General features: G+C 46.6%; 4 protein-coding genes across 5 annotated transcripts; 2 read left to right on the top strand and 2 right to left on the bottom strand.

Moving 5' to 3' along the window:
- The first annotated feature begins 16,260 nt into the window (after positions 1-16,260).
- LOC121832983 (protein Wnt-6-like) lies at positions 16,261-42,831 on the top strand. Of its 2 annotated transcripts, none has more exons than XM_042288842.1 (5): positions 16,261-18,063; positions 28,956-29,054; positions 36,117-36,337; positions 39,658-39,914; positions 40,802-42,831. In XM_042288842.1, exons 1-5 carry the CDS (start codon positions 17,984-17,986, stop codon positions 41,255-41,257), a joined length of 1,113 nt encoding a protein of 370 aa, XP_042144776.1. In that variant the 5' UTR covers positions 16,261-17,983; the 3' UTR covers positions 41,258-42,831. The 2 variants fall into 2 exon arrangements, with proteins under 2 accessions (XP_042144776.1, XP_042144775.1); XM_042288841.1 differs by having other exon boundaries at positions 17,377-18,063; positions 28,941-29,054; positions 40,802-42,635.
- Positions 42,832-53,691: 10,860 nt separating this feature from the next.
- Positions 53,692-54,484, top strand: LOC121835131 (stromal cell-derived factor 2-like). Its single transcript, XM_042289095.1, has one exon. The coding sequence runs from the start codon at positions 53,768-53,770 to the stop codon at positions 54,437-54,439; it is 672 nt and encodes a 223-aa protein (XP_042145029.1). The 5' UTR covers positions 53,692-53,767; the 3' UTR covers positions 54,440-54,484.
- A 19,840-nt stretch (positions 54,485-74,324) lies between these two features.
- On the bottom strand, positions 74,325-137,155 carry LOC121834999 (chromodomain-helicase-DNA-binding protein 1-like). Its single transcript, XM_042288840.1, has 32 exons — positions 136,720-137,155; positions 125,644-126,176; positions 120,798-120,856; positions 119,739-119,999; positions 118,811-118,950; positions 118,100-118,322; positions 117,253-117,353; positions 111,025-111,206; positions 110,201-110,328; positions 109,214-109,430; positions 107,823-107,912; positions 106,888-107,078; positions 106,023-106,211; positions 105,141-105,300; positions 104,381-104,605; positions 103,769-103,918; positions 101,396-101,544; positions 100,614-100,713; positions 99,562-99,648; positions 88,110-88,307; positions 86,634-86,851; positions 85,469-85,849; positions 84,434-84,626; positions 83,430-83,528; positions 82,883-83,155; positions 81,701-81,841; positions 80,859-81,037; positions 80,116-80,278; positions 79,384-79,667; positions 78,541-78,723; positions 77,852-77,968; positions 74,325-76,869 (listed from the first exon to the last, which is right to left on the bottom strand). The coding sequence occupies exons 2-32, from the start codon at positions 126,145-126,147 to the stop codon at positions 76,584-76,586; spliced, it is 5,871 nt and encodes a 1,956-aa protein (XP_042144774.1). The 5' UTR covers positions 126,148-126,176; positions 136,720-137,155; the 3' UTR covers positions 74,325-76,583.
- Positions 137,156-137,491: 336 nt separating this feature from the next.
- On the bottom strand, positions 137,492-143,606 carry LOC8029102 (28S ribosomal protein S11, mitochondrial). Its single transcript, XM_029994897.4, has 6 exons — positions 143,252-143,606; positions 140,682-140,809; positions 139,844-139,869; positions 139,675-139,749; positions 139,435-139,500; positions 137,492-137,702 (listed from the first exon to the last, which is right to left on the bottom strand). Exons 1-6 carry the CDS (start codon positions 143,491-143,493, stop codon positions 137,595-137,597), a joined length of 645 nt encoding a protein of 214 aa, XP_029850757.3. The 5' UTR covers positions 143,494-143,606; the 3' UTR covers positions 137,492-137,594.
- Positions 143,607-144,179: the final 573 nt, after the last annotated feature.

Below are 144,179 nucleotides of genomic sequence, written 5' to 3'. Positions count from 1 at the left end.
GCCGAGTCATTGGGCTGTGGATGCATGCACAGCTTCGGACATTCCGCAGAAGAGAGTTGGGCGGACGGCGGTTAATGGAATGGTCTATGGTACGGATGGATGAATAGTAGCGGCTGTACCCTTCATAACGGGCTGTAGCTCGCGCCACCTAGCCCAAAAACAGGTACACCCTGATGTCTAATAGCAGTTCAATGGCTTTCAGTGTGACCAGGCTGACAAAAGTTTGGCTGGAATGGAAAACGACTTGGTTCGACAGATATTGGTACGAAGTTAGCAACGCGAATTTTATCTTGCCCGGATCAAGGTTTGGCGGGACAGCGGCAGCTCCGGGCCGGCCCACCCGCTCCGCCAGAGAATGGCGCAGCGTCCCGGACGAGGAGTATTAATAACAGCAAAAGGAGACAACTGAATAAACAGGAATCTGGACTGAGAGTAAGCCACCACCGGCGCAAGCACCTTCCTTCCACCGGCGGAGTGGACGGAAGGGCAGGCCTCCGAGAATTCCCGGTCTCCCATCGCGGTAGACATCAAAGGCGAGAGCGTGGCGACATCTTCGAGCCGATGCCTGCACTACGAGCGGCATCTTCACCTGGAAAGGGAAATCTTCCCACGGCAGATTTGCGGACCGAGCTTGGGAGGCTTTTTTGCCCGGTCCGGTCCCCGTTTTGGCAGCTTTTACTTTGGAGTTCGCGCGCCTTGCCCGTTCTGTCTGCATGCAGCTCTCGGGGCCTTCCTTTTCGCTTTCCTCGGAGAGTTTGTCTGTGCGTGTTTGCCGCCGAGTCTTGTGCCTCGTTGGGGCTTCCAGGTTGGAGTAGTGTCCGGGATTTCGCGGTCGACACGCTCGAACGGTCCTCGAGAAGTCCATTGGGCGAGACTTCTTGAGCACACTGCGGGTATCACGGAACATTTGCTCTCGCAAAATACAAAAGAAGAGGGAGAGCCTCTTTTGGAATAAACAAGTGCGGGAACAAACAATCCTACTTGGCAATCTCCTCGTGTAGCACACCGCTGCACGAAAAATATAACAAAAGCCTCGCTGTACCATTGCTCGAGCGTAGACTTCAAGAGGCTGCAGGTACTTCCAGTGAAAGGGGAAAAAAAAAAGCAAACACTTATTGCCTAGATTTGGGGATTACGCTCGCGAAGCTTTGCGCTACTAAATGGGGCGTAGATAGTCGTCCTGTGCGCCATAATCGCTATGTACTCGGTTTAACGTGCATCCGACGGAAACGATCAAGCATTGCCAGAAGTCCATCGGGACGACGTTCGTCGTCTTCGAGCGTTTGCTGGTGCTGGCTCGACCAATCACGCACAGATCAAGTGCGCGGTCACGGTGCGCTCAGTGTGAGTGATTGATTTAGCCGGGGACAGCAAACGAACGAAGGCCACGGGCGACCGTCACGATCCCCTTTCGGCGCTGCTTGAAATTGGCTTCGTCAAATTCGTATGCGAAGACCAAGTCGTCTGCTTCTTGAGCAGGAGTGGCGGTGACGTCAGAACGACGCCGAGCTCTGATTGGCTGCATGAAAAACAAAAATAGTGGGTAGACCTCAATGCTAGATGCCTTGATGTCTACCCACTATCCTTCAATCGGAGCCAATCAGAGCCCAGCGTTCTGACGTCCCCACAACCCCTACAAAAAAAGCAGACGAAGTTGCGCTATGGATACTGTATAGCACCGGCCTGTTTGTTCCTGCTGTTCATGCATGCGTCATTCGTGTAGACGTGTATTCTGATTTGGGTCGAAAGCATGGCTTCAACTCCTCGTCGTTTATACGACGCTATATAGGCGCCTGGTTTAGTGAATGGGGCTCGAATCAGTTTCTCGTCTTTATTTTCTTTAAGGACGTCCAAGCGCTGAAGCCTCCCCGTGGGTCATATATGAGTCGGGCGCCAGATGACCGGAAAACTCGTTAACTTTCCCATCCCCCGAAAACGCATCAACGGAACACGCGCCTACGCACGACGACCGCTTTCCGGTCGTGCCCGTGGGCGTCATGTTTTTTAAACACGTCTATAGGGGTGCCTCCGCGTTCGCGCGGCCTCCGCTCAAGGTGGCGCCACTTGTGTAGTCTGCCACGTAGGGAGTCTATAGGTTTAAGAGAGTGAATAACGCTCAAACCATGGAGAGCACTTGCAATCGAACGGCAGACGCCTCCTGTGTAGATCGCATGCATGTGTGCATGCGCGCCTCGTCGAGTGGCGACGAGGACGGCGAGGGTGGAGTGACGAAGCATGCAAGGCGAAGACGCTTGCGGATAATTGACGCTTTCGACTCCTCCTTGCAGCTTGTATTGCAAAGGAAACCCATATATCACGTGACCCCTACCGAGAAGTTGGAAACACTGGCTGGATGGATGTTAGATAGATGTTACTGCCTATGACTTAGGCTAGGTGGCGCAAGCTCCCACCCACTGTAATGGTCGGTAGCTTGTGCCACCTAGCCTAAGTTTAAAAATACAAACATATGATTCCTCTCGCCCTTCTAAGCCAATTTTCTCCCCCTAAATATCATCAGGGGGTGTGGGACATCACCAGGATGGCCTTTGGGGGATCGGGCAAAAAAAAAAAAAAAACCATAACCCCCCGCCTCCTCCCCCCGGCGAGGGAGTCGCCAATTTTCCTCTGATCAAACCTTGTCGACGTTACCCCAGCACCGGACCCACTGGTGGACAGGGTTGAGACTTTGGGTCGGAGCCACGCGGGAAAAAGTCCCGATTTTCCTTTGCCCCGCCTGTCCCCAGCTGTGCTAGTTAGTTGTGCATCATTAAATTCTCCCTGCATAATTTCCACCAATCTTCTAATCGCCGATTGTAATCCTTTCTCAAATCGAGCTATACTGTTGCTGCGCCAGCCGCCATCTTGGCTTCAAGACTCCGCCCCTTCTCTTTCTCCACAACTTCGCAGTTGGGCGTGAATATCAGAAATGAGTCCAAACGATTAGTGTGGTATTCAGAAACAAGGTCACAAAGGAACTTCAGTATACTACTGCTCTCCCGCTAGAGTTGTAATGGAGTCGGCGTGAGCTAGCTCTGACAAAGAGTGTCGTCACTCTGGAAAGAGGGCGTTAGCTATTTATGGAGTCACTCACGGCAAACGGTCCAGCAGAAGACATTTCATCCGGATTGAAGATAGTCAAGTGCATCAGGATGACCCGACCGAGCACTGCGGTCTAGAAGCTCATAAACTTGAAGGTTTTCATTTTTAATTTTAACCCGGACCCGCGGAAAAGTATTTATTCATTCACATATAGGCTAAATTCCTAAATACTTGCATAAAACGCGTCTCTGAGAGATAGATAGTTCTCTAGAATCTATTGTATGCCTCAAAACCCAGAAACCACGCTTGAACCAAATTTTTCTAACTAAAATTGCGTCGCTGACGGCTCACGATCATTCAGATGAGCTCATACACTCCACGAGCACCATCGGGGAGTTTTATTCCTCTTACAATGAAGAGCATTGCATTTCTTAAATACGTGCGATATCAGGGGAATCTACCACCAACTTGCCAGGGACCTTTGGGTAAAATCGCGCCCAATAAGGTCCTCGCTAAACCTGTAGGCCATTCCCATACGGAAGTTGGAAAAAGCAAAACAAAAAACATGCAGACGTTTTTTTTTTTTTTTTTTTTTTTTTGCTTCTAGGAGTGGAGTGCGGACCCTTACGGGCACTACCGTTCAGAAGGGCCCCGCTCCACGCGCGAGACCACAGCCACAAGACGTGTCCCTCCTGGAACAGAAGCTCTCCCATGGCGCCTGCGCACAAACACTGGGACGCACGCACATTACCGCCACGACGAGCTTATCATTCAAGGGGGTCCTCCCTTCTACGAGCACGGCATTCCCTTTTAATCTGCTTGGGGCGCCAGCCGAGCATGAATCGGCGTAGGCGACCCCAGCAGCGCGCGTTCAACCACCGCTTCATTCAACCTTCCGAATCTGAACAGTGCACGCTGGACCTCCACAAACCGGTAGGGAACAATCGAAATTCTTCCCTCAAACCACGTGACTGCGCTTTTTAGCCCCAGCGCGCGCGTAAAGGTGCTTGGTCACGTGATGCAGGGACGGCCACTGGTTCGCTCTTGAGACAAGTGTAGACTTCATGTTTTCCAGCCAGGTCGTGGAGCGAGCTTGCGATGCTGCCCGCCACCACTGCCGCCGTCGGCAGCTAGGGTTCACCGATGTTCCCTGCGCCGAAGGTCGCCGCGGCGCTGAGGGCAAGGTAAGGAGCGGAGTTTGGTCGGGGAAGCCTTTTGTGCCGGTCTCCTTTGCAGGCTTTTTTTCGGCGGTGTTCTGCCCGAGGCTGCCGGGTGGCTGTGCAGCTCGGCATTGTCGGCGTGCCACTGGTTTTGCATCCATCATTCTCGCCTACAATGGCCTCCTCACTCCCCTCGGCCCTTCCTCGGGGTATCCTTTCCGCGGTATGTCTTCTTTGGGGCTTCCGTCAGCGTTGTGCCTTAATCCTGCTTCTTTTTTTTTTTTTTTTTTTCCTGAGTCGCTTTGATTTGGTTTGGCCCGTTGGTGGGGCTGACCCAGGAGTCAGGACAAACTTGAACCTGTGCCCGGAATGTTTTCGTGTTCCATTCATCTTTGAAGAGCTCTTGAGTTTGAACTTTCTTTTTCTCTCGGTATAAAACGAAGGAAAAAAAAGTCGAGGGAAAGGGGGGCTATAATATTACTTAGAAATACGACAATAAAAAACGAATGAAATAGGAATAGAAACGCGGTATGTGGTATGGGTTAAACATCAGAGAAAATAATAAAAATAAAGTAAGAGGAAAAAAAAGACATAAAAGCGATATAAGGTCGCGCACCTACGCGCATTACCGTAAATTTAAGAATTAATATCTTACCTTAATTTTTGTTTTGTTTTGTTTTGTCTCTATAAGTTTCTCAATAGTATTCTCTCCGGCCCACTAGCCCCCTGTTCAATGGTAGACCCCGGCCCGCAAATTTCCGGCCCGCAAATATTCGACCCATATGCCCCTGGCTCGCGATTGGCCAAACCAGTATACAGAGTTTGTCTATAGTGAACAGTCTATAAAGCCTGTAGTTTACATCAGTTATGACTAAAATTCGTGTATTTAAAAAAAAATAAAAATAAAAATATAAAACTAATTTGAAAAAAGTTCGACCACCGTTTAAACATCTGTTCACTAAACTTTATTGACACGGACGATTCCGGAAGATGCCTAACTTTGTTCGAAACCAGAAAAACACACACCCAAAACTTCGATCGACTGTCAGGACGGCAAACACCTTCGCAGGTGAACTTTTGCCTGCTTTGGCTAACGGTGCGATACACGTCCTGTCCGTTACCAAAAGAAAAAAAAGTAACGAAATAGCATTATTGGTTAGTTCACCCAAAAATTAACGCGTTACTGCTATTCGTTACCGTCCTGCAAAATCTAACCAAGTAGCGTTACCGTCATTTCTGAAAGCTAGAGAGTTTTAGGGGAACCGTTTTTGCACATCCCGTACGGTATTCGATGGGCCATCCGGGGTTCAAACTGCGCATGCGCAGCCACGGAAGGCTCGCGCATGCGCAGTTCGCACCGGAAGGCTTATCGTATACCGCACCGGATGTGCAGAAACGGTTCCCTATAAAATTCTACAAAGGGGCATTGCTTTTACGTTACTTTAGATTTCAATATTGGGCAGCGGCGAACTTGGACGGAAAGTAAACTTTTAAATGGAGATTTTAGCGCAGTTTTATCCTTCGTATAGATCACATTCGCAGAATACAGCGCGGTGCCATTGGGGCGTCGACACTTTTAAAGGGACCAAAAACGTGAATCGTTTTAGTCGTAAGTCATAAGTAGCGAAAATCAATATTTAAAAGGTTGCCATTGGGGCGTCCACACTTTTAAAGGGACCGAAAACGGGAATCGTTTTAGTCGTAACTCATAAGTAGCGAAAATCAAAGTATTTAAAAAGTTGATTAACAGATTAGTCAACTTACCATCACGTTTATATCCCCTCATCTAATGATTAGCCGAGGTTGATACATACATGGCAAAGAAGGCACTCGTGTAACTCTCACCCGCTTTAAAAAAAACAAAAAAACATTAAGTTTGAAATATTATTAAACAGCCTGTATACACAAAAAACTGCTGACCTACAAAAGCAGGTCCTGCTTGTGTATAAGGCCAGACAACCGGCAGAAATGCATACACATACAGAAGGGTAAATGTTCATCGATGCCAGCAATTCGGCAGTTGGGGAAAGAAAATATCTAGATTACAATAAACATGACTATATATATATATATAAAAAAAGACAATATTTGTACGGCTCTAACGGACACGTCACTTCTTCACTACATCCGTGAAATAGAGATCTCACCGTATTTACTCGAATAACCGCACTGTATATTAAGAAAATCTGACGGTTCGCTTTTCCGCGGAGCACGCAGATTGCCAATCACCGCGATCGACAATATGATTCGAGCTGTTTACAAGACAGAGATAATGTTTTCCTGCGACGATACCATCTGTGAAAATTCCATTTGTATGGAGAATCGTGTTCTCGATCTGCTTATTCGCTACGTTATTTATGCGCAACGCAATGATTGGCTGCATATGTGTTCTGCGGGAAAGTAGACGGAAGGGCCTTGTTCAATAAATAGTGCGGCTATTACTCGAGTAAATACGTTAGTTGTTCTTTCCTTGCAGATAATGCGATATGTTTTCACATCCTTCACAGAAGACAAGAATTGCAAAACCGTTAAACACAAAAGACTCACACTTCAAACCACGGAAAAAAAAAAGAAAATATATCGGCTTTTTTTTTTTACGAGTCATTTTATTTTTTTATTACATCCGTGAAATAGAGATCTTAGTTGTTCTTGTAGATTATGCGATATGTTTTCACATCCTTCAGAGAAGACAAGAATTGCAAAACCGTTAAACACTTTAAACAGAAGACACGCCCTTCAAACCGCGCAAACAATATAGAAAAAAAAATTATGAGTTAATTTTATTGTTTTCGTCGCAAAATTCCCGTCAGTCTCTTCGGGATGTGACTCCTCATCGGATTAGTCATCTTCTTCCGCGGAAAAACCGCGAACCACGTGACGTACCGACGGCGGCGGCGTCGTCGGCGGCTCGGACCAGACGTCCTGAAGTGGGTCCCCCCGTACATCAGACGCGGCAGTTCGCACCGGATTGCGACGTGCAAACATTTGCGCGGAGTCGTGGGCCTCTCCGCCGCTATACGTCGGCGGTGGTCCGCGTTAGTCAGGGGGGGTAGACCGCTCTAACCCCACCAAAGACACACTGGCCTCACTAATTCAACCGGCTCCCCTCATAATGCGAAAGCCCATTCCGTTTAGTGTCACTTCTGTTACAGTAACATATGTCGTTCATGTGTTCCTTGTGTCCCTGGGTTCACTCCACTCACGCATTGCGTGAACGTGAATGAACGAATGCATAATTAAATGGACGAATGGAAGAGATAATCAATTACTGCATAAATTAGTTCATTGATGTATTAATAAATTAAATAATTACGAAGCAGTTGAAAATTTTATGATTGAATGAATGAGTTAAAGAATAAATGAATAAAGGAACGTACTAACGAATAAGCTAATACAAGAACGAATGGAGGAGTTAATAAAGAAACTAGGAATATTGAATTAATTATTAAATACAGAAATGACTTCATGAATGAGTTAATTAATGAATTAAGGAAATGATGGATGGTGTAATGGATAAATGAACAGGTAAATGAATGATATAATAAATTCATGAGTAAATTGATTGATGAGGTAATGAATAATTAAAGGAAGAGAGAAGGGAAGAAAGAAGGAAATAACTAAATTCATTGATTAATTCACTCACTTCGCGATTGAATCAGTGAAGTGCAACGGACGTGTTTCAGCCCAAATAAGTTTGAAATCATATCACAATGTAATCAATGCGTCATTTGGAACAAACATGATGAAATTCACAAGAAAAAAAATATGTTCGGTGCCAGCAGCGTGTCATATTATATGTGCCAGCAGCGTGTCATATTATATAAGTACTAAAAAAATGTAGAACAAGAGAAATATATATACGTGCCTATATATCTTTATTTTTGCAGAAAATCAAAATAATAAATTGCCTCTCGCGGCTCTAACCCCACACCACGCTTAAAAAAAAATGCATCGCGCTGCGCAAGTTATTTGAAAAAGCGAAACAATTCAACTGTGTGTGACTCGGAACGGCACACAATTCCTTTCTTTCAGCATTTGACGAAGTATAAAATAGGCAACGCGACCATACAAGAAAGGGTGCATGGACAACAATAAGTACAAAAACTATTCTTGGTTTCTTTCGCTCTTTTTCATTGAATTTCTCCGCAGCGGTTCAGTGATAACCCAGCCAAGCGTCCCGTCGTAAAGACGAAAACAAGGAATGGAATTCGGTTTCAAACTCACCCGTGCCTACAAGCTACGCAGACACTAGATATTATAGTACTCTATCCGGCCACATAAACAAAGAGCCCCACAACTACTTTGAATACAAAGTACCGACCCTCTACAGCGAAAGAAGGAACAAGCCGGCCCGCATCTTGAGTAAGTCGGCGTTAGTATATACCAGGGCGCATTTCCACGCTACGTCCCGTCGGATATTGGGTGCAGAAACACTCGGAATATTGCAAAAGACAGCCGCTGGCCGTAGATAACAAACGGGTAGCAGCGTGACATGTACAATTTTGGTTTATTGATATAAGAATATACAGATGTAAATTGTGGTCGGTTTTGCCATGCTGCATGCCCGACCCGGAGGAATAACACGGATCCAGCGGTTTCAAGAACAGGGAACTACATTTCATTGGACGTGGACGAGAAGGTCAGTGACACTAACATCGTTACCGGCGACGCTTGAGTTCGGGCAGCGACTGCCTGTGCGCCGCCTCTGATCCGCGATGTGCGCGTGGCCTAACGTCCCTGGATATTTAAACATCGAGGGACTTTAGCGTGGCCGCCTTGACTCTGCCGCCACGCGGGAAAGTTCGCCACCCGTGGCCCGTAGTCGGGCAACTGGGCTGAGGAGGAGCTGCCAGGGTGCCTACAAAATGCACGCCAACCTTTGCAGGGATGGATGTAACGCGTTACACGTTACCGGTAACGCGTTAGGGTTGTTAGTACATTACTGAAAAGCCCAACGCGTTACCATTAACGTCGTTATTTGTGACGACGTTACACGTTGTGCTCGGTATATAAGATCTACAGGATGTATCTACATAAAGTGGTCAGTTAACATTCTTTTTAATCATAGGGAGCGCAATGTTTAGAATAAATTGATGGTGTATTTAAATACTATTAATTAAGAGAAACCACCTATGTTCACTCTTTAGTGTTCAAGGTGGTCATAATGAAACAAGAAGTCATACTGTAAAAAAAAGAAAAACTGGACAAGGGGAAACGAGAAAGAGGGCAGACACAACAGTGTCTCAAAACAATCGCAGTTTTATTGCTACGACAGTCTCCTACCTATATAAAACGGAACGCTCCAATCTTTTATTAGGTTTTACATAAGCATGAAGTGAGTGTTCACGAATTGGACTTTCATAGAATCGCGCTGTGTCTTTGTTTATTAAAATCAAATCTGATTTACATATATCTCCGCAAAGCTGCTGAACAAAGTATTACAAAGTAAAAACCTTGCATAATCATCTCACTTTATTCGTTAATGATATAAAATAAAAAAATGCATCCAAGATGCAATTTTCATATTCATGAGGATAATTTGCATTGACCGGTTGAATATGGAATATCACCTTGATGGGCTGCGCGCTTGGTGCGCAAATGATGCGCAGAATGATGAAGACCTTTTGTCGATATTCACTATACACATTATGTGGTATTTTTGACGATTTATTTATTTGTCTATAAAATTAAAACACGGTTTCTGCAAGAAAGAAAAATGTTTCGCGATTTTGCATACCGACTCCTCTGTTGGAAGCTTTTCCCTGTGCGTGCAAAGCTTAAGTAATGACTCGGACGTTTACCACTTAAAAATAGTTTAGAATCTAACGATATATTATTTACCTTTCGAGAATATACTATGCTGTCCTGCCACAATAAGGAAGAAACTGTTCGCATTCTCATTTTGAGTGCAAAATAATTTTATAAAGAAAGTTCAGATTGGACCGATGAAATAGGCATCTTGGTCAACTGGAACTTATTATCCACTGTCGTCGATTTTTCCGGTTCTATTCACTCTACACATTTTACGTACATAAATTCTTACTCTAAAAAAAATACTTATTGTGAATTTCGTAGATACTACTCTGTTCCAATATCCATTTTTTTTAACAATTATTCCGCTAAATATACAACTTCATTGGAAGCAGAACCGCGTAAAAGTACCGAAAGAGTTTAAGCCAGTTGGCATAGTTTGTGCAATATAATATTTAGCTGCGTTATTTCAATGTGCTCACTGATACCACTAAATATAAAAGAACACTATCATTGGGTTGTTTAGCCAATTTTAAAAGATAAGTACGTGCGTGGTGAAGAGCTGCCAAACTAAAAGCATAGAGTGACATCATTTTTCTTCCACGCTGCTGTTCCAAAAGTTGTTCGATAATTATGTTCTTTAATACTTAGTTGAATGTATGCAAAAAATACTTCCTGTTTTAAGTTTAGATACAGCGCACATAATAGCACGGTAGCATTTAAGCGGTGGTTATCTCTTCATTCATTTTTCTTCCGCTATTTCTGATTTTTAAAATCTGCCAACTTTTTTTTTAAGTTAAAAAAAAAATTGAAGCGGTTCGTTATTGGAGAAGAAACAGAAGATTTAAATCGTATATGTTTGGCCTCTAGGATTGCGAATATAAAAATTATATTTGCTTCAATTTAAGCGACAGGGTCGGCACCAACCACTGGTATCCCCATTATCACCATGATTCTACTTCGAAAGTGGCAACTGCTTCCCCGGTGCCTGTTTGCAGCATTGATAACCTGTGAATGAGATCCTGAAACATTATAGACAATAAAGAGAACAACAAGATTGACTATATTTCTGTTTTTTTAAATAAATTATTACTCGATATTTGTGTTTTTTTAAATAAGTTATTACTAGATATTTGTGATTTAGAATCTTCCATCATGGCCGTGATTCAGTGACCAGAATAAATAATCTGTTTTGCTTGATTAGAGCACCAACGATTAGGAAGGAAATGATGCCTTGATACGACAAGAGACAAAAATTGACAGACACAAACACACCATTTTTCAATCTTATCTGTTTCACGCACTTTTTTTAACGTTTACTCTTTACCTTTATATTAGTTTATAGTACCAGATATTCGTGATTTACTATTCCGTTTATTGGAATAAATCCTCGACCAGAATGGGCAATCTGTATAGCTTCGTTACAGCGCCAGCAATTATTATAATTATTATACAATGCCTCGATACGTAATAGACAACAATGCAGACAGTTCACATCTCTGCTATGGCACACCATCACGGTGTTGTCTATGTTTCTGTGTGCGTTCTATCGTCGGTGAACCAATCGCAAGCAGAAAAGGACTAGTTATTTGCGCTATTAACGCTGCATGAATGGTCCCATTAGCATTGTGTATGCTTAACCCAGTAGGCCTTCGAGCTGTTCGTTAGCACAAGGGGAAAATAAACATTGATTGATTGATTAATTAATTAATTAATCGATTGATCGATTGATTGATTGATTGATTGATTGATTGATTGATTGATTGATTGATTGATTGATTGATTGACTGACTGACTGATTGATCGATTGATTGCCCTAGTATAGCGTCGAATGCGTCTGGACTTCAGCTGGAACTAAGCATAGTAACGCGAATACAATCGGAGAAGACGTACTACACGTCGAGAATTGATTGCAAATGCGCCACGGCTTATCTCGAATTATCTTCTGCTCGTTCGGCAGTCAAATGAAGAGAGCTGTGTGAGCACACAAGGTTATCTAATACATGCGTGTACACTTGCTCCCTGTCTGGAACGGGAGCTAACGATTTCAGAACGGGCAATTACGCAGCTCCAAAGAAGCGCGTTTTTTTTTTTTTTCTAAAATTTTCGGCGGCGTGTCTTAGAGAACGGTGAGACTCATCTGCATTTTTTTTTGTCTATGAATATTAACCTTAAATTGGGGGGAAAACAATTTTTTTGTGGGGGTCATATTACTTGTTTGATTCGCTGGTGAGAATATTGAAAGTGGCTCCCACTTGCGCATAATTCGCTATCACTGTGTACAGATACGCGGGCTTATCAATTCCGTTTCGCCGCGCCGACCGCACAAGCGTACAAGTCCAAATTATACAAAGTAGCGACTTACATATCACTTTTTTTCTTTTTTTTTTTTTTTCTTTTTCAAATTATACAAAGTAGCGACTTAAATATCACCTTTTTTTTTGTGAAAACGGTTGCTTATAGGGGGTGCGAATTATACAACGATGAACTTATTGAGGCTAAAATACGATATATGTCGTTGTCTTTCTGCCCTCCAGAAGATATTTTGCACGCTCTTTTCTAGGGTATGAAAAGCCCTTCCCCTCCTTTCACTGCGTTCACATTTTTTTCATTTTTTTTTTATTATTTTAATGTATATGATGGATCAACATTTTCTTTGTAACCAACCATTGTTCTTCCAGTTGCAGCACGTTATTTTTGGCACGAGAACTTACTTTGCACTAAATCTTGCAAAAGAAGTAGCCCTAAACAGAAGGTTTGATGTTCTATTGTTCTGCCAGTTTAGCGTTATCGCCAACGTAGAAACATGGAACTTAAACCGTTTATGGTGCTATATATAGCGCCTGTTAGACAAACTTTCACCAAATTTAGGTTTCTTTACCCCTTGCTCCTCTGACAAATTGATGTATTCAGTTTTCTTGGAACTATTTTATACCACTTGACCCCTTTTTTCCTAGCAACACAGAATAATGGCAGTTAGCTTTTGAGTGTCGATTATAGTTTCCGAACTTGCGTTGAATGACGACCAGTAGTACGTTATTCTGCTGCTCTTCACCAATTTGCGTGCTAACTGCCTGCAAACCAAACCTTATCTAAATCAATCCAAATCACTCGTTTTAAAATGAAGTGCTGATTACTTTATTGCTCGTCCCCTTGTTACAAAACCAACCGCTCGGTGACTAAGAACATGTTAGAGAGGTATATCCCCAGCTTAAACTGGACGGTAAAGTTGCATTACGGAAGCTACAAAGCCTTTCTCGCATTGTTCAGTGCGGTTCAGTGATCTCTCTGTCCATCAACGAAATCATTGAGCATTCAGCAATTAGTTAGGGTAACCATTGTTGTGGAATGGTTACCTACATGCGCTTTACTGTCCTAACGTTTCTTCGGATCTTGGCGGTTCCCACCATCATCGCCAGAGAGGGTAGCGCATGTCGCTAAATGTTGTTTTGAAAACACACCAACAGCCATCAAAACCTGACTTAGAGCGTCCAAGTGACACGCTTCTCCAATCAAAGTAAACCACATGCGGCTCCCACGCTCACGCAAGCTCTGCTACCCCAGGACAATGAATCTTGTCGCCAGGTTCCGAAGAGTAAATGCGCCTCGTCACGTCCATGTATATGACGACGCATACGTCAGACTTTATAGAAAGTTCTCGCTCTACGCGATGCAGCTTCGAAACTCCCGTCGTCGACGATCGTCACCTGCATGGATGTCTCGACCTGTTTACCTTGATAAAGACAACTCTATCAGGGAGTCGAAGAACAGTTCTTTGTTCGGCCACTTGAACGCGGATCCGATAACATTCTGAGCGAGATCTGTCTTCAAGAACACAGAGTAAGCAGTGCTCCTCGGATTCTGCTCGCATCGAGTGCTTGCCAAGAGTGCTCCCGTTTCTTTGTCCGTCGTTCTTTTTTTCTTCATTTCTCGGATCCTAGAGCAGAAACTTCGTTTCTCGTGCTTCGTGGCCGCCTTGCAACCGATGTCCGCCGTCACGTGGAGAAAACGCCGCCTTCTCTCTCCGAGCACCATGAGCTTCTGTGTGCACAACGTGGCGACGTACCGTGAGCGGCAACCTACGGGATGAAATTTTGTTTACTCGTGCAACTGGTGCCGCCACTACGTTGCCCAACTGTATGGTTTGCAGACGTGTGGTGCATCGCCCTGATCAACTTCTGAGGATACCGCTGCGAGTTTGAGTGTTGCGTGTCTGGTGTTCCAAGAAATCTCGCGCCTGTGCCTTTAGGAGTTATCGTCTGTAGTTGAAGTTAACTTCGGGTCGAACAAGCCACAGCCAGGGCATCGACGTCGAACGACTAGTGAATCTAAACGCGTCCAAGTCACGGGCGGTCGTTTGCGAAGTGTCGTGCGTTTCAGGATCCACCTCCAGGCAGACTCAAGGATACCACGAACGACTTGAGAGATAATGTTGCTAAGGTTACAAAAAGACTTCGATTGCTTCGCCGCCGAAGTTCGCAGACGAGCATGGCGCCTTTCGACCAAGTACCAAACACGAGAGAGCCATAATTAGCCTTCGAAGGAAAACTTGGGCGACGGTGTTATTACGTTATTTCTGGTGCTGAATCCAACAACGAAGACGCAACGTCGACAAGCCAGACGAGGCTTGAATTGTTGTGGTTCGATTTGGTCCAACTGTGTTCCCGGACACCGTGGTTACGTCGGGAAACGTTCGTGCTGTGCATGTCTGTCGCGCACGCTACGTTGGTACAACAAAACGTGGTTGCTACGTACCCTTCAGTGCTCCGCAGTTCGCGGCGATACCCGTACCGATTACAAGAGGGTACACGGTGTGTTCGCGTCGGTAAGTATCGCACCCTTAATGTATCTAGTGTGTTATATATCTCTTAACTTTCGGTGTTTTGTGGGGTACCTTTTGTTTATGTAGGGTCACAGTCGACAAAAAGCAAAACTGTCCGTCAGTCATCGTTTCTTTCCATATGAGCCACTTTTAATCGAACCAATAAGCGATTCAATCATTTTTTTATCACGAGCAACACGTGTTGTTGGAGAAATTTCATTTTGAGAATAAATAGAAAAATAGGTAAGATATTTTAACGGCTTTTAGTGTTAACCATGTTAACAATAAACGATAATTTGAAAATCAAAAAAGCAAGAGCATATTTTGACATTTTTCACTGCTGCAGCGGCACGCAGCATCTACATAAGAAGCTCTCTTAGCGCGAATAAACAAAGATTCGAATGAAATCGTCACTAACGAGATAGAATAAATATGTCAGCCCCGCAGCAAAAGGGTCAGGCCTGAAACAACAGCATACCAAGGCAGATACTCTCAATCTGACGAACAATGAGTACTGCATTATATTTATCGCATGTCTCGGTATCTGACGACAGTAAGTTCTAATCATGAGCGATTATTGAGTACAAAAACAAATCTTCCTTTCTTTCACGTTTGTAAACAAAGGCTGCCTGCGAGCTGCGCCCGAAATAATCACTCATTTATCACTAAAGATTTCTCCATTCCCTTTTAGAAATTACGCAGAACGCATCACATTAATCTTTCTTTGTTCGACATATAATGATATAAAGTACGCCGTACTGCATTTCTAGCCTGCTTGCGATATCCCTGTTTAGTTAGAAGGTCTTAAAGTTGGATCAAAGAAATACAAAAAAGGACTAAGACAGTGTTAAATCAGGAAGAAATTATTTTCTATTATTATTTCTTACGAATCGCAACGCAAGATTTGTCGGTAATCCATATTTGGTACAATTAGTTACTGGTCATGAACCCAAGAAATCTTCACATTTCAAAACATTTGTAATTGATAAGGAAGTCAAATCGACTTGCAATATTTATCGATAATATAGTGAAAATATTGCACTACGTTTAGCAACAGCCAAGTGAAACCAGTGGAAAACAACAAGGTGAACACTGTGTATATTAGCAGAATTTGGGCCAAGAAAAAGAAAATTCAAGGTTTTCTCTGACAAATCGTGTGTTGCCATTAAGTTAACTATATCCTAACTTCTTTATAAGTTGTTTTTTTAAACGCAGGAAAATGTTTAAACCTTTAAACGATTTTTTTTTTCAAGTTAAATAGGAATATTGAGCATGAATATAATGCGTAAAATATTGAGAGCTGCAGAATTAGCTAACAAAAACAAAGCAAAGCAGATTCCCATTGAGTTCATGTTTGGTTAAATGCAGGGTTGTATAAGAAAATATAATCAGCATATACGCCTAAAACACATCTCTCAATGTCCTAACAAAGAAAACCGTCAATCTATCTGTCGCAAATCTAACACGAGCTGCAATGTGTCCACGCAGGATCCATGGTTCTGGGGCCTGACAGCCGACCGCAGACCTCAGCCCTTCGTGACAGTGCAAACGAAGAAATCAAATCAGCTCACACTCTTGTCAGTCATCAAATACTTACGGCATCGTGAAACAGAGCTGAAGGTTCACCCGCGCATACCTCCAGGGATATCGCAGAACTCGCTGTGTGCTGTCTCGACACCCAGTAGGGTACATCGAAAATGAGTGCAAAAAGCGTTTATACAAGAAGCGAAATCAGTATTTTGCCAAGAACGCCGCTTCGCCTGAAGATCGCTAGAAGAGCCCCTTACAAACGCGTTGGACATCAGGCATGCCCTGCTGAGAAGTGAAGGCGAAAGGGCAACAACTTGAAGGCAAGCAAACGATTTAGGGAAACAAGCGCCGTTCAGACATTTGCTCACTTCACCCAACCCTGCCAGCCCTGCACCTGCGCTTGTTAAAGTCAACTGTCACGGTACACCACCCGCCAAACGTCAATCAGGAATAGTTAGTACCACACCTGCATAAAGAAATAACACAACAACATCAAAACAAAAATGTAATAATTTTAAAAGCTGAAGCTCCGGGAGAAATAGTGTGAATGTTTGCACTTTGAAAAGGCTCTTTATGAGCTCACGGAAAACTTGCAGATACAACGTTCATGGAACGACCACAAGGCAACGTTAGTGAGCCTAAGGAACCCACAAACCCCACAAACAAAGTTGCACGTGACGTGACGTAAGGGTACGAAAGCAGACCTCTAGATACCGGAGGTCTCCTTATCTCCTCGACGGGGCATCTTCATTGCACACTTGTACGATGCATTTAAAGAAGGAATTCAGGGCTTCCGGACTCTGTGCCACTGGGCACTCAGCGTCGCCAAGAAAGTAATCGCTACCGATTTGCATAAAGGGCGTAGACGATTTTAAATTCAACATCGGTTTACGCTTTCCACGAGACACGACACTTCACGAGGACGTTTCGTTTCGTCGAAGGCTTTCTTGCGAATATTTAGACGAAGGCTCTTCAAAGGTCCACATCGAGAAGACACCGCAAGAACACGATCTGACAGGGCAGGACAGTCCCGCATTACTGTCGAAAGAAGCAAGCACTTGCTCATTTTACAGTAATATCCGGGTATAACTCATTTTCAAGATACAATTTAACAGATATTTGTTAGGTTCAAGCAACCGGACAACTATCGGGTACTGGAGAGAAAACAACAACATCGCTCCCTACAGGTTCACAGCAATTGGGACCTCCAAAGCGGACAACTGCCGCAGGCTTCTTCAACGGGGAGACACCCCACGCACACGTTCAACCTGTCAACGCGAATGACCCAATCTACCGTTGCAACGGCGCCGCAGAAGAAGACGTCCGAACCGTGAGGACCCCCGGCGATCGTACACGGGCGGTAGCGACAGCAGGCCGCAGCCGACGTGAGCGGTGCGGCGGCACCGCCGTAAAAGCCGACACAGCAGCCCCAGAAGCAAGAAGAAGGGGGGACTTCCCCGGGAGGGGACTGGGGGGAGGCGCGGCAAAGGCACGTTGCGCGACTCCGCCCTCCAGCGTAGCCCTGCCGAAAAAAGAAGCGGCGAGAGAGGGGGCAACGCGTACTCGTACGGGACGACGCAGTCGAAGCCATGCCGCCGGGCCCTCGGAGACCCGGGGAAGAAGCTCCGCTGGTCGTCTGACAGGGCCGGCTCGTCGCGGTGCCGAAGGCCGGGCAAGCCCGATGGATTACGCGCTGTTGCGGAGGACAGCGGCCAGCCTGGTCGTGGTCGTGCTCATGGCGCTTCTCCTCCGGACCGCAACGTGAGTGTCCCACCTTGTCCTTGCGACGATTCAGAGCCAGGATGCGAAGGGGGTGCGTTGCCGGCGTATAAGATAACCGCTAGCAGGTTTTAGAGCCGCGGGAGCGGGGAGTAGCCTACTGTTGTACCGCCTCCGGCGGCTCGCTGTCATCGATGATGCTTCGCCGTCGCGAAGTCTTCGATGGTGCGCGAGTGCGTGGCCCGGGAGACAGGGGGTTAACTCGCGTTGGAGTTGAAACGCTGTATCTCTTGCTTTAAACCTTTGCGAAGCGGCCACACGCCTTATACATTGCAGAAAAGACGATGTACAGAGAGTGTCTCAGGCGTCTTTCTTCCTTGTATAACAATTCTGTCACCTTAAACGTACAAAAAAAAAAAAATCTTTCGGCACACATGTTTGAAGCCTACAAACGTATACGAGGCAACCGGGATTCGAATGTGCTTGACGCGTGTTCACGGGTAATTTTGTCGTGCGTGTAGTGAACAGAGTGTACTTTGTACCATGTCTGAGCACTACCGACAGCAGATTTAAGTAATTATAAACGTGCGACGGGGATGAATAAAAAGCAATCTCACTCTCAGACGTAAGACTCAAACATGCACGGTGGTTCTTTAGGGGTGCCATATATCATCCCACGCCGGCTCACTGCTTTCCGTGGTGCTCCAGCACAATATAAGCGCATAAAGATATCGTTCTGGAGGCGGAGAAACTTATTACACACTTCCTGGGCGCTGCTGACAAATCAAAAAGAAAAAGAAAGGAAACAGAGTGACCGCCGGCGTGCGTGTCTCCCCGCCGAGCACGCGAGTTGAAGATCATTGTGATCGAGCCTTTCCTAGGTGTTTGCTTTGTGCGATAACAAGGTCACGATCTCCTCTGGGACATTCACCGTGTTAAGGCCTGTCCTATAACAGACAGGCGTGCATGTCATTTTTAGCGGACGGAAATTACGCTCTTTGGTCGGTCCAGGCCACTTTCCAACGCTTTTTGGCCGGCGTTCAAGATCTGGGAAATATTCAAAGGCCCCTTCTGGTTCGACGACCATGGCACTCGCTTGACTCTGGTTGTCGCACTCCCCCTGATTACTGTTATTAAGCATGAAATCTTATGAAGGGAGAATTCATTGTAGTATAATAAAAAAAGAAAAAGAAAAGGACGGCCAGGACAGCTCGCTGAGAAGTTTGGTGTATAGAGGCAAAACGAACTCGAACCCCTTCCTTCCGACTCTGCATGCAAACCGATTCGCTCGATGACATTGCAGTAAATCAGCGTATATAGGCACATATGAAAACTTTATTCAATGCTTCTTCTGCTTTTTTTTTTTTTTTTTGCGATCGAAGTGCATGCGTTCGATTTCTATGTTTTCACATCTGCTTCTCTGGAGAATGCGCAGTCGCAAGTGTACACGGAGACCAAGGGTTTTAAAACGCGTCCTTGCCGCAGTGGATAGCAAGGGGGTTGCACGTTAATCAACGAGCGAAGAGCAGACGAACGTGCACGCCGTATATAACAGCAACTAAGCGCAAATTGATGACAGGAGACACCGCTCTTTTTCTACACACACGCATCGTAATATAACCTTTCACAAAGGAATGGGGTTGTGAAAATAAACATGAGATAACCTCCCGTGAGCCGTGAGAATATTGGACTCCGCGAGAATGCTGCCCCGTTCTAACTCACCATATATTCACCTTTCGCTTCTCACCCAGGCGAAAAATCCCGCGTCACTGGGTTGTGAGAACTTGCGCAGGTTCTGATAATGGGCAGACGAGGGCTATCATACTGCGCATGGTCAGAATGCTTTACGCAGATCAGTATAAGACGTCAGCGCGCAAGAGGTAATGATTAGAATGTTCTATAGACGGGTACAACTTTTTTTTCAGAGAGCGCAATGAAAGCTCCTACATGCGCCGAGAAACTGACGGAGACGAGGAGGCGAGAGCTTCGCGCGCAAAACGCGGAGCTCTGATTGGACCGATTAGTGGGTAGGCCTAAAGCTATATAGCTGTCTTTGTCTCCGCCGCACTCGTAGAACGCTTTCGAACGCGAACGCCAAACGCCAGACGCCGGCGTTCCGCGTCGTAACGGATACGACGAGTGCAGTGGCGAGACAAAGGCAGCTATAGCTTTCCATCTACCCACTAATCGGCCCAATAAGAGCTCGGCATTCTGACGTCGTCTCGCGCTCCGGTCTCCTTCTCTCCCTCAATTTCTCGAGACATGTATGCGCACTTTTTTTTCTTTTTTTTTATATTGCCACGGAAAGTTGTCCCCTGGTTTAGTGTGCAGACCGCTTTTGGTATGCAGTGCAATTTTGATAGTTCATTAACTATAAGGGTAAACTCAGATCCACCAATACGTCGGAGCTCGCACTAGAGACGAGCAAACAAAAACCGCATAATCAATCGACTCCGAAATAAAGTGTTGCCGTTATTATAGGCGCAGTAAGAAAACGTGAGCTAGCTTTGAGTAAGCTCGGACACTTCATCAGACCCTACTTAAATGCCAGACTCCATGTCTCACGTGTAGAACTCACGCGCACACTCATAACCGACTAAATCGCGCTCAGCATAATTTGACGTGATTTGCACATTGTAGGTAGATTAAATCGTATAAATTTAAGCATGGTCCGCAAAATAAATAGAGACACGAGGAAGAATCAGTAAAACAAAAACTTCATGAACGCAATAAAAAAAAAATCGGCCTACTGCATCAAGAAATAAAAAAAAAATAAAGATATGTTTACAAAAGCCCTACGCTTTTGCCAAGTGACTGGACACTGGAAACAAAGTACCGACTGCTATCGAACAAAACAAAAATATGTATGCTCGCAGTCTGAATTGAGTAATCACCAGGTGCAGGTAAATACGACACTCAGCGGAGCCATGAATTTAGGGTGAAAATAGCAAATGTGCTTACACGCAACCTCAAAACAGCATGCATCCAAGAATCGCACAACGATAAGTTATCCAACAAAAAAAAAATATACCTATATAAATAAAAAGCCTTCAGTAGATCAACCAGCGCCTCCCCATTGAGATGGGAATTTCGCAGTTTCGTATATAGCCACGCCCCAACCACGTAACAGCGATGATTATGTGTGCGAGGTTGCTGAATTGGTTGCACTGAAATCTCAAGGTTAATAAAAGCAAAATATTTTATCCCTGAGGTGAATGATTACGAATAACTAGAATTTGTTCAATTTATATAAAACAAGAAAAATCGTATAACGATCAAAAGGGAGACATGCACGTTTTCTTCCGATGTTTGTGATTCCATTACAGGCACTTGTTTCGTCGTCAATCCTTCTAATTTATTTTTGGCATTTGTGTTCTGGGATAAACTTGGCCACCTGCAATTCTTCTCGCTAATAGCTACTATAGGACGCATGCCTTTATAAGACGCATTTCGAAGATAGTAATTAAGCGAGTTAACCGAAGTCACCGACGCTGCAACTTTTTGTGGCTTCAATAAAAAAAAAAGATTAAAGAGGCATCCGTTGGTGTTCAACTTTTTATTGTTTCTTTCCTTGGCCGCTGATTTATTTTATTCGGCGTGAAGTTATTTTATAGGTAGAGTGGCTATACACAAATTACTTACATTAATGACTCTATAAATAACAAATAAATCGCGTCCAAAAAGAAACGGCGGAATAATAAAATAATAATAAAAAGTTCGACATTAATGAATGTCTTCTGAATATTTTGTAAAAGCTTAAATAATTTCAACTCGTTTAAGAATGACGTAAAAGACAACACACACTCGCCTTACCAACCATTTAGCATAAAAAACTAGGTTTCCGGCGTTTGTCAAGCTCATCAAAATATGCCAGTCTTTATTTCAGTCACCAAATAATAATGAAGAAATTACAGATGCCGATTACAAATTATTTTAATTAAAAACTTAGCCTGTTACGTATTCGTTTTTTCACACAAATGCGAGCAATAAATTCCACACAATATATTGTTATAAGTTATCCAAGAAGTCACAGACATGCGCTCTGCTATGGTTCCTGGAACGGTTCTTCGACTGGAGTGTTTTTTAGCGTCCCATACATCAAAAGTGGTTCCGAAAAATGGCAACAAATTGCGTGACAGAAGCCAGGGTGCCTTATGCTGTCGGACGATCGCGACCCTGGCGGTTGGTCGCAGAAATGCTAGCGAAAATCACGACAGCGAACGCGAGATGGCGCTGTCGCCGCGGCGTCCCAACTCCTGGCTGCCGAAGCTTCCGTGGGCTGCCACACTGGAGAGCAACCTGCTTCAGAGCAGGCGTCGGCAACACCCACCACCGCTGCCAGGGACGCCGCCAGGGTCGCGACCAGCGACGGCATGACACTTTTGGTATGTTGGCAGGCGGAAATTGAGGGACCACTTTCTTGGACACGGTAAGCGCACCAGTTGGAGACACTGTACAGAATCCATAGTTCTGCTAAGCGTCAATCCATCCACCGGATTTCATCATTAGCTATGAAGACCGGCACCGGATATTTCCTGTAGCAGCTAGACTGGACGTAATGTGACGTCATTCGTCGTTACGTAGTTGGTCAGTGATTGGTTGATCATTGCGACAATGTAAGGGGTTATCTAGAAAGAAAAATGGAATGTAAGAAAGAGAGGGAGACATAAAAAGAGAGAAGCCTAAGAATTATAACCAGAATTAAGTTTGAAGGAACAAGAAGCAAAAGGGAGAACGTACCTTAAAAACCGACTAGCACGGGCAGGATCATGTCTATTTAAAATGCCTTATAGTGTTACCCGCCAGAAATGGCTAAATCGATCTTACCTTTAAATTAGAACAATACGATATAATTTTATCGATATCGTTAAATTGCGATGATAGCAAAAGAAATTAAATCCCGAACAATAGGCCGAGGTTTAAATTACACCGTTCCTCGTCGCAAAGTAAAATTAAACCGCTAATTCACTTCCGAAATGAGACCACTGATTAAGATTCGGGGTCAACCGAGCCATACATGAACGTGACAAAATCTTCTGTAGAAAAGTGTTTTCCACGTTTAGGTTTAAATTCAAACTTGGGCAACCTAAATAAGTCCCTAACGAAAGCTTTTTAGCGAAATTCCATTTTATAGAACAAAGAAGCCATTCTAACTAGCGGCATGGGTTACTACGTAGATTACTGAATTGTATTTTAAAAATTATAACTGCAATGCTCACTACTGCAACCACAATCTGTATTATAATTGTCACCGGAACCCGGTGACATGATCAATTCTATGCTTTACACTTCCTTTGCGTGGGCTTCGAATCTGCTGGTCCAAAAATACACAAAAATTGAATTACGCAAAAAAGTATATGTGTAATACAAAAACATTGTTCGGATATGGCTGTACGCCTTAGATAGACAACAGAAATATACAGTCATATCTCTGGAATATGTTCACGCCTCAATTTCTGCATGTGCGGAATTTTTTCTAATCAAGTTCTAAGTTCAAAGAATGTCAGGTTTGCTCATACTATATGGCACTTCGTGTGTTTCCCCATATGTGGACACAGGCACGTAGCCAGGATTTTGTTTCGGGGGGGGGGGGGGGGGGGGGGGGGGGGGGGGAGAGGGGGGCCCGCCCATGACAAAATGCTGTATGAGGGGGAGGGGAGAGAGGAGGCCTCAGCAAAATGGAAGATTTGGGGGGGGGGGGGGGCCGGGCCCCATGCCCCCCCCCCCCCTGGCTACGTGCCTGTGTGGACAGATCTGCTTACATCATCATCAGCAGCAGCAGCATTAGCTTAATAATAGTTTGTTGCGGCACTCATAAATAACCAACTAAAGTTATTCCTAATGCACAAAACTTGAAATTGCATGTACATACATGAGTGTAATCGCAGCACACTGACTATACTTTTTTTTAAACAAAACGCGTTTTATGAGTTACCTTTATATGCAAACTATGCAACGTGTGCAGAGCACAAGCGACGGGTTTAACTGTTGCACATTTTCTCGTTAAGTTTAGCGGGGGAATTGATGTCACTTGACTTGAGATCACATGACCTTGTCACGTGACGTGACATCAGTTTCCCCGATATGTTTAGCGGGGAAATTAACGTCACAGTTAAGTCGTCGTCATCACGAGATACCATCACATCGCGTGTGTCAAATGTGTGATTTGCGCTCGACACATTTTGTGTCGTCCGGCTTTTCAGCATGATCAAGCTTGTAAATGTTTGTCTTGTAATCTTTTTTAGCAGCGTGGTAAAAAATACAAGACGTCGATCATTAAACCATATGATCGACTTTGTCGCACACTAAATGTGACTTAATTTTTTTTTTTTTTCGCGACAGCATATAATTTTTGTTTCTTTATAAATATTTTTGCGAGATTCCGCTTTATTTATTCCGGAGTAAAATTTCGGGATGTTCTGTGTTTCTCATTGGTTTGTCGAAAAATCGGTGTTCTTTTTCGACGAGTTGCTTCACTCTGGCAATACCTCGCAAATGCCCGTACTCAAATTCCCTGGCGTTGATTTCGGTGTAAAAAATCTCGTTTGTTTTATACGCTTATCAATCATGAAGAGATCAGTGGTTTTTGACGACTTGTCCGGCGCTGGCTTTACAATCAGCAATTATCGGCGAAAACATTTGGTCCGTGGCTATCTTCAAAAGTAGCGAGGGTTGCCAATTGGCCGACACCGGGCAATTCAAATCAACCTTTTTCAAGACGTAGTTATACCTTGAGCACAATTAGCACGGGTAGCTAAACACATTTCACTGCGCTTAACTCTGCTCGTTTTGGTAATGTAATTCCAGAATAACTACAAAAAATACATTTGGTTACCCCTGTAGTTTGCAAATGTGTAATTACAGCATTTAAGCACTCACTCCAACAAAAATGCGCAAACCGCGTTTCTTTTGCTCGCCCTGCGCACGTTTAGTCTCCCGTAAAGCACAAACTGAGCGCATCTCGAAGGAAACAAACCAGCGGCTCAAGTTCCCACAACCACCACCGGTGGCGCCACTGCGTCCATGGAAGTTGGAGAGGCGCCACGGCGTCAGTGTTGCCAGCCTCGAGTGACAGGCTATAATTTGAAAGGTGAAAAATGGTTTCCCCCAAAAGCCGAATCGCTGCAGCGCCGCCGAACCCCACCAAAAACAACGCGGCAGTTGCTAACCATGGGCCCATTGGCACCCTCATACTATAATGCAGGCTGCACCAGAAACAACCAGAAACAACAATGGCCGAAGTGCAACTACCCACGCCATTTATCAACCTAGCGAAAACAAGAATGTTACAATAAAAACACAAAATAAACAGATGTAAATAGAAGGATCAGCCTTTTCATTTTCTGGTGAATTCTTGTTCTTGTCTAGCACTTACTTTGCACGGGAAGGTATTCAAGTTATTCGAGAAATGCGGATAGTTTGAACATCTTTAAACCTAACTTGAATGGCTTTGTTGTTTCGGCGTGCTCGTTTGTTTTTGCCATAAATAAACCAAAGTCAACCTTGTGAGAGCTAAAAACAGGAAGCTGATGATTGCATGACGAACTTTGCGGCTGAATTAGGATTTTCACAAATCTATATTAGATCTATTCCTACGTTATTTTTATGTATAATGTCAGTTTTATATTAAACTCTGCTAAATATGTGTCTTTATACAAAAAAAAGTCCTTAATTACTTTACAATGACTTTCCGGCGAATCCTTCAATTTCAGTGGAAGTTTCGATTCGCCCTGATAGCTAGTTTGACTGGAAACAAACCTTAGCTTTGCTCAAGCATTTTTTCTTTGCTACTTAAGCGTAAACGAACAAGTTCGCGCAGTTTAGGGGGCTTCAGAGTACACATTATAGGCACATCCTCCCGCGACCAATTAAAATTAGTCTTTGTTTTCTGTCCCATTGAGCTTCTTGCATGCGCGAAGTTCATACTTTAGAATAAAATGGTGCGTCGGCTAAAGTTATTCGATCGCGGAAAATTATGGACATTCGTGTGACGAGCGTGTCTCCAAACAGTGCGAACTTGCTGATTTGAAATGAAATCTCCAAAGCTGGATGCGAACGCTCATCTCGACAAGAAAGGTTACATTAATTCACATTATTTCAGTAGAACTTTTTTATACACAACAATTATTCCAGAAAAACAGACTTACAATGCTTCTTTTCACTTGCATAAACGTTTCTCAAAAATACCTGCTACATGTTTGTTTTGTTCAATTAAAGATTGGAGCAGATTTCATAAAGAAGGCAGTATACTTATGACTCTTCGTTTCGGGGCCAAACTCAATTCTATCCAAAATTTGCACCTCGAAACAGTTTGATCAAGTGTTGGTTTAAACCCGATTTTACCATAAATCTCGCGTAAGCTTTTTATATAAAAAAAAATCGCGTTATCCGAATTGTGCACGCCGAGCAAGTTTCACCAAGGTTGGAACATAATCGGGCTAAACCTGATTTCTTTTTTTTAACATTGAGTCACTTGATTCAATTTTTTTTTAAAGTTAGTTCTAGACATGTACCATCTTGTTTTGTGAAATCCATCGGAGTGTTCCACGTCCGTCTAGAAACCCCAAGCTATCACCTCTGATATGAATAACAGCCGTGTAAATAATATTTCGCCACTAACAATAAATATGGGTATTGATTTTCAGTCGTTAAAAAAAAACTCATTTATAAAACATTTGGCATGTGTACATTTCAATTTTTATTTTCTTATATTTATCTTTAGTGATTCGCAACGTCTGCGTAGTTTCTCGTGTGTTCTTCAAAACAGGATAAATAAATAAATACAATACTAAATAAAAACAGCAACTTTTCATGCAAGTTTTCGAAAGTTGTGCTTGAAACATTGTGAACAGGGCCACGGGATTTGAAACAAAGAGTCGATCAATTTTGGGTGTGAAATTCAATTTTTGGTTGTCTACAAACTCTACATCATCTCTTCGAGCAATTTATAGTCAAGCTTAAAATTTATTTTGAGCGAAAATATAATCAAAAATTTTCCAAATATCGAAATTGACGGAGAGTAGCCTCAATTATATCCTGAACTTCGCTTGAAAATATAAAACCCCAACTTTTATAACCTCGAATTTTGTAAATTACAAAACCCGAAAATGAAGAAGCATTAATATATTCGATGACCATGTCTCTGTAGCCCTGTATTTTTTTTCTTCTAAAACAAAAATGGCATACAAATATATGAAAGGTTATGTTCTAAAAATACAAATAACTTTATTCAAAAAAGGTAAAACAACAACAACCATTTCAAGTGAGCGGAATCCCAAGCTTGGACCTGAAGTCTCGATTGTATAATACCCGAAGGAAATAATAGTGTTAATCTTTTTTTAGATTAAATGTTATATTATCTAACCTTGACATTTTCTTTCGAGGTGTAACAAAAATGCGGTTCATGTGTGCGTGCCTGTGTCTTTCCTCTGCGATGTTGCGCCTATAAGGCCACTTATTTATTTCAACATTCTTCTTTTGAACATTCTCCTCGCCTCCCCCTTATTCTCAGAACCACAAAATCTAGTTTAATTAAATTATCATCATTTAGAACAGCCATAACCCTATATTTTCAGCGCGTCAATTGTGTCAGCAGATCAAATTTTCAGGTTTTACCGGCTATTGCAACTAGAAATAAATCACACCGAAACGGCGCGTGCTTGAACAAAAAAAAAGATATAAAACTTTACTTTTTTTCTATTTTTCAAGGTAGCGGAAGTTGCAGACACATCTTTCACGTTTGCACCCTCTATAGACTCTAGTCCCAAAATCAAAGGCGCCCAAAACATACCTGAAAAATCAAAGGGCCTATCGGTCACATGCTCCATACAGTGCTACAACAAGTCATGTTTCTGACGTCATATCAAAGTGGTGACGTCAAAACCAAGACATTTTGATCTTCTAAACACGGGTGTTCGCGCTTGCGCGGAGCCAGCAGTTTCCTTGTCCAGGCGCATTTGGTGCACTGAAGTGGAGACCACGTCCATCACTTTGGTACCTTACTACACAAAAAAGCAAAAAAAAAAATATATATATATATATCCCATTTTCGGTGGGTTACTTTTTTTAGATTAAAGAAGTGCATCTAGAAAATAACAGCGAAGGGTTTAGAAATAATTTAAACTGTCTGGGGACCTTTTAATGTGCAACCAAAATCCCAGTTAATGACGACGGCGCCAACGGTAAGCGTTCGTAAAATGCGTGTATATATATCAGTAGTCAGAGCCACCTTCCGGATTTTTTTGCATAGTTGGGGTGGGTGATAAATTTCCGGAACGTAGCGCGGCCTCCACCCTAAACTTTTAGGGCTACATACCTCGGTCGAAATTTGACCTCGTCAAATGGGAATCTATAGCCCGCGGCACATTGGGTCGATGCACAAGTCTGCGCCGTGAACGTTGGAGTTAGACGCATGTGTATGTGTCATATACAGGGTGTCACAAAACAAAATTTACAGGTTTTTTTTTTTTTATTTTTATAGCAAAAATAAATTAGGCATCACCGAACGCTCATTCTCCGCCCAAAGGTAGCGCTAGAGGTCACAACCAGATGTCAAAGTTTCAGCCCGATCCGATACCTTATTCAAAAGTTATAAGTGATTTTCTGAAAAGTTCAATGGAAAAATGGAGCCCGTTTTTGGCCGTTTCCGGTTTCTGATGCCCATAGAGCCCCATGTATTCGAAAACTCCGACAGCCACCATTTTCCCATAGAACTTTTCAGAAAATCACTTATAACTTTTGAATCAAGCATCGGATCGGGCTGAAACTTTGGCATCTGGTTGTGACCTCTAGCGCTACCTTTGGGCGGAGAATGAGCATTCGGTGATGCCTAGTTTGTTTTCGCGGTAAAAAAAACCCTGTAAATTTTTTTTGTGACACCCAGTACTAATCCCAGAGACGATCTAAACTTTGACCTCTAGTCGTTGCACTTGCAGGACGGCCAAGGTGTCTGGGGGCGTGAACGGAATCGGCCACTACAACCACAACAGGAGACGACTTCTAGATCCTAAAATGGAGGCTTACCGAGAATCCATGTAAGTTGCTTTCTTTTTCTATTTTATTTTTCTCTCAAGATATACAGCAACCTGAAGTTGACGCGCCAACGACGCAGAGAGCGTGAACACACTACACTCCGCAAGAAGTGATGCAGAGATGACTCGCTCTTTTGACATCATATTCACGTGCTTGGAGCTCGTGACTAAGAAAAGCAACCACCTCCAACTATGCACCATGCTCCGCTACTCCGTACAATAAACCGCAGCAGAGGCCACGGTCCAGCCCAGCCAATCAAGCACTGTGAACGTAGCACATGATCCGCGCACATCCCAAAAAGACACGTGAGACACACACGGCATGGGAATGGTTTCAATGACATGTAGCAGCATCTGTTGTTCATCGTAAGGCAAAACGTAGTTAGGGCGCTATCACCCGTCGCCAGACTCGAATCAATATCAAACCAATCTGCATTTCGACCCCCTAACAGCTATATCCACTTTCCAAAACTTATCACCCAGGCAAAAAAAAATATTCCGAGACACTGAATGGTAGGCTTATGCACACGGCGTTCGGTATTCCGCAGAGAGCTACGGTACGGAACGCAATCCAATCTAGTAGACAAAGAAGGCAGCACGTAGGAGACGATAATTGGAATTATCTATAACAAGCTCTGAATGTTACTTTCTCGGAAACCAAGTAACTATACTTCGTTCCATTTCGCGCGGGCAAACGAGTAACGCGACTTTGCTACTTGTTTGCGAACCAACGCAAATCGGGGAAGTATAGTCACCTTGACAAGCGTTCCGGGTGCTTCGGGGTAAAACGAGGGAAGAAGGATTCTGACCAGCCAAGTCATGCATGACTCGGGACGTTTGGTGGAAAGGATGGACACTGAAAGCACAAAAATTACGAAGGTAGTCTCGGTTAATTGGATTAACTTGAAAAGAATCTTCTGGCTAGACTTGAAGTGGCAAGCAACTTTTCGTTAAGAAATTTTGCTTCTTGGGAAGAAGTTACCCGAGTCTTTGTTGAAGAAGTTACCTAAGTCTTAGGCTTCTATGAGGTCGCGCAGATAGCAACCGAGGTTCGTCTGAGCAGACCCTTCTTCACGTGACACCTCTGTCTCCCATACAAAAGTAGCCTCACAACTGGAAAAAACAAAACAATTTAATAGAGTTGTAGTTTGATGGAGCGATCGGGTGATTCAGCAACTTTGAAAAATATTCCAAGACTGACGAACGCCCGCAACTCGCGCCGAGAAGGAAAAAAGGTGAAATACACACGGAATCAACAACGAAGGCTAATGAAAAAATGTCGCGATTCTTTTTTTTTTTTTGTTTGATTCAGCTAACGTCACGTCCCCAAGACTTTCGCATTCTACATCCTCACCACAACCGTTACATTCTGGTGGACTTTCAGCTTGCAACAAGGCGTCGTTTATTTTACGCGGGCCCAAAAACCGGGTTTCGTTTTCTATCACGGACGCCGTATAATTGCACCCCCAACGACTACATATTTACGACTGGCCATCGTCCTTCCTTCATCTCCCCACGAGACGGCCGGGGAGGGAGGGGACGACGCGTGCTTGATGACTCTGTGTACCGCGTAGACGGAATCGTTATGGGATCCCCGATGCCCCGTCCACGTAAACAAGACCGGGCCCGAATCGAGCCCGCGCCGAACTCCCCGCTCAAGACTACCTAGAAGACAAGGCCTGAGGCGTCCTCTCCCAAAACGTCACCACTAGAGAATCCACATAAGGCCGTCAACGCGTTTAGCAGTGTCTCACAACGTAGGCGACCTTAGCATGGGGTGACGGCCGCACGTTTGCGTCCCCGTCGAGTTTCAGCGCGTTTGCCGCTTGGGGCGAGTCGGGGACCCACGAACGATGACATCACGTGCAGGCCTTGACTTCCAGGTGGCATCGGCCCCCCGACTCAAGTCTTTGCACCGGTCTCCCTGCTGCCCTGACGTCTGCCTTCCATGTTTCCAAGCACAAGAGCGCGCGCGCGCGTATGGTCGTTGTAAACGTCACCCCCGTGTAAACGGCGGTGCCAGCTGCCGCCTTCCCTTCGTCTCTGCGTCTTCAATGCCTCGCCCAGTTTTTTGCTCGCGTTCACTAAAGCCGAAAAAAAAAACTTTTTTTTATTGGTATCGATTGAGAGCGAGGGCGAAGGTGTTGAAGTCGGTTTACGCGTTGTTGTTTCTGGCGCCGCGAGGTGTAATCTTTTAACCCCTCTGTTGAGACGCTTTTAAAACCGATGGGCTTAGAGGCTTCCCTTTGAGCTGCCGTAATAACGAAACTCAAGGAAAATAAATTAGGGGCACAGCGATTGATCTTTGAGAGAGAAAATAGCGAGCTCCCTTTCAAAGAAGACGCCTCTGATACATGGGGGAGGGAAAAGGGGGGCAGCCCCCCCCTTCCCTCCTTTTCCCTCCCCCATGTATCAGAGGCGTCTTCTTTGATAGGAGAGCTCGCTATTTTCTCTCTCAAAGATCAATCGCTGTACCCCTCTTTTTTTTTCAGTTTCGTTATTACGGCAGCTCAAAGGTGATTTCCGGAAGTGTAAAATTGCTCTTTTCACGACGTGTAAATATGGTTCACGGATGCACTTAGAGTTCTGCTTTTTCGGGGTTTTAACGTAAACAGGCAATAACTTTAGAGGGTTTAAAATGGTAGTTTGGGACGAATAGAACTAACACGTTCGCAGCCCCCTAATAGCGATGACAGGCAACAAATTTTAGTCTGGTGGTGATGTTAAGCATCTATCTGAGCTTTCCGAGAGGCTCCTCTACAGTGGCGTCGAAAAGGGAAGGGGGGGGGGGGGGGGGGCACAATGGGGCACGGGGGTGATCGTACCCCTCCTTCCCTCCCCCCTTTCCACACCTTTCAGAGATTTCTGTTAAACAACTCGTGTGTGTGTGTGCAATTGGGGGGGGGGGGGAGGGGGGATGGCTTACTTTCCTCTAGTGGCCCCATATCTGCCGAACACTTCCGACGCCCCTGTTCCGATACAGAAAAGGAGGCATTATTAAAAATCTTCATAAATACTTTTCGTTACAAACCTTTCTCTTGAGTTATTGTATGGAATGCATATTTCCCCAATCGAGTTTGGAGAAATGACCAGCGATCAATCTCTTTTCAAATGTATTTTACAGTATTCAACTATCGTGAGAGTTAGTTTTTGACCTTCAAGATGTAGCTTAGGAGATTAGGTTACAGCTTTATACTCAATGGAAACAAGAAAGATAACGTATATAATTTGACCCATAAAAATATTAAAACATAAATTATATGATGAATATATAAGGTATTAGTCATGTGCGTATAGTAAATTTTGTGTTCAAAGCTGATTCGAAGCGAATAATGGTTTTGTCCGAATATCGAATAGCTTCTCTAAGTCCTTCGTCACCGTGCACTATGCTTATACGAAACTTCAGCTGAACACGTTCCACTTGTCCACTGCTAAGCTCAGTTATTTCAATATCACTACTGTATGGACTGTAGCGTTTAAACGACAGATTTGTCGCAGTTATCCTAATCCAGGGAATTTATAAATCTGCTTAATATATGCAAATTTTTTATTCCTCTATTTCATATTTAAAAAAAATACGAATGATGGACAGGGGTTGTCAAGACGTCTCTGCTTAGCCTATACTTTTGCACAATCGCAGCGGGTTAACCCCGTTGAGTGCGCTTCTCACCAAGCACATGGTCACTGCGGGGATGCAATACCCGCGGAGCTCCGCGGGTATTGCTTTCCTGCCGCGCACCAATGCTCGGTAAAAAGCGCACTCAACGGGGCTAACCCGCCGCGATCAACACTTCGAAAAGTGTGAATGTCGGAGTTCACATGAAAGCGAATACCGATTAGCGTATTATTCGAAACTGCATTTTAAAAATTCAATTATTCGCAAAACACTGTAAGTTATTATATGCTTTTGAATGTTCCTAAATGTTTATTGGGCACATTCATATATTTTAGCATTAGGGCAATGCGTGAAGTGAACAACCGACGTTTACTCAGTGGAAAATCTGGACTTTTTTTTTGTAGCTTACTAAGTCCTATTTGTAGTTGTGGGTCAACAATATTGCTAACTAGCTTTTGTTTTACATACTATTAGTCCAAGTTAAGGACTTCAAGACGAGTGGTAATTGCAAATACATTTTGAAACGCAATAAAAAAAAGCAATTGCAGCACACACAGAAACGCAGGTACACGAAATACAAACAATATAAACAATCAGCGGCATTCAATGCACAAACGAGCATATATATTGGCATATACAAATAGTTATGTTGTGTCTAAATAAGATAAAAATAACCGAGAATCATGTAGTGAAAAAGCATTATCCGGTAGTATATTCTCTTCTCTCACTGTGCGTGGGAAAAAGGAAACTTTGAAACAATCTTTATTAAACGAGAATAAAGATTGTTTCAAATATTTGGATATATTTTTATTTTATATTATATGTGAAGGTCATCAATATAGTATCGTATATGTAATGCGAATGATTGTTTAAACAAAACTCACAGACCGAATTGATTTTGATAAGAAAAACAATGTGCACTTAAATCGCGTACGCAGACGGCTCATTTCCGAAACTGGAATACAAATTATTTCGTAGCTCTTAAAAATCAACAGGATTCTACGGACTCAATATTATCTATACTAACTCATGGAAAATTCCACGCTGCAGTCCGTTCACACACAGAGGTGTGGTGAAAAAGTTCCGAGTCTGGTTTTGTAGCGTATAAACAAGAGGGCAGCACAGTGATGTGCGCGCAGAAGCCGAAGGCAGAAACCTTCCTGCGTCATTATGCCAAAGGGCCTCGCTTGGTGGCAGTGGCGGATTCAAGGGGGGGGGGGGGGGGCGACGGGGGCCGCCGCCCCCCCCCCCCCCCCCCCCCCCCCCCAAACAAAGTCGACCCCCCCCCTCCCTCCTCTCGGAGGCAATGTGCAATTGGTGGACCCCCCGGTGCACAAGAAGAATGGGATAATAGTATCCTTACAAATTTTCCGCCCACCCCCCCCCCCCCCCCAAAAAAAAATGGAGTTCTGGATCCGCCATTGCTCTGTGGAAGTTTGGAACTGCGCTACACGAGTTCGTTGGACCACATGCACGAGTACAATGGCGATCTCTCCATAGACTGCAAATCAAATCGAGAGCGAACGTCAACTTTACGTCAAACTAGATAAAATCTAAAATAGATACCTCTGAAATTATTTAGAAGGCTTATGTCAAAGAGTAGTGAGGTATGCGAGGTGTCTTGAGTGGCACGCGCGCCTCAAGAATGGCAGAACGTCACTGAAGTGAAGGAGAGGTCGGATAAGAGTCGCCCTAGCGCTCTTTGTCTTCAAGCGATGTTCTGCCGTTCCTGAAGCACGAGTGCCGTTTAAAACACTTCCCAAAATTCACTGCTTTTTGACACTAGCCCGCTGAATCATTTCAAATGTCTCTGTTTGACATTTGCCGATTTCGACGCGAACTAATGTTCGCTCTCACTCTGGTTTGCAGTTTGTGGTGAAATCGCCATTGTGCCCGTGCACGTGGTCACAAAATCTCTCGTGTAACTCAGCTCCAAATGTTTCCAGGGCGACGCCCTTTGGTATAACGAGACATGAAGGTCCTTGCCTTCGACTGCTGCACACGCATCACTTTCTTTTTACGCTACAAAATCAGTCTCGGAACTTTCTGATCCTACCTCGTAAGTCGACCTTGCGGAGGAAGCTACCTGATTGTTGAACCGGTGCCTAGATTTTGCCACATGATTACGCTCACGCCAGCACCCAGGCACAAACGGCGCCGTCAGGTGAATAAATGGAGACGGCAGATTGGGGGGGGGGGGGGGGGGGGGCGAGAGTATTGTTCCCCCTGCAGTGTCAGCTGCAGGTGAAAGTAGTATAGCAATGCCTCTCCAAAACAAAACAAAAAAGATTCAATCAAGAAAGTAGATTAAGAAAAAAAAAGCATTCGTATTGTAAGCAGTGATAGAGTGAGGGCGAGCTGGTAATGATTCGACATCCTGTAGATCGTGAGATGTTCCCCATCTCAGGGTCTACAAGATGTCCATTCGTATTGAGGCTTTTAGTCCTACTAATTCATCTTTGGGGCCGAGATTTGTTCTGAAACGACTCCTAGATGGGGGAGGGGGGGGGGGGGGGTCACTGTTTCTAGAAACAATTAACTCAAACAATTTTTGTCACCCTTTCAAGTTGAACTCTTATGATAAAGTTATGCAAATTGTTATGCCATTACTTTATTTCAGCTACTTCTACTCATAAATTAACATTTTAATTATAGGTAGATTACTTTACTGTAAGGTAATTGAAAAATTTAACAGCAATTAAATCAACTATGTTTTGACCTGCTGGCAAACACCTCAACAGGCGGCTGCAGTCCTCCATATACCGTTTTTTCTGGAACCTCCCTTATCGCTGTCTCTCTGAAGCAGTAATTTCGCTGCGACCCGTGTCTCTATCGGGCCTTCAGCATCAGACATAAAAAAAAATCCTGGAAGTTAGTACATTTATTGGGCCGTGTGGAAACAGTCTCTTTACCGAGCCCGGAGCGCGTCTTCGACTAGTGTGTTTAGCGTTCCATAACGGCCATCCATCGAAAGCGTTCCCGAAGTTGCAACGATGTGCGCCATGGGTGCCGACATCCTGTGTTGTTGGATGTCGCCATCCTGGCAATTAATCATAAAAATTCTGGCAAAAAAAGAGCGATAAAACGGAAGTGCTGCCGTCGTCGCAGCGTTCCAACTTGTCGTCGCAAAAATTTCCAGGGACTGTTGAGCTGAGAGGGAACCTAGAGCAGACAAGACGTCTGCCGCATCCAGCTCCGCCGTCGTGCTACCGTCATAATCGTGGCAGACGACAGCATGGCAAGCCGGCCCGTGTGACGCAGTTTGTTGGCACTTCGGAACCACCTTTGTTGCACGATCGGAACAGGACAGTAAACACACCCGTCGGAGACCCGCTGCGTGCACCGTGGTCTGAAACCCCGTCCCCGTGTTCACCTCTCTCCAAATTGACAAACAATAGACGAGTCGCTCCAGCCACGCATTCACTCTGAACGTGGAACCCTCTCCACAGGGCAATGCGGTGGCAACTGCTCATGGAGCCCGCCCGAGTGTGCAAGAAGAAGAAGCTGCTGCGGGGACGGAAAGCCCGCATCTGCCGCAAAGAGCCCAAGGTGGTCCGCGAGATCGCCAGGGGAGTGGACCTGGGCATCCGGGAGTGCCAGAACCAGTTCAGGTTCCACCGATGGAACTGCTCCACCCATCGCTCTTCCATGAAGAAGGTCCTCATGAAAGGTGGGCGGACTAACGCACCTATAATGACAGTCACATCTAGAGCACTCGTTGTATACTGCCGTAAACATGATCCGGAAATGATGGCATGTTCCTGCAATGCGTGAGCGCCGAGTTTGCCCCCAAATACAAACAAACGTCCTGTGGCTTTTGACCCTCTATAAAAATCAGACCATGTTGTGCGGCCCCAAGGACATTGCTGCGTAAAGAACTCTTTCGCACACGTGCGCCTGCTTAGGACCGAGTCCTCGTGATTTCTTACTACGAGAGAACACACTAGCATGCTGGCGCCATCTATAAGGTAACCCATGAACTGCGTTTCATGGTGTCTGCAAATGCTCCACGGCTACTCGGTAGATGACGCTAGTATGTTCTGTCGTAAGAGATTCTAAGAGGTTTCAAGGCACACGGTCGTAAGCAGTCGCAGGTATGTGAACCTGGCTTAAAATTGTACACAGGTGCTTTTCGTACAAGCTTGTCTTCGATGGCATATTGTTTGTTTTGTTAGGCTTTAGTCGATAAAAATGACCAGTTCTAGATGGCAAGACGTCCTACTAAATTCACTATTTTCCCACTGTTTTCTTTTGACCCTGCAAAAATCGTCAACTCTCCTCCATGCAGGGTCAAGTCTAGACACAATTCCTCGGTGGACGAGGTACAGATGTGAGCTTACTTACTTGCTCCGGTGGTCGGCTCGATTCTACTTTTCTTCTGGGGCACGGTGACTCCGTCCTCGTCGGTTACCAATGGTTTACGTTTGTACCGGCAGTCGACGCAACCACTGGCTCTCCACAATCCGTGCTAGTTCCGCGAGTTCCAGCGTCTTTGTCCTCGAACCGGCCTCGTCACTTGTGCGTCTGCACCGGACGAAGAGTCTCGAATGGCTGACGCATAACTTGCGGGTATGGTTGTGGAATTGGACCTTTCTCAAGAGAGGTTCCAGGACGATTCAACGCTTGGCGACTTATGATAACTATAGCTCCATGTTTTGAGCGAGATGAATGTACTGCTGTGCCTTGACCGGCCGCGGGGCCTTTACCTCGGGTGAAAGCGCGTCCACTTTCTGGCAAAGCCCAAGAATACTTTGGCGTAGGTCGACTTCATCATTGTGCCCCTGCTCTTGTTAGGCTGATCTTCGCCGCTACCGGGCCGGGCACCGCACTGCTGGTTATGGCGTCGGTGCTAAGCCCAGCCGATGCGGGGTCCTTCCGCCGGTGCATGCCGATTCCGTTTCTCACGAGTAGTTAATAATCTTCGTCGACGACATTCACACACTTGCAATTGAATCGTCTGTCGCTGGTTCCAGAGCACACAAAGTGCTGCTGCCTTCCGATGAAAGGCTGGGAGCGTCATCCACACGCGTTCGTTCTCTTCAACGTCATTCGGTCAAAATAACGTTTAAAAGAGTGTAAAGGCACACTAATTTTTACATTTCTTGTTGTGTCATTAACGAGAAAGAGAGACAGAGAGAGAAAGGGAGAGAAAACTGCCTTTATTTACACAATGAACATTATTTGAAACTTGACGAGGTACCAGCTACAAGAAATAAACTCAAGCGAGCAACTTTAAAAATGAAAGTGTTATACATTTTGATTTAAAACTTATCGGATTACAATCCCGAGTGATGAACGCTGAACAACGGTAATGTTTCTTAAAAGCGATAAATATGCATCAGCTAGTAAGCAGGCATTTTTACCTTCTCGAAATTTACAACTCAGATTACAGCCAATTAACCGGTTAAAAAGCTAATCGCGTTAATTGATTAATTGGAAAGTTAATCGATCAGTTGCCCAGCCCTACTTGTAAAAACGTCAATCTTCACGAGTAGTCGATCGGGACGTCAATCTTCAGAGGGGAACTAGGGCTGCCTGTTTCCGTTTTTTTTTCTTTTTTTCTGTCTTTCTTTTTCGATTTGGGGATTTCTGGTTTTTATCTTTTTATGACAGATTCTGTGCTTTTCGGTGTCAATTTTTTTGTGGCGAAAAAATATCGGTGTTTATAGAATCCTGTGTTGAAGCAATAAGTAGTGCTGGGCAATTGGTGGATTAACCTACGGATTAATTGAGCGCTTTAATTGCGATTAATTTTTTTAACCGGTCAATCGGTAAAATTTTGACAAGCAAACAAAAAGTAAAAGTTAAACGCTTTCACCACACAGTCTTGGACGGGTATAGCTGTATCAACGGCACGCGTTAGGTGAAATGTTCACCTAAAGTAAACTGTAGGGGCGGGATTTATAACTCCGGACAAGTGCAGAAGGTTACATGTGTCCTGGCCACCGCAAAGTCGTGCGAGTGTGCTTTCAGCGCCGGAGAGACTGTGGTGCACAATCAAAGGAGGTCACTCTTGCTGAAGAACATCAACGAATCACCTCATCGCCTCATACATGGGGCTAAAGGGCAAAATTCAAAACGTTCACATTCACTGATTCTTACTTCAGCTGAATACAGCTGAAGTAAGAATTTGTGAGTGTGAGCGTTTTGAACTGTCCTCAACTACACATCGAGGTTGATTCATATTCGAAATTTTATATTGCCAAAGGCCCAAAAACAATTCGGATGTTTTTAACATGTTAGGCATGGAAATGAACGGGACCGATTGATCGAATAATTAATCGATTAAAGGGTGGCGATTAATTGGGTTAACATTTCTAATCGACACCCAGCCCTAGAAATAGGGACACGGGCATGGAATTTCCCAATCTTCAAGCAACCTTGTGCATGACATGAAAACTTGGGGGAAAAAAACTTTTCCTGTACCAAAAGAAAAGGAAATGTCACAATAGGCGTCGCTCCCAAATAGAGAAGGAGCCTCGGGGTTAAAGACCGACGACCAGTTCGCGCTTTCCACTTTTCCCTCGCTTCCTCCTCTCCCCCTTCTACCTTGCCCACCCTTGCCTGTTTCCTCCTCCCCCATGGTGAGGAGGATCTTCTGCCTTGCAGAATCTCGAGGCTGGTTGTCGGCCTTTAAGGGGGTCTTGTGTGCCGAATCAACACAGAGTATTGCTGTGGATAAAGACTTCCTTAAGTTTGGGTTTTTTCCAAAATCAAATACCAGCTTAATAGAACCCTTTTTAAAACACCATGAGGCAACATTGGCGGTCGTTCTTTCTTGGGCATGAAGCCTGTGACGGGATCCGAGCCCTCGACGGACTAAGCGCTCGTTCACGTCACGAGGTTGGCCGAGTACACGCCGACCGATTACGCAGCCCGAGCGGTTTCCCGCGATTTCGATAAAACCGGCTCGGGAGTTACTTTTCGGTGTTTATCGATATTCACCGAAGATATAGAACCCTAATAATATTCCGTCTGTCCTCCCCGTAGACACCAAAGAGGCCGGGTTCGTGGACGCCATCGTGGCCGCCGGCGTGGTGTACGCCCTGACGGAAGCGTGTGCCCAAGGTCGTCTGCTCGACTGCCAGTGCAGGAGGCGCCACAACTCGGCCGACTCCCTGGGCCGCTCCGGCTGCGACCACTACGTAGACTTCGGCTACCACAAGTCAAGGGACTTCATGAACCGGAAGCGCGTCGGAGACCTCCGGGCCACCATACTCTCGCACAACTACGAGGCCGGCAGACAGGTAACGAGGGAACTTCGCCACTTCGCTTTGTCCGCAGGGTGACACTCGGGGACCATTGGAAAAGAACCTCCCTTTATCCTCGCAGTTCGCTAAGAAACCAGGCTTATTTTACGCTGAAGCTAGGACTCTTTATGAAAGTCATTGAAACAGCCGTTTTTAAGGCCGCTAATATTTCCACGGCCTTTGTTTACACACACTCCCTCTCTCTCTCTCTCTCTCTCTCTATCTCTTTCTCTTTTTGTTTTATTGGAAGTTTATTTGAGGCTTTTAGGGAGTTTCTAGGCCGAAGAAGCTAAGCTTCTTAAAGGAATATTGGCCACATTCTGAGACTTCCATAAGGTTTCTTTCTGAGCTATTTTATAGCAGCTTCGACGTATTTCGTGGCTCCTTAGCATTTTACTCCCACTCGTCGCACCACTGATCGCAGGTCTTCTGATGAGCTACTGCATGCCTGAATCTGTCTTCATTGCCTGGCATCTGCATGTTCTCTCGTAAAACGTACTCACAAAACCGGAAAGTGACCCAAAATAAAAGAGCGGCAAACAAAATGCACATGACAAAGTTTCAAATCCTGGGAGAGCAGTGTTCGTACTTCGAGATCATATCCAAGCACGTATAGGAACATTCTATCGACATCTTTCCCGCTCCCCTCCTTCATTTCGCGTTTTTTTTTTTTTCCCAATATGTTTTGTTTTGTCTGCCATTCGTTCATGCTGCTGTATTCCACAATCCTTCCATTAGTTCTCTGCTGCCCGACCACTTGTTGCTCATATGCTGTCCTCGCGCCAGTTTGTAGCCTGCATCCCGACGATATATGACCGAGTCCAAACGCGAGACCATACCGGACACTACATTCGGCGCCGCAATTCTTTCCGCGGCGGCCACAGGCGGTGAGGATGCACCTGGAGCGCGTGTGCCGCTGCCACGGCATGTCCGGGACCTGCTCCCTCAAGACCTGCTGGCGCAAGCTGCCCACCTTCAGCAAGGTGGGCCTGCGACTGCGGGACCGCTTCCAGGGTGCCATACGCGTCACGGCAGGCAACAGCGGCAAGGGCTTCATCCCAGAATCGCCCCGCGTCCCAGGAAGGGAGGACATTGTGTTTTCCGAGCAGTCGCCCGACTACTGCGACCCGGACCGACGTACGGGGTCCCTGGGCACCCGCGGACGCCAGTGTAAGCTCGGTGCTTCGGGACCCGAAGACTGCAGGACGCTGTGCTGCGGCCGGAAGGTTCGCAGTCGGCAGATGGTGGTGAGCGTGGCGTGCAACTGCACGTTCCAGTACTGCTGCAACGTGACGTGTCAGACATGCTTCGAGACTCTACAGGAGACCACGTGTTTATAGAGTGTGCCGTTCGTTCCGTGGACCCTCCTCTTCGACTAGGTCTGTGATATTGTGCGCGCTCTATGGAAGTAGAGGAATGATGCTGTACACTTGTGCGTGCGTGGATGTGTGTGTGTGTGTGTGTGGTAGGGTGGAATACGTGACACTTTTGCTCGGCTCAACGTCGCTTTTGAACATGTACTAGGAGAAGTCTAATGGAGAGCAGGTCTATTTTCTTCGAAGACACTGCAAAGGACTGTGCGTGGCCATACATAAAAGTCAGCTGATACATAGTTCATTTTCTGAGCGCCCTGGCTACCTTATGAGCGTACGTGACTTGCACACTATATTCCACACTCATTTGGCTGCAAGTATATGTGACCACACTTCGATGCAAAATGTTGACGAGTAACGTCGTTCTTAAATTATTTGCTTGAAAGGATACCCTATTGGCAACAGCTTCAGTAACTGGCGAGGGCATGTTTGCTAGTAACGGGCGAGAAACCATTCATGAAAGGCTCCGTTGAAAGTGCAAAACCTTATTTGCTGTCTGTTGACAATTTCTCAGCCCAAAATGTGTGTTGCTAGTAGTATCTCGAAGGTATATTTTAAAATCGTTTTACATGTAGCTAAAAACGATGCTCCTTCGAGAAAGAGCATTGTAGTAATAGATAATATTTGTCTAGATTACAATAAACATCAACACCTCGTCGGATAAACACTATTTTAGACGTAGGAGTGTAAGCACGTGTTCATACAGTCTACAGTACTCTTTAAACACTTATAAGCAACGTAAAGTTCAATCATGGGTAATTAAGTTGCCAAGGATACTTTTCAATGAATGAACAGTTCGGTTCATTGTGGAGTAGAGCTTTCCGAGCCATTAGTTATGACTCATAACAAACAAACAAAATGTCGATGCTCAGTTTAAGAGTCTTTTGGAAGTCACATGACCAAGCGTCCGAGTGTGCTGCCGCCCTGCTGAACTCTTCTAGCAATCCGCCATTCAATAGACGTGAGACACATATCGCAGTGCTTTATTAGATGAACTATGTTTGTTTGTTGTTTTCTTCCTCTGAACTTTTTGTGTTGCATTCAATGGTGGACAGATTGAATGCTGTTCTTTACAAGAAGACGTTGTGTTACGTTTGTGGTAGGAGTGAAAAAAAACGAGGAAGGACGGTATGTGTCGTGCTTTGCATGTGCGCGTGAGTGTTACGTTCTTTCCAATCTAATGGCATTTAAGTCGTAGTAGTCAGATGTTGGCGTCTGAGACGTAGTTTTTTTGCACAAGAATCCAAAAGTCCGCTTTGCGTTATTGTTTTACTAGGATTAAATAATACTGCTGCAACCGGACTAGAATCCGCTCTATCGCGGCGTTCGGCATTGCGGTGGTAGTTCTCCCACAGTGTTCACTCGTGTATTTTCTGGTTTGTTGTCGTCGCTGCTTAAAGCGCCAAAACAAAAAGGATTGTTATTACCTTTAGCTAGCAATGATGAACTATTTCCAATTTTTATGCAAAATATTTATAAATGTTTCAAACAGTGTCTCGCACCTCTTGAAGTCACGTTAAAAGCAATGATGACCAATTCAAGATAATGCTCAAGCACGTGTGTTTATAGTATAGTTAGTGGCTAATAAGTAAGAGACGCTTATGTCCTGCTGTATAGAGTGTCAGCGATAGGTGAGCCTAGCAATTTTAAAATCCTAATGCGGTTAAACCCTGATTTAGAAAAGTACCATGCAGAAAACACTTAAGCCTTTGCAGTATTCTTTTTCTTCTGTGCGTGTACAATTGGAAACGTTTATTTCGTAAATTACCGGATTTTACGCCATTTGGTAGTTTCCGCGTCAGGTCTCCGAGTAAGCCATTGCTTGGGCACGTATTGGACACGAGGGCTGCGTCAGTGTTCGCGACGACTCGCGTCCAATCAGACGCTTGGTGCCCAATGGATGGATGGATGCATCCTAACGGCTGTACGCGTCATATCGGGCGGTAGCTTGCGCCACCTAGCCCAAGAAATGGCGACCGCCGGTGTTGTTTGATGAAGTTGTGAAGTCAGCTACCGGAATTACTAAAGATGGGAACATGACACAGTATCGTTTTAAGCGAAAGCCCAAGTGCCATCGTATAAGCGAATTTCGCGTTGCATAAGCGTGCTTTTATTTTTATTTTTATTTTTTTTTGTCAGTCGACATGAGCTTTGTGCATACATCACGATAGGGGGGTGGGTGGCGACACCTGTGGTACGAAAGGATAACAAAATAGTGCATTACCGGTAACCAGTTACCTTTATCATATAAAGTAACTTTACTTTTTATCGGTAACGGTAACACGTTCCTTTATTTTGAGAGTAACGAGTAACGTATTTCGTTAGTTGTTTTTTTCAGTAACGCCAACGACACTGCTACGTATCAAACGCGGCAAGCACCGACGGCACATGGGCGACGGTTGTGGGGGTCCGCTGCCGAGCGTGTATCTCCTGCAGAGTACATTCCTCAATGTCGGATTTGTCCTTCTGTGCAAGGACAAGTGCGAAAGACCACCAGCAGGAAGCGGTGACGTCACATGCAAGCCAAATACTGCTCGATTAAAAAAACAAAACAAAGAAGAGTGACTGTGCGGTGTGAAATTGAGACACCAAAGGCACTTTTCTTTTTTGACACCGAAGCATTTTAGCGGCACGAATAATGAACGGCGTCGCCCGAGAGACCATCATTAGCTAGGAATCCGCAAAAGCACCAGCCGAACAGACAGCGACGACGTACAACGACATTAGCCTATGGGCTCACCCCCCCCCCCCCCCCCCCTCAAAAAGCCGTACATTGTGCCTAAACCGAATGAATGGCGCCTAAACAAGGGGTGGCCGCCAAAATCCGTAAATTTACGAACAGAGCTACCTTACCACCCGGTGGTCAGAGGGAGAGGGGGACAGAGGCTGCCGTAGAACGGGCCCCCCCAAAAACAAAATAAAACCTCATCAGTCCTCTTTTATTATTATATCTCTAGCCTCCCTCCAAGCTTTCTTTTTTTCGTTGTTGCTCTTGCCGCCACCCTGTCGATGCAGCACGTGTGTGGTCCGTCTCCCTTCCAGGCAGAAACAAGTTACTGCACGTTCGGGAGAGAGAGAAGAGGGAGAGTGGAGGACGAAGAAGCGATCGCAGGTTGAGAGAGAGAGAGAGCCATTAATTTGCGGAGCGGTCGGCAAGGGCAGGTAGAGGGGGAGGGTGGGGTGCGAACCGATTACAGGGGCGGCTTCCTCCCAAAAGTGGTGACCCCACCCCGCAAGAGGGGGGGCAAGGGATCCATCGGTTATGCACCTCTGGCAGGGGAACGTGTGCTGGGCCCGCCGGGAACGCCCCCCTCGGCGTGAGAGGACACGTATGAAGCTGTTACCCGCCACCTCTCTCTCTCCCCCTTGCTCACTTTGAGTAGGGCGAGGGTGGTAGTATAGCACGGCGCAGCCCGGGGAGAAACAAGAAAATGGTTCGTGTTGTGTGCGTCGTATGTGCAAAGTTCAAATACGCGCTATTTTATTTTTTTGGACGACGAGTGGTGTTGGCACACGGCGGGTCGGTTTGTTCGGGAACAAGCGCGAGCGCCCTCGGCCGTACAAAAGAGGCGACAATCATTGGCTACGTGTACGCGAAGCCGACACTGGTCTCACAACGAGAGCGCAAGTAGCGTGCGTTTGCCGCTTGGCGGCGTCTCCTGTCTAGTTTCAGCGTGTTGGCCGCTTGGGGCGAGTCGGGCGTCCTCAGACCATGGCGCATGGCTTCGTCTTCTGGGCGGTATTGCTCCGACAGACGGCGCTATTCTCCATATCATCCTAAGTCGGAGCCGCAAGCTCAGTTTCACAGCTTCGCCTGCGACGTGGGCTCAGTGGCGGTCACGAAAACTAGCAGCGCTGCAGTCGAGTCTTACTTCCGGATTGCCTAGCCCGCCCGCCAGGTTTCAATAGCATTGCTTGAGCTTGGGCGAGTTCGTGATTCATACTAACACTTCACAGCTCAAGGAAACCGACACACAAAATAAATTTCAAACACTCAAAGAAAGAACACTCACACAGCGCTGACTCCCCTCTGAGGTGTAATACACTTCATCTTCGTCATCTTTTTTTTTTTTTTTTCTATAATACACATGGAAATAAAAAAAGAAGAAAAGGAAACTGATAAAGAAAATGAAAAGGTACAAGAAAAGAAAGGTAAAGGAGACTGAAAAAGAAAAAGGAAGAAAAGAAAAAGATGGGAAAAATTCCGGCTACAGCAGATCCGACTAAGAAGCTTTTACTAGGTAATAGTAACCAGTACCCCGCCGATATCCTTATCCCAAAAAAGAGTTAGATTACCCGAGGTAGAGTGTACTAGAAAGTACGAGTGGGACGAGCTATTGCCTCCGCTCATGCTTTCAGTTGTACCTCAAAATGTGGAAAGCGACCGGGTGGACCCAAGTCACTTTGATCTCAGCGCCACCTTCGCTGCAATCAAGCAACGACACAGGTCAAAAACATAATGTATTTTTTTATGATTTTGACATCAGAGGTAACGTCTAAGTACCACAATACGACGACGCCACGACGTCATCGTTGACGACGTTACGCGACGCCAAGATGCTGTCATAAGGCCGTCATGACATCGCGTCGCGTCGAGGACAACGTCGTTTGGCGACATCAAGTCGCCGTTGTAACGCGGTCGTGACGTCGCGTTGAGGATAACGCCGTTATGCGACATCAAGTCGCCGTTGTAACGCGGTCGTGACGTCGCGTTGAGGATAACGCCGTTATGCGACATCAAGTCGCCGTTGTAACGCGGTCGTGACGTCGCGTTGAGGATAACGCCGTTATGCGACATCAAGTCGCCGTTGTAACGCGGTTGTGACGTCGCGTTGAGGATAACGCCGTTATGCGACATCAAGTCGCCGTTGTAACGCGGTCGTGACGTCGCGTTGAGGATAACGCCGTTATGCGACATCAAGTCGCCGTTGTAACGCGGTCGTGACGTCGCGTTGAGGATAACGCCGTTATGCGACATCAAGTCGCCGTTGTAACGCGGTCGTGACGTCGCGTTGAGGATAACGCCGTTATGCGACATCAAGTCGCCGTTGTAACGCGGTTGTGACGTCGCGTTGAGGATAACGCCGTTATGCGACATCAAGTCGCCGTTGTAACGCGGTCGTGACGTCGCGTTGAGGATAACGCCGTTATGCGACATCAAGTCGCCGTTGTAACGCGGTTGTGACGTCGCGTTGAGGATAACGCCGTTATGCGACATCAAGTCGCCGTTGTAACGCGGTCGTGACGTCGCGTTGAGGATAACGCCGTTATGCGACATCAAGTCGCCGTTGTAACGCGGTTGTGACGTCGCGTTGAGGATAACGCCGTTATGCGACATCAAGTCGCCGTTGTAACGCGGTCGTGACGTCGCGTTGAGGATAACGCCGTTATGCGACATCAAGTCGCCGTTGTAACGCGGTTGTGACGTCGCGTTGAGGATAACGCCGTTATGCGACATCAAGTCGCCGTTGTAACGCGGTCGTGACGTCGCGTTGAGGATAACGCCGTTATGCGACATCAAGTCGCCGTTGTAACGCGGTTGTGACGTCGCGTTGAGGATAACGCCGTTATGCGACATCAAGTCGCCGTTGTAACGCGGTCGTGACGTCGCGTTGAGGATAACGCCGTTATGCGACATCAAGTCGCCGTTGTAACGCGGTTGTGACGTCGCGTTGAGGATAACGCCGTTATGCGACATCAAGTCGCCGTTGTAACGCGGTCGTGACGTCGCGTTGAGGATAACGCCGTTATGCGACATCAAGTCGCCGTTGTAACGCGGTTGTGACGTCGCGTTGAGGATAACGCCGTTATGCGACATCAAGTCGCCGTTGTAACGCGGTCGTGACGTCGCGTTGAGGATAACGCCGTTATGCGACATCAAGTCGCCGTTGTAACGCGGTCGTGACGTCGCGTTGAGGATAACGCCGTTATGCGACATCAAGTCGCCGTTGTAACGCGGTCGTGACGTCGCGTTGAGGATAACGCCGTTATGCGACATCAAGTCGCCGTTGTAACGCGGTTGTGACGTCGCGTTGAGGATAACGCCGTTATGCGACATCAAGTCGCCGTTGTAACGCGGTTGTGACGTCGCGTTGAGGATAACGCCGTTATGCGACATCAAGTCGCCGTTGTAACGCGGTCGTGACGTCGCGTTGAGGATAACGCCGTTATGCGACATCAAGTCGCCGTTGTAACGCGGTTGTGACGTCGCGTTGAGGATAACGCCGTTATGCGACATCAAGTCGCCGTTGTAACGCGGTCGTGACGTCGCGTTGAGGATAACGCCGTTATGCGACATCAAGTCGCCGTTGTAACGCGGTTGTGACGTCGCGTTGAGGATAACGCCGTTATGCGACATCAAGTCGCCGTTGTAACGCGGTCGTGACGTCGCGTTGAGGATAACGCCGTTATGCGACATCAAGTCGCCGTTGTAACGCGGTTGTGACGTCGCGTTGAGGATAACGCCGTTATGCGACATCAAGTCGCCGTTGTAACGCGGTCGTGACGTCGCGTTGAGGATAACGCCGTTATGCGACATCAAGTCGCCGTTGTAACGCGGTCGTGACGTCGCGTTGAGGATAACGCCGTTATGCGACATCAAGTCGCCGTTGTAACGCGGTCGTGACGTCGCGCGCCACATCGAGGACGGCGTAGACGTGGTCGTCGATGACGACGTTGACGTCCCGATGCCGCATGGCGTTGTGACGACAAGTCAGGTCGCGGTGACTTTATGTACGTGACGCCTGACGTCTATGTTGCTTAAAAAATATAATCCGGCGTTCTGTCGTTTCCATGACCTTGACCAGTGTGCCGGTCGAGCTTGGCGTTGGAACGAAACGCGTTTTTTTTTTTATAAAAAGCGGTTATCTGAACCACTTCGCTCGCAGTGCCCGAGGGCGCTACGAGCAAAGTGGCTTAAATTAACCGTTTTTTTTTTTTTTTTTTTTTTGCACATACGGAGGTATTAAAATAGCATTCCGGTGCCTCCACTCGTCCTCTACTCTACTCTACACTCTACTTGAGGCCCGAGGAACATGATGATGTTGCCACGCCTCGGGCGCTCGAGACAGGGAAGTAAGATCCGACTGCAGCGCCGCCAATTCTCGTGACCACCACCTGGGCCACTCGCCTCCGCAGGCGAGAATAGGGAGCTGCGAAACTGAGCTTCCTCCAGTAACGTTGGTCGGAGCGTACAGTCAAAGGCAGGAATACATACAATACGGAGGACGCATTCTACGTAAAAGCTCAACGTTACCGCGCGTTCACCGTGATCGATTGATTTGGCCGTGGGGACAGCACGACATTCCGGCTTTTCCTGACGTCATTGATGTTGCCACTTGGGAATCACTTTCGATGCCCGGACGGAATAGGACGACGACGAAGATGATACATTAGAAGTGTCGCTGTGGGCGACTTCGTTCGATTGGCCGCAGCTCGCCGAGTCGACTCGGCCCCATTTTTCAGCACCCGGATCAGTCATATAACTGGACCGAATGACGCGGTTGTACCGAAGCTCTGTATTTCAATAGAGTTACATTTAAGGTCCCAAACCGTTAGAAGGCTTACACACACTCGGGACTCCTTACACCGGGAACGCGAAAGATGCCCCACAGCGTCTTCGCCGCGATCCGTACGCGAAGTGCGCTTTGAAGTGAGGCAGGCACGCTGTGCGGGGAAACAAAACTGCGGCTTCCGCCAAAGGCGTTGTTTACCAAACGTGAGCAGTGCGCGTGTACGCACGCAGAAACCAGAATCCAATGCACGGCCCAGTGCGCCCGTTTCTGGGGACTTTGGAAGTGATCAAAGCCGAACTTCCTTATGTGGAATTAACAGCGCAAATACGAGAAGAAAGGATAGACGAGGGAGACAGAATACAGCGCTGACTAACAACTGACGTTTAATGAAAAAGAGAAACAGGAACATCCTTCCTTCTTGTATTTGTGCTGTTAATTACACATAATGATTAACCAACTAGTCCACCAGATGAACGTGATGCCGAACTCCCACTGAAGGTGACCTCTATCAGGAGCTGTGATCACGTGATAATTGGACGCCTAAAAAATGCCATCCTCCGCGGAGTAACGTCAACGATTTATGGATTGCGCAAGATACTTTCGGCAAGCACGCTACTGCATGACCTTGCCACACGAGCAGACATGGCGGCGGTTAGGTGTAATCTATGCGCATAGTTAGAAAGCGGTCTCGCTATTCAGTTAGAGAGGTGTCATTCGTGTTTTGACAGCAGCGCCAGATTCACCCCCACTGAGTAGGTGGGAGCGTCGAGACTGGAAGCAAATACTTTACTAGGGCTAGCTGGTAGAAAGCTCGCGATTGGAGCCGCGGCACTATATAAAGGCGATGCACACTCATTCTTCACGTTTTCATTGACACAGAAGGTCAAGTAACTTGAGCCTACAGACCGCGATTGTCACTACTTAGTAAAAAAAAAAAAAAAAAAAATTGTGCGTGATGAAATTTGTGCAGGGTGCACCACTATGAGATGGCCCAGCGAAGCACAATACTAATGACTGCAGCATTTCCTATAGTGGCAGTCGGCTTCACATGGCACGTCGGGGACACCCGACACGACACCCATTTCGGCTAGCGCTACAGTATTTCGCAGTTTTAATGTTCAGTGCTGTTCTAGTGTTTGCTCAAGGGTTGTGAAACAGTAACGCAACGCAGCGCGGCAATCAAGCCGCGATGACTGTATCAAAACGTAGATTCATTAAGAGCTGCACGAGTGCGGAAGTGCTGCAGCAGTGCAAGCACGGCCTTCAGCATGAGCGACTCAATCGGGACGCGTGGACTGTAGGTGTCGGCTGGCGAGGGCGTCGTCCATTTCGTTTCGAGGGAAAAGAACGCGCTCAGTCAGTCGATGTCGGCGCGCTGCGTTAGCGCATTTCGCTCCCCTCGAAACGACAGTCAACGCACGCCGCAGTCTAAAACATGCGCTCCCAGTGGCCGGCAGGGCTTGTCTCTGCTCCGAGACCCAGACTTTTTCACCGGCACTTTGTCGATTTTAAGGCGCCGAACGTAGCCATAGTGCTTAGGCCGGAAACGGCCTAAGCACTCTCGCTACGATGGATGCGGCGACACAGCTGAACCTTTTAAATTAGGCGGAGGGGTGTGTGCACATACCAAAGCTCCCAACGTTTGCAAGAACGTAGCACCGCATGTGACAATTCCATCGTTACGCCCATCTTTTGCACTGCAAACTGCTCAACCGAAAAAAGAAATGAAAGCCCTAGAAAAAGTGTACACAAAGAGGCCAGTACGGGCTGGAAGACTTTATTGTCGGCAAAAAACACCGTACGTCATAAGCATATGTACAAAAGGGTACACATGCTAGGCTAAAAGACACGTCGACAGTGGCACACGCATGAAAGAAACAGTGAAGCTAGCAGGGTGCAGAGGGCGTCTAGAACCAGAACGACAATGGCCACCGGAAGCATTCTCGCAGCGGGGCGCACACAGGACACCCCGGGGCAGGTTCGTAGCATTGGGTCGGGCAAGGCAGGCAGGGCGGGCAGATGCAGATGTCGCAGCCGGCAGTGTCAGAACCAGTGACGCAGGTCAGGTCGCAGTAGTCCACCGGAATGCAGATGCCTGCAGAGAACAAGGAGAGTTCAGCACGAACGGCCCATCGCGTCAGAGTTTGCATTCGCAATCATTCCACGGGTAGAAATCACGTATACGATGAAAGATGTTCCGGGCGATGCGCAAGGTATACGGAGCAAGTGCGCTCGCTCCTTGGGCTCCGCATAGAGGCACCAAATAAGCTAGCGTCTAAAGCAGTGACAGCTAAGTCACTCTGGTATTGAAAATCAGTGTTGTCAGTCATGCAAAGCTTTGATACCGCAGGAAGAGTTTGCCGAACTCTAGGAAAGTTGAGCAGTTCGCGACAGAGCAAAACATCTCCCGAGCCTCCCGACATTGTCTAAAAATCAAAAAGGTTTTTTGGTGACGATCTTGAATTGCTTCGACTCGAAGATAAACCGTAAAATGGCGGCGCCCACAAGATAAATGGATGGATATAGGCAAAACCTCTTTATACTGGGTGGCGGCTCGCACCACCCAGCCAAGGATAAGGGACTGGAGTGCTGACGTACCAAGCGCAGCTTAATTCAGCAAGTCTCGCACAACCAATGTCGGTGGGCGTTAGGTCTATAACGCTCGCTGGGACGCGCCTGACGAAGGTAGGCTCTGCCATAGTCTGTCGACTCGCAAAAGAATACGTTGTAAGAACTTAGTTCATATGGTTACCTGGGACCTTAACACCCAATTGTCGCCCTTGGTAATATACAACATACACAACTCTGATATTCAGCCGCAAAGTGATCGATAACCTGACAAAGCGCTAACGAAGGAAAAGTCATAAGATAGAAACTTACCTGGGATTGCATAGGTCCTATTCGTGAGGCTCAAGCAGACGACCGCGAAGATGAAGTACCGAGAGTTCATGTTGTCCGAGGGTTTCGTCGACCGAACTGCCTGATTCAATGCCGACTGACACAATGCGCTCACCGAACATCAGGGGCGATTATATATAGGTCAAGACTAGAACCACTAATCACAAAATCAGAAGACGACGCATGCGCTCTGAAAAACTGCTGAAACAACACCGTCACAGCGCAAACTCCTTTCGGTTGCATGAGGCCTTGGCGTTTATCACAAACAAACCCATTGTCAATACGAAAAAAAAAAAAATTGCTGTCACAATGGACGCCGACGATAAGGCTCAACCACACCAACAAATTCGCTTTGCATCTTAATAATTAAATTAAATGGAGTGCCGGGGAGGTATTTTCGGCAAAAAGAAACTAAAGCGTGATAGCAATGAGGCACATTTCTGAGAACCGAAGATTTTGCATTGATGTTACAGACCCGTTTTGAAATTTGCGTGCCGATTATGAGAAGGTCGCAACCCAATGGTGGAACAACTGACATCGTGGAACGAGCAAGTCATTCCATAACATAGCGAACGTCGGACCGCGGCCGACGCTACGAGCCGACGAGCCAATCAAACAGCGTCGAAAGTGCGAAGTCATTGCGTTCATCACCTTTTCAGTGCGTGCTTTTTTTTTTTCTACTCTAATACCCTTGTTACACGGGCACACTTAACTGCAGTTACGCTAAACCACAATTAGCGCACAATACTTGCCGACAACATTCTGCGGCTATGCAGTCAAAGCTATGGGCGAACGTGCGCTTGAGCATCTTGAGCACGCATCAAAGCAGTGCGCGCGCGCTCTTCACTTCTTCTGAAATAGCTGTCCGAGGGTATAGTGCGGCATCTGTGTTGCCACGAACCGCAGTTAAAGCTGACTTAACCGCGGTTAAGTGTGCCCGTGTAACAGGGGTATAACCGAACGTATAAATTGTGCCGTGACGTTGAGGTTTCAGTCCGCCATTGTGCATGGATTCCACAGCTGCCAACAGAGGGCAGTATTTCAAAAACGGTCTACAAGATACCAAAAGAGTCTTGAAATCAGCGCAAAACCATGCCCATGCCAAATGAACACCCGAAAAAAATATGACGAAATTGCTGCGGTCGCTACGCTGATTCTCGACGAAATGCGTTAGCATTTAGCGCAAGGGTTCCGCCTCGGCGAAGGACGGGAATTCTAACCTCGCAAAGGCCGCGCATACTATCTGTTCGGAGAGTCAGTCTGTTCTTCGGGACGTCGGCGGTTTCGGATGTATCCGCCACAGCTTCCCTCCCGGGTGTCGGTGGTCTCGCTCAAACGCTGTCGTCGCTGCGTCTTGGTTCTACGTTGCCGCGTACGTTGTGCCACGGCCGCGATCGGTACCCCTTTCTCCCGTTCCCTCGGTGCATCATTGGAAGCAGATACTTAACCAGGGGTAAAGTATGTGTTGGAAGCGTGACAGAAGACTCTTTCCCTCTTGTAAAGCGGAAAGCGGGCGTAACGAACGAACTAACGGAGCGAAAGATGGCTGCTCGCGAAATCTCACGAAATCAGTCCAGTCCAAACCACGACGGTCAAAACGAAAGATGGCTGCTCGCAACAGGGCAATAAATGCTAGCGCGTTTAAAAATCAACAGAATAATAATTGCATGCCTTAAGTTCGCTCATTGAATACTTGTGGATCAAGCCTGGTTCAGGCAGTTCCTTTGCTTGTGTTCAGAGCGACAGAAACAATAGCAACGACAAAGTCAACGGGAGAAGTGTTCGCCGTGCAAAACGTGCCAGGCGATGCAAAAAGTGGCTTCGTGAAACAATCGGTCGCAGTTGTCCCGGTGTTCCGGTCGTTGCTGTTGTTCTGGTTGCTCTCGATTACCGTGTAGTGGACGCAACTGATGCGTAAATGTGTGTTGAAACTACGCTCCACTAAACAAACTAAACGCACTCCGAAGTGCTCTTAGAACATCCCGCTCGCGCTCGGTATCGCGAGGGCGCGAGGTATCCATCGCCAACCCAACGCGATCCAGCCGAGGACACCTATATTGACAAGATGGCGACGAAGAACGCGTTCGTTCATCTGCTGTTCATAGTCGTTTCGTGCAGCCTGCTCGCTGTAACCGCAGACGACGAGTTTCAACTGCTTTACTACCGCTACGTCACCTGCGGTTCGCTCACGAAGCTGCTCAATCTCCGGTACGAGGTGAGGCTGCACTCGCATAAGGTCAGCTACTCTGAAGGCAGCGGGCAGCAGTCTGTCACCGGAACCGAGAAACCAGACGACATCAACAGTCATTGGATGGTCAAGGGAAGGACCGACGCGAGCTGTCCACGCGGCCAACGCATCAAATGCGGCGACGTAGTACGACTCGAGCACCTCCAGACGAGACGGAACCTACACAGTCACCACTACGCGTCACCGTTGACGTCCAAGCAAGAGATCAGTGCCTTCGGAGAAAATGGCAACGGCAACTCCGGCGACCTGTGGACTGTCGTCTGCAAAACGTCGTACTGGGAGCGTGGTGTTGAAGTTAGGCTCAAGCACTCCGACACTGAGGCTTGGCTCAGCGTGTCTGGACAGTCGTATGGGTCTCAGTTGGGCGGGCAACTTGAGGTCTGTGGCGACTTTGCACCGAGAGACGACGCGTGCACTTGGAAGACGGCCGAAGGCGTCTTCGTTAAGCCTACTCGCCTGCCCGTGGCAAATCGGCACACAGAACTATGACGTCGACCGATTTCTCGTACCGCGGGTTGTCCACACCTGTGTTGTTGGCACTTCCTAGCTGTGTGATAACTTTGCTGTTGTTATTGTGCTATGGAATTTGAATATATTCTAATAAAAAAAAAGGTGTCATTTGCAAATATATTGCTGTACCCATGTTGGTTGGTGCAGCCTCCTTAACAGTTCTTACAAGCAACCAAGGGCGCAGTGTAAGAAAAATAGCAAACTTCATTTTGATTAGCATACAATTGATTTGTTAAATGATTTATTCGATTTTGTTGGCACAAAAGCGTCTAAGGCTTTAGAGCGCCAAAATCTGCAACTAGTTCAAGAAACGTTTTTTTAGAGAAGAGGGCTCTACTGGCCAGTAACAGGATAAAAGGATGGACATGAATCTGTATATAATTAATGTAGATGAAAAAAATGAAAGACACTTACAATTCCCTGTAATGCCGAATTAGAGCACAGCTCTTGAAGAGGAAGAGGGGAGGGTACAGAGAGGAGGATACGCCCCTCCTCCTCCTCCTGCCTTCCTCCTCTTCGTCGTCCTCCCTCCTCCTCCTCTTATTCTCCTCCACTCCTCATCTATATCCCTCCTTTCCCCTTGTGACGTCACTCGCGACCCTCGTGACGTCACTTGTGACCCTCGTGAAGGTCGTGACCTTCGTCGTGACCTTCACGAGTGACCTCGTGACGTCACGTGTGACGTCATTATGGCAGACGTCCCATGATGCAACGCGCAGTTACGCTGACGGCGACGGTAACGCCGCTCAAGCCGGAAACCAGCGCCTAAGAGCTGCGCTCTAAAAGTTAAAAGTTGCAATGGTAGTTTAGAGTCGGCGAAAAATTCCAATGCTTTTTAGAAATATAAAAACATATGTATGATCTATGAAAGGTTTATCTCCAAGCAGAACAGCAAAATGAAGAGGCATGTGTGCTGAGTAAAAGTGCACACTAGAAAAAAGCCACATTCTTACACCCCTTGTCACATATACGACACCCCAAAACTTGAGTTGGACGTACAGCGCACTTACGTTGACCCGACGCTACCAAATTTCACGAGCGGCTTGATAGCCGAGTTTTACAACTTATTAAAATAGCTAGTGTAAGTGTGACTGGCTGCAAAAAAAAAAGTTGTAACGTTTTGATATGGTGACTGAAAGAGAGTTCGTAGTCAAATATAAGCTCTAAAAACTTACACTCCGTTTTTATCTGAACTGGTGCGTTGCATACAATTACCGAAGGCATTGGTAACACGTCAAGTGTTTTCGTGAGAAACAAACACAAGCAGTTTTCTCGGTGGAGAACTTAAAACCGTTATTGCCAGCCCATCTTGTCACATTATTAATAGTTAGTTGAACACCGCGCTTGTAGACTGAGTAGTTACGTGAGGAAATAGCGATCTGGAGGTCATCTACGTATAACAAATAGTGAAGTGATGACGGGATGGCAAGCGCAATTGAATTGGTTTTTATAGTAAACTGGGTAACACTTAGGACGCCACCCTGCGGAACACCGTTCTCCTCTACAAACCATCGTGAGTGTGTAGACCCCAGCCTTACCCGGAAAGTGCGTCTACCTAAATAGCTCCCAGTGGCATGGTACTTGCGGCCCTGGATATCAATGTCAATCAAGTAACTCGAAATTCCTTACCGCCAGGCAGTATCCTATGCTTTCTCGAGATGAAAAGTTTAGAGACGTTTACAAATCTCTGTAACGCGAAATTAGAGCGCAGCTCTTGAGGAGGAGGGGGAGGGGAGGGTATGCCCATCCTCCTCCTTGTCCGTACCCTTTCCTCGTCACCCCCTCGTACTCCCCTCAATCCCACCTCCTCCTCTCCCATCCCGTCCTCGTCCCCCACTCCTCCTCTCCCCTCCTCCTTTCTTTCTCCTCTCCCTCTCCCCTCCTACTCATCCTCCCATCCTCCTCCTATTCCCTTCTTCTTTCCTCCTCCTCCTCCGCACGTGACGTCAATTTTCCCGCTAAATCTAGCGAAGAAACTGAATTTGTTCATAGGTGACGTGACACCAAGACATGAGGCGTCATTTTCCCCGCTAAATTTAGCGGAGAAACTGAATTTGTGTTGAGGTCCCGTGACGTCAATTTTCCCGCTGAATTTAGCGGAGAATTGAATTGCTGTTGAGGTCACGTGACGTCGATTTCCCCGCTAAATCTAGCGAAGAAACTGAATTTGACAAAATAAGCCCTGGAGAAGGCGAACAAGTGGGACAAAGGACAAACACAAATCTCCAAACACAGCTAGGTGACTGGTGCGCGACCGAAAAAATTCGCTCGCTTGCACTTTTGCCTTTAATTGCATTATCATCAAACTGAATTTTTTTCATAGGGGACGTGAAACTGGGTCATGTGAAGTCATTTTCCCGTCTAAATTTAGCGGAGAATTGAATCGGTGTTGAGGTCGGGTGACGTCAATTTTCCCGCTAAATTTAGCGGGGTTACACCAAAGCGCAGCACCGCAGGAAAAAGGCGCAACTCTTCAAACGCGTCTCGTCGGGCTAGCGGTGTGATCAAAGCTTCCTTGGCATCTTGGTTAAAAACAGCGCGACAAGAAAAGGAGAAAGTGAAGACGAGACATACGACAGTGCTGAACATCAACTGAAGGTTTATTTCCACCGCGGGCAACAGCCAAATAAACAGAGTGCGAAAGAAAAGGCAAAAATACATGCAGTCTCAGCACCTTTTCAGTTATATTCAGACTTGTACGTAACGCGTTACAAGTAATTGATTACTTGTAATCAATTACAGTTAAGTGTAATTTTGTAACGCTTCAATTACATTTGTCAAGCTGTAACGCTCGGAGTAATTCAATTACTTTTTTTTGTAATCAATTACAAAATCAATTACACAATTACCAATTACATTTTTCATCCCACAATTCTTTTTTCTCACAAAACTCAGCATAGTCACTCAGCCATGGAGCAAAAATGATTGACATTTTTTTAACATCTAAAAAAAATAAAACTAGGATTAGTCGGCAAATCCTTTTTTCTTTTACGCCACGCTCTTCTACAAGCGCGCCACCAGCCTTGGCTGGGGAGTTCCGGATCTCGTTGCAGATTGCTGATAAAGTCGACGGGAAGCGGGAACTCGCTATTGACTTTTTAGTGGGCTTTGTTCCTTAGGTCGACGCGTCAGCTACACGACAAGGTCCGGGTCTGAAAACAAAAAAAGGGAACAATAACCAAACAAAATTGTGTACGCAATATTTTACTGTGTATTTGTGTATTTCTGTCATCGCAATAAGAAGTAACGTGAAAGTAACTTGAAAAGTAATCAATTACTTTGCAGTAATTGTTCAATTACTTCTGGGAGGCAGTAATCAGTAACGGTAATCGGTTACTTTTTTGACTGTAGTAATTGCAATTGTAATCAGTTACTTTTTTTCAGTAACGTGTACAAGTCTGCTTATATTATACACTGCATGCTGTATCATAGTCGGTCCATAACGTGCACCAGTAAGGAAACATTTTTTTTTTTTTTTTATCAGACAGGAGCGGTGGAATTAAACCTTCAGTTGATAGCGCTGTCGTCTGTCTCGTCCTTTCTGTCATTGTCTCGTCGCGCTGTTTTAAACCAAGACACTCGTCAACCAACTAGCCCAAACAAACCTTATAACTAGGGTTCCGCGTTTTCGGTTTTTATTTTTTCAAAATTCGGCGTACTTTTTTCGGTGTATATTTTACAATTCAATTTTCGGTTTTTTTCGGTATATATTTATGGGGGGTGGGGATTTGTAAGGACACTATTCTACTATTCTTTCGTGTGCACCGGAGGGTCCACCCATGTCAAATTGCCCTCCGAGAAGGGGGAGGGGGGTGGAAATCGACTTTGTTTAGAGGGAGGGGGGGGGGGGGGGCGGCCGCCCCCGAAGACCCCTCTCCCTTTTGGAATCCGCCGCTGGTTAGAAGAGCAGCGAGCTTCACGAATTTTGGGGAGATCTCTTGTGTACGCTCGCCTCCATCTAGGCATTGTTTTGGCTATCCTATGCATATTTTGTTCTTCTTTAAACTTCAACTGCTTTTTTTTATTTTTTTTCGTGGTTTGCTTTCAGCGCCGCAATGGGAATGGACGACTACACAGAAGTGAAAAAATCGGCGAACGTCTGTTCATTCTTAATTTTTGTCGTGCGCGAGGCTTTCCTTTTTTCTTTCTTCTTCTTTTGTTTTTATTTAGGTTTACCGTTGCAGGTACGTATGGCGTCGTTTACCAGGCCAAGAACAAGAAGAGCGGACAGATCGTGGCCCTCAAGAAGATTCGGCTCGAGAACGAGGACAACGCGGTGTTCCGTCCACAGCCATCCGTGAGATCGCACTTCTCAGGGAACTCAAACACCAAAATATTGTCGGGGAACTGACCTTACCTCAGTATTTGCTCTTAGTCGATTTTCCAATGTGAAGATTTTGCATTAGCCCCTTAACCGTTTCTAGTTTTTCGAAATTTCTGACCCTCAACTGCTTAATTGTCTTCAAAATCAGATTTGTTGCCTCTAAAACCAAATTTAAAATCGCAAAAAAAAAATTAAAAAATGTGTTTTTTTATTGCGAAAGCATTAACTATCCCTTGGAGCGAGCAGACGTCATCAGCTTTGAAGCCGCGCCAAAAGGCACCTTGAATCCTTCCTCCAAGTGGGGCCAGCTCCCAGCTATGAAACCATGCGAATAGCCTAGCCAAACAGCACCTAGTTTTCCCGATCCCAACCCCGCAGGGGGCGCCTACACCTTCGGTGTTAGGTGCTTGGTGAGTAGCGCCACCACGGACCCCAGCCACGCGGGCCACCATACCCGCACGCAGGGGGCACCTGCCTTGGTAGGTGCTTGGTGAGTGGCGCCACCGCGAACCCCGAGCCATGTGGGTTTACCCACCCACGCCTGGCTGTGCGTGGCTTAACCCGTGTCCGGGGAAAAGGGGACCCTGGTGGTTGAGCTGAGCCCGGGGTATGTTTGGACCCTTCGGGGCCCCCCGGGCGACGCAATACACCGCTTCGACCTCTGCTTCTCGTAGACGGGTGTCCTGGCTTGGCCCGACCAGGATGATTCAGTCAGTCGCTTCTTCTACCCTCTTCTTCCTTCTTTCACTTTTCCTCCCACCTCTTTCTCTTTTCTTCTACACTGTCTTCCTTCCCTTTTCACCTTCTTAGGCGGCAAGGGCCAACCTTGAGTGGAAACAGGTCCTGTCCCTGCAACCACACTATATAGTGCCCGGGCAGCACTGGTAGAGTAATTGTGGCAGCCAAGCCCTTCTTGCTATGGCACATTACCTACTCCCTTGTTGGGCTCCGTGGTGGGCGGTGCACCCGGGCACTGAATTTTCCTCCCATCTCATATGGGTCTGCGCAGCAAAAACTTTCTTGATCGGCCTCTGAAAAGAGGTCGCACCGAAGCTCAAGTCACTCTCGAAACATTCATTGTACCTGAAAAATTTCCAAAATTTCTTGTCTTACATTCTGAAGAGGAAAAGCCACTTTCTAAACTGTCCCCTTTCCTGGTCGCCAAGGTACTGGAAGGAATCGTTGGAAAGGATTACTCTGCAAAAAAGATGGCGTCCGGTGACCTTCTAGTTGAGATCAACACCAAAAAGCAAAGTGAGGCCCTTCTTTCTCTCAATGCTGTGTCTGACTATAAAGTAAATGTTACTCCACACCGTAAACTTAATACAGTGCAAGGAGTTATTTCAGAGGACGACCTAATGGACTCATCTGACGAGGAACTTGTCGAAGGCCTTTCAGACCAAGGAGTAGTAGCTGCTCGACGCATCACCCTTCGTCATGAGGGCGTGGAGCGAAAAACAAGACATGTTATACTGACTTTTGACGCCACTACACTTCCAGAGACCATAAAGGCAGGCTATATCCAGTGCCGTGTTCGCCCCTATGTGCCGAAGCCTCAGCGGTGCTTTAAGTGCCAAAGGTTCGGCCATGGGTCACGGAGCTGCCGAGGAAGTGATACTTGCACGAAGTGCTCCAGTACAGAGCACGTCGCTGACTGTTGCGAGAACGATCCAAGATGTGTCAACTGTGAAGGTCGTCATCCAGCTTACTCACGCTCTTGTCCGAAATGGAAAGAAGAAAAAGAAATATGGACTCTGAAGACCAGAGAAAACATCTCCTACCATGAGGCGAAAAAACGTTTTTCCTTCTTATCAAAAGGAGGATATGCCGAGGTCGTCCGCAGGGGACCCGCACGGCCTATGATGGCCTCGGCGGGAACACAGACTCCTCCAGAAGGAGTGTGTCTCCCGTCAGTGTCCCATCTAAAACCCACGGGAGCGGTGCCAGCTGCACTGCGCCCCAACCACACGGTGGACGCTGTTCCTTCAACGTCCACCCTGAAGCGGGGGATGGCACCCCCCGCCGCCCCTACCTCCCTGCCTCCGAAAGGCCGGGGGCAACCCCGTGTCTTGAACCAGCAGAGAGCTAGTGAGCCGTTAAGGCTGCCGACCGGTCTCCCCCCGGCTCCCCCTGAGGAGCCTATGGACGAGGGTGGACCCAAGCCCGGCGAGGAAAGTCTCCTCGCGGGATCTGACTCCTCCCTTTCTGCCACCAGTGACTCCACTGGCCAGCAGAAAGAGGCTGTAAAGAAGAAAAATGCACCGCGCAAAAAGATAGATTTTATCCCATAGTCATCTTATTTAACTTTTTACCGGTTTTTATATTTACTTCGCACTGGCTAAGCATATAGGTATTATGCAGTGGAACTGTCGCGGCCTTCTACGTAACATAACATCAATTCATTTTTTGATGAGCTCCGCCCTGTTGCTATTTGCCTACAGGAGACTTGCCTAACTGACTCGCACACGCAAGTTTTGCGTCATCATCAAGTTTTTAGAAAGGACCGCCATCCCTCAAGCCCTTCGGGTGGTGTAGCAGTGGTGGTTCAGAGTGGTGTGGCATGTGCCAAAGTTCCATTACAAACTTCACTTGAGGCAGTTGCAGTTCGCATCCTTCTTGACCGCCTCATCACTCTAGTGTCACTCTACTTGTCACCTAATGTTCCACTTCATCTTCATGAACTCCAAGCACTCATCAACCAACTCCCCAAACCTTTTTTAATCCTTGGTGATTTTAACGCCCACCATCCTTTGTGGGGAAGCTCTCGTCAAGACTCCCGAGGTGGAGTTGTTGAACGACTTTTATTATCAATTGGAATCTGCTTACTGAATAAGAAAAAACCTACATTTTTTAGTGCTGCCCACAAACACTTTTACATCAATCGACCTATCACTATCATCATCATCTCTGCTTCCATGCTTTTCATGGAATGTTTTAGACAACCCTTTTGGCAGCGACCATCTACCCCTAATTTTAGGGAGCGTTTTACCAGTCTCATCGATACCAACTCGACTCCCGCGATGGAAGTTGGAAAAGGCCGACTGGTCTATTTTTGGTTTAGAAGCAGCACTTGATCCCTCCTTGTTTCTTCATATGACTCCCGAGGATGCGACGCTTTACGTTACAGAATGCATTATAAATGCTGCTTCCACTTCAATTCCACAGACTTCAGGAAATCTTCCCCGCAGGTGCAAGCCCTGGTGGAATGAGGAATGTACTTCCACTCGGAAAAGCCAGAACAAGGCGTGGGGAACTTTTCGGCGGTATCCAACTTTCCGTAACTTGATCGAGTTTAGGAAAAAAAGAGCACAAGCTCGGTGGACGCGAAAACGGGCAAACTGGGCTTCTTGGACAAAGTATGTTTCATCCTTAAATAGTTTTGTCACGGCTAAAGAAGTATGGGATCGTCTCAAAAAAGTTCGCGGGCAGTGCCATGCTTTCAGGATTCCACTTTTTCCTTCGATCTCGGCATCTCTAACGGGGCAAGCAGACTTCCTCGCAGAAAATTTTCAGCGTGTTTGTAGCTCTTCCAATTACAGTACGGAGTTTGTAAAGTTCCGGTCTACCGCTGAAAAACAGAAATTCACTATGTCAGGCTTTAACTCTGTTGCATACAACAAACCATTCACAATGTGTGAACTCGAAGTTGCTCTCAGCTTAAAAAAAGCAGTCTGCACCTGGGCCAGACAGAGTTCACTACGAGATGCTCAAACACCTCTCTCATGAATCCTTGTACCACCTGCTATCTTTTTTCAATTACCTTTGGAAAGCTGCTGCTTTTCCGCATACTTGGAGATGTGCCCACGTTATACCTTTGCTGAAGCCTGGAAAAGATCCCTCTCTGGCTACAAGCTACCGCCCCATAGCACTTACAAGCTGCTTAGGGAAAACTTATGAAAGGCTTATAAATCGCCGCCTTATGTTTTTTTTAGAGTAGAAAAACTTTTTCGATACTAACTAGTGTGGCTTTCGGGCTGGTCGGTCGACTATGGACCATCTGGTCCGACTTGAGACCGTCATACGCGAGGCCTTTGTTCACCGGCAGCATTGTGTGTCCGTATTTTTTGATTTAGAGAAGGCATACGACACTACATGGAGGTATGGTATCCTTCGAGATCTGTACAACTCTGGAGTGCGTGGCCGCATGCTCCGTTGCTTACAGAACTATTTAAGTGAACGTACATTTCAAGTACGATTAGGCTCTACTTTATCCAGTGTCTTCTTACAAGAAAATGGCGTCCCCCAGGGCGGAGTCTTAAGTGCCACTTTATTTGCAGTTAAAATAAACAGTCTGGCTCAAGTTATACCGTCATCCGTTTCTTACTCTCTTTACGTGGACGATGTGCAAATATCTTTTTCGTCTTGCAACCTCTCTAGTTGTGAACGGCAATTGCAGCTCACGATAAATAGGATGAGCAAGTGGGCAAATGAAAATGGTTTTAAATTTTCCCCAGAAAAAACTGTGCGTGTGCCCTTCTCCCTGCGACGAGGTCTATCTTTGGATCCAATCTTACAATTGAATAACACAGAAATATCGGTGAAGCAGGAACATAAATTTTTGGGCATGATCTTTGATAAAAAGCTTACATTTAAGTCTCATTTAAAGGAAATAAAGCAGAAGTGCTAGCAATCCTCTAACATCCTTAAGGTGCTGTCACATGTATCTTGGGGGTCTGACAGGCGATGCCTCCTACGGTTGTACAACGCTTTACTTCGGTCACGCCTGGATTATGGAGCGATCGTTTATGGCTCAGCTGGACCTTCCACACTAAGGATGTTGGATCCGGTTCATCACCTTGGGCTCCGGCTTGCCACTGGGGCATTTCGCACATCACCCGTATTAAGCTTGTATGTGGACACACATCAAATGTCTCTTGGAAAACGGCGACAGTACTTGAGCCTGTGTTATTATTACAAAGTCCTCTCGGATCCCAAAAATCCTGCTTATAGTATTTTACACACCCCTCAGTTCTGTAAATTGTTTGAAAACAAGCCAACAATTGTGCGCCCCCTAGGCATTCGAGTTCAAAGTATCTGTAGCTCTCTCAACCTCCCTGTCCCTTCCACAAGTGGTGTTAACTTGCTAAAATCTATAGAGAGAATTGCCCCTTGGAACAAGCTACCCGTATGTTGTGACTGGTCTTTCACCAAATACAGTAAGAAGACCGTTGCTCCACAGTTTCTTCAGAAAGAATTTCTCTCTTTGCAAGAAAGGATATCTAGAGGTTGCAACGAGTACTATACCGACGGGTCGAAATCTTCAAGTCACGTTGGTTGTGCAGTTTATTCTAGTAACTTTGGAAGAGCTGTGCAGCTTGACTCAATGGCAAGCATCTTCACCGCAGAGCTCTATGGTATTTTATTAGCCATTGAACATATTCTGGACAACAATGTATTGAACGCAGTCATTTTTGTCGATTCGCAAAGTGTCTTATCTGCTATTTCTTCCAGAGTTTCTACAAAGAATACACTTACACAACATGTTCGTATTAAAGTAAACAGAGCTCTTCGCCTTGGATGCACTATCAAATTTTGCTGGGTACCGAGTCACGTAGGAATCGCAGGAAATGAGAATGCAGATCGCCTGGCTGCATCTGCCGCACACTCAATAGTATCTTTTGGCCTGCCCTACCAGGACTTTAAACCACTTCTAAAGAAATCTCTTTTAAAGACTTGGCAGCTAGAATGGGACACTGAAACCAATAATAAGCTCCACGTGATAAAACCCATGATAGGCATCCGGGAAAGTTCATTCCACAAGAACCGCCACCTTGAGGTTCTGCTTTGCCGCCTGAGAATTGGCCATTCACGTTTGACACATACATACCTTCTAAGTGCCGAAGATGTTGCAGTTTGTGCCCATTGTGGAGAATTACTTACAGTTTTACACATTCTATGGGAATGTAGGTTTTATCATCAACTGCGCGTATCATGTTTTCCTGAACTCTTTAGAAACCACTTCCCTTTCATCCTATGTTTTTACTTGGAGACAATGCCTTAGTACCATTCGGACGAGTTTTTGATTTTATTAACAAAACTGGATATCTACACCAGTTATAAAAAGTTTCTCTAGCCTAGCATCTGTTTCATTCGATCTTTAAAACATTTTGTTTGGCGCATTATGGCCACCGTTGCCGCTGCGCCATTAAAATCTTAATCCTAACCTTTCCCGATCCCAAAGGAGCGGCGTAAAGCCGATGGGCTTCAGTTACATTGGCTAGCGTGCGTCGACAAGGCTCCCATTGGCCGCTGCGCGTCATTTTTAACGATCGCCACCCCATGGCGCTGTGTGCCCGCGAGGCAGCGGCACACAGCGCCATGGAAGCCAAAATGAGTTGCTGGGCGAGTTGGATAGACATCTTGACTTAAACAGCGCAATTAAGTAGCGTAAGGAAGAGAAAATAGGAAGGAAAGAGCGCTGACTCACAACTGAGGTTTTAATAAGGATGTAGTGAAAGAGAAGGAAGGTGTCAAGTGCTGTAATATTATTAAATTAAAGAAGGTTAACCTTCTTTAATTTAAACATTTTAAAGAACAAAAGACTAGAGAGGTGTATGAGGCCTGCAAGATCGCAAATAAGGGCCTAGCCTGCATAAGTACGCCTTCGATTGCTCTGACGGCGAAAGAGCTCCAATTTTTTGAATTTTAGTCCCTAAATTATTTTTCTTCCTGATTCTTTATCTTTTTCCTTCTTCTCAATTTCCATTTCTGTGGAAGCCAACGCCCTTGGGATCACCGTCGACATCGTGGTTCTTCTTCTTTCTTTCCGGCTGTAACCGTTGAGTCACCGACAACTTTGTAGATCACATCTGAATATTTGTACGTAGATATATTCACTTGGGTTACTTAGAAATGCAAATTGTCATTCCGTTAATATGGCCCCTAGGTTAACCTTCTTTAATTTAATAATATTACAGCACTTGACACCTTCCTTCTCTTTCACTACATCCTTATTAAAACCTCAGTTGTGAGTCAGCGCTCTTTCCTTCCTATTGTCTCTTCCTTACGCTACTTAATTGCGCTGTTTAAGTCAAGACACCATGGAAGCCGCACATGACACAACGTAAGTCAAGCACAAACTTTATCTAGGTTGGTTCCACATCGCCCCGAAAGGTTATCATGAATCATCAATCCGCCATTTGGTGCCTCATGTACGTGTCGTTTCATATTCATTGGAAACTAATGAAAAAATGAGAGTGCTGACGAAAAATCGTCGATAGCAGACTCTGCAATGTGACAGCTGGATGATGGGCATAAAAAAAGAGGAAACCAGGCAGAGCAGGGATAGCAAAAAAAGATCCTACTAAATGGCAGATCGAGTAAAGCTCTATTTGGTATTTTTAGAAAGCTACATTTTGTAAAAACCTCAACTTTTTTTTCTTTCTTTTTTTTTTTTTTTTTTGCAAAGCGATTTACGCGACTAAGCCAGTACGATGTACCATTCGAATGGTCCAACCAATGCGAAGAATCCTTCCAGTGTCTGGTGCAAGCGATTTGTTCTGATCCTGTATTGTTTTTACCCAATGTTGACCTTCCTTTTGAACTGAATACAGATGCGCCCCACTATGGTACAGGTGCTGTTCTTTATCAGCGTAATCCGACCAATCGACATATCAACAGCTCTCCGTCATAGGGTATCACTAGTATACTTTTTCTAAGCCTGAAGTAAATTACACAACTACAGAAAAAGAAGTCCTAGCTGTTCTCAAGGACGTGCAATACTTTCGCTCATACCTCGAGGGCCCCAACTTCAAACTCTTCACAGATCACCAAGCATTAACGTACCTCTTATGCATGACTGAACTGAAAGGAAAAACAGCTAGGTGGATAAACGAACCCCAACAGTTTGAGTTTGAAGTCTTTCATCGGCCAGGAGTTCCCCTGAAAGATGCAGATGCATCGTCTCGTCTGTCGATTTCCGAGATGAGGCATGAGACGGAGAAGGTCTCCTACACTCGACTGTGGAAGGGAACCGAAGATCTAACCTTCAGCAATGGCAAGTTTCAAGTTCCAGTCACGGCTGTAAGTTCCATTTTCAGGCTATACCATGATAGTCCAGAATCGGGCGGCCATGATGAATTTTGGAAAATGTATAGTAAACTGGCTCACTGATTCTGCTGGCCTAGAATGAAGCAAAACATCTACCAGCATGTGCGTTCATGTCACGAATGCCAGATGAACAAAGTCGAGCAGAAGCAACGATTTAAGGAGATGGCTTGGCCAATTCACTCGGATGTCCCATTCGAAGTACATAGTCCATCTGGATTTTGCCGAATTAAGAAAGAAGGGTGAGGGAGTGGCTAGGACCCAAGCATTTCTTATAGCCACAGATGAGTGTACGCACATCGCTGCATCCCGAGCAGGAAAAGAAGAGCAGCGTCATCTCAATGCTAGGAAGGGACATGTTTAATAACACCAAGGTGATTGCTTCATAGAATTATCCTGCGTTTTGGAGAAAAAACTGAAGCAATGGGCAAGATCAAGGGGAATCGAGCTGCGCTTTGCTGCCCCATATCACCCGGAAGCGAATGGCCTCGCAGAAAGACTGATTCGAGATTTGGAGCAGTACTTACTCATGTACCCAAACTTTGTCGGTGGTTGGAAATGTAGCCCATCATAACCGCTCACATACTACAGCGCTAGGCTGTAGTCCCAACTACGCGGCCTTTGAACTGGCACCTTATTTGCCGGCAGATGTACAACTTGCAGGGATGGAACTGCTGCGCCAATTCCGCCACTGTAGTGCCTAATTATTTTTTATGCGCCACACTGATACAAAAGTATAAACAAGAGCAAAATTGTGCCAGCGTGTGCCCGAACTGAAATTATAAACGATCGAGCCTCGTCAAAATTAGCCGTCTTGCAGTTTCCGTTAACAACATTGACATTGGAATTTCACGCCAAAATGGGACGCCAGTGGATCCGAATCCGAAGATCTGTAATCAATGTTGAGCAGTGAAAGCTATTTTTACCCGTTTATATTGACCTCTTTTCAATTGGGATTATCACTTGTCACACTGTCGTGTGCAGTTTTGCTTCATATGTTTGTGCATTTTTGCATGCAATTTTGTCAAAAATATTTGCACCTAAAAGTTTATTGAAACTACCGTTATGTTCACATGCAGTTACCGTAATGTCCTGAGTCATCGACCACCCCCCTGCCACCTGAAATTCATAAAAAAAAGCGGGGTGGGCCATGTCTCTGTGGGCAAGCACAAAAATATTATAAAATTTTAAGGAAACACTTATTCTTCGGTATATATCTAGCACGGCTCCACAATAGATGAATTAAACCAAAAACTTGTTATAAATGCAAGAATGCTCATGAGAAAAACGTTTGACTATCGCAAAGTCCGTTGCTTGCGTGCGCGCTATGAATATCGCCGATCGGCATACAGCGCAAACGTTTGTTTCGTGATAGCACATTTCTAACACCGCTATGTCTTCTTCATCAGAAAAAAAAAAAAAAGAAGCGTGAGATCCACCTAAACATTTCTTATGAGTTGTGAATGCGAAAGCATGCAAGCCGCTCGTCCGCTCCCTTTGTCGTCTGCTGCATACTTTTCATCGCCGGTCAGCGCGCGTGCTCGCCCGGGCACGCTGACCTTGCTGACGGACACGCAGCGCCATGGGGTGAGCGGTCGTGGAAACTGACGAGCGCAGCGTTAAATGGAAGCCCTGTCGACGCGCGCCAGCCAATGGAACCGAAGGCGAAATCCATAAGCTTTACTTCGCTCCTTTGGGATCAGGGAAACTAAGTGCCGTTTTCGCGCTTCAAACTGATGACGTCAACTCGCTCCAAGAAAATAAAAAAAAAACTAACCAGGCGCAGCGAGCGGGCAAAAGAAGCGATGGAGAGCGATGGTGGAGAAGCTGGAAAGCCGGCGATCGCGTTGGCAAGTACTTTGACATCGGGCCTTGTCAATCGCAAAGAGCAGGCTCTTGCACAACTTTCTTGTTTGGTGCATACATGCATGCGTCTGTGCGCGGAATGCTGTCAGCACAGGTTGAGGCGGCGTTACTGCGTGGCGTGGACGGCACCAGGAACGCGGAGCTCGAAATGGGACGCTCTACAAACGTTTGCGTGCCGCATTACAGCAAATTTTTATTTACCCATTGGCTTTGTATAAAACATTACACAACCTTACCAACAGCGTTCGAGACGTTCTGGGAGAAGGAGCGGGTTCACGGTGACCTTACTTTGCTGCAGACAGACTTTGACCTTACACCGCGTTCACAGTCCAGGATATGGGGCGTTCGCTGCCATCGCGATCCCTGAATGGGTCACTACCTATGTTACCTTTCCTACTTTTTTTTTTTTACCTAACAAACTTTTGTAAGCAAAACAAATTTTCATTTTGTTATCTCCATCGCTTTCCTTTCGCACGCATCTACTATGACAAAGTAGAAAGTTGGGCCCCAGTTGGTTCATATTCACATATATATAAAAGCGCCAAAAACGACAGGGATACTTTTCTCCCCTCCCACTCTTCTCCAAGTTCTCCTTCACACTTCTATTCACATTTCTTTGTTTCTGTCGTTTTTGGCACTTTTGTATACTTAAATGTACTGTGACCTCGGGGCAGCAGAAATCGGGGAGGAAATGCCTAAATAAAGAGAAGTGCGTTTCCATACTTCATTTTATTTTGTCAGGGACGTCCTCCAACCGTAAAGTCTGCGGCCGCGTAATTCGGGTAGGATGAATGTTCGCGGATCGCGGAGTTCGCGTTGGTGTATTGGTAGGGGTGGGCGATCACTCGGTGTTTTCTTTTGGAAATCGATATTTGCCCAAAAAGTAAAGTGGGTGATGACTCGGGGATGGGTGACGACTTGGGATATTACGGTATTTGCATGCAATATTTCCTTTAGTGTTGAGAACCAGGTGACATTTAGTCTCTATTTCGACATTCTTAAAACCCGTATGCTGTTCCCAACTTGCTCCAAGACCTCGTGTTTGCTGCTCCCAGCCTGCTCCATACTGCAGTTTTTTCTGCTCCTAAGATTGCTCCAAACCTGCTTTGCCCAGTTCCATCCCTGAACTTGGCATCAAGGATGATCTAGTGCTGACGGAAGAAAATACCTGTCAACAGCAAGAGCTCTATAGGAAAAGAATGAAGAAAAACCTTTGACAAAAGATTTCGTTCAGTCCCTGAAATTCCAGTGGCCGACTTTGTCATCGTTAGGAAAGGCATCCATGTAACACACACAAAGTTTTCTGGGCCCTACCAAGTGACAAAAAAGCTACCACGAAAGGTAACCTACGCCAAAGCAGCCGCCGACAAAATCGTGGAAGCCGCCATTTTTGCTTAACTCTGCTCGTCTTGGCTTTAGCCAACTGCTCATCACGAATCCTCCTTGGAGAAGCGCAAAGGCCCTTTGCGTACGCACGCTATTTCCGGGAAATAGCGCACGCTAAAATTGCGCACGCAAAGCGCAAAACCTGGTTTGCGTTCGGAGCATGCGCAGTGGCGACGACAGAATAGCGTCGTCGCCACTGCGCATGCTCCGAACGCAAACCAGGTTTTGCGCTTTGCGTGCGCAATTTTAGCGTGCGCTATTTCTCGGAAATAGCGTGCGTACGCAAAAAGTCTTTGCGCTTCTCCAAGGAGGATTCGTGATGAGAAGTTGGCTAAAGCCAAGACGAGCACAGTTAAAAAAATGGCGGCTTCCAGGATTATGTTGGCGGCTGCTTTGGCGGCGTCGTGAGTGCGACGTCGGCGGCATCCTCGCGACTGCGATTTTCAATGCGGGACGACATTGCACGTGGTTTGGCAACGACCCCCGGCAACTTGATGCTTGCGACGCGCGAACATTTCTCGGCGAAGGTACGATGTGCGAAGGTCAGTACGGCGAAACCTGCGAAACCTCTTGCCGAGGCGACGCAAGCGGACACGACTTGTCAACCGCTCGCGTCGCATTCTCATGTTTAAATAATTCTAAAATAGTTCTCTGAACCAAAAAACTTTTTTTTTTCTAAAGTTACAGCATTTCGTGTGTGAAATAAAAATTGTGACTGTATCTTGGTGGCGTTGCAAGCGCAAGCTGCTTGAGCTTTTGCGTCGCGGCGGAGAAACGCTATTCTAAAACTCTCTTGCGTCGCGTGCGCTAATACAAGCGCTACGCAAAAGCCCAAGCATCTGGCGCTTGCGACGCCACCAAGATACAGTAAAAATTTTTATTTCACACACGAAATGATTTAACTTTAGAAAAAAAAAACTATTTTTTGGTCCAGAGTAGCATTTTAATTTGTTTAAACATGAGAACGCGACGCGAGCGGTTGACCGGTCGTGTCCGCTTGCGTCGCCTCGGCAAGAGAGGTCTCGTGTACTGACCTTCGCACATCGTTCCTTCGCCGTGAAATGTTCGCGCGTCGCAAGCATCAAGTTGCCGGTGATCGCTGCCAAACCGAGTACAATGTCGTCCCGTATTGAAAATTGCAGTCCCGAGGATGCCGCCGACGTCGCACTCACGACGCCGCCAAAGCAGCCGCCAACATAATCGTGGAAGCCGCCATTTTTTTTAACTGTGCTCGTCTTGGATTGAGCCAACTCAGCCAACTTCTCATCACGAATCCTCCTAGGAGACTCTTTGCGTACGCACGCTATTTCCGAGAAATAGCGCGCGCTAAAATTGCGCACGCAAAGCGCAAAACCTGGTTTGCGTTCGGAGCATGCGCAGTGGCGACGACGCTATTCTTTGCGCTCGCAAAGCTTTAGCGGGCGCTATTCTAAAACCATACGGACTAACCACAGTTTGCAATGCAAAGATCCAATTTAGGGGAGAAGCTCCTTCGGGTCTAGCCTTGTCCGTCGGGCGTCCGTGCTCACATCGATCTTGCTGGTGCTCGTGCACGTGAGCTCACGCGCTCGTGTAGGACAAAAAATAAAATAAAAAAAAATGATGAAAAAAAAATGTTTGCGCAGGGAAACCCCAATGGATTTCTAGTCAATCGCCTTAACCACTCGACCACGACTGCGGGACGAGTAGATGTGGTAGTAACTCAAGAGCTGGAGTTGGCATGAATGAAACGTTGCATGAAGCAGCCCCGAGAGCGAACACAAGCGTCGCTGCGGTCGCCGCGCCCGGATTGGGTGAGGTGTACCGTGACGTCAGGGGGAGTACTCCGTTCCGCCATCTCGCATCGGCTCGCATCCCAGCACCGGTTTCCTGGTTTGGCGTTGCCTGCCGCAAGCTCTTTGAGGAGCTGGACTTCGTTTACCTGGTGTGCAAGACGTTGAGTTAGGCCGATATTGACGTGCTTCGGACATTTTATAAGCCTGCTTGTCCCTTTTACCTTTACAATTGGGTTACAAATCCCGAAAGCTATCGGCGGAGGCAATTCCGCCGATGAACCTCCCCGTCCGTCCACACGACACAAGGCAATCTTGCGAGGGGTCGGTGAAGCGGTGGCGCGAGTGTTTCAGACGCTGGAATTCTGTTCCTTGCACGTTCATGATTTAAGACGATATTACATCCCGCTTTCAAGTCATTTGAAGTGGCATTTATATCATGGGCCTTTGGGTGGTCGGCAAATTAGCTCGCGACCCTGACTCTGCGCTACCACTCCGCATGCGCTGGTTCGCAGATGTTTTAAAGGACCTGCGTCGGATGATCTTGAAAGTGCTCGTGGAACAGGGTTGTTTTACATAAATGTAGCTTCTTCGTGAATTAATTATATAGTTTATACACGCATGGAGGCATATTTCTTAGAAGCTGCACAATTACTGGAAATTAGTTTGTATGGTAGCAGCAAATACGGCCGAATTGCCCCCAGTTGTCTGTATGACATGTATTGAACTGCCAAACTATGCACGGCAATAGTGCCGTAATATGGAATATTTATACTTTTTCCTGACATTCTTTATTCCACCCTTGGGTATTCCGAAAATACACCGTTTAGTCGGAGTTGTCATTTCCAATTAAAATAGACACTGCTGATCAGCTGTCCCCAAAAGCTTCCTCAGCCTCCAAACTCCCTAGAGCTGGACTGTCTGACATCAGAGGAAAACAGGAGCAAAAGCAAGCATTCGAACGTCTGTCCAGTGGTAGATGCAGCACTAGCCGCAGAAAATGTGGAACCTGTCAGGGGCGACAGTCTGCGCGAGAAAAGCTTCTGGTATTTTAGCTTCAGGACAATTCGATTTAAGTAAAATCTCAGTTTCAGGGCTTAAGGGGCTGATAACGAGCTAGACACCTTCGCTTATGTTTGTTATACATTACTTGAGGGTTGATATATACAAGACCACAGATACCACCCGTGTAGTCCATTGAAACACTATCCGAATCCAGCAAAGGTCAAATGCGAGCAATGAATAAATGTTCGTTTTTTTTTTTTACTTTGCCCCTGCACTTGGGCTGTCTTACTTATAATTCTCTCTTCATGGCCCAGACTCTAATTAGGATGTTCCTCGAGCAGCCTGCAGCTTTTCTGCTTCGGCGAACTTGTTTAAAAACAGAGATACAAAAAAAATAATATACATAACCTGCCAATTCATTCAGACCATCAGCAGCATTTATTGTGCAAAATGTAAATCTATAGTGATGCTCCTGCAATTGTGGCCATATTTCTTTATTTTCATACACCAGCTGCGATTCATGCGTTGCCTGCCCTGTCAACCATGCTTAAAATGTTGGTTGAAGTTTCGCCTGTAGCTACAGGCCATACCTCAATAAAGGCACATGTAAACATTTACACTTCCTACGAAAAACATGAAAAAAAAAAAAAAAATAGAAACGAGCGCGCCGTCAGCTAGCGTCGTCACAGCCTCCACAGGGTGAGCGGGGCGAATCGGGGAAAAATTCTCTCCTCGCCGTGACGTCACCCCGGTTCGCCGTAAGGGGGCGCCACGCGAACTTCTCGGGGCTGGATGAAAACGAACGAAAGGCTCGGCATGCTGCGGCTCAGCGTCTACGCAGACAAGCACCACCAGAGCTTTGACCCAATCAACATCATTCACCACGTGAAAATGCGGTCTTGACGCATGTTTTTGCACCCTCCCACTCTGGCGAAGTGTTTTTCTCAACACAAAGATTTTCGAGGGTGTAGCTTCTCCACAAGGCATCAGTGCATTGTGAGAAGCGCCCTCAAGTTTCACGTTCTCATCTCACTTTTTATTGTTGTCCGGGAAATTTACTGTCCTGGCAGCGAAGTGCCGGGAATACTCTGCAGCGTGGATTGTAAACACAGCATCTTTCTTGGCCGCTTGGAGGCAGGAATCATGAGTCGCGAGATTGTGACGTTGTGCCACACGTCTTCACAATTTTGCTAAACTAAGCGGACAATTTCTCTGCTAAGGTTGGCGGGGAATTTCTCCACTTAATTTAGAGAGTTTAGTATCATGTGACATCGCGGTACCACAAGACGTCACAGTATCACATGATGTCGTAGCATCAAGTGACGTTACACCACAGCAAAAAACCAGAAATATGTTTGCACCTCCCAACTCCAACTTACAATCCTTGCTCTCCTCTTTCTTCTGAATGACTTTACTGTTTACACGACAACTAGTCACTGTCACAGAGGAATCAGACACCAGATTGTTTCACATTGCAAATGCCCACAACAGATCTGTACTTTATTAAAAAAATAAGTACACTCAATACCTCCTATTGTACAACGTAGTTCTGCACAACACAACGTAAGAAATGAAATTCTATTTTGATCACTTTAGTCACATCTTTGTACAAAAAATTATAACAAAAAGAGTCCAAGAAAACAAGCTACTAAATAGACACTATCTGTACACCTAAATGGGACGAGTCCTTGGTCCTCGAGAAATCTAGAAGGGTTCATCACCAGTCGACGTATCACCACAATCGCATCGCTGCGACCCGAACACTCGAAATCACGCACGCACTCAGCTATGTACACCGTCGCTCGTAGCATCACACTTGCTTTTGATTCCATAAAAACATGTTCGCCCACTTTTCTAAGTTTCTGGCCACAACGAAAGGCTCAAAACGACGTACACAATTCGACAGAGTTCACGCAATCAAACTATACCTGAGCAGCATTCACCTTAACCTAAAACATGTTCACATCACTTTGAAGACGGCGGCCGACACAATGGCAACCGAGAATTATCAGTACCGCTTGTGCGGCGTAATAGAGCCTCCGAAACAACTGAACTATCACTAGACGTGTGCCAATGAACCATTAAGTTCAACAGGTGCTGAACACAGTCCACCACAATTCACGTGGCAGAACGTGGTGCACAGTTCTGGCAGTTCCCAAGACAAAACCTCCACAAATATTGTAATTTTGTTGAAAAAATGAAAGAAAAAAAAAGCAGCAGGTACGCAAACGATAAACAGGGAGGAGTCTTTTTCGAAGGGCGTACCACCCACGAGACAGTCTTTGGCCACTTGAGATTATATTAAGCTCCCGCTTGCTATCGTTTCACAAAGACACCAACCTCGAGCACGTCTTGGAAACGCATCATGGACCAAATCCTCTGTCAGTAGTAGTATTTACAATGGTAAAATCAAGACCCCCACTTCTGCTCAGAAGAACGACCCCACGAAGGCGATTTTCGTTTTAAGAAATATAGGGAAGTCGTGCGTGTGTGACAACAGCAGCAAGTCTGCACATGACAGTCCGATACAGAACTATAGTTATGGTAACGACACACAGAAACACGTTTCAACTCGTGAGCAAGCAACCAAGACAAGATCAGTTTTCCCTCACAACTAACAGGTGCTAGGACTGACAAACGTAACTTGCCGTTCTCCCACCTGCGTAGCCACCGGTCAATAGATAGCATCTTTTCTTGATAGCCTTTCTCCATTAAAATAGACTGCAGTTTGGTCTCCGTTGTCTGGATGCAGACACCACAAAGACCGGTTAAAAGACTAGGGGGTTTGTCTGTTCCTTTGATGCAACTCACGACAGTTACTTGCATGGTGCACACACAAAACAAAATGGAGCATTTCTGTGAGGCGACATATTATGAAGAGAGAAATTTCAGACTTTGAGAAGGTCTCGGAACCTAGATTCTTCTGCAAGTGTATCTCTTTCATGAGTGATACAGTGAAAGTGTTTTGCACAATAAACTGGTGAAGAAACATAAATACCTCGCAAGTAAAATGCTTCCATTAGTGAAGCTTCCTCAGAAACAAAATTTTTTTGTGGCACAATCTTTCCTTAGGTGTGGCACTAATTTTACTAGCTTCAATTTTTATTAGCAAGATACTCGATTGTGTATACCTACTTTTCTTGGGCCTGACCACAATTACCTGTGGTGAGAGCGTCAAATGCCTTCATAGATCCTTTACAAGTTGGACGCTCTCATAAAAAGTGATACCGATCTCATCACCGAAGGCATTCACCTAGCAGGCAACCATATCACAGGTGCTGAACCTCCGACAGCAATGTACCCTCATAAAACCTCTAGTGCACACCTACACTCCAGAGAGCCTGTTCATTGACAGGTGCACGTTTCGCAGGCAATCACCCTCAGAAAATTTTCACCAAGTGACAACTACGCCATTCGCGAAGTTGCGATTCAAAGTCTGTTTCGAAAGCGAAACACTTTCCCCGAAGCCGTGACGCAGGGATCGGGCTCCTGATGCGATTCTTTCACGAGCGACGCATCTCCGATCAGTATGAGTACGAGAACTGATCACGAGTAGCTCACTCGACCTCACGACAAGTGATGGCACACGTGCATTCCGCGAGGCAGCCGGTCACGATCCACGTGCCTTAGAAGATCGGTCGCGGGTCAGAGACGCTCCTGTACAAGGTGACGGCACAGATCGGCACGGATCGGCACAACGTGTCCAATCATTGGCGAAGCCGCTTTAGGCGTGCTTTTGTGGTGCGTCCGAGGGCCTGTCATAGTGGCTGGGAGGGCGGCCATAGCTGCCGCTGTTACTCCGTTCTTTCCTCCTCCACGAATCGCCGTGACCTTGGTATGGACTGTAGGGCCCCATAGGACTGTGTTCCCCCAACACCCCCGGTGGTGGAGGTTGTAAACTGGCAGCAGACGGCACGCTCGCCGTAGCGCCGTAGCCGCCATAGCCTCCCGGAACCGAAGCCGGGATGCCGTAGGAGAAGTTGCCCGTGCTGCCGGTCCCTGCGTGGTACCTGAAAAAAAATATGACAAAAGCACCGTGCCTTTTAGACGTGCACATTGCGAGGAAATATGAATCTCTCGGATCGTTCTCATCTTACAGTGTTTCACTGCAAGAGTACAACTTGGCAAGCCATATCACCCTCCTACTGACAATCACTGCACGTCTAAAAACGGAAAGAAAATCGACTCTAGCTACATGCTTTTTAAAAAAATTGAGGAGTCCCGTGTTAATTCACGGTACAGTCACAGCCAGGGTTCTCCCCACAGTGGGCAGAAGTGGCTTTGCCGTCCACCGCTCCACTTTGTTCACACACCCCACAGTGGGTGTGTGAACACAAGCATTCGTAACAAGACCGATTCCTCACCATTTTTTTCCGAACGCTTTTGGTTAGTTTTTTGTTCCGGGGCGTATGAAAGCGCGTCTCCCGGCACGAGCTCTTGGAATCGACAGTTCTACGACGGCTATTTGTTACTCGGCTATTCTTTTTCCAGATAGCGCGTCCAGTGGCCATCGGGTATGACAAAAACTCTAAGTATAAAGCAGGTTGTCTACACCGTGGAGTAGCTCCTTGTTAACTCCTTTGCTTCGCACACGACGGGCCCAGGTTCGATTCCCGCGGGCGGCGAGCAATCTTTTTCGAGGATTTGGCAACATCGACGACGGATGTTGTGTGCCCCGCTATGCCTACTACATCATCGATAACGACAACAACTACAACGGACATCATTTCCAGTGGTGAACGTTGTTGATGTTGCCAAATCACAATCAAATTACAACAGCCATCGTTGTAAAAAAAAAGGACTGTACACTTCTTTTTTTTTTCCTTACTTCCACGCAAGTACAAAACACAACCAGTCGAGGACATCACAACCAGTAGGTTATAATGTGGTGGCACATTTTATGTGCCACCATATTATAACTTATTGGTTGTTCGGTTCACAAATTGAGTAAAGCATCATTATTATTATTATTATTATTATTATTATAATTACCTCCTATCAGGTTGGTGTGTCCTGGGATCCTTCTCACTCTTGTACCTCGGCTCGTCCCCCCTGCCACTGCCGCCGTAATGTCGGTAAGCGTCGTGCTTGTTGTAGTCATTGTTGTACCTGGACAAAGAAGAAAGGCAAAGGTTTTTTCTATCTTCGCTCCTTAATCGACAAAACAACATGACACAAAGAAAAAATGGCAAGAGGCGAAATCATGCTTCGTTTCCCCACAAGGAAGAGCCCAGTCAAAGGCTAAAGCACAAAAACCTAAATGCAGAGAGTAGAAACTAGGATGTGTGCGAATCTATGAAACTTCGAATAATTTGAAAATAATGTTTACTATTCAATTTCCGGTGCACTTCTATAATTCAAACTACTCGAGTTTCTCGAACGCTCGAAAATTACGAATAATGAATTCGCTGTTCCCCCGTCTCTCGTACAAAGCTTCGCCGCTGCGTACCAGTGCTCACGCAATAAGCCTCCCCGCTTCACAACGACGTGCCACAGATCGCGGCACCATTGCCGCGCTCAATTGGTAATGCAGGCGACGCCACGGGCACAGAAGTATGATGAACGCCACGATACTGACACTTTTAGAACCGCCGTACTGGCCCCGTCGGCTTGAGGCACGGGCTGCGCTCCGACTTGCGAGAAAACGAAGCGCAAGGACAAGGTGCAGGGACCGTCCTCACCTGTCCTTGTAGTCCCAGTTGGGAGAGGGCGTCTCGTGGTTCCAGCGGTGGTCATTGGACGACGACGTCCGGTGGGGCGGGTTGTTGTAGCTGTTGCCCGACGAAGAACCCTTCTGGTAGCTGTTGCTGCTGCCGCGGTCCCGATACGACCCTCCGCCGCTCATCCCCTTGCCATGACTGTTGCTGAAACCGGACGCGCCAGAGCTGAGAGGTCGGTCGTCGCGCACGCGTAGCAGACCGTCGTGCCTACGGTGACCGAAACGCATCTCCAACTGCGTCCTATCTTGGGTAGTGAAGATCTTTGGGCCGAAATGTTGTTTTTGTCTGGGAATCTAGTGCCTTAAAAAGCTAGAAGCCAAGAGTCAAATTTTACCTTCTTTGGCCACAGACTGGCTATCTTTTGCCCCAATTCACCAAACAAGCGCCAAAGTCAGGCTTCACTTGTGGTAGGTTGGCCGTCATCCAGTGTCTCTGGGCATTTATATGGCCAGTAAAAAAAAGAAGTGCACTGGCATAAATTAATGCCCGAGAGCAAAACCATATTAGGCCTAAGTTAGGTGCCTAGGATTGCCAAGTTTGTGCCAAGTGAGGCGTTTCTCTGGCATGCAACCTGCGATAGCGCCGAGCTATCAAGCATTTTTGAAATGGCAATGACATCACAGGAAGTGTTGTGAAAGAGCTGGTTCACACATTTGTGCTCGAGCGCAACCGAGTGCCTCACGATTGCCTACGACGAGAGGATTTGGTGGCCTTCGTGTTTTAGCCCCAAAATGTTTTCGAGTAAACCACGGAGGAGCGAAATTTTCCGTCATTTGATTTTTCCACTCACGTATCCTTTCTCACCTCGAGTTTTCGTTCCTCCTGTCCCTGCCCTTGTCCTCGTGGAGCCTCTTGCTGGGCCGGCCGTGGTCGTCCTCGGCATGCCTCTTGGATCCATGCTGGCCAAAGTGCTGGCCGCCGTGGCCGCCGTGCTGGCCGCCATGCTGGCCGCCGTGCTGGCTGCCGTGCTGGCTGCTGTGCTGACTTCCATGACTCCCGTGTTGGCTGCTGTGCTGGCTGCCGTGCTGGCTTCCGTGCTGGTGCTGACTGTTTGGCAGACCGCCGTGTTGGTTGCCCTGCTGACTCCCCTTCGCAACCGGAAAACAAGAGAACGCCCGTTTCACCAAGGCAACTGCGGGACACGTAGCTTGCGCGTAGCAAACTGGCAAAACGTTGTAGTGCGCTATCACACGTTCACAGTGTGATAACCAACCGGTTGTCAGTTTTCCTCCTGAACTGGTGAGGTTCCTCGCATGAGCAACTATACTCCATTTGCCCCCAAGCCGAGACTGCGGCGGAGGCTACGTCCTAGTTGGACCAGCCATACTTCACTCTCTCGCCACGTGACCACACTCCCGCGACAAAAGGAAGATGGCTGGTTGGTCCGACAGGCCCATAGCTTCCACCGCAGTCTCAGCTTAGGGGTGAACGAAGTATAGAGTCAGTCGCAAGCTAAGAACCGAGCAGACGTTAAACCAAACAAGAACTTAAAAAAAAAAAATGTAAAAAAACTGGACGAGTTATGGGCGTTTTTACCTCGTCGTGCAACTTGGGCCGCTTGTCGTGGTCCCTCTTGTCCGACTCTCTGGACTTGTCCGGCTTGTCCCCGCCCTCGTTCTTCTTCTGGGCGTGTCGATAGAGCCGGTGAAGGGCCTTGGCGTCCAGCTCTGTGAACTTGGCCACAAAGGACCACAGGTGCCTGCACCCAAACGCCGGGGGTTCACACATTGTTGGGCGTCTCCACAGCACGGCAGGTTCATTCTACCCTCTTCCTCCTCCTTATAATAATATTTTATAATAATAATAATAATAATAACAGTGTCTTTGTTTGCGAGCCCATAGATGACCAAGCTACATAGTGTGGCACGAGCTATACAAAACCAAACGGTATACAAAGAGAGGGAATGAGCTATACAGGTTCGAGATACCGCAGTGTCCCGAATATAGGTGGAGCCTTTAAAGTAACCGCATAAATCGTTTAGTAAAGTATTGCACTACGACTTACCGCAGAGGCGCCCGAAGGTGATGGAAGCTTCGCGTGAAAATTTCAAACAACAAACTCATCCGAGTAAAAAGTAAAAGAAACTATCGCTGGTTTTCTCTACCTACGGCACCAGTTTTCCAACCGCGTACCCTCCAGCTGGCGCAACAACTGGGAGATTGCGAGGCCACGTTCCCCCCTCCGAAGGTACGGCACAGATGCGGTCAAGTAAGGGTACGAGAAAAAACATGAACCCGTTGACAGCCAAACGAAGTGGAGAAAAGGAGAGAGCTCTTACGAACGCCACTGCTTGCTCTTTTCGGGGTCCGTGTACTCGGCGCAGCATTCGTTGATGTGTTCGCCGATCTTGAGCAGGCAGAGCCGCGTGTGGTTCACCTGCTCGTCGTCGTTGAGCGACGAGTCCGGGGTGTCCAGCTGCTTCAAGGCACGCTTCACGGGACGCATCTTCTCCTTGCACTGGAACCGGCGAAAACAGACGCCGTTACTAGAGACTCGGAAAGAAACAAGCATAGAACTAGGACGCGGCGAAAACACTCGCCGTAGGTAGTAATCCACTTGTTGACTCGTTACTAGAGGGCGCAGTTGTCCAGGCGTGCACAGTAAGCGTGGACACGAAGCATGCACACACAGCTTGCGCAGGACGTCGTCCAATAATGAACGGGAGTGCAGCACGCGCCGCTCGCTCAGTTGTTCTTGGAAATCGTGCGGAGCCGGCGGTGCAACCGCATGTTGCCGCACAGTTACACTGCCGCGTGGCAATCTAGCATACTGTGACACAAACACCAGCAACGTCCACATACTAGCATACTGTGACACAAACACGAGCAACGTCCACAAAATTGAGTAAGACAGTGCTCGTGTGGCACCGTCATGACGCTTGACAAAGTGACACGACATCGCACTGCGACGTCACACGACCTCCTAACGTTGTGCGACACTGATTTTCCGCTAAATTTAGAGGAGAAATTTCTCCACCAAACCTTGGTCGGAGAATCGCAACATTGTGCGACGCGCCACATAACGAACTAAGGCGTACAAAAAATGCACTTGAAGACCGTCGCGAGCCCTCACGTCGCCGTAAAAGCGGCTCGCCCAAGCCGACACCTCCGACCCGCTCACCTCGTTGAACAGCTGGAGATCGAGGTCGCCCGTCGGTTCTATCACCTGCGGGGCAGCGTTGGCGGTGTAGTGCATCGCCGGAAGGTCTTTCCTCGCACCCTTGGTCTTGCTCACAGCGCCGCCCTCCGTGGGGGTCTCGTGCTGAAATGGCCGAGATAACGCCACAATGAGGCCGGCTGCAAGGCTTTACTCTTTCTAGCGAGCCGACGCCGCCAAACCGATTTCCCGCCGGCTCTCAAACTTTGCTGCGAAGTAGCGACGAAGTTCCAAAAACTAACCGGCACATACAGATGCGCATTTCTCTACATGTGCGTCTCGCTCATCCCGTTTTCGTTAGAAAATGCTCGCTGCTCAGAAATCCTTCTATCCCAAGCATCGAATACCGTAACAAATGAATTCGGGAATTAACTCGAAATCAGACGAAACTACCAAGGCATATAGAGCATTACACTAGGCATCAGACAACTAATCCTAAATTTTGTAGAAAGGCATAAATGACACATTTCTCAATGTAAAAAAAGGAACGGGAACAAAATGATTCGCATAAATGGTACGCTAGCAGTGTCGCGATAATAGTTACAGTGTATGAAATGTATTCCTCGATTTAGAGGGGCTTCGAGGTTATTCACACACTAAAGCACGAGCAACCCTCGTCCCAAATGTACAAGTAAACTCACTATAAAGGTGACAACAAAAGGAAGCAATCACTCTAGCCGGTCGCTTCCAACTTCGAAACAAGCGAGACACATAATACGAAACATAAAATTAAACTTGACGGGCCCAGCTGCTGTTCATTCCCTCGCCCCACAAAGCTCACCTATACACTCAATCTCATACATTGCTACAGCCAATATCCTATTAACGCGATAGAACGCGCAATTCAAACGCCAACGCAAAAAACAGGCACACACTAGCTTCATTGGCAGCATTGAACACAAAGCATCAAACGTATAATTAGCGCCGCAATCGGCAACGAAGCAAGCACCGTGTCTCAAACAACCGCTCAGAGACGCAAGATCGGTTCGCGCCAGGGGGTGACTACGGTGCCCGGAACGGGTCTTCGACGAGCGCGTTTAGCGTTCCATCCCCCCCGCGCACCCTAACCAGCCCCGAAGTGGCAAAAGAAGGACGTCGGAAAAGCCGGAGCGTCGTGCCGTCAGATACTTCGGTCAGTGCACCCACCTTTTTTTTCTTCTTCTTTTTCTCCTCCTTGTCCTTATCCTTGTCTTTCTCCTTATCCTTGGCCTTGGTTTTGTCTTTGGCCTTGTCCTTGTCCTTGTCCTTCTTTTTCCGCTTGGCCTTGGGCGGGCCCCCCTCCGCGCCGGGCTTCGCCTCGGGGACGTTAGGCCCCCCGGGGGTGACCCCCTTGGCGACTCCGTCGATCACCGCCGCAGCATTGCTCTGGTGAGTCTCGTCCTCCGCCTTCACCTTGGGTTTGCGCGGCAGTTTCGTCGACTGCAACAGACGCGGGACCGCATGGGCGCATTCAGAGTCGCTCGAGTGCTGCACGCTTGAAGCGGCCGACACCGTCCTCCCCCGTTCTCCAACACTGTCGCCCACGTACATCATCTAATCGCTTGCTACCACCAAGACGTGTGATCTAGTAGTAGTCACTAGCACATATTCAAACTGTGTGGTCAAGCTGCTCGTAAGTCAAGACGCGATGGAATGATCTGCAGAAGCGCTACCTGTCGCGCAACAAAGCACAGATTGGATGCATCAAACTCACCGAGGCATTGTCGCTGTCGTTACTGTCGTCGTTGTCAACAATGGCCTTGCTGAGGTGAACCTTCTCTGGACGTGTCTTTCGGCCGCGTTTGGGCTTCTCCTGCCAAGAGACGGCACCGTTACCACCAACTCGCAACGGTAATGCGGAACGGATCGTTACCGACAGCACAAAACGTCACCAACGAAGCAGCCCGGGTCAGTAAGTAAACTGCTCTTTCTTGACTCATCACTTTACAATTCACGCAGAATTTAAAAACATGTCTTAGGCGACCGTCTCATTTATTTATTCGGGAAGTCTCCCAAAGTGACGTTTCCAAATTCTCTAACTGTTTCGGGTTTTCCTCTTCTATTTTATCTAAATTTCCCGACCGACGCCCAAGGGAACGGGACACGTTTGAAGTGCAGATTGTACGTGAAAACCCGACATATCTGACAGACGACAGGGCAGTGGCCAGGCACCAGATCCTCTTATCTTGCGAGTCTATTCTTCTATATTTTTCCCCGAATAAATGTCCCATTTTAAATAATCCACCGGGCAAACGTACTGGAGCGAGCGTAAGCAGAGAAGTCTCAACGCACCCGTTTCAAAAGGAGGCAATTCGGGTTCCGCCGAGGCTCTAGTTTCTGAGCAGCGATTTATCCACGAGCACGCTGGTCAAGTCGCACGCAACGCACGTCGCACCAGATGCACGTCATTTGCAGTCGCTCAAAAAAGGAAAGCTAAATTTTCCCGATCCCCAACTGGGGTGTAGATTCTCGACTTTTACAAGACTCGCCGAATTCCCCAACAATCCCCAGTTTTCCAGATTAGCAGACACCCCGTTACTATTCGTTCAAGTAACTCCCGAGACCGGACACGACTTCCAATAACATGAAAGGTGCAGTGGGCTCTCGCTTCGGTAAAGCCGGTTTACGGAATAAATCTCGTAACAGCGGCTTCCGACGAGACCGCCACCGATCGACCCTGCGGTCGCGCGACTGCCCGTACTGGCCCATGGGACCCACCTTGCCCTCTTGGAGAGCCACCTGTCGCGCGTGCACCTTGCGCAGCATCTTGAGAAGGTAGTCCGCCCGGCTCTGCAGGTGCTTTGTCTGGGGCTTGAGCTGCTCCCCGTCTGGAAGGATCTTGTCCGTCAGGCCCAGGCCCGCGTCCATTTTGATCGCCTCCCAGCTGCCCATGCCGTGCTCATAGATGCCCCTGCACGCCCGTTCGTTGAGGAAAGTTTGTTTCAACGTGGAAGGAGCGCTATGGATGGCACCTAACCGTTTCTGGTTTCGCACTCTTAAAACAGAAGAGAAGGAAAGTGGCGGCCAGAAACCGACGCACCGCTAAACTCCTTGCCGAGTGAACGCGGGCGCCGGACAAACGTCTTCCTCGAGTAGATCCGTGCTACCCCCGCAGGTCGCATCACGCAATCAAACGTGGAACGATGCCGGGGACAAGCTATACTCCTAGCACGGCCCGAACAAACAACCTCCAGACTTCCGTCAAATGCACACGCTTTTTTCTCAATTTTATCTTTTTTCTTTTGCGCTTTTTTTATATTGGCACATTTTCTGGGTGGCGCCATTCAAGAGGAAGCCCCAGAGCAAAGCAACGGTTCCGACTTCTACGTTCCGACATGCTACCAAATGTTGGCATGCAAGTCATAGCCTCGTACAAGTCGCACTTCTTTGCATAGGTCTGCAGCTGCGTAGAGTTGCTGCAGCCGCGAACCTATGCCATTGCACTTGGAAAATGTCTTCGGACCGCCAGAAAGGCAAGCTGCCATCGCGTGCTCTGCCATTCTTCCTTTGTCACAAATGTCGACAAGTCCCACATCTTGCATAGCTAGGACTCACACTTATATGCGCATAAGTAAAAGAAAAATCCCGAAAAAACAAAACGTGGATTTGAAGTATGGTTGACCAGGAAGTATGGTTGATCAATTAAAAGTTGTAAAGCTTCCCCATTTACCATATCCGGCAGAGTAGCAGGTAGAACAATAATAGCAACAACGAGGTCCAAAGAGAAACTACGGCATACGAGTCGTCCCTCACCTGAGCAGACTCGAGTCCTCCGCCACGCCCCACGGTGTGTCGAAGTGGGGGTCCTTGGTGGCGAGGTCGAGCGTCCAGTGTCGCCTCTCCTCGGCCGTGCACGGCAGCACCGCGTCCAGCACCGCCAGCTCCTGGTAGCTGCTCAGCACCGACTTGGCATTCACCGACACCCCGGACAGCTTGAACGTCGTGCGCTGGTGCCGGCGTCTGGCCGGGGTCCCGCCGGCGTTGCTGTCCCCGGCATCGGCACCGCCCGGCAGCGGCGCGGCCTGACTCTCCTTCATCGCCTGCTCGCAGCCGGAGTGGAGCAGGTGGGCCAGGCGCTTCAGGTCCGCCTGCGGCTTCTCCTGAAGTTCCGCGTCCAGGGCGACCGCGTCCAGCCTGAGAGGGAAAGCGGGTGCGACAAATTTGAGCTTGGCGAGTTTCGTCGACGCCACCACAATCGCCGAAGGGATGGGAATAGCGGGGTCTGGGTTTCCTCGATGTGTGCCACTAGAGTTGCCAGCAGAGTGAGAATGACGGGGCGTCTCTTCCGGATGCTGGGCCTCGTACGTGCGCTCGCTGCCTCCTGCCGTGCTTTGGTTCCGCGTGCACGCTCAAAGCTCACAAGACGCCCACATGTCACCGAAGATAACAAGCTCATTCTGGAGGTGAGACAACTGAGGAACTCGCAGCCAACTGACGTTAGCGATTGCCATCTGAGCTCGCTCGAACTCTCAACCAGCTCAATGTCAACGATTGCCACTTTGACTAGCTCAGACTCACCAATGACACAACGTCAATGACTGCCGTCCAAACTCGCTCAAACACGCAACCAAACGAATGTCGACGATCGCCATCTGAACTCGCTCGAGCTCACAAACGCCTCGCGTAACGTCGACAACTGCCATTCCACTCGCTCAAACTCGCAACCAGCTTAGTTCCAACGGTTTACCATCTGAACTCGCTCAAGCTCACAACGAACAATTGGTATCCAAACTCACTCAAACGACTTCCACAACCTAATGTTAACGACTGCCATTTGAATTCGCTCGAACTCCTAGCCAAACTAATATGTATCAGTGACTGCTACATCGCCTTACTACCGGAGTTTCACTCCAACGGCCCCAGACAGCAGAAGCAATCCTAGAAAACAATCTCAGGTACCAGACTCGCGCATACTCGCCTCTTGGCGGGAGCGGCGAACTTGCGGTAGCTCTTGATGAAGCGGCGGATCTCGGCGTCCGTGAAGCCCTTGACCGTGTCGCGCGGGATCACCCGGGGGCGGCCTCTCTTGCGCGGCCGTCCCTCGTCGTCGGAGCCGTTGGACCCGCCCCCCGAGCCCCGGTCCCGGTCCCGCCTCCGCGCCGAACGGCCGCCGTCTTCGCTGTCAGAATTCGCTGTCTGCCAACGAAGACCCCCGACCAAAAGGAGACGGGGAGGGGGTTGTGTTAGCGACGGCACAAGTAGCACAAACATAAAAGACAATTGCAATGTACGCTGAAGCATTTTGGGAGTTTCTCTCTTCACGGATCAAACCCAATCTACCCTGGAACAGCGTACAACTGGACTGAAGGTTTTTCAGTAATGGTCGCTCATAACAATTTGAAAATTGTCTCGCGCTAGGATAAAAGAATGATACGTCAAATACATGCAAATAGCGTTCCAGAGCTACCCGATAAATAACAGCAGCGTGCTCTCATCACAAGTTGTCACAAACAGTTGCGACGCAGTCAATTGCACTAAAAGACGAATGTGTGAACCGGCGTCGATATATAGATACAACTTTTGACTTAAAACAGGCACAAATTTAGTATTGGGCTATACTGCAACTTTCCCCAGTATCTGAAAAACAAACTCGCATAAAAGCAACAACAAGAATAAAAATCTGCAGCTTTTTGCCCAAGCCTGTGAAGTGACAGCGACAGCTGCATATACGCTATTTATTTACTCGATCGCGTGCAAGACAGCCCTGTGGTCACTGACCTATGTGTGAGAGGGAACACACTGCACACGCGAGTCGTCATCTATGCCCAAAATGAAGTCCAGACGGGTACCGCTTCAAGTGGTAGGTTGCTTTACATCTGTGGCACACGCAAATCGTGTTCTACAATGAGGAATGGACCATAAAATACCGCAGACGCGCAAACTATTAACATTTCCCAAACTTTAGATTTTCGTAAATTATACATTAAGCAGCACCACCCCTACAAAGCGCCGACACCAGCCTGAAATATTCACCCCGTTCTGGTGGCCACAAGACCACCGGCGGCGACTGGAATGTTGTGCAAAAATAAATGTGCTTTCTCCAATTCCGTTCACTCCGCCTTCAAAGCTTTTTATGGGTCGCCATCTTGGTTTTTACCGATTTGACCGGACAAGCACCCACATCTAGACTAACCTAGTTTTCGGCGAAAGTGGAATGGGTGCTTCCCCAATATTTTACGCATGGCGACACAACTCGCCAATCATAGAAGACACCGCCGCCTGGCTGGCAAGAGCCTAGTGTGCGTGCTTTGCCTGGCTTCACGTGGCGGCGCAAGCGCACATGAGACGGATTCTTCCGCCTGGTACAACGCCGAAGCCTTGAAGGCAGCCGGTAAGTCTGTAACAGCTATTGCTGTAAAACAACCCCACACCGGCAACGTTTTTTTCTCCTCACCTGGTGCAAGGACTTCCTGCTCCTAGGGGGCAGGTAGAGTTCCATCTCCTCCTTGAGCCTCTCCTCGTCCTCCACCTTCTTGCGCTCCGCCTCGGGAATGATGTCGTCCCAGTCCTTGCTCTGTGACGAGGAGTCTTCCTCCGCACCGGCCACCGCCGCCCCCACCTCCTCCTCTTCCGTGAAGTTGAAGCTGGCAACCTGGGGGGATCACGGAAAAATCGGCGTTCTACCAACGTCCTTCAGAGAGAGAGGCCAAAGCGTAACCCGAAGTCTTTCACACTTCCCTCTACCCCGTAACAAAAAACCCGCAACTGGGAATAAAAAAAAAAAAAGACAAGCACACACACAAAGTCTCAAAACACGGCTAGCATTTTTATTGCAAACCGTCACGCTTATACCATCGCCCAACTTCCCTACAGAAAAGATAACAAAGAACACAAGAAGCACCATCTAACTTCCATGGGGTGACCTTAGAACACAAACATGCACAACGAAAGAATGTTTTTTTTCTCATCTGTTCCCAGTCTTGGGTTCTTTTCTTATGGAGTTAGTTGACTAGCTTGCCTGTGTTTTTTTTTCTTAATTTCCCTCAACATCTTTCAGAGGTTGATCAAGTTTAAACTGGCAAAAATAAACAGAAAAGCAAAAAATGCTTAAACAAATTAAATAATTAATTAATTAATTGATCGGTGTCCTAGCCTTAGTGTACTTCTCGATCAATTCACAGGTTTACTAAATGCACTGATCAGGCAGAACTATATTACTGAGCTCCAACACCCGTGAAATCGGACAAAACTAAAGAGGCCCATCACCGATTTCCGACCAATCAGTTTTTTGCCATTATCTATAAGGCCTCACTCTTAATAAAACCGCTAAAACATGTGCCCAGAACACTCACTGATCCCCGAGACGCATCAGTGCACCTGCAGCCAAGCAAAAACGGCAATTGAAAATACCGTAAAATACAGAGCAACAGCCCATGCCCCAATAAGTGCCCACCTGTCAATATTGTAACATTTGGATAGTACACAGAAGACATCTTTACATATCGTTAACCTAAAAAGTGCCCAACCCGCAGTTTTACGCGATTGTCTCCAAATTCGGAGTGGGCGCTTGCTTGTGATTTTACGGTAGTTGTTCCACAAACGAAAACACGAGAAAACGAAGGGCCTCCTCTGGCTTTAAGAGGGGGCGCACCTCAGAGCCCCATAGAGAATACATGAGGTTTTTCACCAAATTAAAAAAATTCTCAGATAATAACGGCTGCGCGGATCTTCTTGAAAATTTCGGCTTTAAAGACATTGAGTCATTATCGAGACACTAAGCGCAACAAATGTTTCATCATAAATTTAATTATATTCTTTAAAAAATCATGAAAATGGTCAAAATCGGCTAATTCGGCACTCTTGCGTTCGGAGCAAATTTACAAAATTATCTAAATTCAAACATAAGAAGTATTGCACTTAATGTCTTCTAAATTTATAACGGAATCGAATAATATTGAAATTATTCATGTAAGTCGATTTGTTCCGTAACTACAGCAAATATAAAGAACCAAGGTGTCGGTGCTTGTTTTCGTCGTTTTTAAGGTACCTCTCTCTCCCGTGCGGTGGCGCTCGCTGTCCACGAAATGCGAAATCGTCCGTTCGGAGATCGGCCGGATCGGCACTGTGCGAGGTGTTCTTCCGCGGCCGTATTCCGCGCCCGTATCCTGTTTCATTCTGCACGCCGAGGCGTCAGTGGGCGTGTCTTGCTTTCCTGGTTCTCGCTGGGTAGGTCTCCGTGTTTTCGCAAGTGGCAAATTCACCTTGGAGCTATGGGTCGAAGACAACCGTCCTGTGGCAAGCGGACCGCGAGGTGTTCCACAACCTCGCGGTCCGTCAACGCGTTGTGCTTGTTTCTACTTTTTTTTTTCTTTCAAAAACGGGCTTTTTTTTTTGGACGCAAAGTTTTATTTTATCGTTATCCTTCACACAAACGTCCTTCGGCCTTGGGGTCGTGGAAATCGGGGATGAAGCGTGCACAGAGTAGATCGTTGTTTGCCTCCTTTTTATTTTTCACGGACGTCCTGTGACCTCCGTACGATTTGTGGTCACCGCAATCTAACGCGGGGAAAAACGGGTCGCCTGCTCTGTAGTCAGGGTATTCCTAGGGGAGGGTGATAACTCGCTGTTCTTCTGGAAATTCACATATCACCCAAAAAGGTGACATGGGTAATGATTACGGTGTGTTTTTTCCGGTGTTTATTTTTGAGCGAAAATCGGTGCATGTTTTTCGGTGCTTATTTTTTAATCAGCAGTGTATTATGGGTTGAACGTCTTGTGATGACGCTAAAAAGCGTTGATAACCAAAGAAAAATGCGATTGGACAAGAACATTTCAAATTTCCAATTCTATTCACATATCCATTACGCTCTTCTCGTGGGAGCATCTATCCTGACGAAAAATGCCTAAGTCATTGAGCTTTGAACGCATACTCAGTGTACAATCTTTCGGCCTAGAGGGGTATTGCGCACGCTCGAATGCGCTTCACAGCCCAGTAGACGAAGTTGGTGGCACCCAGAAGGCGAGTTTTTGAATGGTCTGTAGTAGGCAAAAGAAACAAATAACAATCAACGGATATCAGCTCTTCAAGCGAAGAGGCGCGTTTCTAAGGTCAATGGTTCCGGACGGCACTAATGTTGTTGGCGTTGTCGTAAGATGACGTCAGTTCATACGAACTGACGTCATCTTACGTGATCACGTGACACAAACACGTCATCTTACATGATCTCGTTACACGAAATGACGTCATCTTTCATGATCACGCTGCACGAATGACGCCATCTTACGTGACCACGTAACACGTCATCTTGTAAGTCAACCTATCCCCACAGCAGCGCGCTTCGCGCTTTCCGGGCCCGTGCAGTGCTATAGTCGAAATCAAGCTCCCTATGGCAAGCGAAAGCTTCTGAAGTCTCACATTGAGAATACTCGCAAGCGACCGTCTGTGGAAGCTTCGCACGTTGAGGTTTTTATTGAGATCGAGCCATCGTGTTCCATTAACTATAGTTGAAGTTATCGTTCAATAAAGCCCTAAAAATATGAATGTAGTTGGTGTAGACATCAAGATCTAATGAAAAATGCGGTTTGACGTCGTTTAATTAACGTGTATATACAAGTGTAGAAAAAAAATGAGTTATTTGTGCATAGATGTTTAAAAAAGTGTTTATTATTCGACATAGGACTTTGGGAGAAGGATGTGTTCAGATTTGATGTACAGGGGGAACAGCGCACCCGCAGAACAGTCATTCAAATCAACATACACACAAGTGACTGTTCTGCGGGTGCGCTGTTCCCCCTGTACATCATGAGCAACCAACTCGCCCGAACCTCTGTGTTAACGTGTTCAGATTTTTCTTCATGAGCGCAAATATACCTGACGCAATAAATAGTGACGATTTCATCGTCCCAGTGGTGAGCAGGTGATTTCTTGCTCGAAACAATGATGCCATTTCATAAACCAAGTTCTGCTGCATATGCTTTTCCAATGTCTGGTCACTATTTTGTAAACCTTTCAGTCCAAACGAGTATACTTCTGTTTGTTATTGTTAGCTTAGGAGGGGGTCACAGAGCCTATCTTTTCGTCTTCTTCTAGGACAGACGTACAGAGTTATACCGCAACACGCATCTGTGGAGCACACAGAGCTATCGCTCTCCTGTTGGCGGTACAGTAGCAGACGACACAACGCAGCTCCGTAGTCTATCGAGGGCACGGCTAGCCGCGGCCCGTAGCGCGACCGTTCAGACTAGGGAAGTGGTTTTGAAGAACCGAGAAATGGTATCTTGTATACAATAATCACATGTCGTTAGTATATTCTACTTGCTAAGCCAAATAAATATTTGCAGCTTGTGAGCATATGTTTGCGTGACGATTTACCGTTCACACTCCTGACGGATGTTAGCGAATCCTTCATGTTCGTGGCTCGCAGTTATCGGTACCCCCTCGGAGTGACTTCACCATATATATTTTTTTCTTGCTTGCAGGACATCATAAAAATCACAAACACGCGAGAAAAAAAAATCTTATCAGTACGCGTGATTTTGAGCTTCGCAGCTCTAAAGATGCCCGGTAAATGTCGTCCAGCTTGGGAAGAAACTAATCCTTTTTGTTGGAGTTTGACTATCGTATGCTGGCAGCTCGTTTCCGGTCTGTTTTGTCTATACTCCGTTTCACCGTAATTTGGCAACCCTCAGTCAGAGCTGCTGTGAGGGAATCACAGTCGCGGAGCAAAGCACGTGACAGCTACTTTTAGGAGCAGTACTATGGCACCGGCAGCGCGTCTCCGACCGGTGTGTTTAGCGTCTTATGCTGGCCATACATCAAAAGTGGTCCCGAAGTGCAACAAATGACGTCACGGAAGACGGAGTGTCAAGCTGTTGCATCTCGCGATCCTGGCAATTCATCGTAGAAATGCTGGCGAAAACCACGAGGGAACACGAGTGTCGCTGTCGTCATGGCGTCCCAACGAAAAGTTTTGTAATTCGGTAATTTATATTACTGTATACAATTTTTAAGAAAATAAAGACATCATATCCAAATAGGAACTTCCGTGCTAAAACGGGTCTAGGAGAACTCGTCACAAGCCAACTCGTCGCAGCCAACTCGTCTAGGTAAACTCGTCAAATAGGGCAAGTCGGCATAGGGCATCTCGTACACGGGGAAGTCGTAACAGAGGGCAACTGGGCACTTGTCCATTTCGTCACAATTTACCTTTTTCTCCGATCTTGCGTTTGCAATTCGGCTTCGATAACTGATGGCAAATAGTAATTTACAACTAAAAATAAAAGCACGATCGACATGGTCTTGTATAGATTTTTCTCAAAAAGAGCTTCTGCTGCCATCTCGAAGAGTTTGTGCGTATGGCGCGTGCTTTGCTCGCTTTCCGAAGCGACAAACACGCACGTGCTGGGCTGTAAATATCGCACGCTGGGCCGTACCTAAGAATGGTATATTGTCGGAGACAAGTAAAGAACGCGCACGTTAGCTTCCGCCGTGCTTTGGTTGGGCGTGCGCGCTCGTGCTATCAAGGGAAGCAAACTCATTTGCCCATGACCGACTGTAACAAACACGAGACATGAAAATATTGGGTCTAGGAAAACTGATCAAAAGCCAACTAACTCATCATAAGTAAACTCATCAAGTAGGGCAAGTCGTTATAGTGCATCTGAGGGTGATGGCTTTAGCCTTTGCAATGCTTTCCATCTCTACAGACCCAGTACGCAGCGTTGGGGTCTTTTCGGCTAAGCGTATAAGAATACCCTTCACACAGCATGGGAGCGTCACGCTGGGTTTTAATTGGGTCCATCATACGAAATGCGGTCGTGCTCTCTGAAGGTCCGCACATTTTGCCCCTATATATATATACGTATTCGAAGTCACTTCGAATGAAAAACCTTTTTGGAGTAGATATAGAGGAAAGAGAAGACGCCCCCAAAGACGAAACCTAACTGCTACCCTTCCTAGCATCCTGGTGCGGAGGTCTGCATACCGCACCCCTTTTTTGTCATTGCACAATAAGTTCCGACCTAGCAAAGCTTCCGAAAAGGGTTTAATAACGAAGGGGCGTCGTAAGTAAAGATAATACCGAAAAGCCGACCACAACCGCCCCCTGCAAACAAGCAATAGGAGAGGCCAAGTTCGAAACTGCGACAAGTTCGATGCGACCACTTTCCAAAATAAAGCCCCCCCCCCCCCCCCCCTTCCCCTCCGCTCTAAAAAAAAGTATGTGACGAACTTTCCAAGAACGAGAAGGTCACTGCGACCACTTTCCCTACTACGAGTTCACCTAGAACGAGATGCACTCTTTGACCAGTTCACCTATGACCAGTTTCCCTACGACGACTTGGCTGTGACGAGTGGGCCTGTTCCCGCTAAAACATGCAGTGCGAAGTGAAGACAACTACTATCTTTTTTTTTTCTTGATGTCCACAAAAAAAAAGGCTATGCAGCATCGATCCTACCGTTTTTTTTTTTTTTTGTTTTTTTGTTCGCACATTATGTAATGTCCTCTAACACGAAAGTACCGACGTAAAAGCGCTGTAGAGACGATTTAAAAACAAAAATTTAAGTGAATGGAGCTTTGTAGCGGAACGGAAAAAAATAAATAATTAACGACTTTTTACGGTAAACACTTCACCTCTAAGTAGAACTTCAAAAAAGTGACGGTTACGCGCTTTCATGCCCATTTCAACAAAGTTGGGAGAACGATGTATTGCATCTTGTGAATAGACATGTGGAGCAGCATGTTTATGTTAGAGGCATTGTGTGTAATCGCTGCGCAGTACCTGCCAAAAGAAGATATTATTTGGGCACAGTCTCAACCGTTTCCGTCTGTGTGTGCTACGAATACAGCAACTCTTTTCGTAGAAGAAGTGATGAGGGAATGGCGTGCCCTTGATGATACGATTGTGATTATGAAATAAAATTTTTAATCAGCCAATAATTGCGACCTGTCCGGTCGCCTGGAACCCCGACAACAACTATCGTTCTCTGGAAAGTTCATTCTAATATTTACACGTTTTGTGGAGTTCATCGAGCGAATAAGAATGTTCCAACAATGAGCTAAACCTACACGAGTTCCCGAATCCAACACGGCGCTTTTGAATTTTAGCGCCGTAGATAGTTCTGCGATGGGTCCGGACATTTCATCGAACGCCGTTTAATCGAACGCCATTTCATCGAAGCCGTTTCATCGAACACCGTTTCATCGAACGCCGTTTCATCGAACGCCGTTTCATCGAAGCCGTTTCATCGAACGCCTTTTCATCGAACGCCGTTACAGCCTGCAATATTTTTGTAATTTATTTTAATTTTTATACACAACGTCATCTAATTCTCCCTTTTTTTGAATCACAGTATGCAGTGAAGTGTTAAGTTCCATCGTGAACATATCCTGCTTCGAGAAAAAAGCCTCCATGAAACAATGACCCCTCTCCATGTCACATAAAGCAATTAAAAATGAGACAAAAAAAAAACAAAAAAAAAAAAAAAACCAGAAAGCACGTCGTGCTTTTTGGGAAGCGGGTAGTGTTTTATTGTCTGACAGCGTGTACCTGTAACCTTGGGTTATGTGAAGATCCGAAAGGGTTCTGTCTTCTTGGGTGACAGAGTACGCCCAGGGCTTTACTATTGACTGGTGCGGGTTGACCTTCCTAAGAAAACGTCCTGAAGATGATTCATAGGCAAAAGGGTCGGTGATAAAGTTGACAGTGAAGGGGAGGTGGTTCCAGTGAATCCCGGAGAAAAGCTCACCGGAGAAAAGCTCACCGGAGGAAAGCTCACCGGAGATAAGCTCACCGGAGAAAAGCTCACCGCAAAACCGGCGGATGCGGAGAAAAACTCACCGGCCATTGAACGTATGCGCAGAAAAGCTCACCGATATTTTTTCTTCTTTTTATGTGGAGGCTGTTGGATCGTGCGTAACATATATCAATTTATTATCATTAAAACTCTTCAGCTTTGTAAAAAATAAAATATCCTCTTTTGTAATATTTGTTAAGCTTAATGGGTATATTGCTCCCAAATTAATAATCGCGGGCCAGTGTTTTTTGTGGCTTACCCTCTATAGGCAACGAAAGCCTAACTAAAATCTTTATGAACTTGAAGAACAGGAAAAAGTTAAAAAAAGGTAATGATGACTGCCTAAAACCTAAAAATCAAAGGTGTAAATGCCGAAAATTAAAAAGTGCACGCGCAACACCGCGGTGCCTGAAATTCTCTTTGTAGCTTTTGTTAACATTTGAAAACAGGATAAAACAGTCAATGGGATATCGAGGCTTCTTTCTTCCACGGACATGCACGCTTTCTAACCGTTCCTGCTGGTGTTTCCACATGTTCCTTTTGTGTGATAGTGTCCTTCTACGGTGCGCCAGCCATGACCTTCAGAGGTGCACACTGTCTCCGTTGTTATTCGTGAGCTATATAAGAACTAGTCATTTGTAAGGTAGGTAGCGAATTGGGCGAGTTGGTAAACGTATACATGATAAAAACCACTCAAACGACGACGACGGAGTGAAGACAACAAACACGACACGACGAAGCTGTTCTCGCAACTAAAGCTTTGTTAGTGAAATTAACAGAAAGAAAATAGCGTAGCCGACACTGATTACATCCGCAAGCACCTACTTATCGATTAGGCACTACACAATATTTGGACCTCAAACGATTCACCACACCGCTATTCATATTAGCTCGCAAACAATAAATTGTTGCCTTTTTTACCGGTGTACGATGTTCTGATTTTATACTCGCGACTTCATTAGTTTGCAGAATGGGTGATTACTAATGTCTGAGGAATTAGTAAATATGCCCAGAACCTCAATAATATTACAAAAACGAGGACATATTTTTAATGAAGTGACGAATGCGAATTCTGTTAAATTGCCACGTTTTACGGAGAATCAAGCTAAGCTAAAAAAATATCGGTGAGCTTTTCTCCGCATCTGCCGGTTTTGCGGTGAGCTTTTCTCCGGTGAGCTCATCTCCGGTGAGCTTTTCTCCGGTGAGCTTTTCTCCGCCGCCCGGTTCCAGTCCAGGTGTAGCCCGAAACCATGTTGGCTGACACTTTGTGCAGCTTTTGTCTCTGTAGAGTTTGAAAACTAAAAAAAAAAGCGGAAACGTTCAATCTGAGCATAAAGCTGATAATCAGAGTATTATTATATTTTATTTTGTGTGCTCTCCTGGCAGAGTATTGTTATATTATAAGCGTGCTGCCCTGGCGGTTAGATGCTTTTCGTGAATAAACCTTCAACTAAGCGTAAGTCTGGAAACGAGCTGGTGTGAATTGCACATTACCGAAACCCCCGGACAGCCGGTAAAAAAAAAAAGACACAGACATTCAAAAGTGTTTTAAGTGTCGGTCCTTTACCTCCAGTGTCATGTTTTCTGACATGTACATGAGTAAAACTTTTCAGTAAGTCGCATACCCATTTGTTTTTATACCAATGGTTTTTATTTCTAGTAATTTGGCTCCACCCTAAAAACAGTATTATAAGGGCATTACCTTAGTCTTAACGAATGTAAGGTAAAACATCTATAAAGCACTGTTATGCCCCAAAACTCGATACAGAGAAATTCGATGAAACGGCCCTTAGCGGTTCGATGAAACGGCGTTCGATGAAATGGCGTTCGATGAAATGTCCATTCATTCGATGAAACGGCGTTCGATGAAACGGCGTTCGATGAAATGTCCGCTACCCGTTCTGCGAACAGTGTATACTTCTATGCAAATATTCGCCTAACAGTTTTGCAACGTTGGAAAGCATCGGAATGATTCAGAATCACTGCGGAGTTGATACTCGGGAAGATAAGACGGGCACTTGGGAGAAACGGACCGTGGCATTTGAGACAGGGGCACAACCGGGGGACAAACGTGCTACAATCGCATACCCTTCCAAGGTCATCGCTTGGGCGACCGCGCGCGCGCCCAAGAAACCTTTCTTTTCTTCTTTTTAGGGGTGGGGGGGGGGGGGGGGGGGGGTAGGTAGGGGAAGGGAGTGGTGTAGGCGCTGATTGTCTTCCTCCTTTGTGGCTTTTAACAGACGCACAACGAGACTGGCAGAACAAGCGCATGATTCATTTCTTTCGATGGAGGCGTTCTGTCTGTGTATGCGAACATGATTTTTTCCCCTTTTAATAGTTAGTTGTTCTTGCCTTGACTCGGGTCCCAGTGGGTGCGTTGTCGTTGTATGCCCACTATTTTTTTTTTTTTTTTAGTTTATGGTAGTTTTTGCGCTGATGGGGTATCAAGGTAGACAAAAAGAAAAAAAAAATGAAATAGCGCCTCGACAAAAAAAAAAAAAAGTTGTTGCGATCAGGAACGTTTTCAAAGCGATTTTAGGAGCCTGCAGTGTTACCACAGGTGCAGGATTGAGAGCGTAACCCACGCACTTGAAGAGAAGGGGAAGCTCTCGTCTTATTGGAACTCTCTTTTATGGGTTTCCACGTCGCGATTGTCCTTCAAAATCAACTGTCATTTATTTCTCGCTCGTGGCTTCCAAGTACTGGAAGCCACGACTCGAGCCACAATAGTTTTGCGAAATCAAGGTTTCGCTGAAATGGATAACTCTCACGTACAGTTCGACGCGCAATACCTTTGCCGTATTGACTCGCGAGAGATTCCCCCAACACGGCTGAGTATGGCGGTGCTCCAGACCTAACATCTAAATTTTGTTGCCTTACCTGTTACTATTTCGCGCCCATTTTGAGCCATATCAAAATGAAAGCGCATGATGAAATAAAAATGACACTCGTTTTCCGCTCGATGGAAATTTCACGCCAGCTCGCTGTCTTTGCTGGTACCTTGAGCGTTTCCCAACGATGCGAAACTCATTACTTCTATAACACTGAGCCACCTCGTATCCTTTTGTTCTTCTTTCATGGTACTAATTTCTTTCTGCGCATTACGGCTGTTACGACGCTAAGTCTGTCTGCCCTTCGAATTTGAACTTAGGCTCAAATCAGAGACGAACCAGTTTAAATCAGGAAAATATAATTAACACTGTAGCAATGTAAATCTATCATATCGATCGGAAATACGATTTGGCACATTCCATCTGAACACATATTGTGCACAGCGAATGCAATAGCGAGTCAGCGTGCAAAACGCCGCCACACTGAGCTACCATAACATCTCAGCGATTTTTGCATAGCACCGAGCACGGAAAAGAGAAAACAGTTATTCATTCACATAAACGAAGCAAATTTATTTAAAGCCCGGACACTCCGTACGTCCAATCTAGCTAAGGTTATCAATAGACTCGACCATGTCATTTGTCGAAACAGATAAAAGACGTTGGCAACAATGATTAGACTGAATAAGTGAATCTAACGCACGTATTTTACCAACCGACGGTCGCGCGCCTTCAATACCCTTTCCAATTGTCATTGCGCACCTTGGACACACTTTGGGGAGCAATGCATATTTACATCGCCGCCCGAGGTCTCCATTGAACGTGTGGTGCTGACCCAAATAAAATGCTAACCTGACTCTCAATCGCTCACCGCAAAGGACGATTTCGAACAGGCGGTACTGTAGGTCACTTGAGATAAAAAAAAAAAGAAAAACAAGCTATAGAAACGAGCGTCGTAAAAAAGGGGACCGGCATTTTTATTCCTACCTCCGAACAGAAACGAGCGCCACCCACTGCATCACACAGCGCAGAGGCCGGACTCGGCCACCGCGCGTACATCAAGCGCGCGCGAGGGAGGGAGAAACTTCCTCCGCCGGGAGAACACGGCACATTTCGGGATCTATTTCACGCAGCGGATAACGCGGGCCTTTTCACACCTCGATACTGGCGCCATCTAGAAGTTGCGCGTTCAACCACGTTTCGAGCCGCGCGCCATCTGGTGGCTGAAACGGACGAATAAATAGAGGTACCGCGCCCTCTTAAGCTCAAAATAAGAATACCTTGAAAGAGCCCAGGAGTTCGTCTCCAACCGTCGTTGGCTGTTCCTCCCGGGTCTCGGCCCTCTGCAGGATCTCGTCTATGTCCACCTGCCAAGGAAAAGAAATCGTCAAGAACTGCTCGCACAAGTGGAACGACAAGCATTCATAACAGTTGCTGATCGCTTGCAGCTCAAAAGCAAACCCAGAACACCGAACTAGTACGGTAGAATGTCGTTGATACATGTTCCTCGCTGTTACAATCGTGAACGGTGCTTCCGTCAAACTCGCACAGCGACGCGCTTATCGTTTTCCCATATGGTGCGCTTGCCTTCGCGGTTCTTGCGTCCAGAAACTACTGGTGTGATGGTCGTGGCCACCATCTTCCTTTCTCTTCGTTTTACCCTTTTTTTCCTTTCACCTTTCTGCATTTCTGCACTCTGCTTCTCGCCCAAGCAGGCATGACCTTGAACTAGGCTTGAAACGAACTCGAGCTTTTGCAAAGGCCTGTTTATTTTTCCAATTCCTTCTCTGGTGCGCATGCACTTCTGTCGTGTTTGGTTTTCCCAACTCCACTAGTTTAATTTCAGGCAGATTCATAATTATGCACTCCGCACGGTGCTAATGCACCAAATTGCACCGTTTTGAACCAGCACGTTCATGAGGCTTCAACGCTTCGCACGGGCGTGCTAGGAGTTAGCCGATGGGCTAAGAAATTTTGCCCACGCTTGTAGGTTGACATTCCTTTTTCGCAAAGATAGAGTAACCTCTTATTTTGAAGGAGTTAAAAAAAAATCAGCCTATATTTGAATAAATATAGTAGTTCTCCATAGACGTAGAAGTCCCCAAAAAAATTAATTGCTGTATGAAAGTTGCTTCTTGTCTCGTTTATAGGTTCCCAAAAACATTCAAAGTTTCAACATTTTACAAGATCATAGATTTTTTTTACCACAGTCCCCTGATAAACCCATCAACAGAGTTCTACCACGCGAGAGGGAGCATGAGATTTGAGCTAAAAAAAAAGAGCTCCAGTTACTTTCGCCCCTTGCGGGAAAAGAAGGGAGCAAACACTCCACCTGAGGCTCTTCGTCCCCATCTTCCGTCTCCTTGAACAACTCTTCCGCTCCAAACTTCAGGATGGCTGCCAACTCCTCCTTGTTGAACGGCGTGGTGTTGCTGCGGGGCAATGCAAGAATCGATCAACTCATTCTCATCTCACGCAACCACAAGTTACACAAGGTGTGAGCACCAACTGGACGAAACAATGATGCAAGCAATTTGTAGCGGCATCTGCCAGCAGTGCAACCACCATAACCGGCATGTCTCAATAATTATTTAATAAAATGGTCCATCCTTCATTTAGTTCATTTAATAATCCACCGTATCTACAGAAAACCTTCCGCAACTGCACAATTGCACAAACGGCAGTAATGTTTCCATATAAGCCCACACAATTAGTGTGGAATCACTTGCAGCCAATCAAAAGGGTCCACACCATAAATGACACCCCATCCGTGGACTTAAATTGGGCATGAAAGTTTCCAGAGCGACATTCCTCGAAAAATATCCTGGAGATGAAATTTCAAATTCGGAGTGGAAAATGAGTTTAAGGAAACCCCCAGATTACCTTGGACAATTTATCCGTTGCAACAAGTTTGTACGATAGGTCAAAAGCATCGTACACCCGTATGGGTTACACTCCAGCGAATTCGAGGAAAAAAAAACCCAAACTAAACTTCTGCCCAGGAAACGGCCTCCAAGCCTCGCACCCCCGTCCCGACATCGCAATTCAAGCCCCGGGCGACGCAACTCTGAATGAACCCAGACGCCGACCGTTTTCAGGACGTCGCCAACTCACCTGGACGGAGCATTACTCTTGGAGAGCACGGTGCGCCCCGTGGTGTCCATCCGCTGGATCACCAGGTGGTCCAACACCATCTTCCGCTTGGCCCGCTCAATGATGTCCTCCTCCACGCTGTTCTTCGTCACCAGGCGATATATGTTCACCTGGAATGCCCACAGCAATGGATTGTCTCAATGCAAAAAAGAACCCCGAGAGTTGTGCTCGCAAACACGAGCCACAAGACGTCTCTTCGACGCAAAATTGAACTGTGTCTAAGGCAACAATGTAAAATGAGTACGCAGCTACTAACAGACACATTTTGTCTAGCTGCGGTCCTTTTACCGGGGACGTCATCGAGCTCAATCTAAATTATGCGCGTCATACTCTCGCTACGGATGGAGCACCACCTTTTAGCACGAAAAAACCCGTAAGACCGAACCTGTAAATACCCTGCTGGCAACTTTCTTTGCCATACAACAATACAGCTTTCAGCACAGCACAACATAGAATGGCCTCTTCAAACGTAGATCAAAGCAGAGGTATCTGCGAACGGGCATAATACAAACCACGGTCAACGGTAGACGATGTAAGCTCAATGTACAGTTTAAGGGGGGACACTACCCAGAGAAAAAAAGATTGTTCAAAAAACATTGATTTTGAAAGATTACATATTTACATCCATCCACATACAGAGAGTATTCCCAGAAATTTTCACTAGTTTACACTGCATAGTTAATTTTTTATAAATTATTTTCTGTCCACCAAAGCTAAAGGAAAGATAGGGTTTGGAGCACTTTGAACTCATTTTTCTCTGTTCCACTTTTTTGTATAAATTCCATTTTAGTCAATCTATCGTTTGAGAATGAAAATACAGGCAAGGGTTGTTCTTCAATTTCCCTGACTGAAATTTAATAAGGAATGCGCCTATGGAGTTTGTTTGTCACTTTACGAATGTCTTATATAAAAAATGTTGACATTTTGTCGGAGATACAGAAGACCAAAAAGTTAACCAATTTCGCTGAAGAGAAAATGAATAGAAATCAACGACTTTTTACAAAAAGCTTTCCATAGGCACACCTCCTAGGCATTCTGCTACATATCTAGCGAATAAAAATCTTTAATATTGTGACAGTTTTTTGACGATAGGTTAACTAAACAGTGTAGGGGTGCTGCTGATAGAAGCTGCCCTAATTTCCTTCCCGCTTAAGGGGAGACACTGCCTAGAAAAAAAAAATTTCTGCAAAAAAAGTTGATTTTGAAAAATGACATCTTTACATCCACCAACATCTAGAGAGAATTCCCAAAAAGTTTCATTAATTTTCACTGTATAGTTAATTTTTTATAAATTATTTTCTGTCCACCAAAGCTATAAAAAAGGTAGGGTTTGGAGCACTTTGAACACATTTTTTTCCGTTCCACTTTTTGGTATAGATTCCATTTTAGTCAATCTATCGTTTGATAATGGCAAAACAGCAAAAGCTCATTCTCCCCTTTTCCTGACTGAAATTTAATAAGGAGTGCGGCTATGGAACTTTTTTGTCACTTTACGGATGTCTTTTGTAAAAAATGTTGAAAAATGTTGACATTTTTTCGAAGGCACGGAAGACCAAAAAGTTTACCAATCTTGCAGAAAAGAAAATTTATAAAAATAAATTACTTTTTAGAAAAAACGTTCCATAGCCGCACCCTCTAGGCATTCGGCTACATATCTAGCAAATAAAAATCTTGAATATCGCAATAGTTTTCTGACGATAGATTAACTAAACAATGTAGGCGTGTTACTGATAGAAGCTACTCTTATTTCCTTCTCATTTAACCGACAGACCTGAAATTTTGTTATACATCCTCTAGCATGACCACCAGCCTACACTGTAAATTTCATTAATTTTAAGACAAGGGTTCAAAAGTTGACCCCCCTAGGGGGTGTGCCCCCTTAACCGACAGACCTAAAATTTTGTTATGCACCCTCTAGCATGACCACCAGCCTATTCTGTAAATTTCATTAATTTTAAGCCAAGGGTTCAAAAGTTGACCCTCCCAGGGGGTGTCTCCCCTTAAAGAAGCAACCAAACACACAATTCAGAGGTCAATTCTGACATAACTTGTCGGTAAAGAAAACAAAACTCTCGCTCTCTGTAGCACCGACACCACCTAGAAAAAAAAACCTGTGCCTTACCCCCCCCACAAAACGTTGTCACCGGTGGATCTACTAACGACAACGTCGTCCCGAAATTATTGTTTTACTTTGGATAACCACTGCTCAGAGTGAGTGCCTTGCATCCATAATGTGCAAGTCGGAAGGCGATCTTCACCCGGCGCATCGGTCGTCGCAAAAAAGTGTGTGCGCGGGTACCAATTCTAGGGGTTTCCTCGTCGTCGGGCACGCACCTGGTTCTTCTGACCAATGCGGTGAGCCCTGGCCTGCGCCTGGAGGTCGTTCTGAGGGTTCCAGTCGCTGTCGAAGATGACCACCGTGTCCGCTGTGGCCAGGTTGATGCCGAGGCCGCCCGCCCTGGTCGACAGCAGGAAGCAAAAGTCCTGGCCGAAAGAGAAGGAAAAGAAAAAGTTGTCGAAGCGAGTGTAGTTTAGGCAAAGGAGACACGTTGTAATGATCAGGCACGACGACCGAGAATCTGAGTGCGGACAATGCCTACTGTCAGTCGACTCACTGCTGCGACATCACAGTTTCATGTGATGTTAGTGTCAAATGACGTCACCATGTCACGTGACTTTCCTATGTGCGACGTCACAAGTGACATCACTGTCACGTGACGTTGCAGTGTCACACAAAAACCAATGACCCCAGAGTTTCTTCTCTTAGCACTCGTCATCATTCAAGCACCACTGAAAGACATCAACAATTACAGACACCGTGACGCCATCGTCGAGGTTGCATCCCAGGCACACACCCAAAACCGCCAAGAGTGGGCCCTATAAATGCCCCTCATCTAAAACCCCGCTCAGAGAGCACAACGAGTTTGTCGTGAGGAGGCCACCGACCTGGGAGGTGTCGGCGTTGAAGTGGTCCAGGGCCTGCCTGCGCAGCTCGCCCTTGATGGAGCCATCCAGCCGCTGGAAGGGGAACCGGCGCAGCTGCAGGTAGTCCGCAATGATGTCCAGCATGCGCACCATCTGGGAGAACACCAGCACCCGGTGGCCGGTCTCCTTCAGCCTGCACAGCAGCTTGTCCAGTAGCAGCAGCTTGCCGCTGCCCCGGATGATTTGCTGCAAGGGAAAAACCGTTGTCACAACCGTTTGGACAAATGGCCCGTTTTGAGACGTCGCAAAACTGTCGTCGCAACATTAGTGCATCCGGGCCGTTTCACAAGAAGTTCAATCTGGGAATATGAGCGCACCACCAACAGAATTTACAGCAGAATAACACTATCGTAAGGGCCGATAAAGTGAAGATATGGACATAATGAAGCAAAACTGAGAAAGAGAAAATAAATGAAGGTAGAGGAGAGATTGGCAGCCTTAGAAGAAACTAAACTATGTTGAGTCTTTAGCATTGAAACATCGCCTCAACTTCCTCATTAAAATTTACTAAGTAATTGCACAAGGTTACAGCAAAGTACTGTCAGTAAGGCTCGGTGGATGTCGAGAACATTGAACCAATGGGGCACCTTCACCAGTGTTATCGGCAACTACATTATAGTAACCGAATTAACGGCGGCACTCGATTCGCTACAATAAATCTACCATAACATCTTTTTTCTTAACTATTCTCAAAGCGATATGGCCACCCCACGATCCTCACCTGTAGGGCGTCAACGTTGTTGACTGCGGGCTGTTCGGGGGGCCGTATGAGGACCGCGTGGTTGCAGCACTTCTTCAGCTCCATCATGATGTTGATGAAGCCCGAGGAGGAACCCTTTACCCCCTTGGACAGGGCCTTGTAGTTCTTGGTCAGGATCCACCTGGAGCAACACGACACAGAGCCGGAACAAAGGCCTCTCAAGGACGGAACACAGTCGCCGGATTTCGTGCTCAACTCTGCACGCAGATTGGCAGAGCCCCCACTTCCCGAGTAGGTTGCAGTAAAAAACCCCAATGTTAACGACGGGACTCGAGGAGCAGCCCAATACCACTTTCACGCAAAGAAACTCAAATATTAAGGGGGATATACACACCACATGAACAATACCCCCGTGTCCAGAAAAGCCTCTGTTGAACTGCACGCAACTTTACCAAGGCATTGAATCCACGGGCTGGAACTTAGCCGCGTAACTTCGTCGCATCCCCGTACCCTAAAGTATTGTCCGAGTGCAATGGACCGCGACGCAACAGCTCATAATGGCCCACAAAGAGGGAACACATCTGATCGGCATATACATTTTCCAGTCTTTTACGCGTCACTCCTTCACTATGGGCCCAAAATAATTCTGACATTACGAGCAACCACTTGTCGTAGGTGCTACGTAAATCTGATCTTGCAAATGCCGCAAAATCTCCGGTACGGTTAAACATAGATTGGAAGTGTTTCCAGGGCTGCCCGACAGATGGCGCTACTGTGTTGGTAGCCATTCCGTCATTCTCTCGTCCTACTTGGTTGCCCATTATCGTGATGCAGTTAATCGCACTCAAAGCAGCTTTGAGCTGTCTTAGTCGACGCGGGGACTTCAAAAGCACATTGACCCACTTGTAGTACTGCTTCTGGATGGAGGTCATCTCGACCCGGAGGATGCGCTCCACCTTGGCCGGCAGGGACTTCTCCACGTCCTTTTTGACCCTGCGCAGCAGAAAGGGCTCCAGCTGCTTGTGCAGCTTCGTGTAGCCCTTGTCCGCGCTCTCCTTGTGCTCCGCCTCAAACTCCTCCCACGAGTCGAACCTGCACCCGAGAAACAAAGAGAGCCAAGACGCTCAGACACGCACCCGCGTTGCTTAGGAAAGGCTGGGAATGTGGCTCGAGGGCCTTCGCTCTCCTATTGTAAGAAAGTTCTAAATTATTACGCCATCCAAAAGGTTCTTGTACAGCTTTTATACAGCTTTGATCTAGGTATATGGCTCAAAGATTTTTACTTTCGTACTATGAAACATTTCTAAGCTTATACGCAATCTAACAGGTTGCCTGTCGAGGCTGTACGTGCCTGCTTTGCCGTACAACGAGGCTATGTGCGGGTGAGCAAAACAGGTACGAAAACGAAGAGCATTGCCTTGGCTAGCAGTAAAACTGAGCTAGCGAGTGAAAGAGCCCGTTTTAAACTGCGTGTGGCAGCCACTCACTTTTGCAGGTAGCACTTGTTAGCCCTCTTGCGCGCACCAAGAATATACTGTAGAATCCCGCAACGACAAAAAGAACGGAGTCAAACACAAGACAAGCATGTCAGTACTGCACTATGCTCTATCTTTGTCGTTGCTCCAGTGTTGTTTGCTTCCCCACTGATCTTCGAACCCCCCCCCCCCCCCTTTCCCCAAAAATACTCAGCATCGCCTTTGGCACTCTTCCGTACCAGAGGAAAAAAAAGGGATCATGGCAACACTGAGTTTCTTAAACGAGTCCTCACTTGTTGGGCATGATGAAGTGGAGCAGGGCCCACAGTTCCTTGAGGGAGTTCTGCAGGGGTGTGCCCGTGATCAGCAGCCGGTGGTTGGTGTCAAACTCAAACAGCGACTTGTACAGCAACGAGTCGTCATTCTTCAGCCTGTGTGCCTCGTCCACACCCAGCACCGCCCAGTTCACGGCACCCAGGAAGCTCTGCGTGTCGAAGCACGAGTCATTTCCTAACCAGCAGCCTCTAATTATTCTTATTGTTATTCTTTCTCTCCTCTCTGTGTCAACTTTCATAATCCTCAGTCTTGGGTTGCTTCAAAATGTTATTTTATCTATATATTTATTTTGTGTCCAGAAACATTTGTCTCCCAGATTACTGGTTATAATATAGTGTGACACTACAGTGGCCCACTGAAACAAGGCTATTTTAGGTATGAACTGAATGCCTGATGCTCACTACTATAAAGTTAGGAGTAAGCCACCTTTTAGACTAAACAGAAACCAGTTCAAGCAACTTTTATTACAAGGAACTGTGGTATAAGTATGATCCACACTAAAAGTACCAACTGTTAGCACACTTCCTTGACTTCATTTTATTTCTCATCCAGGGAAGATCACAACTTCCCTGTTTGGGATGTTCAAAAAGGAGCAACATTTAAATACACTATGCCCGCAGGAAAACATTGTGTTGTTTTTCCAAATTAACTTATCGTCGCAGCAATCTACAGGGAAATGTACTGTTCCAAGAAGACTGCACTCTACTTGCAGCAATTCTATCCTTAGCGGTAATTCAACCAACTGTTAGCACACTTCCCCACAAACCGGTTCCAGGTATTTCGAATCTCGGTTCAGACAAGACCGTAGTTCCGACCTCCGTTAATAGAAAACTATTTTTTCTCGCAAGAGCGAACAACTTCTAGCTCCCATCGAGTAAGAAATGTTCCTCACCTTGTCCTTGAGCAGTATCTCGTACGTGGTGAGGAGGGCATTGAACTTGAGCCTCTTGTTCCCAGGGTGGCACCATTCATGTTCTCGAATCTGCACGGGACCACCCACACACAAGTCAACCAAGTGATACCAGCTGACATCCGTGGAATGCTCCTTCTAAGAAAACCGCAAGCCTCCCCCACAAACAGCTTCTAGACTTTCACAAGTGCAAAAGAGCGTCATAGTAAAAATCCACTTAACTGTAAAAACAAGTTTATTGTGACCGTCATACTATCACGTGACACTGTGACATCACAGTGACACAGAACAATGATCCCTCAGTACACTTAGCAAGCCACGACCCTGATGTAATGTGACACACCCACCCCGGGACCTCACAAATAAGAAAAAATTGTCTTAACCATTCTGACAAACTCTGAGAGAGCACAGAATGTGTCATGCATGCACTAGGCGTACGTTACGACAAGCTATACTTGGTTATAGAATGTATTCGTTGGTTCTGGATGCCGTTGCATGCAGAACACACTCATTTATTCTTTGAGTTTATTAGAATGATCGAGACAACCGTAATTTTATTTGTGACCCGTGACGTCATAAAATTATGCAGCGAGTTTCGTCATTCGGAGAGTCAGCTGCGCAAGTCGACAGTCACCTACTACTGCAGGCTTTCTTAGTCCAGCTGTTTGCTCTCCCATTTGCCTCGTCCCAGTGGCGTCGGACAAAGTCATCGGCTTGCAGATTGCACGGTTCAGGGTTCGATTCCCACCATGCCGCATCGTCAGAAACCTCACCAGTTATGACAAACTTTGAATAATTATGACCAAGTAGGCTTCTATATATGCTTTGTGTGCTTATGAACTGCCTGCTATGTTGTCTTAAGGACTGGCCAAATAGCGTACACTTTTCTAAAAAGAATGTTGAAGTTGCGGCGCGTGCGTCTGTTTTCAGTGCGGACACGAACCACGCAAACGGCATGGCTTTCCTCCTCACTGTCGTCTCTTCCCCTTTCTTGTTTTCAGGGGAACCCACGACAACAGTGTAGGCCTCGACGACAGCCAGCAGAGCGCGCGAGTGGTTCTCCAGAACCCCGTGACGTGTACGGTCTAAGCCTCTATGCAAGGACGCGAGCAAAGGGAAGCTTTTCTCCAACAAAAAGAAAACGCGGAAAAGCGAAGCGGAACCGAAGGAGACCTTCACTTCCTGCACAGCAAACGCTGCGACTGCAGAAAATCCGCCCCATTTGAACGGCCCTTTAAACCGCGTGCAGCAGCTCCTCGCCACGCTCGAGCATATCACTTTTCGCACGAAATCTAGTTCATAAACACACTGTGTTCTAACAGCTGTCGCCGTAAAAAAAAAAAAAAAGAGAAGGGCGAGCGAAGACCACCGACCATGGTGCGAGAGCTGACATCTCCAAGGTAGACGACGACGTTCATCTCGGGGGACCACTGGGTGAACTCCTTCTGCCAGGAGGTCATGGTGGACAGGGGCACCACCAGCAGGAAGGGACCAAACAAGGCGTGCTGGTTGAACAGGTATGTCAAGAAGCTGATGGTTTGGATGGTCTTGCCCAGACCCATCTCGTCCGCAAGGATCACCCCGTTCTCCCTGCGGTCGCCCAAACAGGGGAGGAGCGGTCACTAAGCGGTGCCGTCAAATATGCACGGTGTTGGATTCAGTATTCCAAGTTTTCGAGTCAAAGGTGATGGTCTGGACGGTCATTTGAGGCCCACTTTGTCTGCTAGGGTCACCCTTTTATCCCTGCAGTTCCCTAAGTAATGTCGTTAAAATTGCATAATGCTGAATTCACCATTCTAAGTTTTCAAGAAAAAGTTGATGGTCTCAATGGTTTTCCCAAAGTCCGACTTGGTCGCAAGCGTAAGCCGATTTTCCCCGCATTCCAACAACAGGGTGTAATTTACTAGTGGAGCTGTTAACTGACTATACAGAATGTTGAATTCAGCATTCTAAATTTCCAAAACGGTTTTTGCTGTCCCACGAAAACCATTCTGAACAGTTAGTGAGGGAAAAGGGTAAAAACACTGAATAAGAGAAGACCTAGCAAACAGGTTCCTTCAAAGGTCAAGGATGTTTATAGCTGGAAAGAGGGACAACAGTTGGTGGCTTTGAACAAGAAATCTACTCAAGAACAGTATGCGTTCGTCAGTATATATAAAGAAAGTGAGAGAATGCAGAGACCTAGTATGCAAGAACTGTGGCTGAATAAATAAATAACGATCGACTGATTGTAGCGGAACTTTTTTCATAATCATTACGAGAACAAACAAGAGGAACCCAATATACTGCCCGCAATTTCAGAATTCAGAACAAGACCACGCTGACACGAACAGAAAACGAGTCGCAAGAGTGGCACCCACTTGCACCAGGAGCTGGCCAGCCAGTTGAGGCCTTCCAGCTGGTAGTCTCGTAGCTCCAGCTTCTGCTCACCGCCAATGTATGACGGCTGCGTCTTGAGGGGCACAAACTTGGGGCGCACCTTCAGCACCTGGCCGTTCGACATTCAGGGCGATTAACAAAAGAAAACAAAGTGTTGGGACGCAATTTAGTATAAAACTAGGATGCCTTCGTGTGCACCTTGCTTAGGGTGGTGACATCTGACCAATCTGCTCGTACGGCTTATCGTCATCGTCTCTTCGTAAAAACGAGCAATGGTTCTTTTTCTCTCAGACACAACAAAATTAAACCTAAATTGCGGTACCTATTGTTTTGGTTTCGAATTTTGACCACACTACTTATAAGACAAAAGAGCTAGTGATTTACCAAAAATAAATAAAGTCAATATTTGTCTTTGATGCATTTCTAAACACTGCTTTTTTTTTTTTTTTCATCCACAAGTCTGGAAAGGTGTAACTATTATAAAGTGAGAACCGAATAAACATTATATTTCAGAACACTAGAACTCAACAAAATAAACTCCAATAAACACCAAACCACTCATAAATTAAATAAACTCCTGAAAATACTCTTGGAATTTTACCAAAATGAACTCCAAAAAGAACAGAAACACGGCCACGGTCCAATCTCCCGCCAAATTTGACCAATGAAGCCTAGACCGCACAAGGAGAAACCCCCCCATCTAAAACTGATACACGACCAGCTTACAACCGGAACTGCCCGACGTACAGCCGACCTACAGCCGGTTCACAGCTGGCGTCTCTCGCGGTAGAAGCCTCAAACCCACCTTGCAGACCTTGCTGGGGATCTTTTGGGACTTCTGGCGGGCATGGTACTCCCGGATTACCCGGGGAAACTTGCGCTTCATCAGGTTCCCGTCCTCCCATGTGCAGTCGGAGTACGGGAGTCCGTCCCACTTGCACAGGTAGTCCATCTGCTCCGCCTCTCCGCTCTTGGCCGGAGCATGCGCTACATTCCGGGGAGGGGGACACGCCACAGTTGCAACGCCACTGCCGAAGACATCTTCCCCAGCCTAACCCTGTCTCTAATGCCCAAACAAGCATGACCAGGTTCATCCCCCCCCCCCCCCTAGGCCCCCCAACTGCCTAACCTGACACAAGACTTAACTTGGCCATCCCAATTTGATCTAACCCAGTCCGAAGCCGAAGGTAATGTGACATGTCAGAAAACGTGTTTCTCAGAAAATACATTAGCCTCAGGGTGCCCTTCATATTGCTATCAATTATTTTAAATGTAAATACTTCATTCCGTGTAGTTTTTTATCTGAAATACCGCCAGTTCTCTCCTTACCCAATTTATTCTGGCTGTGTTACGACAAGAATACATCACTCTGAACAAGAAGTACTTGGCGACCAATTCCTGTTCTTAGCCTGTCCATCAGAAAAAAATTTGGTTTTCATGCTTTATCTAAATCTTATTTTGTGAACCTGATAAAACTGAGCTGAAACTAATTCAACTTGACCAACTTCAGTGCACTCCAAGACTCAAATTATGCCCTAAACCTTACATAACCAAAATTTATGTCGGCCCAACCCTTCATTTTCGGCAAACCCAGAGACAACTCTACTCAAGCAAATCACCTTGCCATTGCTAAATGAAGTCAATTAGTAATTTAAAAGTTTCCAGAATTAACAAAGCATAGAGCCTTAAAAAAGCCACCGTTGCCTTCAACAATTTGCCTTCTGCTTAGACAAATGTTTACTTCTCATCGTCGCCAGGCTCTTGCAAGGTGCTCTTAGAGCCAATGCTAGCAATGAGGAAACAGTACCTTGACATTGTGGCAATACCTAATGTAGCCACTAATAACATTCAAAAGCTTTTTAGGAAACAATCAAACAGTTCCAGACCTATTTAGTATATGGCACAGGCTCAAAGAACGAAAAAATGGGGAGGGGAGGGTTAAAGGAGATGATGGGGTAGTATGATGAAGGGAACTGTGATTGCATGTTTACATCGATTTCTTGCCATCAATTCAAAAGCAGTCCCTTTTATATCGTTGACAAAAAATAGTACCGCCCAGCTGATTAGGAACTTTTACGGCAGCAGCTCGACTCAGAAGCGTTGTGCAGGCTGTTCCTTACAAGATATTAGTTTGTGCACCGATACAGAAAACCACAACAACGCAAAGTCTTAGGTTTCTGAGCTAAGACTTGCAAACTCTATGCAACTCCATAAATGTTTAGTTGACAATTTTACAAAAAAATTAAGAAGGTTCCAGTGTATAGAGTAAATGAGAAGCCCTTGACAAGGGCTTCTCATTTATGACAAGGCAAAAAAAAATGTTAATGATTTATTTGTGATGCAAAAAAATGAACAGATAGACAAGCTTTCAACAGCGATAAAAATAAGTAGAGCTGCTGGGGTAGCCATCGCTCATCTTCATTTCTAAGCGTTTTGTCACCCACTCAAAAGCCACAAGTTGAGAAAACGTGAACCACTGCCTTCACTGCAAGACAAAGGTCGACATGATTAGAAAGAGGGCCATTCTTAAAATTTCCTCAAGACCTTTGCATTTATCGTGACAAGAAATTGTGTCAAAGCTAGTCCGTATATATGTCGAGTTTCCGTGAAACACAGAGGTCTCTCCACAATACTGCAGAAAATGTCGTCAATGCTTCTAACAGCACGACTTGGACACATTTTAGTTTCATCTCACTCGGTCTAATTTGTGATGTCTCCTCCGTGAGCCCAGACACTGCTCATGTCAACCAGTGCCCAAACAGCGATCGCGGTAGTTCCGACATTGTTTCATGCGTGCCATGCAGCATGCGTCATGCAGCTCTTTCCTACCACTGGCAAGAGTTGCATTCAGAGTCAAGTATTCCACCAGAAGCCCCAAGCCTTCCATGCAGAGCCTCAATATTCGGCCAAACCCACAGACATCGAGGAAAGCCTTAAGACGCACAGAATAAACTGTGCATGCAGCGTAGAAGTATTTAGCAAAACCGCAGAAATTTAATTTTGCGGGCAACGTCAATTAATATTCAGCAATACATTAACCCAATCCTATAGATGTAGACTCTTGACCTATTAATCATAGCCTTTGTCCAACAAAGAGTCAAAATTTTCTAACCAATCTTTGAAAGCCTACTGTCACCAGCCAGGCAAAGCCTTTCAAAGCGGTGCCCAAGGACAAGCTTGCAAAAGTCACAAGAAAACAAAAGCGACTCAACTGATAATAAACATTGAAAACGAGACCAGCCACCCAAAGAACCAGAAACATTACTCCTGCATCAATGCGTTCAGAGCAAGATGCAAGAAAAGCACAGACCTGTACATAAACTGCTAAACATCAACCAGGACTATTGAGCAAGCTTTAAACAACAAATGCAACAACTTTACGTTAAGTGTCAGAACCTAAATCTTGCAATTAGTGTCAAAGACAACAACAAACAGTTTAACAACTGTTGGTGAGTGCATCGGTACTAGGGATGCCGCGAACTTTTTTCGAATCGAAGTTTCGATGATCGAATCAAGCGGTTCGAAAGGTTCGAAAGATTTCGATTTTTCGAATTGTCTATATCGTAAAATTCGACGGAGGTCGAATTTTCGAACTTGTTAAGCTAAGAAGTTCGACGCTTTTCGAATCGTCGAACTTATTACGCTAAAAAATTCGATATTTTTCGAACTTTCGAACTTATTGCGCTGCAAGGTTCGATGCTCGTCGAACTTTCGAACTTGACTGACCAAAAAATTCGATGAATTTCGAACTTTCGAACTTATTTATCAAGAGAATTCGAAAATTTTCGAACTTTCGAATTCAGAAAAGTCAGAAGTTCGACGAACTTCGAATTTTTAGGGTAAAAGTTCGACGTTCGTCGAACTTCGAAAGACCGGCAGACGGTTTCATTTGATTTCAAGTAGTAGGGTACATTCGTAATTTTTTTTTCTCGAACTTTTACACGCGGTGCTGCGTTCCTTACGAAAGACAATGTCGTTTATTTCAATGTTCTGCCATGCTTAGGTTTAAAGAAATAAATCCCCGAAGGGGCGAGGAAGGACGACGGGTTTTTGACGATTGTCGTTTGTGCCAAATTTGAAGCACGCTGCAGCCGGAGCTATTTATGGTAGTTATGTTATACTTTTTTAAGAATGATCTATGTATAGCCTAGGTAAGTGCCGTCTTAAGATGTGATTATTGTTTTTCAACGTGGGTTTCAAAGAAATGTCCAAACATGTATCTGCATGCAATTATGGCCTAAACTTGATATTTATTTTCGTCTAAGTTGTTTGAGGTATCGCATTTAAATTAACACCACAGACAGTACATATCATTGCCATCTGCAGAATTAAGGAATAAATTAACTCATGGGAGAAGATTTCTAATAGTGTTCAAGTTCAGCACGTCATTAAAAGAAAACTTTTTTTTTTTTTTTTTTTGCTTCAAGTTTTTGGGACGTGTTTCTTTTAGCCTGTACACATTTCGGTAAAAGAAACTTGTTTCGAAGTTCTGAACCTCTGAATATGCAAGAATAGAACACTTGCGACGAATTCTTGATAGTTGTTTTTTTTTTTTTCTCCTGCTTTTTATTCCCGCATTTATTCTTTTTTTTTTGTTACTATCGGCACAGGTGTTTAGGTCGAAAAGACAGCTTTGAACTTCCGAACCACTAAGCATGTGACGAGCAGTGCCTTCTGACAACGAGCTTCTAACAATGACCATCTACGCAACCTTTTATGCAGTGAAGAGCGACAGTAGCTATACATATGCATAAATAATTTCAGATTAAAATAAGCTCGACCACGCCCTCTTTCCCCGTAATGTTTTCTTTAACAGTCCGAAATATCTGGAAGGGAGGGGAAAGGGGGGCTGAAGTCCCCCCCTCCCCCCCCCCCCCCCCCCCTCCCCTCTTTCCCCCCGTTTTCGCTCTTCCGACGCCACTTGTATGGTACAACGCTCCTCGACCTCGAGTTGTGTCGGCTTTTGTGCTTTTTGCGAGGCGATTCCTCCGTCCCAGAAAATAAACCTCCAGGACAATTATAAACTTCACCGGATCGGATTACTACCAGCGTGCAAGGGGTGGCGAGCTAGTTTGCCAGGTCGCTTCAAGGTTTTTCTGAGCCTCAACCTGAGCTCGCCCCTGGCCGTTTCGAACTCGATGAGTCTCGTAAAACAGTGTGTTCGTGCAATCACTACTGCGTGCTGCAGGTTAAAGACCCCCCCCCCCGGGGGCTGGCGGTCACAATTCTGCACTGGCAAATATTGTAGCACGTCCGGGACACTCGTCGTCTCATTTAATTGCCTGACCAACTTCGCAGAATCTAGAGATCACACCCTAACTTTTCTAAACTTGATTTTGTGAAAACAAATGAGTCGTGAAAACGTTATTTGAAACTGAAACTGTGGAAAAACTTGAAAATCGGACTTCGAACTTTGAAAACTTGGATTAAAAAGAAATTCAGAATCTTCGAAGTTCTTTTTTTTTTTTTTTTTTTTAATTTAGCGTTAAAAGAGAATCGAAATCTTCGAACTTTTCGAACTTTATGCAAAAAGAAATTCGAAATCTTCGAATTGTTCGAACTTCATGTCTATAAAAATTCGCAGCGTTCGAAGTTTTCGAATTTTTTTTACAAAGAATTTCGAAATCTTCGAATTTATCGAACCTGAAGTAAAAAAATATTCGAAATATTCAATTCGAAATTTTAGGAACCGTGAAAGCTTCGAAATTTTCGAATTCGAAACTCCGCTGTGGTCAAAAGTTGCGAATTTTTCTAAATCGAACCTCGGCCGGTACGAAAATATCGAAATTTTTCGAAATCGAACCTCAGTTCACTTCGCAAATATCGAAACCTTTCGAAATCGAACCTAGGGTGGTTCGCGACATCCCTAATCGGTACATGGTTAAAGGGAGAAACACAGAAAATTTTGGAAGGCCTGCATCGAAGGCTTCAGCATTCATGACTCTGCTCTGCAAGCACTGGCAACTCCAGAAGCAGAAAACAGCTTAAGGAACACGAAAGCATTTCTTTCTTGGGATACTTGACTCCGACTGTAATCTTTCCTCCGACCCTCTTCCGACCCCCGTAAAGTGAAAAGAGAGTGCCCGTCGTGCGGAAAAGTAGCAACAACCATAACCCTCTGTCCCATACCCTTTCCTAAAATCTCCTTTCCGTGCACACCCCAATATTCGCTCTATGCAACGTCCCACGTGCCATTAGAACTGCACAGCTATATGGTGAAACAACAGGGACAGTTAGTACAGGCAACAGCTCAAAAGAACACTGGATCGCATGACGGCCCCTAACCGGTTGTAATGTGTTGCTGCAAAAGGAAGACGACAACACATACAAAGCGCCAACAGTGTCATGCCCCGCACATGGCGCCTCGTCTGTTTCTATCCCTCGCGCTTTCGTCCCTTTCTCTAAAAACTCCTTTTTTTTTTTTTTTTTTTCATTTCCTGTACTTAAAGACACGCGTCCATTTTTCTACTTTCTCCTCCAAGTATTAAACGACAAATCATAATTAATGGAACGGTCGTCGCTACCCTTCCGCACTACAAGAGCTCTCCCTCAAGCAAACGACGGCAGGGGGGTCCAGACAACGGCGCCCAAAACGTGCCTCCGGCTGCAGTTTTCGGCGTCCTGTACCGCCTCCCCGAAATGGCAACAGAATTTGTCACGGAGCCTCTGCGTAACGCCGTGAACTGTCATGGCTCTCGACCGCCGGTCGTAGAAGCTGCAGCAGGACCGGCGTCCTGCAGCAGCTTCTACGACCGGCGTCAACGTCCGGCGCCGTACCACCATCGCGATCATGACAAACCACGGCATCACGCAGACTCTGTCAGCGACCGTAGACGAAAACTGAGGAACGAAACAAAGACACGGTGAGCACCCTGGCCGTAGCCGCGTTCTGAGCGTCGTCATCCGGATAACGGACCAAGACGGAAGAGGGTTGCGGGAGAAGGCTCGTCCAATGTAAACATGCAAGTGTGTCGTCCAATGAGAGATGGGGGGGAAAATGAGGCACCTTCGTGGGGGGGTGGACGGCACTCACAAATAATCCTCTCCACATCCATGTGCTTCCCCTGCAGCTCTTCGGACATTTCCTGCTGGCACTCAAAGTACTCTATGTCCTCGGGGGAGGCGTGATCTCGCCTGGGAAGTGGAAAGAAGCAGACGACAAAAGGGAGCGGTGAATGGCTCCTCGTTTACCGGAGTCTCGGCTATGATGTATCGTGGTCGCAGATTGCGCACACTTGTTTCATTAAGAGGCATAACCGCCCGAGTTGCGGGAAGGATGGGCAATTAATGTAAGCCTGATAAACGCACCTTCTGAAAAAGGAAACAGCGTGTGCAAGAAACACTGGCACCTATTCTATGCTTTAAGATTGTGAACTGTTCATTCACGGCCCTAGTCAGCGAAAGTCCTTCTCTCATAAAATTGCGGTGCTACGCCGAACAAGGATTGATTCAAAATCACAAGATGATTGCGAGAACCTTCAGGGGTGGCCGTTTGCTGGTGTCAAAATTATGCACACTTTATACGGTATTTCGTCCAATTTGCAAGCTCACACTTTATACCATACTGCAGCCATGCTTGGTATTGATAACTGGCATGAATACAGACAGAATTAAGTGCTTTGATTCTTAACACCTCAATTATCCATGGTCACCCACATAAACCGACAAACACTCCCTCACTGGAATTGTACATACATACTAGATTATGGAAGGGCTACGTCCTATCTGCACATTAAACGCATTTCACTGTCTTCGAGCTCGAGCGTGTGCGAGACAAAAGTATGGAGACCACTAGACATCTGGTTGGCGTGCTACTTCTGTACCACCGAAAAACGAACGGACAAAGATAAATTCGGGAGAAACTTGGGGAGAGAGCTCACCATAGGCGGAGTTCGTCCTCCCGCTTGATGTAGTTGTCCAGCTTCTTCATGCCCTTCACCTTCTGGTCCTGGAGGGTCTGCAGGGTCTCCCAGGTGTTGTGCAGGTGGGACCAGCCCTTCCACTTGATCAGGTACTGTGTCTCCCGCTCTTCCTCGGGGGTGTCCGGGGTGTTGGGGTCGCCGTAGTCCTCCACCGCGTACACCGTCGTAGAGGCACCGGTCGCTGAGGGGCACGCGTCACCGCTTAAGAAAAGCTTAGGCACGCCCCAATCGTACTTGATGAACTCGGAAACGCATAAGGTTGTGTTGCAAACGAGCTAACACGCAATGCACAGGCAAGGTCGCGGGACCTTGTGAGGTCGCGTAACATTGTGACTTTCCGTGCTATCACAGGTTTGGTTGATATTTATATGCATAGTTTACACAGACATGTCTCAAACAAGTGTAGATTCTTGCCAATACATTTCTAGAGACAGGGTGTTCCATCCCGATACAGTTTGAGCTATAAGGGCTCCTCAATTGTTTTTCCCCAACTAAGCTAGCTTGAACCAACCCTTCAAATCAGAGAGGCTAAACTTATACGACCGAATCCCAACCCATTCTTCTATCGAGAACAGCCCGCGAGCCCTCGGGTAACAGAGACTACAGACCTTGGATCCCAGAAATTATTGAGCCTCGTGAATCCCAGGACGCGACGAGGGCATCACTCACCTCCCTTCTTCCCTCTCCTGTGGTCGATGACCCTCTCCACCGTCTCTGCATTTGGAGACTCGACGGCAACCGCCTGTTCGTCGTACTCGATTTCCACGATGTCGTCCGACCCGGTTTCCTCCGCGCTCTGCTCCTTGTAGCTGGAGAGCGCAGGAAACGTTCAGCTCGTTACACACCCCACTGCTGCAGTCTCGTAGAAACAATGTTGGATGTACAGAGCAAAGTATTGTGCGCATTCTCTTTTGTTAGCTCGAGCAGAGGTCTATAATGTTAGGAACACCCCAATCGACGTCCAAAGTCTCAATGCCAAAAACGTGATAAAAGACCGGCCCAAATCTAGCAATTCGAGTAGGAGCGGAACAAACTGGCGTACACACAATTTTCCGGCTCAAATGTGGATGCTCCTTCACTTCTGGATGACGCACGTTTAGTGAAAAGCGTACTTAGAACCAAATAGATCTGGTGCACGACTTCAAAGTTCAAGATCAGCACGAGTCGAAAAGAGACCTGAACCACATACAGAATGGCAAACAATTTATGTGTGATATGCTTAAATGCCTAAAACAAATTGGCACATCCAGCAAGCAGGTCTCGTGAGAAACAGCCTCCACGGCAGCCGCTCACAGTTGGAAAAAGAAAAGCGCAAGCAAAAATTACCAGACACTTCACAGGTTCAGTCATTTCCGTCCCACAGCAGCAATTAGAGTTCATAGAGTGCCCACAGTTAGTTTCACACCACGTGAAAGAGAAGTCGAAGCTACGGGCACGTTGCCCTTAACAATGCTTGCGCTGCATGAGCGCGCTTGCTCGGCGGGGCTGCTGAAAGTTCGGAGCTCGCTCTCGTAGCCTCTGGTATGCTCGCACTTGAATTTAAATGCAGTGCGGGGCACAATCCACCCGACAACCGAGAAACGGTGCCGCCACTCACCTGACAGCCTTGCCACCTCTCCGCGACGCCTGGCGCTTGCTTTCGTCATCGTCACTGTCGTCGTCGTCCGACGATGCTTCGTTGGAGCTCTCGGAACTGTGGTGGCGCACACGGTTGCTGGAGGCCGCGGCGGCGGCACGTCGCTGCTGGGTTGCCGGCGCCCTTCGCGGGGGAGGCCTCTTGGGGGGAACCTTACGAGCTCTGCCGCCAGCATCGCTGTCGCTTTCGTCGCTGTTCCCGCTTGACCGCCAGTCGCCCGAACTGCGCCGGAAACATCATAGAATTCTCTTTTTATTTAAAGGCTGCAGCCGTACGACAAAAAAACTAGGGAACAGTTCAGGTTTGCTCTTAATGCTGATTTTGTCGAAGATGAACGCAATAAAAATGGAGGATAAAGGCGGCAAACACGTGGCCATCATATTGTTCCTTTAGAAAGCTAAAGTTTTTATAATACCTGGATCCCATACAGCCGTGCCGACAAAACTATGATTTAAAGTTCCGAGAATTGGGAATAAATAGCTCGGCTGAGGTTTCCGACCGACCTCTGCAATACAATGGGGCAACGGCGAGTTCCTCTAAGGTCGCAGATTCCTCGCACGGCATGTACTAGGGGAAATTTTTTTTAATTCAAAGAACACTCAGTCCAAAGATTGTCGACTTGGGAAAGGGAACGCAGCCATCCCAATTTCACAGACTGAAGAGTTGAGACAAACAACTTGAGGGTCACACGTAGCATGCACTCACAAGCATTAAACTGGAGCATGAACACTCGATTATCCTCAAAATATTCATCGCAAAGTTTCTGGATCCTTGCCTGAAAAGAATGATATGCCTAGGTCTGTCAAATACTAACATTCTAGGACTGCCTGGCCTTTTTAACAAGCTCATAACTAGAGACCAGCAATGCTGACAGCAATAAGTGTTACTTGCAAACTGATGTAACGAAGGCACAGGACTACATCTCAGTGCACATGTTTGTGTTTGCAGCACAGATCCTCACATCGGTTCTTCTGGCTGTTGTATGGCTAGACTGTAGAACAACTAAAACAGACGACTTACGCCTTCCGTGAACGAGCACCAGATCTTGGACCCTTCCGGCTGTCGCTGCCTTCAGACTCCTGAGAAAGATAACGCAAAGCAAAACACAGGGTTATGTAAACTCGCTGAGACGGGAGTAGATGCACCAGTCACACAACAACTGGTTCTCAGAAGACTCTATGCGTACGGTGCCACACTGAACTAAATGTGCGACGGAGAGATTAACGGTAATATGCACATCTGGCTGTACACGACACTCTTTCCTAAAGCATTACGCTAGTCATGCCAGCATGCAGCAAATTTTGACGATTAAGGCGAGTGGCACCACCTTCCCGTGCCCCGAACTTTTACCATGGCATGCACCAACAGCCCCTGTTGCAGTAATTGAACGTCAAAGACTTACGGTGAGAGACAAAATGAATTTACTATTTACATGGCGAAGTTAATCTACGGGTGTTGGTCATCGCAGTCGTTCCGTACATCTTCTTCTTCGATCTGTCTCGACCCAAACCGTTCCTTCGTCTTCCTCGTTCTCGTTAACCACATATTTACACGAGCACTGTGCGGCTGTTTCCTGTGAGGAGGATTCCAATTTACAATTCACAACACACTGCCCCCAAATGAGCGTTTTTAGATCGCTCATTCAACATAAAGCTCTAGGGTATATAAAAGTTGCACGGGTTTTTTTCAGCACTTGTCCGCCTGGCACGTTCACAGCGCAGGATCACACTATACTATCCCGGCCGTAGAATACCTGCCCAATTCGTCCAGTCCGCCACAGGTGTCTGGGCGTTTTGTTTTCCCCAACTAGAACCAGATCGCCATCTTGCGCTTGGCTGTTTCGGTGACAAGTTGTTTCGTGTGCTGATCGCAGCTGGAGCAAGTATTCTTTTCGCCACCGCTGCCAAAAGTGGTCTAGCAGTTGTTGATGCTTTCTTTAACGCCGGGTGACATTTTCTCTCGTAGAGGTTTGGAATTTCTCAGCACCCGCAGTTGGAAGAGCTGTCGGTCGCTTTCAAGTAAAAAAATGCGCCGGGGTCTACGCTTCGGGCTCGTTAGGAGAGGCTTGCAGAAATGAGAGGGGTCGTGAGTTAACAACTGCCTCAATCTCATAGAGTATAGTGGTAAGCTCTTCAAAACTGCAGCAATTTCTTCTGAGAACTTTCCGAAGGCATGTTTTGGCAGCGCTCCCCCTCATACCATACGCTCCCAAAACAAACCCCACCAGGCAGCTCGGTCAACAATGAATTTGCACTGTATTCGTTATTCGGTAGTATTCTTGCATTCTTTTTCTTTCAGCACGTTCTATAAGCCGTGGAGTCCGGGGTCAGTATGAAGCTCTGCCAGCGTGTCCCCGCCCTGTTCCGCGATCGCATCTTTCTGAAGACATTCTTTGTACAACCTCCGCGCCGTGATCAGCTCCGGGTATTTGTCTTCTGATTTGACGACAGCGAGCAGCCCTTCTATCAAATTGTCTTGCGATGTAGTCGCTGGACGGACTGGCAAATGTTTGTAGTCAAACTTGTAGAAATTGCGGCACGCACGACGGAAGTAGTTCAGTCCGAGAATTTTTAGAAACATTCGCCCACTGGTCAAGTAACGCGCGTCCCTGCGTCTCGTGGGTGCAGCATGCCGAAAGGTTGGACCTTCCTTCATAGCCTTCAGGTTGGAAAGGTTGAAGACGAGATGATGGTCTAGTCCTAACTCATGTATTCTCAGAGCGACGACCAGCGTAAGGGAGACGACGGCAACTACTACTACCACGGAGTAAGCGAAGAGCTCTTTGTCGGCCATTCTTCGGTTTGTTCTCTTTCTTTTGAGAAACTTCCTGGTCGACGTCTGATTGCAAAACACACTGTCGGACTGCAAATTACGCTTGCCGTTGTCCTCTTCGCTGACACTCGCTTTCTCAAAATTATTGTGAGCGCACGACACAACCATGTTCGAAGACTGCCACGTGTCGGATACTCTCGACTTCTTTGATTGCGAGCGGCTGTCAGAAGTCTTATTCAGTCTGATTTGAACCTCGGGCCCAACACTGTCAGATTCGCTTGCAACATCCAGCCTCTGGCCCCCATTGATGTCAGAGCGTTTTGACGAAAACAGCTGACACTGCCGGTCGTTCCTTTGATTGGTTAATTTCGGGGAGCGCTGCGAATGCGGCGGGTGACTGCACTTGAGGCTGCCGCCTATATCCTTGTAAGTGTACTTTCCGACGCAAGTGAGGTCTCCTTGAATTCGTTCTTCGTACTCGTGGTCGTTCTCTTGCCACTGCAGGTTTGCGGAAATCGGGGATCCGACGGAACGTTTATGCTTCGTCTTGGCGGTGGTTTTCTCGGTGTCGTCGTCTTTTTTATTAGAGCCCCCCTTGTTTGTACTGCAGGTTAAGGAACTCTGAAGTGATGTAGGGCCTTGAAAAGTCCACCCAAAAGTTGTGTCTGAAGCCATCAGGCTGCAGTTGCTTTCACAACGTCGCACCGGCTCACTGGCGACTTTCCACATTTGGTCTGACCCAATAAGCAGGCTTATGCCTGGTTCGGTAGAAACGCCGGGGAAGAGGAGCTTGTCAGCGATGCAGCCTCCGTCTTCCTCAATGCTGCGGACAAACTCATGGTTTACAGGTACCTGAACAATGTCCTCGCATATAAATGGGATTTCTACCGCTTCAACACTGCATTCTTCGTTGTTGTACTGACTACGCAGCTTCACTTGAACCAGCCTTCGTTTTTTCGGCAGTGAAGTAGAACTTCCAAAGGTGTTCAAGCGTAGTCTGGTCTCTCCTAGCACCTTAAGACCCAGCTTGCGAGAAACGTCTTCTCGTATAAACGTTCGCTGACTTCCACCGTCTAAGATGGCACGTGCGTAGACAGTATTTCCATCCTCGACCACCCAGGTCCGAAAGGTCTGAAGTAAGACGTCGTCGTCTATCGAAATCCCAGTGCTACCAATGCCAGCGCTTTGAACGCTAGTCGTCATGGTTTGTGTTGCACTAGTGTTCGCTGAAGGCTTCCAGGTCGGATCGCACATGGATGTTGCGTGTCGCCCCGCACAGGAAGTGCAAGACAATTTCCTGTGACAGTCCTTTGACCTATGCCCTCTTAGGGTGCACCGGAAACATCGCATCTCTCCTGAAAGTTTCTTCTTCTTCTCCATTAGAGAGATGCTACTGGTGCAGTTTTCCATGCTGTGTCCTGTAGTTTTGCAAAAAATGCACTCCTCCTTGTCATCTTGAGCTTTGGCATGGAGAACCGCAGAAGTCGGAAGATGAGCTCGTTGATGTAGTTGCTCCCGATTTGTTCTTGGTGGACGATCATCTCTGACACCAGATCTTTCTCTACTCTCGATCTCGATTAGCAGATATTCAAGCAACTGTTGCAAATCTCCCTCTGCCCTTCTGCTGTTCAGTTGAGCGTCCTCATTTCGATGTGTTGGTCTGGCGGACAGCTCAGCGGTTCTGGAAGTACCTGAGATTGACCCCAGCTCTTCTGCTTGTAATGTGGGTGGAGATGAATGTGCAGCCACGTCTCCCTCGTACGGATGGACGGTCTTCCTTTCAGAATGGCCAGCACGTCGGTAGAAATCCACCACTATTTCAGATGGAAGAGCCTTGATGACAATGTCCATCAGCATGGTCGAGTAGCTGTCTGAGCTGACACCAAGTCCATGAAGACCGCGGATGTGGGTTTGCACCTGATCGTAAAGTCTCCTCAAACCCTTGGTGTCGTTTGAGTAGGTGACACTCGGAAGCGTTCGAAGCTTTGTAAGGTGGTCTTGCTGGATTCGCCTGTAGTCTCCAAACTGTCTAGTTAAGATTTCAATTGCGTCGTTGTAGCACGCATCCGTCACTTGGAGACCATCGATAGATGCCTTGGCGGGTCCACTAACCAGCGTCCTTAAGTATTGAAACTTCTCGCCGCTTGACAGCTCTCCGTTTTCGTGAATGGCACGCTTGAATTGTTGCCAAAATGGCTGCCACTCAGCAAGCTCGCCCTTAAAGGATTGCAGCTGCAACTTCGGTAGTTTAATACCGCTCCGTCTTCGTTCTTCGCTTCGTGAGGCAATTGCCGATGTTGATGGTCGCGCTGGTTCACCAGAACGTAGTTGCACTGCTCGACTTTGAAGCATGCTCAAGGTGTGGGTCGTTTCTTCCTCGTACTCAATTACCGACTGGTATTCGTTCTCAAGATCTCCATCGGCAATGAAGGGCTCGAGCTCGGTGTTCAGCTTCTTGAGTTCTTCATAATTTACCTCAAGCTTTCTTGCTATGGCCTCGATTTGAATTACATCCGCAGTGTTGAGAATAGCGGTGGCCTCTCTGACAATTCGGGTGTTTTGTGCTCTGCGAGCAGTCCTTTTCGTTCGCACCCTTTCCATGTTTGAATAAATCGAGAGGTTGGTAAGCTTCGGGTAATAGTTACTTGTTCCGATGTCGATCCAAATTTCGTTCGAGGTTAGTCCATGGCGTTCACTCGTTCGCTGCTCAGCAACTGACTTCGTTTCGCTGAGGGTCGTTCCTGGCTTGAAGTCCCGGGTTTCGGCACCATTCAGTTGTTGCAGTAATTGAACGTCAAAGACTTACGGTGAGAGACAAAATGAATTTACTATTTACATGGCGAAGCTAATCTACGGGTGTTGGTCATCGCAGTCGTTCCGTACATCTTCTTCTTCGATCTGTCTCGACCCAAACCGTTCCTTCGTCTTCCTCGTTCTCGTTAACCACATATTTACACGAGCACTGTGCGGCTGTTTCCTGTGAGGAGGATTCCAATTTACAATTCACAACAGCCCCCACCCCCATGCTCTTTCCGACAAGAGGAGCCAAGAACAAAAAGATGGAAGAGAGGGCACAAAATGGCCATCCACTCACGTCAACCGTGTACCGCTCGGGCTCCTTGCGGCAGCGACCGGAACGCCGCACCCCGTACATGTCCGGGTTCTCCTCCCACACCTGCTTCAGGCCCCCCTTTCCCCCTCCCTTGCCCCCCCTCCTCCTCGCATCCCTCGAGCTGTCGTCCTGGTGCGAACCGGCACTCTCCGAGGTCCTCCTCTGGTTGGCCGACCGAACCCTCTCCGCAGCGTCGCTGTCCGACTCTGCGTCTTCGCTTTCGGAGCTCGAGCCGCGGTCGCTTTTCGCGGACCCGCTGTTGGCGTCGTCATTGTTGTTCTCCTCGTGGTTGTCCTCCTCCTCCCCCTCCTCCCCCTCCTCCTCCTCTTCCTCCTCGCCAGTCTTGGCCGTCTGGTTGCTCGAGTCCAGCCGTGGAGAGGCGGAGCCGGACTTGCGGCTGCGGCTAGACTCAGAAGCCGATCCGAAATCCGAGTCGCTGTCTCCGGACGCGGCCGAGCTGTTGCTGCCGGCGTCCGAGTTCTCCATGGCAGGAGAGCCCGGCGGGTCGGGCTACCCTGGAACGCAAAAGTAGCCGTTATCAGTGGGGATCACTTAAAAGGCGCAGGTAGTTTCACTTAATGACATGTGGAGGCCTAACAAACGGCAACAACCCGTTTTCTGAATTCCTCGACCATTCTACAAATCCATTTTTCTTTCTCAACCACTTGTAACATTATGGAATTAGGAACATTTACTGTCCGAGCCGGGTTAGTGCGACATGTATGTACTGCGTCAGTGCAACATGGACACCGCAAAGTCGGGGCGTCAGCCAACATCACAGTGTCACATGACCTTATGATAGCACATGACATGACGTCAGGTCATGTGATGCCACAAAGTCATGTCACGTTTGATGCAGACTGTACACTGCAAGGTGAAATTAACTATTGTGCCATAACTACAGCTACGAACAGGGCTAGTGTTAGGAAGTAAATTAACAGAAATGCAAGGGAACAGCACTGAAAGTGTGGCTTCTTGTAAGTGTGGTTATTCACTCTCGTGCAACTTAGTTTCTCTCAAAGCTAAACAACCTCAAGCACACCAGGCCAAAAAAGGAAGTCGTGCAAACCCAGAACGCAGAAACATCCAGCACTCCCATCTACATTCGGCACAAACTGAAAGGCCGTGTCTGCGTTAGGATTCGTTGAGATGCATTATGCTTGGTCATGGGGAGAATCGGGCAATTTTCGACGCATTGAACGCAGGGCGCACTCGCCTGCTCCCCAGATTTATCAAAATGATTGAGACGATATTGAATTTATTTGGTACCCAGGACATCGCGAGATCCCATGGGGAGCCACGCTTCATCAATCGGGAAACAGCTAGACGCCCGTCTTACCGCAAGCTTCCCCGTCACATCTAGTCCGGTCGCTTGCACTCCCAATCGCCCTCTCCTTCTGGTACCGAGCAAAAGCGTCTGGCTGCGGATCTCACGATCCAGGGTTAGATTCCCGCAGCACCACCTGGCAACTCGCACCAACTATGATTAAGTATGATTATTAATGACTAAGTAAGCCTCTTATATGCTTGGTGCGTTCACACATTGCCTGCTACGAGCTATGCATGCTTTATGCAGCCCTGGCCCGCATGCAGTGGTTTTTCGTTACATTCGAAACGACCTTGAGCAGATTCCGCATTAAGAGATCCTTTACAAAAGTTTGTGTGCCTTCTATAATAGCAGCCGTACCAACCACCATATTAGCCATACATTAGCAGCTATGTTTGGACTCGGGCACCACATCAACATTCAGCTTGGATTGTGGTCTAGCAACTGTGTCGCCAAGGGCTAGGCCTGCAGGTCAAGTTTTACCACAAGCTACGCCACCAGACTCAGTTTCACTATACTAAGTGGAAGCGAAACTAGAGCGGCAAGCACAAGCATGTTGCCTTGCACTCCCTTCACGAGCGCATGTTCATAGTGGCCCCACTCAAAGCACTTTGCTTGCTCTTGTACCTTCTTCGCTCACATTGACGACGAATGGAGTATAGAAACAACAAAAATCTGGTAACTAAAAACGTTGCTGGATGGGACTATAAGTATGCATACGCACTCTCCCCTGGCCTTGCTCTCCACCATCCCCAATTTCGAAGGCCGTCCTGCACTAACAACATTTTCAACGCCCATCTTTTCACATATTTAGTCTTTCTTTTTTACTCTTCTTTTTGGAGCATAGGTAGTATGGGGCATAAAAAGCAAGAAAAGCCAATACAATGGCACGATGCCAATGTATTCTGATGGGCGGAGGCATGTTAGGCTGCCCTTCATTTGTAGTTTCTAGATGGCGCTCGTTAGCAAAGGGTCCATGTGTCCAATTTGTCGGAGGCAGCTGCAGCAGGTGCCAGATCACCCAAAGAGGACATTCCAGAGAAGGGGGCTCTTGACCACTTTGTTCACGCTGGGAATATTGCAGCTGAAAGAGCCACGATTGTTTTACCTGCTCGTGCAAACCGGCAGGTAAGCCAGGCTGTAGGATCTTGCAGGTCGAAAAATGTTCTGCCACGTCGGCAAACCCTAGACAAACATCCCGCAACCTCGCACCCCAATGAACCTTTACTCAGTCACGAGCCCATTGTCCTCCACTTAGCAGATATTCAATGCATTCATTAGTGAAAGGCACAACACTATCCTCGCCCCGTTCACCACATACCAGGATTCGCAATCCTTGCAGAATCCTAATTCTATTGCAACCTGTGGCAGGCTCTTCCGGGCTACTGTAAGAAACCATTCATAAAGAGGGGCACTTCTTGCTGCGCTGTTTCAATCCGAAAAGAAGATAAATTTGGTTTGTCGCTTTGTCGGATGTCGCAATCCCGGTGGCTGGTGCTACAAGTCCCGGTATAAAGCGCGAAAGAACCGGAGCAGCGCCGTCGTTAGTCTCGATTAGCGGACGGTGAATTTTTGGTAGCTCGAGGGGCTCCATGCCCCCCGTACCCTTTTTACCTGTATGGTCGTGTTCTGGTTCAGGCTGCACGTGCCAGTGTTTTGTATGAAGTTTCATTGTACGCTATCAACACTCGATAGCAGCCAATTCAGTCCAAGGGGCCATCTTCCAATATTCCTTCCACATCTATTCGCGACTCCAGCGAGCTATAGGGGGCGCCACCACCAAACAAACATGGTGGCTGGGAACAGGTTGCATTGGCTTGGCCGGGCAGCCTGAACGGGTGGCGCACTCACTTTAACAGATTTTCTTTTGTTTAATGCCCTATTTTATAAGTATTTGAACTGCGATGGTTAATACCCCTGTCAGAGAGGCTAATTTAGTGTACTTCAGCCAAGTGCACTTCGCCTTTAGTGTAATTTCTGTAGTGTGCCACACGGCTTCTTCCTGAGGAACAAACTCAAGTTCCAGCGAGTTTGACGAACTCACTTCACTCGATCGAGTGCATGGCATCAATAGCAATGTTTCAACAGTAAAACATACAATACAAAAACCAAAAACGAGACGTAAATTTTATTCTATAAAGAATAAGGAATTCGTGAAAGAGAGGACAGAGAGGAGTGGCATTGCAAACAAAGAGTGGGGTGCACTTGGAGTTTAGGCCGACCTGTACCAAGATTTGCGCCGCAGTGAATTGATAAAAGACGACGACAAAGTCAGTCATTCCAAGGCTATCTTGATTAGCAGAGAAGGACAGAGCCTACTTTTGTGTCAGCATGTAACTATTCGAGACAACACAATAATTATGATCTAATTAGGCAGTGTCGGGGCCTCCTCGTAGGCTTCCATGGGACGAAGCGGAACGCCAAAGTTGGATGTGCTTCTTTCTTTATCTTGGCTTGCGATGATCAATCAGAATCATCCAATTGGCGTAAAAATTGTGCATAAAGCACGAGACACATGTACGACGAAACCGTCCGATCCGACGTCCGACCACTCAATACGACGGTCGGAGGCGAGGGTTTTCAACGCTCTCCGATGCTACGAAAACCCTCGCCCCCCAAGGTCATTCCGGCAGTCCGCACGTCGGATCGGAAGGTTTCGTCGTACATGTGTTTCGCGCTTTAATGTAACGTTTTAGAGGGCAGCTCTGAGGCGTCCATTTCCGGATTGAGCGGCGTCGGCGTAACCGCGCGTTGCAATATCGGATGTTTCTCAAAATGATGTCACACGTGACATCACGAGGGTAAAATTATCTCGCTAAATTTGGCGGGAAAAGTTTTCGCCAAGTTTAGAGAAATTTTTTCGCTAAGTTTAACGGGAAAATTTTACACTCATTACATCACACGTAAAATTTCACGTAATGTGTCATACGACGTCACACGTCAAATCAGCGGGGAAATTTCCCCGTTAAATTTAGCTGGAAATCTAGCGAAAATTTTCCGCTAAATGGGAGGGGGAGCAGCAGAGGAGGATGGGAGGGTACGGAGGGGGAGCAGTTGCATACCCTCCCCTCCTCCTCCTACTCCTCCTCCTCAGCTGCACTCCAATTCAGCATTACAGAGAATTGTAAATGTCCAATTCTTTTTTAATGTGCCTTTATTAAGGAGTATCGGTGGCCGAGCGGGCTGGCGCACACCAGATCGGAGTAAAGGGAGAGAAAGCTCGCGCTGGGGAGCAGAACCCAGTGATCCCGAGCTCAATCCCCAGCCCTGCCTGAAGAACACACTTCCGATGAAGTGAGATCGGGGAGCACACTACGCTCACCCCAATAGACCGAGTGTGTAATCTCGATAGCAGTGTTCAAGGAGTAAAAATAATAGAAAAAACTAACGCTGCGTAAAATTTGCATTATTTCGATAGAAGTAATATTAGATGCGCAGTTGTTTTCTGTTGACAGGAAAGTAGTGCATTGTACAAAAACAATCGGCTAATCTATTCTCCAGCCTTAGCCCCTTCGCGACGGCCAGCGACGGCCAGGAGGAACCTGCAAGACTCCACCAGGAAGTCCATTGTTCTCGACTGATCGGGTAGGCTGTCGGTCATGAGAGCGGCTATGGTGAAGGCATTGCCCTGCAGCTGCTGACCGATATTACTCAAAATTCTTGCCCGAGCGTCGGCATCCAGTCCAGCTACCTCTCATCTGAAAGGTGCTGGGCTCTCACGGAGAGAAGTGCCCACACCACGCGCTTCCACTGTCCAACGTTGCGGATATTATTCTCCAGCTCGTCCTCCACACACTTCATGTTTCGTTGTGGCGAGTTAAGAGTGGCCAAGCGGGCTCGCGCACACCAGCTCTGAGCACGCTGAGCAAAAGCTTGCGCTACACAACCCAGGGATCCTGGGCTCAATCCCCGTTCATGCCCGTTTCGATGTGGATGAGCATCGTACCGGCGTGCGGTCGTTTATCACTACTGCGTGGCACACGCTAAAAACCCCAGGCTAGCGGTTCTACTGCACTGGCTACATTTCTCATCTACAGCTGAGATACAAGTCGCCCGTTGAGACAGACTAAGTTCTAGGCTGTATATACACACACCCAAATTTTTTTTCGTTGTGAATAAAAGTGATGTCTAGATTTTGGATTTGCCTGGATTGCAATGGCTGATCATAGTCATAAAATTGGATTTATATTTGGATTAAAGCTTGTGACTTAGCGCAACGATATGTGGCAACATGGTTTTAATAAGACAACAAAGTTATTTATGAAAAAATGTGCACGCACTTTAATATTTTGCGTACCAGTTACTTTACCTATCGTCATTGCCATCATTTTGGAGTGACACCAAGTTTTTTCATGTAACACCAACACACTTGGAGTGTGTATCAACAGGTTGAAGTGCACTCGCTTGAAGTACACTAAACTAGCCTGTCTGACAGGAATTTAAGTGTAGCCAGTGCACATAAACTTGCAGAGCATAGTTTCGTTTTCCCGGTGCTTTTTGTTCTTTTCATGTCAAACTTTTGTTTCGGAGATTTCGTTTAAAACCAAAACTATAGGCTCCGTCCGGAGAGACTGTAGCAGACTCTACTCAGTTTTGATCAGCTAAGGAAAGCGGCGACTACAGAATTGTTCCACCGAGAGTAATTTTCAGCTAACTCGTATGCCTCGACGATGCGACTTCTGTCTGCGAAATCGAGCTTTTGTGTGTATCCGCGTCTGCTCAGTCAACAACACAGGCTGCAGGAAAATTATGCAACAGCTTCTTGAGCCAAGAACCATGTTAACCCGCTGGTGCTCCACTAAGCAGCTGATACTCTTATTTCAATTCAGGCTTTAGTAGCAATCGAAAAGTCATTTTGACGAATATACGGGTTATGTATTATAGTACGTACTATGTCCCACTAAAGTGATATTAGTATATTCTTTGGGCTGCTATATGAGCTTAGTTGACTAGCTATTAGGTGAACTGCTGAATAAAAGTGTATTTGACAGACAGAGATACTACTTAAAATCAGCCAAATGGTTCTAGCCGGCAGCACGGAGATGAACGCGGACAAACTGAAGTCTTTATCGGAGATTTACGCAGAACCCCTCTGGGCATTAAACTTGACTTTGAATCCTAAACGGAGAAATGGAGTATTTTTTGTGGCCGGACAACCTGAGCAATGTAGATGTATATTGTTGCTGGCTCCGGCAGGGGTATACATAAATATTGGAGGCGCGACAGATCATAATGTTGCGACAGCTTCTAACTTTGCGAAACGCGTCCGCTACCTTTTGAAAGCAGACAATTTCCCTCGTTAATCGCATGCAGCGAGCAGGTTTTACGGAATCAAGTAATTGCGTAATCAGCCCAACTCCTTCGGTGTGGTCCAGAAGCTTTTTCAGCGAAAAGCAGCCAACACTAATAGCCAATGCACCGCCCAGCGTGGGTGGCTCAATCTTGAAACTAATCGAACACAACCAAACTCAAGAAAAGCAGCTATCGAACCTTCCCATTCACTTGACAAAATTGGTGTTCCCTCCAGTGAAACACCTCGTTTGTCGTCCCCAGTCCACTGCTCTACATCCTTATAAAGAAACCACTTATCAGTTACCAAGCATTGTCACTTTCGAGACAAACAAATCAAAACGTTTTTCCGCGATATCTTCCCCCCATCCAAGATATCGAAAGCATGCGACCATGTGCTGTGGAATAAACGAGCTTTCAAACACGTGATGGAAGGAAACAATATACTGAGGCTTCTTCACCACACTAAAGAACACTCAGGCAAACTTAAGAAATAATCAGATCTTCGTCAAATTACATTGTTCGCCACCACGCCGACAACAAGTGTCCACGAAAGCCGCCAGACATGCGGAGAGGCACAAAGCGACCTGTTCCGGCTGGTTCCCGGTTTTCCCGCTTGGTGCCGTCAGTTTTGCACGAGTCTCAGATAAGCAGTTTTTCTGGCAGCTGCCAACAAATTTTCACTGGTCTAAAGACCAACTGTTGGAATTCGCAGTTTGAGAGCAGGTAGAAATTCCCCATAGGATTGAGCACAAGTTCAGGCAAACCGGAATTCTTTGGAGCAATGAGTCAGTGTTTCGAAGTTAAAATTTCTCAAACCATGAATTTGAAAAATTACACACCCCAGGCAAGCTGCAAGCATATGAGCATTGCGTCCTGCATAGTATTCACCGACAGCCACAGATGTGTGCGCAAATGCCAAGCACGTGCCTACGGCAAGCTTCCAGAGTTCTTGGGCAATGTGCATCCCACACCAACAAGATTTCCGGTCTTAGCAGCCTAATAATGAGCTCGTTCTGTGAATGCACGTGCCATCGTCCTCAAATAAGTTGTCAAGTGAATACCCCTATATTTCCTGTCTTCTGGCACTCATGGACACCGTGTAGATTCTGAAACCCATTTTCAGACAGTGGGTGTATGTACGAGACCTAGATAAGAGAGCCCAAGCGGTGAATTTTCCTGCATCACTGAAGGCCACCATAGGCCTCAGATTGGACACTACTATGGTGTCTGCGTTCGACAAGGAGTCTCGTTCTCACCGATTGGACACAAGTTACTAGCGAACGCTGAAGCAGCACTTGTCTCCAATCTGTGGCCTACGATGTCTTTCAGCAACGCAGGAAAATTCGGCACTTAGGCTTTCTTATCTGGGAGGTGCTCGCATCGTGCAAAGAAATCTGCTGCCAGGTTTGGAGCAAGGCAATTGTTGGATGCTATTGCTTTTGCATAAACAAGCTCTTTATCCGCCAATGTTGTAGTACCTGCCCACATATTCATACTTGAATTAAGATGGCTGCTCCAAGCAGATTGGATGCAATTCATCTCCACTTCCACACTACACCTTCGACAGTGTGGACTACCGATTTTATTGTTTCCATACCTCGAACAGCACCTATGCATACTTGCAAGGAGTAAAAGCTACATACAAAAACAAGATTAGGGGTTAGGACATGAGAGAAATGGAAGACAGCTACACTGCTAGGATCGATTGTATGTTCCTTCAAACCTGATAAAACATGGTGCAACGTTGCCTGGTCACCAGATGGAAATGATGACATTCGTAAATTTATTGCAATTGCTAGAGATCTAACAATTATGAACCTTGGTGTATAGGCTAAGCAGCTTACGAGCGTTCCATTTCAAGAATTTACTCGTTTAATTTTATGTCCCCAACCCTTTAAAACAGGCTTACATGGAACGAGCACTCTATTTAGGAAGGCATGTTTTGCTAAGCAACCAGTAGGCTCTTGCTTCCTGCCACCTTAACAGCCAAAGGGTGAACGAAGTATGGCTTTTTGGGCTCACCGGCACCAACCTTGGTGGGTGTGTAGTATGTTACAAAGCAAGTCCCTGCAACAGTGGAGATTGTTGCAGGGACTTGCTTTGTAACATACTATATTTGGCAACGGGCCAAAAATACAACAGCTCAGCCTCCAGCACACCCATTGCCTTCCACCAGGCTTCATCAAACATGTATGCTTCTCTCCAAATGCCATTACGATGTCCAAGAACTGCGCTAAATGTTCATAGTTCATTTTTACTAGTGACCCAATTGTATGTGTAACTGCATGGGCAACGAAGAGTCTTGAAGGCAGAAAGCTCGAGCTGGGGGCAGAGAGTTTACTGCATTCTTGACTGTCACCAGCTATCCATCCGTCTCATCAAACTAAGTTATCCCTAATCAGTCAAGGCTATGCACTGCTATATTCCAACCACCCTTAAGCGGAGACGAGAAGCTCAGCCTTCAGCGAGAGCTAGCTGGCGTCGCCAGTGCTTTGGGTGGGCGTGCCTGCATGTTGCACACTAGTGTTTGCAAGGGCAGAAAGCTCGCGCTGAAGGTGGAGTTTCTAGTCTCAGCTTAAAGGTGAACGGAGTATAGCAGCAGACACAACTGGGACAACTTCAAAGGGGTTTAGACTCTTCTAGGAATCCAGGAGACCTTAGTAGAGGATACGTAGAGACCAACTTTTTTTTAATGTGCAGCCAAAAGTATGTTATACAAGCCTTTAATACTTGAGCCAGAGTTAAAATGGTAATGACTAGGAATAAAGTGCCCAGTGGATAGAGTCCCAGGTGGCATAGCACCAAAAACGGTAGGCGGCACAAGCTACCACCTGTTATGATGGGTCTAGCCGTTAACGAACATCCACCCTTTCGATAGCGACATTTTCTAAGAGGCTACTAGTTTGTGTCTGTCCTACTAATCGCGTAATAAATCTACTCCAGAAATGTGCAATGAAACAACAAACCACGTACCTGAACCAAGCGGTGCAATGTGGCACCACTTAGCATGCTGCCGAAGTCCACCGTTCATCCAAAGACGTCCAATTAAGGAAAAAAGTTGCAACAAGAGTCCTGGGCCACCTTACCCAAGAAAACTAAAGTCAAGACAATCCAGCTTGCACATAAGCCTCGTACAGTGTGTAATTAGCGTGGTGCAAGGCACGCATCCAGCGTATGAAGCATCAGCGTGGTCAATAAAATGTGTGTGCGAACTAATGATGTGTGTGCAAACTATGTAAAGCTGGGTCCTTCAAATACCAATGGGTCACAAAACGCCGAGTGCCCTGAAAGCCCAATTAATCTGATGGAAAAAAAGATTGGTTTGTGTGTGACTTGTTCAGCAAAAGGAACATTTACATGAAAGGTCAACAAAGGCTATAGCTAATTGAGTGTCGGTGCAGAAGTCATATCAATCCAAATGTATCAAAGCAGCTGGCATGTAAAGTAGGACAAACATCTGACACGAGTCAGTAGCTACGGCAAAGTACTACTCAACGTCGCATCGGCCGCACACCACCGCATCGAGACGAAAATTTGGACAAGTATCACGTCGCTGAACGAGAAAATAGAGGCTAGTCCTAGCCCGGCAGATCCCGATAAGAGAATTAAGGGGCTGACAAACCACAAATTGAAGTGGTTGCAATGGATAGCAGAGTGGAGGCAGCCGACAACGCAAATTTGAAACTTCAGAAGCTCAACATAAACAACCGATGCAAATTCAAAATCCAACACGGGCCAGGAAAAAAAAAAAGGTATCATCGAAAGGATCCACAGGTTACAAAGAAATAAGAACTTTCCACAAAACGCCGACAATCAAGAGCACCGCTACCGCCGAGCTGGTGAATTGCGATCAGCAAAGACATCCGAAAAAGAGACGCAATTTGCTCAAATGGGTCCACGTCGAAACGCAAAATCAACAAGGTCACCTGAATGTCACGCCAGGGGCGTACTCCACGCTCTCGTCAAAACCGAGAAACACATTCAATTACACTCAATTATAGCAGGTTGAAGTCGGCAATGAAGCATCGAGCACGGCCCCGAGGCAACGCTCTTCGAAAGCGACGGCGAAGTCAGCGAAGCCGACGGGCAAAGGGGCCGCCTCCGCTAAGCCACGTTCAACATATGGACTCCGGGGGCACAGACAAAGGGGTAGAAGGGTGTCGAGCATACTGCGAGATGTAAGGAGCACGCACTCGATCGAAAAGTGCAACGAAACAGCGAGAGCGAAGACGACGAAAAGCACACCGGTATCAACACAACCCGGCGAGGTGGACGGGACCAAAATTCGAAATGTTTCTAAGTTGCCGAATTCGCGCGATGGGTTTTATAAAACGTCACTGAATAATCAAGAACACACTACTATCATATGCCACGGATAAACAAGAGGCGAGGGAGTGGGGGGTGACGGAACAAGCGACGAAAAATCGTAGCGTGCCTACCTTCGATCGTGTGCGCAGCCGATTCGGCTCCCGAAGAATCGACGTGGTGTCGCAAGTCCTAGCACGTTGATCGGTGCAACGAATGCAAAGTCCGGGGGGTAGGCACAATCCGAAGAAAACGAAGTTTTTTGCAGTCCTCTTCCGATGCCAACAAAAAGAAAATAAAAAAAATCACAGGCATACACTTCTTCCGGGGGAGCGGGTCAAAGGTGCACGACTTCGGAAGCGACGACGACGACGAGGCGCGGTAGGCCTAACGCCTCGACCTCGGCCAAAATGGCCTCCGCTCGCCGACCGATGCCATCATGGGTGGTGGAAGGAACTTCCGCGATGTCCGCACCGCTCCCACTTTCTTCCCGGCGCAGTTTAAAGGCCAAAACTCGAGTCGGCTGACGCCCGGGCCGACTTGGGAGTCGAAAACATGCGGCAAAGATTGCCGGCGACGCGTTTACCCACGCGAAAACTGCGGAGCGTCCGAGCTTCGCAACGTAGCAGCGATCATTGTATCCGCCATATTTAAAACCTTCTTCCCCGTCGTCACAGCGCAATGACGTTGAAGGCACCGCGTGATCTCCCGAGAAAGTATACCGCGACTTTTTGAACAGAACCCGCAACGGAACGTCGGCATTTCATAGACAGTCCAGAAGTCCCCGCACGAAACGTCTAGAAAGGGACGCCGTGCAAGAAATATCGACTCAATGTCGTCTGCTAGAAAAATCGCGACCGCTAGGGAAAAGTAACAACTAGTAAGAACTGCAATGACAATAACATGTAGTAACTTCTGAAGCTTTTATTTACAGAAATATATTCTACAATTTTCAGCTGATGAAAGTGATGAAGGTATGTTTTCGTAAACCAACGAGACGTGATGACAATCAAAGCCTCTTTGCTTTGCGTGGACGAGGACACTTCTCAGGTGCTGGCGTCCGGTCGGTGATCGAAACTACATTTAAGCCGCCCATCTGAAGACCTTTGATGGATGCCTGCGAAGAAACATGCCCCAAACTTTTTCCGCAACCTTCCAAAGTAGAGAAGGTAATATAAAACTTTGGTCTGGACACGAACTTGCACAAGCAACAAACATGGGAACCTGAAATATGCAGTTTGCTACCATTATACTTTATCTCACTTTAACGTGGTTTAACACCAAAGGCGTGAGAAGATGGTCTTCTTGCCTTGCTGCCCGAACGTTCATTCAGTCGAAGCACAATCGAATGCAGAGCTCACACTTGTTTTTGCAGTTGGTCCACGCACTTCGAAGTTCTCATTATGTCAGTATTTGCAATCTGGTATAATCATGGTATCCAATAATTATGCCTGACTGCAAGCAGTGCGTGCTGGTAGTTAACGTCTCTGTTTGCGAGTGTTGCCAAAGGAACATGCAAATCCACAGCATAAATAGCATCCCGTATGTAATCAAGCAACGAAACTTCTGTTTGTTGCCTTTGTTAATTGAAAAGGGGTACAGAGGGCATGAAACTGCATTGCAACCTTGGACGTGACCATTAGTGAGACAAAGGGACCTGATCTATGGCCCAAGCCAGGAACAATAAAAGTTGCATTCAATGTCAACTTCCAAGTGAGCATGCACTAATATTGTATTATTGGAGCCGACTGGCAGTGTGCAGAACTTCACATAAAAAAAAAACATGGTCCAATTTTCGGAGTATGCATTTCATAAATTCTACGCTGAACGCCATACGACTACAAAATTACTATTGCATTCGATTCGCACACTGATGGTGATAACAAATGTCTGGTATTAAAAATATTCTGAGGGCTAGATCTTTGCACCTGGAGTGCAGTACTGTGATTGGTTCAACAAGCAACCACTGCTGCCAACAATGGCATTTGCAACAAGTCTTGTTAGATAGGCTTGCCACTAGGCAAGAAGTCTCAGCTATGAAAGGTTGTAACCCAATGCAGCACATTTCATGTGCACATTGATCACTTAGGCAAATACTGAAAGAAGAATTTAAGGACTTGTTGAGATTTGGCCTATTACAAATGCCTCAACCCCTCAAAATAATTGAGAGCTTTGAAACCTGCAGCTGGAACTGTGCAGTGCAGACTTTGTAACTAGAGCACACAAGTGAAGCTTCTTCCTTCGCACAGCCACCAGACGTAAATGTCCCCAAACATCATTAAAGAGGCAGTGGCACGGTTGAAATCAAAAGAGTGTTTGTCACAACATGTGTCGAGAGTTTGTGCACCAAAGCTTAAATATCACTCCAAGGACAGTGCGTAAGTGATAATTATGTTTGTAGCACCTGCTGCAACCATTTTAAGATCTCCACTTTGCCCCTGAGAAATTTAGGTGTATCTTTCAACCCCCACACTGTGGGTGGCTCTTAGGAACGCCTGCAAAATCAAGCTGCCGTCTTAATAATCGCAAGCTGCATATTCTAAACGCTCCACTCTGGGTTTGTTCAGATTACGCTTACGTGACTACTCCGACCCAATGTGGTCAGGCGATACAAAGCATCAGCCAATCGAGAGAGCAAGCCAAAAGCGCCCACCCAGCTACCGCCAGGCCGCCGCGTTGTTTTTAAATGCAAATCGCAACCAAGGCTAGCGAAGAGTAAAGACAGCCCTAGCTACATCGTGTAATGACTGCCGAACAAGATTTGCTGAAACAAAGAGGTCTTGACCTTAGAGCGCCACTGAGCTCCCTACTGTCAACTAGCAAAGGACATGAGAGGGGAAACAACTCACCAGCCTTCCTGGGCCCAGGCCCTTGACAATGACCCTGATGTTCTTGATGGCCCGTAGTTCGGCAACCTGTAAAACCGTGCAAACAAACAACGATCAGACCTTCCCACCTCTTTTGCAACCACCCAAACCCCTGCGGCTACCGTATGGGTTCGCAAGTGCAGCCGATTAATCGGATCGTTTAGACCACGCCAGACAAAATTAACTAACAAAAAAAGAACCAGTTGGGTGGGAGGAACTCACCGAGCTGAAGCTGAGTGCCGCCGCTTGCGCCGCAACAGTTGTACCTTTCCTGGCATTCTTGTAGCCTTCAGTTCCCTGTTTGAGAGAACGTAAAATGAGCACCCAACAGCAACTTGCCTCCAGACAAAAATAATGCAGGTGAAAGATGTGGAATTTGCATAACACTTACGCCCGATTTCATGGCAACCGGTTTACCTGCAACAGATGAAACAAAAAAGACATTAGAAACTGACAAGAACACAGCTGAGGAAGGAGGGTTGATTTTGTACAGCTCAAGGATGATCTGTCGTCTGTACATAGCATTCGTGTCAGCCCCAGACTTTGCAAAGCTGCGACCGAGGGCTGACATAGCAGGCTAGGCCTTTGCGTTTCTGTCCACAGCACGTTTGTCCTCGGAGACACGGTTAAAGTTCAACGGGACAGCAAGAGCTGTGGGGCAACTCAATGGCAATTCGCTACTTCCCAAAAAGAAGTGAAAGGAATTAATATTTCAACATAACAAAAATAACCAAGGCACACCATGTTCTGAAACTTTCTCACACATGAATTGACTTAAAAATAGCCTGTACAAAAATATACACAAGTTTCGGATTGTTCCTTAACTGACGCAACAACCAACAGAAACATACCAAAATATACTACAAGAAACAGTTATGATGTTTACCCCAAAGTTTGCCATGCATATTAATTCTCAGAACCTGTGAGCGCAGCAAAAATGGCACATATACATTTTGACTAAATTGCCAATAAAAAATATACAAAGAATAAAAAAAAAAAATAAGCAGTTCATATGGTACACCCAACTACCATGCAGACATGACAGTTGAACAGTAAAAAAAACAGTAAACCACCGCAATAAAAATGAAGACTGGAGTGATCTCCAAGGTAATATATTCAAACCAAAAATGCCCCCTACCCCCCAGAGGAAGGCACCCCAACAGGGAAAAGTCCAAAAGTGCAAGTCATCGCACCAGAGCACAAAAAAGCAGTTACCTTGGATCACGGACCTGTTCGGTCGGTCAGTGCCAAGATGGTGTTGTTCAGGCTACACTTGATGTGGCAGATGGGCAGATCTTGGAACCGGACGCCATCGAAGAGGAGATTGGGGGTGTCTTCGTCGGGAAACATGCTCCTGCTGCAGAAAAGAAAAAAAAAACAAAAAAAAAACACCACGATTTAATGAGTGCAGACAAAAAGAAGTCATGCTGAATACCAGGGTCCCTCTAAGACTAACAATTTTGATCAACCAAGAGCAGCACGTCTTGATGAACCAGGGTCCACAGGTAAAGCATGCTGTGAAAAAGCATACACAAGAGATCACACTAAACATACTGAAGAGAAAAGCTAATTACACAAGAAAACATACTAGAATACTAAGGAAGAAAGCTAATTTGTATGAAATTATCGCGACTGAGTAATGCGACAAACGGGGAATACAAGACATGCACAAATCTCGCAGAAGACATGCACCCCACGTTACTTATTCGGTACCAAGGTTTCTTATCCACTGCCACCAATAATCAAAGTTCAGTTAATCGTTGACCGGACGGACACGAGACTTCTCAATAGGGTCCACCAGAAATTGTTCATATGCAACATGAATACAGTTGAAAAAAATGGTCAATGTGCAGGCACCCTGGTGCATAGTAGTCATGATGTTTACACCCCGAGACTGGGAAGGAAACTTGAAGATATCTTAGAAGGAACAGAAGGTTACGAATAAGTATGTCAAAAATGCCTGTCTGTCATCTTTTCTTTAGTCTCTCTTCTAAGATAACTTCACAAGTTTCCTTCCCAGTATCGGGCATCATGATGTATATAACACCTCAAAAGCTATGCCAGATGTTATGAGTAGTTACTGTGGTAAAGAGAAGCAAGAATAATTCAGGTTTTTAAACCAAATGAACACAAGAGAAACTAACAAAGCAAGTTATGCGTGCACACACACACACAAAAAAAAGAAGCATTCGAGTCTGCAGAAAAAAAATTCATGATGGTTGCTATTAATTAAAAACAAAAATAAACAGAAATCACACAGCCCCCAATGCAAGTCTCATGAACATGGAATATTTCACAAACAATTAGAAATTATGAACCTGGAAATAATAACCTCACTAAAAATAATGCAATTCCTTACTGATATAACCTATGAAGGTATGATCATGTAAGCAGCATGACATTATGCAAGTCATACATGCAAGTGTTGGAGAATAATGAAGTCTCGATCCATAGAAAATTCAATTTCAAATTTCGGAAAGAGCCAGCTTGATCATCAATACCACCCTCGAATAGCATAGAATGTTCTCACAAGAACGAATTGAAATCACCCACAATCCACAGCTCAAATGTCAAACATGCAATCACAACAAGAAATATGATACCTAGGTACTCGCACATACTGCACACAAAAGCAGTTTCCCAGGTCCTACATTAGATCTCGCGCCAGGAATCGTCAACACAATTCCAGCGACCATCTTATGGTCTGAAATACTAGAGCACAGCAGCTGCTATCAAAGGTTGAATGCAATATGAACAAAGTTAACTGGGAACATACGGCGGTACGAACACAAAAAGCATAGCAAGGAAAAAACGACTTTCAAGCAGACAGGAAAACAAAATGCGCCCCACCCCAGAAAGCTTAATTTCCACTAAGCTAATCAAATAAAAAAACAATGCTTAAAAAGGCTTAGGAAACTTCTAGCAAAATCTCCGCTTACAAGTTCTCAAAATGTGTAGCTTGGGTCGGCGTACGACCAGCGGATGGCTGCCGTCGAGAGAAAAATCTAGGATCCTGGAAAAAAAAATGCCAGAATTCTACGAAAAATGTCGCGACTGCGAGGGCGGCGGCACGGCTGTGGAACTTCGAGGGGAAACAAAATCGTCGTCGTTGTTAACCAGATGCAATACGACGACAAACAGGATATAATAAAACGGTTAAGCCTAGCCCGTTCGAATTCCCGAAAAACTCCACGGCAAAAACGCTCGGCGATCCCTAGCCAGACAGCCTCGGAAAATATTCCCCCGGGGCACTTTGAAGAGTCTGCTCTAACTCGGAACGAAATCACAAGCTCTATTAGAATGTGAAGGGAAAAAATGGTGGACTCTAGTACAGAAAAGACGCAGCCGACTCAAATGGCTCGGCTTCCTCGTCGCCTGCAACCCGATCTAAAGTGGTCGGCTTCCCAGAAAGCAACGTCAGCAGGTTATCCGAGCACTGCGTCGAACTCTAGGCCCCAAATCCCACCCCGAAAAGGGCGTAAATCCAACCCAGCTGGGATCCGCTAATCCACTACTAAATCGCGAAATTGGGGACAGCAAAACGACGTCGAAAAGCGATTACCGTCGAGAACCTCCCTTGCGACGAGCGCTGCTCGGGTGGTGATCGGCGCGTGCGGCTACCTCGAACATCGAGCTCGAGGAACAAAGGAATCGCCATTTTTAACTCGCCTAATCGGGGAGGGAGGCCGGAGTTAGCTGCCACGTAGCTAGCGGAAAATGGCCCAAACTCGACACGGACCTCGCTAAAATTTGCCGCGAAGCGCGCGGAACTTGGGCGGATCGACGAATTTCTACTTACGTTAGGTGGGAAGCGTCGATGTCGGCCGATTTATCGCCCTGAGTGCCTTCGTCTTTCTTGGGGAGGGACGCCATCATAGACCTCCTGTCCTCAGCCTTGTTGAGCAGACATGTTGTGCAGAGTGCTCGTTGGCCGCTCCCAGTCACCGCGACGAGATCAAGAGAGTTTACGACGCTGGCGAATTTAGTTCGGGACAAACTGAGACTTCTCGAAGCCGCCAGAATCGTTTTGAAACGGGACATTTTGCTTAGATTCCACGATCGGATTCGGGGAAGCGCGAAAAACACGTCTGACTGCAATCGCAGGTAGGACAGGACAGAGGTCACGATATCTCACCAGGCGGCAGTCGTTGAGTGCTTGTTTTGAAGTTAGGCCTGGCCCCGAGCCTACAAAACGGTTCTCGACACTATGGCGCTGCTAGTTGTACACATATTTTTTACCGAGTGTTCCTACCTATGGTTTCTACAGGTTGATATATTTCTGTAGTTGTTATTACTATCACTATCAATATTTTTATTTTCAAATGAACTCTTGCAAAGAGTGAGACTTTGAGAACACGTGTAAAATGGCAGTCAGGAATCTAGCGCTTTAAACTCCATCAGAACCTAGAATCAAGATTAGATTCTAAATTACTTGCGATTTTTACTACAAAGGCTAAATAGAGTTATGTGAAGATCGATTCGAACCTGAAATAATAGATTGTTAAATACTATGGCTAGAGCGATGACTTGTTTTAATCCATGGATAAGTTGCTCCTAATAATGGCCCCTGTCTTTAGGCATCAGACGGTAGCTTGCGCCACCTAGCCTAAACATTTTTCAGCTGACGTAATTTTTCGGTTAGATTCGAAATCGAAACCAACGTTGTCGTCTGCTATCAGGGCCTTGACGCCGAATGAGGCAGGAGAAGTGTCATAGAGTCAGAGAGC

This window comes from Ixodes scapularis, unplaced genomic scaffold (assembly GCF_016920785.2).
Source record: "Ixodes scapularis isolate PalLabHiFi unplaced genomic scaffold, ASM1692078v2 PGA_scaffold11__112_contigs__length_91849675, whole genome shotgun sequence".
Taxonomy (NCBI): Eukaryota; Metazoa; Arthropoda; class Arachnida; order Ixodida; family Ixodidae; genus Ixodes; species Ixodes scapularis.
Note: the sequence above shows the minus strand (reverse complement) of the source record. Positions and strands in the feature narration are given on the sequence as shown.

What these genes read in the sequence shown, in the direction of transcription:
- LOC121832983 (XM_042288841.1), top strand. Translation starts at nt 17,984, where the DNA reads ATGGATTACGCGCTGTTGCGGAGGACAGCGGCCAGCCTGGTCGTGGTC. An exon ending in CTTCTCCTCCGGACCGCAAC is followed by an intron (nt 18,064 to 28,940) that starts GTGAGTGTCCCA and finishes TTTGACCTCTAG; the next exon opens with TCGTTGCACTTGCAGGACGG. An exon ending in GAGGCTTACCGAGAATCCAT is followed by an intron (nt 29,055 to 36,116) that starts GTAAGTTGCTTT and finishes CCCTCTCCACAG; the next exon opens with GGCAATGCGGTGGCAACTGC.
- LOC121835131 (XM_042289095.1), top strand. Translation starts at nt 53,768, where the DNA reads ATGGCGACGAAGAACGCGTTCGTTCATCTGCTGTTCATAGTCGTTTCG.
- LOC121834999 (XM_042288840.1), bottom strand. Translation starts at nt 126,147, where the DNA reads ATGGAGAACTCGGACGCCGGCAGCAACAGCTCGGCCGCGTCCGGAGAC. An exon ending in CACTTCATCATGCCCAACAA is followed by an intron (nt 106,212 to 106,887) that starts GTGAGGACTCGT and finishes TCTCGGGTGCAG; the next exon opens with GTTCGACTCGTGGGAGGAGT. An exon ending in AACTGGGACTACAAGGACAG is followed by an intron (nt 77,969 to 78,540) that starts GTGAGGACGGTC and finishes TTCTTTGTCCAG; the next exon opens with GTACAACAATGACTACAACA.
- LOC8029102 (XM_029994897.4), bottom strand. Translation starts at nt 143,493, where the DNA reads ATGTCCCGTTTCAAAACGATTCTGGCGGCTTCGAGAAGTCTCAGTTTG. An exon ending in ATCGACGCTTCCCACCTAAC is followed by an intron (nt 140,810 to 143,251) that starts GTAAGTAGAAAT and finishes TCTTTTCTGCAG; the next exon opens with CAGGAGCATGTTTCCCGACG. An exon ending in GCCTGGGCCCAGGAAGGCTG is followed by an intron (nt 137,703 to 139,434) that starts GTGAGTTGTTTC and finishes GTTTCTTCGCAG; the next exon opens with GCATCCATCAAAGGTCTTCA.